The following is a 141,081-nucleotide window of genomic DNA, read 5'->3' as shown; positions in this document are numbered from 1 at the left end:
TTTCTGAAAATTATTTAAACTGCAATGAGGCTAGCTCTGAATTACAGTCATGCCAGTTTAAAGTCACATAAGGATACGACGCAAGGACAAAGTAGATGTGAAACTGAAGCTTCCAGCCTTATAAACAGTAAAATGTTTATTTTACTTTTTATTTATTTTGTTTATTATTTCATAAGGACTGCAGAGAACATCCAGTGTTTCCATGTAAGCTGCAGTGATGATGGATGTAACCATTGCCAGTAATAAACCAGAAGGCAGAATGATAAACAGCATCCAGTGTCCTAAGAGTGAATCCAGAGACCTGCCTATGAATCACACTGTGGTCCAGAATAGGAAAACAAAGTCCTCTTCACTTAGCTTTATCTTACAGAGCATAGGAAAATGATCATAACAAGACTTTTAACGTAAGGCTAGTCTCTACACATTCACTTGATAAACAAAAGATCCCTCCCAAGTGAATGCCAAGACGCTGTGGGGTTGCATTAGGAAGGGCATCCAGTGCATAACTCTACCAAATCAAACATGGAGCTACCTGCTGTGGTAGTCATTTCTGTCCAAATCTGCCAAAACATGCCCACATATACCTTTTTTATTTTTTGTTCTGCTCTGACAATGACAGAAACTAAGTTCCATCTGCATTTGGTACCAGTTTTAGGTCACAGACACCCTGATAAAAGAAACTGAGGCTATATATACACTCATAGTCACTGACAGCAGTTAAGATAAGAGAAACAGGTGGGCAACAAGAAACAGCTGAAACTAATCAAAACAAACACAAGGGAAGTAAAACTGAATACAAGACATGAGAGATACTTTAAAAATAAAAGAAGTGCCTCTACGTGGCTGTAGCTCGGGAGGTAGAGGTAGAGTGATGTACTAAAGTTAGTGGTTCAGTCCTCCAGTCTGCACGCCAAATATCCCCAAGTTGGTCTATTGCATCCACTGAAGTGTGAATGTTAGATAGAAAGCACTTATATTTTTCTTTTTAAAAAGTGATTGGGTGAATGAGCCAAGTGGTATAAAGTGCTCTGAGTGCTCAGGTAGTGTAGAAAAGTGCTATATAAGAACTGTCCATTTATCATTTAAAGGAGATAAAGACTTGGGGAAGAAAGAATAACCTAAACAAAAAGAAGGAAATATTACAAAGCCCAAATCCTCAAACCATAAAAGTCCTTAAAAATGACTAAAACCTTAAACAGCAGCTAAACTACAAGACTTAATCTAAACCTCGAAATGACAGAAACCAGTTTGTTCTTAATAAACTCATCTCTATTAATGCATCAATGTACATAAAGTGAAAGCCTTTTTGTTGTTGCTGTTGCTGTAAGTGTCTATCAAATCCAAGTCTTTGATCAAAGTTGAGGTCATACACTGGAAATCAGGCAGTATAGTAAACAAGTCTGTCAGGTGAAAAGCATCCACAAACAGGAAACACCTCATGCACATCATCTGAACATTAGGAACACAAGAGAATGCACATAAGGTTTGAGAGGAAATTTGGGAGTGTAAAAATCAAATACTGTTGATTTTCTTGGCTTTTTTTGTCACGAGGTCAAGTTGGCCAGTCAGACAAGTCATTCATTCCAGAACCATCCACAAACACTTGGATTAAAACCAACTTCACTTAAGAGCTGATTTTTCCCATTTGAGCTCCATGAGTGCAGAGAAACAGACTGCTTTTTTACACCTGCTTTTGTGAGAACTGATCTCATTTGGCCTAAAGCTAAACCTGATCCCAAGTGTGAACAGTTCTAAAGTGAGGGCCAGAAAGCCCTAAAGTCTAAAACTGAAACTCGTCCTCACAGGAATAGACAGACACAGCACTCTGCTTTAATCCTGTCCAGCTCATGCAGCATGAGTTCTGCAGCACAGCTGGCCTCTGCTGCCTCATTAATAATGTGGGTGTGTGTCTCTGACTGTAAAACACTGAAATTTACTGTCTGCATTTGCTTCCCAACTCCATCTTCAGCCCAAAGAGGAAAAACCTTTCTGAACGTTAAACGCTGCATTTGATTTTTATTTTAAATCCGGATTTCTGCTTGGTATGTGTTTGGAAGGCGCTGCAGAGGAAACGTGCTGCTAAATCCTAAAATCCTCCCAAACTCTTTCTATGAGCACATTCTTGAGTGAAACGCAGCTGGCTGCGGAGTGTCCCTGCAGAGCTGTGAACATGAGGAAGGTGACGGTGGCTGAGGAAGATTTAAAAGACAGGAGGCTTATTTTTCATGCATGTGTTTATACAGACAACACTGTTTAACAGGAACACAGTGATACAGTTTACTTATGAAGCAGCAGTTGCAAATGCTGAATCTAAATGACAGAACACATAAACAGGGATTTGGACTTGAAGCCTCTGCAGTGATAACAGCTTTTCTCCTGATTAATCTACATAACATTCATCACTACGGGCATGAAATCTCACTCAGAAAAACTAAACTCTGAGTTATATCCAGTAGCTAGTTTAGCAAAGCAGTAATCAGCTGGACGCATGAAATTAAATATAATTTAAAGGCTGTTTAACCACATTTATTCAGTCCACTCAAGCTTTCCCCAAACTTTATTAGCTGCTCTTTTTCTAACAAACTCAAACATGAACATCAGAGGTGATTTTTAAATCTGAACATTTGCAACTTGTCAAGCCTCTGACAGCACGTTTTACCAAACACAAACACCCACAGTCAGTGTGAATGCATTCGTGCATTCAAAATGTGCCAGCAGTTTGTTTGTTTGCTGCCACTTTAAACTCAGCTTTGGTCCAATATGTAAGAGAAAGGTGATGGATGTTGTGGAGAAATGAAGATTTCTCGACGGGAAAAACTAAACTGAGACAAAAAAAATTAACAAAATACAAAAGAAAAAGAAAAACTACCACCAAAACAGAGTACACAAAGTCAGAAGGTATGTGGTTAATGTTGTAAAAGCGTCTATTTGAACCCAGACAGGGTTAAAGTAGCACCACAAAGGAGCAGTCAGAGGAGATTTATATCTGCAGTCGTTTAGATTTACTGGTAAAACTCTGCTCTGGGACCGCCCCACCTTTCCGTGTGTAGCACAAAGAGCCTCTCACAGATCAGAGCAGGCGTCAGTGACAGCAGATATGACGCTGAAACATGAAAAGAGGGTTGCAAAACAGCTTGCAGAGGCATAGTAAGTGTGTGTGAAGTATTTAAAATCAAAATAGATGAAAAAGTGGATTTGTGGAAGGGTATCAGCTAAGTCATCAGCTCGTGTGGGCTCAGATCAATTATCAATGAGAAATACTTTATTTATTCCATATTTGGGGAGATTCTTTAAATTAGATCAGCAGATCGGGGCATCCCTGAACTGACGTTATAACGCGAGTTCTTAATAAATCATAGAAAATGAAGTAAATCGGCGTCTAAAAATATTAATTCTGACATCTTTTTTCATTTTTAAATGGAACCTGAATCTTGGTGTCCTGGGTGACTCTTTCATCCATCATCTCTCCATGAGCTCTGGACGAGGAATGCTTCACATGTTACGTAGAATTATTGGAGCATTTAGGCTGGATTCACACAGATGATGATAAAAATAACAATTTAACCGTTTTGGTCTTTGTCGCTCTAATTTTTAATATTCAGCAAGCCAGATAGAAGAGCTAAAAATCAGCCCCTGTCTCTGGTTAATGTCTTTTTATTTGCCACAGTCTAGTATCAGCTGATCGGTTATTGGTACGTGTTGAATTCAAACCGAAGACGTTGGTGTTTCTGTCACAGATTTATCATGAGGCAAACTTATGGAAATGTCCGCTTCAGCAGTTTAACAGACAGCATAAGAAATGATTCATAACTTTGTTTGCAATGTTTCATTTACTTCTTCTTTCTTCTACTTTAATTCTTCTTAGTTAGTTTCTGTTCCCTCATCTTCTTCATCTCTCGGCCTGCTCCACTATTTTCTTCTCCCGTCTTGTATCTAAAGATGATCCTCCTCCTGTCCGCCACCTCTTTCTGTCTCATACTGTTTTCATCTCTCCTGCTTACTCTGTGTATTTATTCATGCATTTGTGAGGCTCGTCCTGTGTGTTTGTGCATTTCCTGTCCTGAATGTGTCCAGTCAGGATGTTGGACACAGCCTTGACGCAGCTCACAGTTCAGCCTGAACGTTTCTCACAAACAGATTCTTTCAGCTGGCAGCAAATAGGACAGAAAGAGGAAGTGAGACTTTCTGTGGACATTTGTAGGAAGTGAAGTCGCTGGAAGACCCTGACGCCCTATGCACACAAATCTTACAACACCCACAGTGTGGGTGTGGAAACACTGAGCTCTTATCTCTGACAGTTTAGTTGGATTTACACTGGTGGGGCATTTTGAGTCTAACAGTCATGTCTTTGTCTCTGCGGCTTTGGACCCGTGGGTTTCTGTGGAGGAGGATCCGGAGGTTAGAGGTCAGCAGAAGGAAGACTCATAACTCCCATCGTAATTCACTACAACCCCCCTCTGAACCCCGGGTCCTCAAAGTACCCTCTGTCTGTCAGACACTAATGCCACATCTGTTTCTTTAACCTTACTGCTAATAATTATAATAATACTTACAATAACAGCACTGAAGTAACCATCTTATTTATGTTATAAAGAACAAAAGATCAAAATATGCAGTTAAAGGAGGTAAAACTATCCAAGTCAACAGGTTTTCAACTGAAGGAGGCAGCTGTGCAGATTGTGAGAGTTCATTCATTCCAAAGTTTAGGAGCTAAAACAACAAAAGCAAAATGACACTGCGTTAAAGGTTTGGAGTCAAACTGTGAGAAGAGACTTTGTGTCAGCCTACAACTGCTAAAACATGGCTCAAAGGTCAGAGATGTAGCCTGGAGATGTTTAAAGCTCAGCAGCTGGTTGAGATCTGATGGGGGGGATTTCTTTACTCTGGTCTACATATCTTTATCACTGTTACATTACTTTTGTCCCCTTGATCTTCTTGCTGTGATTTCTTATGTGTCAGAACTATTTTATAATAGTGCACAGAGGTCTGGTGTGGACTTGAGACCTCTGGTAGCTGTTAGAGGTCCAAGAACTTTAAGAGCTCTGAGAGCGTCAGCTCAGACACCTTCAAGAGCTCCACTAGCTTTCAGCGCTTCAAAGGTTCAAGCTCACTTCCAGCTCTGAGAGCTTTGGAAGTTTTTAGAGCTACAAAATTTTTTAGAAGCAATTTAGTATAATTTTCAAATCCTTTATTTGTAAAATGCAAAATAAAACTGAACTTTCTGTCCTTTTTGCCCACATAATAAGGCATATAGCGGTACACATGAAGTTTGGAACGCTTGACTATGATTTGAGCTGTGTTATGTTTAGACTTTGATTATTGGGAATGTGTGATGTGGTTTGTAGAGTCTTGATTTAAACTGTTAGCTGTTAGCTTGTCATGACTGACTTATTCAGAGTTTTTGTTGAGATGTTAATAAAATCAGTGATCTTGCACCTGTGCGGTGTATATGACACAGAATTCGGTCAGAAGATTAGATTTCTGGCTCTTAAATATTGTGTAAAAGTATTCATTTTGTATGAAAAAAATCTAGATCATTAACAGGCATTTTTGTTAAATAAAGGGCATTTCATTTAGAATTAAGTAGCACACGTTTATGTAAGCTTGTGTAACTCGTCCCTTAATTTCCTCATTGAGGTGTCTAACTTTAATTCATCAGCTTTAGTTAATAAAAGTTTCTCAAAGACAAAATTTGTACGTGTCCACCTTGTTTTTACATTCTGGAAATGACTTTTAATCCCTGATGAAACTTTTCTCAGGCTTTTCATGGCTGGCAGTTTCATGTTTGAAGCTTCCTCTGACAATCTGAAGGATGACGCGCTGCCGACTGATGTGAAAGCATTTCTTTTTTAAGGTTTTCATCGAGCAGCTCGATCCCGGCGGCAGAATTACTGCAACCTTGCTCTGTTTGTTTTGTCATAAATCCACAGCAGCCATCTTTACTTATGTGGAGAACAAAAGGGACCTGAGTTTCCATCTGCTTTGATAATCAGTCCAGTGTGTGTTTGCGCACATTAACACACACACACCATCAGTAGCTGCTCTTCACATGTTTGCACTTATTGCAGCGGTGATGAAAGCTGCGGGAGCTTTGGGAGCTTCCTTTTTCTCTCTGTCGATGTTAAACTTTATTATAGAGGACCTGAGAGCAGAAATAAGACCTCTGTCCGCAGACGGTTTAAGTGTTAATATGGAGCAGTGACTGGTTGGTGGTCCTGGCTTCACTGAAAGATTTGTCCACTAATCGCTCTGTTAAAACAAACACAAGAAACTCAGAAATTCATAATCAGATTCCTCCATCAAGGGACTCTTCCCATCAGGAATTTTTATATTTAATAAATTTGCCAGTCATCCTTCCAACAATCGTTGACTTGTAAAGCTGAAGAAAATACACATCTGATGTTTATAGACTCGGAACGTCTCAGAGAGAGGACATAGTGGAGGAGCTGACACAGGAGGAAGTTTAGGAAATTTTTATAGAAGAATTCAACTGCTTGCAGACTGATCACTCAATGATTTATCTCAAACTGCAAATTAAAAAGTTCCCATGTCATGCAACATAGAGGCAGGCTGACACTGGTTTGACACAAAGAGGTTGGCTTATACATGCAGGTTAAATATAAAATATTAAAGCGACACAGGTGGTTGTAGCTGCTGGCTGTCTGCTAGGCTTCACCTCAGCTAATCTGCTCTCCACCTTCTACATTCTATGGTGTTCAAGACTCAAGACTTAATCTTTGGCCCACTGTTATTTCCAACATATTTCTAATACATGTAGCTAGAGCTTTCATAAGGTTGATTTTTTCCCTGCTGAATTATGTTCATTTGCTCTCAGTTTAAAAGACACTGACTATGATTATGGGTATGCAGTCTTCTTCACTACCTTTGCAGTGACATAATAGTTCAAATCTGCTTTGGTTAAGTCTTAATCACCCCCAAGCTGCCGGTTAAACTGAAACTAGTAATGTTCATGCCCAGAACTATTCAAACTGATGTTTATACGTGCAGTTGAGTTGCCATCTTTCTCTTCATAATGACCTTTTATTTTGTAGTGGACAGGAAGTGAGGAGCTGGATGGGGGCTCCTGCCCTGGTTTTAGTGTTTTTCCTGGCAGTGGGTGCAGGTCTCCTCTCAGACGTCTAGTCTGGTTGCAGATTCTTCTCCTCTCTGAGGAAATGAGCTTTATGAGCCCAGACGGCGGAGCCACATTTATTATGGAAATCTCAACAGGAAGTCCTGAAAGCTCCATTCAGGCTGTACGCTTCATTGCAGCCCACATGTGCCTGTAGCTGAGGTAACGTTCTGAGATTTTTCCAGCAGACAGACCTCCACAGGTCCTCCTGGTCCCACAGTTACTGCTTGTAAATCCTGCTCAGTGGGTGCACTTCCCAGAGTGACCACTAGGTACCCTAGGTAATCAGAGTCAGAATCCATTATTAATCCCTGTCACTCACAGGGTAACCCAGCCATAAGCCATACTGTTCTTTCTCCTTATTTTATTTTATTTTTTTTTACATCCAGACCATAATTTATAGAATAAACTGTGTTTTTTGGATTTTTTAAAAGATTTTAAACTACAATCTGACACCATAAACTTGTCACCAAAGCATTTCTTAATTTCCTCCTTTCTCAGACAAGTTTATGTTTATAATGTGAATTCCAATTATTTTAAATAGTTTTTCAGACATAGAGGAACCTTCTGCCCACCGTGACGAACAGATTGTGGACTGACTGTGAATGTGTTGGTGCAGCGACGAAAAACAGTCCCATACATACAGCTTTACAATGAGTAGGAATAGTAGATGTGCTGCTTCCACTAATGTGTGACATGTAAATCTAGCACACATGTCATGACCTGCAATAAGGTGTGTGTAACTGAATCAAAGTAAGATGAAATGGCCATAAATCACGTCTACAAAAACTGACTGAAAAACTCTCCAGTCAGTGAGAAACTGGAAAAAATCAGAGGGCAATTAAATGCTCTGGATGCAGAAGTAATATTTTTTCTGGTGGAATACACTTCAAACTGTGAATCCAAAACACTCAGGGAAACACAAAGCCTTTCCTTGTCTGTTTTTCTTCTCTTTTCCATAATTTGCAGGCAGCATGTCACTCACCTCATCCACTCTGTCCAAATGAGTCATGTTTAGGCGCTCAGAAAAGGGTCATCAGCAAAATTCAGTGCTCGCCTGTCCCACTGGATGATATTGGCTGTAGTACAGCAGCATGATTTTTCTCTGGCTAATATTGTGGCCTCAATAGGTCCGACTTTTCCAGTGATTATCCAGAGGGTGTGACCATTCTCTGTTGTCTTCTACAGACAAATGCTTATTTAAATAGGTGGATTGGTGTCATTTGTACATAGGCACACTGAAGAGCCACCAAACAGGCACACATGGATGGATGATGTTCATATGATATTGCCATTCCACTATCTTATACTTTGCCTTCATTCAGCATTTTGGCATAATCCAGCAAAGAGTCGAGCTGCCTCTGATTCAGATCCAGCTCTCTCAAAGTCTAAGTTTCTTTTGAAGATATCTTTGGTTTCAGAGTTCCCCTTTTAGCTTGTGTCGTACGACATTAACTCCTTCCAGCTGATGACTTACTCAGGTTGAAAGATGTGTAGGTCTTCCATTCAGCTAAAGCCATAATACAGATAGGTTTTTTTTGTCTTTTCTTTAGATAAACTAGTGGTTAGTGTGCAAAGTACTGATGCAGTAAACAAAGGTGGTCTTCAGCTTTGTAGAAGCTGTTGTTTTCCTGGATTTGTTGAGTCAGGTAAGGGCTGATTGGTTACTGGAGCTCTTTTTTTCTCATTTCATAAGACCACTTGCACTACCTGCAGACTCTCAGGTCTGCTCATGCAGCTCGTAACTTTATTAGCATAATTACTGTCAGACAGGAATTTATGAGTATCCTGTAGCAGAAACCCTACAGACAAGTTACGAGCTCCTGATGTGGCAGCTGAGAGTTTTATAGAGAAACAGGAACATGAAGTCTGACATGAGGCCTCTGCTCTGACGTCAGGGAATACAAGAAGGTCCACAAGAATCCTCATGTTCTCCTGTGTTTTTATGTGTTCTCTGCAGGGTGATCACCTATGAGTGCTGCCCTGGTTATGAGAAGATTCCCGGAGAGAAGGGCTGTCCTGCAGGTATGACCTCTCACCCCTTACACTAAATATGTTTAAAACATCTGTTGGGATTTTACTGCAGAGAGTCATCAGCTGTGTTTGTTTATGTCCACCATTGCAGCGCTGCCTCTTGTGAACATCTACAGCACTCTGGACATGGTCGGCGCCTCCACCACTCAGATGTACTCTGATCGAGCCCAACTCAGGGAGGAGATCGAAGGTCCAGGAAGCTTCACCTTCTTCGCCCCGAGTAACAAGGCCTGGGAATCTCTGCCAACAGTCAGTACACACTTTTACTGCAACCTCGCGCTCCTTTTGTGAGGAGCAATCAGCGATGGTTCTCCTGCTTAACTCATTGTGTGTCGTTTGTTGTCGTTTTCCAGGAGATCCTTGACGCTCTGGTGAGCAATGTGAATATCGAGCTGTTAAATGCTCTTCATTACCACATGGTGAATCGCCGGCTAACCTCTGAGGAGCTGAAGCACGGATCCACCTTCTCCTCCATGTACCAGGATGCCCCCGTCCATATACACCACTACAGCAACGGGGTGAATGAAGACATACTATTGTTAGCCTGTAACTCTGGCACAGGAATCAAGTTTAGCTGTCATGATAACATGAATATAGACCAGAGAAATTTGTAATTAATGAGAAACCACCGTCATTAGCTCAGACAACCAACTTTAGTAAGGTCTCTGAGTATTAATCAGCTAAGCTGTTGCTCTCCCTTCTCCACAGTGCAGGGATAGCTTAGTAGGTAGAGTGGTGGCCCCATGATCAGAAGGTCGGGGGTTCGATTCCCCCAAACAGCTACCCTGAGGTACCCCTGAGCGAGGTACCGTCCCTACACACTGCTCCCCGGGCGCCCAATGGCTGCCCACTGCTTCACTGAGTGAATGGGTTAAATGCAGAGAGGAATTTCCCCACGGGGATCAATAAAGTACACTTTCTTTCTTTCACAGAGGACTTTGGTCAGCAGTCCCAGTGCTTGTTAAGATACCTTTTTTTTTTTTTACCAGACTGTCTCCAGGCTCAAAACTGAGGCTGTATGTACAGTCTTGCTCTGAACATCATTATTATCTTACATTAGGTATCATACAGTTATGTGTCTGATCATCAATGTATGATCATACACATAACTGTTAAAGGCGTAACACAAATATTTGCAGTAACAACACATTAATACATTTTCTTCTTATATCTACAGATTGTGACTGTGAACTGCGCTCGTCTGGTCAAACCTGACCAACATGCCACCAATGGCATCGTGCACGTGGTTGACCGCGTCATCACAGCCATCTACAACAACATGCAATCAATCATTGACATTGATGACGACCTGGAGACTCTGCGTGTAAGTCCATTGAATTTAAAATCATTTTGTTGTTTTAAACCTTTGGAAAAAATAGTATTAAAACAGCCTACGAAATTAGAAATACCTGCTTATCTAAAAATATTTAAATGAAGTTGTTACATGAACAGCTAAAGCAACTGTAAAAGTTGTGTAACAGCTGGTGGAACATCAGCCAGCTAATGTTTATTAGTAACACGACTGGGTATAAAATGACTATCACAGAGAGTTTCACCAGGCTGTGAAACATAACAGGGGCAAATACCTCAGCAGTTTAAGAAGAACATTTTTCACCATAAAATGACAAAGAGTTTGATTCCATCACAGTAAATCATTAAAATATATCACAAGGTAAATTATCAGTAAAAGTTCTAAAGTCCCATGAACTCTCCTTCTGAATCTAAGTTCTACCCCATTAACTGGACCTGCTAGTCCATAGTTGCTGTTGCAGACCTCTATGGGACATTGTGATGGACCGAGTTGAAAAAGCAGGAGGAGTCACAGGAATTATTACAAAAATAGCGTTTTCATTTGTGAACCCAACCCAAAAATTATATTTACAAAAGTCATAAATGTTGAGCTCATAAAAGAGGTCAAAGAAACAAAACTCAACTCAGGCAAAGACTGCAAACTTAACAAACCAAATGACTGCCCAAACAAACATAAATGACCTCCAGATGAAATTACACACGAGGGTATATATAATGGCGGATCAGACGATTGAGACACAAGGGGTAACTAAACAAAACACAATCATAAACAGCAAACAATGCAGTACAGTCTGGTTTGTTAATAAACTAAACACCAAAGAAGGAAATCAAAACTACTAAACCCTAAACTAAACTCAAACATTTAATTAAGTAAATGGTAAATGGCCTGTATTTGCATAGCGCTTTTCTAGTCCCTAAGGACCCCAAAGCGCTTTACACATCCAGTCATCCACACATTCACACAGTGGTGATGGCAAGCTACACTGTAGCCACAGCCACCCTGGGGCGCACTGACAGAGGCGAGGCTGCCGGACACTGGCACCACCGGGCCCTCTGACCACCACCAGTAGGCAACGGGTGAAGTGTCTTGACCAAGGACACAACGACCGAGACTGTCCTAGCCAGGGCTCGAACCGGCAACCTTCCGATTACAACCAGAACTCCCAACTCTTGAGCCACGAAGTACAACTACTTTATTTGTAAATTAAAGAAAACACACATTTGCCCCTTCAGCAGGAAGTGGTGGTGCAGTCCAGTTATCCCTCTTTGCATTTAGTTGTTTCAAACCCTGGCCACCAATGCAAGCTGCCGTTAAACATGAAAGAAGAAGAAGAAGAAGAACCCTGGCCACCACCTTTTGTCTGGCAATTTAGAGTGTGGCCATGGGTATGTTGACACTGGGGAGAAATCTTTTTCACAGAAGTTGTTTCTTATGTCAAAAAGACATTTTTAACCACATGCTCCACAGTAACAGATTCTGGGTGACTGCTGTCCATATCTGTCACATACAGAAAACAGTTCGAGAACTATGAAATCCTGAACATTTAGCTTTTCTTCAGCAACAGGTTTGCACGTCCCCAGACACTTGTAGTAGTTGTAAGTTCTGATGGAATAAGCAGCTTAAACTCTTTTCTCTGTTTTCTTGTATGTCTCATTGTCTGTGTTTCAGACGGCCTTTGCTGCTGCAGGTCTCACCACCATGCTGGAGAACGAGGGTCATTACACTGTCTTTGCTCCCACCAACGACGCCTTCGAGAAGATTCCTCGGGAGACCCTCAACAGAATTCTGGGAGACCCCATAGCTCTAAAAGGTGAACGGCACAAGACACTGTGACTCCTTCTATCTGGCTCTGTTTATATTTTTAATTACTTTTGTATGATCTGATGTGTGGCCCCCTCAGACCTGCTCAACTACCACATCCTGAAGAACATGCACTGCGCAGAGTCGATTGTGTCAGGAACACCAATGGAAACGTTGCAGGGAACCATGCTGGAGGTCGGCTGTGATGGAGAACACATGACCCTGAACGGCAAAGCTATTATCACCAAGACGGACCAGCTAGCCACCAATGGAGTCATCCACTACATCGGCGAGCTGCTCATTCCTGACTCGGGTAATTGCACTACAAACAATACTACTAATACCAGAATGCTTCACCAAATATAGGGAAGATATTGTTGCACAAGGAATCCGCACAAAATAGTCCTTCAGTAGTGGTTTTAACATAAGCACTTGGAATAATCATGGACTCAGAGTTGAATTATCACCTTCAGGTCATTGGAAGAACTTCTGTCTTAGCAGGAGATCCAAAAAAACCCTCATATTTATTATTTTTACAGATCTTTCAAAGTTTAGGGTCCTCACTGAGACTAAGAGACAAGATCCATCCACTTCTTGGATCTCTACACCTGGGTGGTATTCAACCAAATCAAATTTTGGTGTTATGAAATCACACCTTGAACCAATTGATTGGTCCGATGGTGGTGTCGAGTGACTATGGGACCAATTATATTAAAATAAACCAAGTCACATTTGTCCACATTGATTACCACTGGAAGTGAACAATGGTGGAAAATTCTAACAAACACAAGTTACGGTTACCATTTTTAGGTTAGGGTTACCTAAAAGGATTATTAGTTGTACCAGAGATAGTATTAATACTTCTTTGTCTCTTGCAGCTAAAACTCTCCTGGAGCTGGCTGAAAGTTCATCTGTTTCCACTGCAACCAGGATGTTTGTTGAAGCTGGTCTAACCCCCCACCTGACCGGGTCTGAGACTCTGACCATGCTTGCTCCTCTGAATGACGCCTTTAAAGGTAACGTGTGGCCCCCAAAAAAGGCCTTTCCTGTCATCCTGTAGGGATAATCAGAAATGGATATGAACAGCCATTGTTTCCACGTGTCTAACAGGAAGTATGACAATGACTCCCAGCATGAGAAAATTAATGAGCAATCACATCTTGAAGGAGCAGCTGTCATCCAAGGCTCTATACCATGGCCAGGAGTTGGAGACACTGGGAGGCCTCAAACTCAGAGTCTTTGTCTACAGAAAAGTAAGAACTGACATTTCTTTACTTGGTGGTTTGTTCCACAGTTTGTTAGAGACACTTTTCAGATTCCTTGTGTCTCAGACTCAGTTGTGGTTACTAACCATAACTCTCTGTTAGGGCGACTGAACAGCCAAAAATCACAAATTCTAGAAGTGTACAGATGTGGTTGGGAGTACTTGGAATTCACAGGTTAAAGAAGCAGAGTAGTACTGTTTCATCATGTGTCAAAATACAGCCATGAGACTGTTTAATTGGACCTGAAACAAGTTAAATATTCTGAATGCAGAACAGCCAACTGTTCAGCTGTTTGGCTGAATTGAGTGTGGATGGTTCTCTGCTGGATCAAGAGGCTGTTCACAGCAGATGTTGCTCTTTTATGTGGTTTTGTTTTATGTGATTGTTTGTGGTCAGAACAGGAAGCTGCTGCTGAAGAATCAACTTCTGATGGAGCTGCTGCCTCCGTTTGCTGCTGCCATGAGGAATTAAACCGCTTCCATCTCCTAACGAGATGCTGGTTTTCATCTCTCTTGAAAACCTCTTTTCTTTATTAACTTTAACTTGAAACATGCAGACAGAACTTTATTGAAGTAAGAAATGAAACACAATAAATGCTTATTTTCCCATGATTGTTTGGAGCTGAACAGTCAGCATCACCAGTTGCTGAGTAGGCTAGCCAGCTTATTAGTCAACCTCTACTTGGTTGGTCCTTGTTTGTATTGTCTTGGTTCTGCTTGATCTCATTATTGACTTTAACACCGTTGATCATGACATTTAATTCAAAGCCTGTATGATTCCATTGGTTCAGGTCAGAGACCTAAACTGTGATTAGTAGTTTAAAAAAAATCCAATCAGGGGTTCCTCAAGGCTCACGTTTTGGCCTATGTTCGACTTGCTGATTCTCTAACCTAGTAAGACCTCTCAAGTAATCAGATGCAGATCTTTTAACGGTTCCCAGAATCAGGTCTCAGCCTGCTGAGGGTGCTTTCAGCTACTGTGGTCTTGTTCTTTGGAACAAGCTGGCTGCTGACCGAAGGTCAATTATAACTATGTCTATGTTCAAAACCTTTTTAATCTCACAAGCTTACACCTAATAAGTTGATTCCTATTCGGCCTCTATCGCCCCTGTATTGAGTCACTTTGGCCTTTACCCCATGTTAGCGTTGCTGGTTCTTGTGTGCTCCCTTGCACGCTGTTAGCCCTTGTTTGGCCTCTTTTGGTCCCTGTTTCTCTCCCCTCCGTTGACCCTTGTTCTGCCCTTGTTAACCCCTCTCTATGTGTCAGTTTTAGTTTTTTCCTTAGGCTCTCAGAAACATACTTTGCAAAAGTCAAGTCAGATAATCGATGAATGACCAAAAAGTGAACTGATTTTGTAGTGGATTAGCTGCCTCTCACACTGATGCTTTACGCATTGATACGTCCTATCAGTAGTATTGATTGTGCTCTGGTCACACAGGATGTGAGGCGTTTGTGTTTCTGCTCATTTCCACATGTCCCAGGTCGTGTTTGTGGGTGGTTGTCTGCTCAGTAATAAACTCTGCAGACCACATCAAGCTTCCTGCATCCCACAGCGGTTAAGTCTTTCCATACTTAACCATTGTGGGACTGTGTGTGTGGTGTGTTACCTCATTTAAAAAGGATATAAACCTGTCTACTTAGCCACAGAGTTACATTACACCATTAATTGTTACATTTTAATGTGAAGTATGTTTTAAGGTTTGTGTTTGACACTTTACATTGTAAAGATAAGACCAACGCAACATCCTAGACTAGACTCTAGAACGTGGAGACAGTAGCATGAAAAAATTCTTAGTCATCTGTGATTCCCTCAGGCCTGTGGTCAGGTTTCCTCTGCAAGTCAACAAACATTACAGAGAAGAAGCTTTAGTTGGTCAGTTTTTTTAATCTAAGCAACATAATAATAACTAGAAGGGTACCTTCAAAATCAAGATGGTCAAACTCAGCATGGTCAGTGTGAAGGTTAACAGGTTTCCACAACAAATATTAGATCAACAAATATATCAGAAACACTCCGGCTTGCTAGAAGTGGTATCTAAACAGTATAATAACAGTAATAATAATAACTAGAACTCGTTTTTTCTGATTCCAAAGCCCGGTGTTATGTATTTAAACACAAAATTTTTTTCTTTTTAGAACCTTTGCATCGAGAATGCCTGTATCGCTGCGCATGACAAGGTTGGACGCTATGCCACCATGTTCACAGTGGACAAAGTAATCACTCCACCAATGGGAAACATCATGGATGTCTTGAAGGCCGATGACCGCTTCATGTGAGGATCTGTACCATCTGAATCATGTTTCTCTGATGGAAAAGTACAGCAAAAACACTCCCTGTCACCTATTGGCAGTTTTAATGACTCTACAGTGCACCTTAGAGGCACAGAGCAGCAACTGCACGAACTAAGATCAGTAAAAAAGGTTTTTTTGTAGTTTGAAGCTCCAAAAAAGTGAGTCAGCTGTTAGCCTAGATTATCATAAAGCTGTTAGTTTGGTGTTGCATAATGACTGGAAGCAGAGGTGTTAGTGTGTTGTTGTGTAGTTGCCATTCGAGCTAACATCATTTATTGCTGTTTTCAGCATGCTGGTCAATGCCATCCAGACAGCAGGTATGACCGAGCTTCTGAACCAGCAGAAGATGTTCACCTTCTTCGCTCCCACCAACGATGCCTTCAATGCACTGCCGCAGGATGAACGCAACAGGCTGATGCGTGAGTTTTATTCAACCACACAGCTTCTCTTTATTCACATTCTTAATTAATCCACATGGACAGTTTCCACACACGTGTGGAAAGCGTCTCTCTTCTTTACAGCAGTTCATACTGAGAGGTGGTTTGTAGAGATTTCTCAGGGGGGCTAATTTTCTGCTCTTTGTTTGGACTGAACACGCTGAATGTTCACAAACTGTTTGTTTAATCTGCTGCACAAACAGCAGCAGCACCTTCTACCCTAATAAAGACATACAGAGACTCTGCTCTGATTCCAGTCATCTACTGACACGCGGCAAAGCGAGTCGTGGCTTATAGCAGAGCTTAGCATGAAGAAGAAAATGAGATCAGACGCACAGTAAGAACCGTTTGTGTTTCTGTCCAGGTGACCCTCAGCAGCTGTCAGGTGTGCTCAAGTATCACCTGGGGGAGAATATGCTGGTGAGCGGTGGCGTCTCCTCTCACACCAGGTTCCAAACTCTGCAGGGGGAGAAGCTGGAGCTGGGCTTGGTTGGTTCAAAAACTTTATTTAAAAGATGCCAAAATCTTTTTTTTTTTAAAATACACAGTTTATTATTATCTATATTAATATTAATATTATGATTATTATTATTATTATTATTATTATATTTTGATTATTCATCTCTAATTTGTCTATTTTATATTTTGTTTTCAATATTTTATTCAGCACTTTGTATCTTATTTCACATTTAAAGGCATATTTAATTGTGTTGACCATAGATGTTGCACAGTATTGCTGTTTTCTTAGGAATAATCAGCGAGTCTGATGCCTTTCTTTGTCTCTCAGCGTAACTACACGGTTTACGTCAACAAAATCCCCGTGGCCGACGCTGACCTGATGGCGACAAACGGAATTATCCACGCCGTCAACACCATCATCAGACCTCTGCGTGAGTACCATGTTTACAACATCGAACTATGGATAAGATAGTATATAATATGGCATGGCACTTTACAATATAAAGTGCCATGCAGCCACTGATGTTGTGATTTGGCGCTGTATACATAAAATTGAAGCAAAGTAAGCACTTTTCAAATGTGGACCTGTCCTTTAAAGCTGACCTGGCGTTTTTGTGTCTTCAGCTCCAAAGGTGGACAGAGAGCAGAGCGACGGTCCTGCAGCTCCTCTCAGAGCCATTGCCGCTTCCAGGGTGAGAAAGGCCTTTCTTTATGCCAAAAAACCTTTTCACAAATAATCTGAATATCACTTTTGCACCTCAAAATGTCCAAAATCCTGAAATCAGAAAGATTGATGTAATACCTGTCCTCTGATTACTGAATCACATGTTTGAGCTGCAATGCCCTCCTTTGTGTCTTGCAGGCAGACTCCAGGGGCTTCAGGAACGGTGAGTGTTTGTAATGTCTTCATGATGTGTTTAGTTCCTGCTGCACGCCACTCTCATCTGAATCTGCTCTGCTTCATTCTCTGTTTCTTCAGACGATCTCTTCAATAAGGTTCTCAACAGTCACTCCAGCAAGATGGTCAGCCGGAGGCAGTAACACTGCCAAGAGGGAAGACGAGAAGGAGAAAAGCAGAGGCTCTCTAGAGAGGGTCAAAGGTCATGTGTTAAATCCTCTGCTGCGTGGCCATGAGAGGATCTGAAGGTGATTTTCTGGTGTAATTCATGTCTGGAAAAGAAGAAATGTGTGTGAAGACTTTTTTTAAAATTGTTCCTTTTTTATTTTTAATCAAACCAATGTTGTTTTTTCTGTGCGCTGTAAAAAATATATATATATATATAACAGCTAGTTTTTACTTCCATAATTCAGAGTGTGAACTTTTGTAAAGTGTGTTTTGTACTCTTGTTGTTCTGCAGCATGTCAGAGCTCAAAGCAACCATAGAGCTGATGGTTTCTGTGTGTGTGTGTGTGTGTGTGTTTTGTTTTGTTTTTGTAAAATAAAACCAAAAAGTGAGACCACACTGCCGCTCGTTTGACACCATGTGTCCTTCAGCCTCACCTCACATCTGTCTGCACTAACATCTCTGTATGAAAGTGAAGTTGAAGAACAATCAAATCATTATGTCTTAGTTACATTTTTACAACAAAAGTTGCTCTGTAATTTTCTCAGATTCTACCTATAACAGTGGTTGTGACTCCATCCCTCTAACATTTGGGAATCCTGCATCGTCCCTGATGTGATCCAGGTTTGAAACTGAGCTGCTTTTTGCACAGTTTAATTTGAAGCAGTGAACGCCTCTCAGAGACCAGAACATGCTGTTAAAATTATCTTGTTTCAAGACCGAACATCAACATCAGCCGTGAGCTGTTCGATGAGTGTTTCCCATCAAAATCAAATTTCAGACATGAGCACAAAACAAACTCATAGTGAGTCTAAATCAAGTCAGTAATAAGTCACCAATATCATTAGTTTAACTCTTATCAGCTTCAGTTCATCTGAAACTTTGGAAACGGTGAGGATGACCTCTTCTACAAACATGCTCTCCCTGCCTGATTTCATTAAATTACCGGGCCTTTTATTTAGTTAGTATGAGCAGACTCTGGGACTTCCTGTCAGTCTACTCTCTGTGTTTGGCTTCTTTTAATGCAGAGCAGGTTTAAAGCTGTGGCTCAGGTGTCAGCTGTGGAGATGAGTGACAGCAGCATGTAATGCAGGACAGCTGCGGCTCGCAGCAGGGCACCACGCGGAGCGGGCACAGAAGTTGGGAAAGTTGTCTAACTCAAACCTTTCAGCTCCGTGTAGCACGAACATCTGACCCAAGGTAACTGAGTTGCATAACCCTCAGGTGATGGGAAATTTCAGCAATCACGACATGAACTTGTTTGTTTTAGACTTATGAGTTCATAAGTTGGTAAAATGTTTCCAGCACCACACATAGGGTGAAGTATTTTTTTTCTGAAAAACTAAAATCAATGCCAGAGAGGGTTAAAATAATTTAATGAAAATGTGAATTCCACACCAACCGCAGGAATAAAAAATTATTAGTAAGACAGCAGGAATAAATAAAAATAAGAGAAATGCATACAAAACAAGAAAAAGGCACACATGAGAGAACAGGTCACATGACAACACAGCATATTCTCTGCATTTTGTACCCACAGTTTGAACTAAATAACAGGTAACACATGTATTTATTCAACTTACAGACAATGGAAACAAACAGAAATCAGAGTGTAAAAATGTAAAACTTTTATTGAGGTAAACTTGAAGTGCCGAATTAGTCATGTTAGTTCAATTCAATTCACTTCAATATGTATAGCACCAAATGAAATGGTGTTTTTCTCAAAACCTTCACAATGTAAGGTTACGATCTTAAAGTAATAGGAGCAAGGTAAGCTTGCAGCGTATTACTTTAAGGTCTTAACCTTACAGTATTAAAAAGAAAACCCCAACAGACAAACTCTGAGCAAGCAATATGTAACAGTGGAGAGGAAAAACCAGGGGTGGAAGTAACGAATTACAAATACACTATTATAGACTGAAGATTTGGAGACAAAGAAGCCAAAATGGAGACAGAAGACAACACCGTCAACCGAGAAAACGATGTAGAAAAGATGGAGGACGAGTGCCTGTGTGGCCGTACCCGGAGGAATGGGTTTTTCATGTAGAGCGGGAGAAAAGGAGACAGCGTCCAGATGCAGTGCAAACTTTGACCTCTACAGTGATATCAGCTTACAAGACTTCAGCATCTAATCTAAAAAAAAAAAACAAATTGAGGTAAGAAGTCTTACAACTATACGTGTACGATATTGTTTTTTTATTTTTCATGTGTGTTAAGGTCATTAGTTTGGCTAAGATATTGTCACTGCTGTTGGTTAGCCTGATACAGTATTAAAGTAACACGGAGCTAGCTAACTTGTTTAATTATAATATAACATAATTGACCTACACTTCTTAGGAATGTTTTAGCTTATTTGGACAACCATCATCATTACAATAAATTAACTCTTGAGTCATTTAAAACTCAGAGGCCTAAAATCAGCTGGTCTATATTAAAAACAAAAATGGCACACACTGCTGAGTTGCATCTCAAATTAATCTTCCAGCTCACTGGAGCCGACTGATGGATCAGTATCATTGGCCAAATATAGGTCTATCATAGTGACATGGGTCTTAATCGGTAGGGTTATGTTTCCCAATGTGATTTTTTTTTTTTTACAGAACATAATGTGGATTGTTTTGATTTGTTGGCTCTATGGGCAGCATTTTTGTGTATGTTATCCCTTTTCTGAACTAGCCTGCAAAAGATTGAGAGGGTGTCACACATTTGACATGCTTGCCGGTTCTCTTGATGATCAAGGTAAATATGTGAGTAAAATTGGACACCTACCAATATGGTTGCAAATTTTGTGAATTTTCTTTAATAGACGGTTGAAAACGTGAGCAGACTCTTAATATTTAATAAGAAGATCCCTATTGTAGTCATAGTGGCCTTTGTTGCTGTATCTTACAAGTTGAGTCCCGCAGAAGTTGCATTCCTAAGGCTGTACCACCATGAAGCCACTGGTGAAAGCTTCAAACATCTTCCAGTCTGAGTCCACTTCCTTCATGGGAGGGCTGCTGCCAGTAATCCAACAACTACTGTCCAAACTTAGCAGGCTGGAGACATCAAGCAAGACATGCATGCCACTCATCAGAGTGCAGCATGGCCTTCAAAAGCATTTTGGACCGATGATGGAGGATCCAGAGTTGGCTGCAGCTGCAGTCCTCTTACCCAAGTTCAAGCCTTCCTGTACTGACAGAGCAGATGTAATGGAGGCTGGTATGCCAGATTTTTTTCAAAGAGTCATATGATCCCATTTTTGTGTATTATTACATTTGAACACATGTTTAAGTGAGTCTGTCACCTAATACATTGTAAGTTATTGATGGTGTGTCCTTAATATCAAACAATCCTTTTTGAGAATTAGCTGATTTTAAGTTTGTGTGTTCAGGAATAATCACTTAAATTTAAATAACAAAATTGTGTTATCTACTTGCAGCCTTGACATGCATCATACAACATCTTGAAACGATGGAGCATGAGAGTGAGGATCATGAAGATGAATTCTTCTCCAGACCAATCTCCAGAAGGCTGCAAATTGCAGTTGAGCTTGATGGTTATCTTGCTTGTGCCACAGACCCCATGGAGCTGCTGCACTCCTTCTCAGCCATCTCTCTTAAGCTGAACACAGCTCTGCTTGCTTCTGCTGCGTGTGAACAACTTTTTAGCTGTACTGGTTTACTCTTCACAGCCAAACAAAGCCAGATAGCCTCTGTCAATTTAGAAAAGCAGCTCTTGCTGAAACGGAACAAAAGGTTCTGATAGTGAAGTGTGACAGAAATGCTATTATGTGCGAGAGTTTAAGACACTTACTTGCCTGTTGTTCACAGTGTATTGGGAAGAGTTTAACTGTTCCATGCATGTTCAGAAACATTTTTGTCATTGTTTTAACAAACAACATTTCTGCTGTATATTTATATTTATTTACAAAACAAATTACCTTTCTATACCTTTTTAATCTGAGAAATGTGCTTTGAACATAAATATTTTATACTGATGAATCGAATCGAATGCCTGCTATAGGACCAGTCAAAGGATTTTCAAAAGTGACTCCATCAATTTAAAAGAGCCATTATAATTTTAAAACTAGCCAATTTAAAGTCTCCAATTAGTATTCTAGAAATGTTTTAAAATCGATATCACTATTTTTCCTACATTACAGAAACCTTGTTACTCGACTTGAAGGTTCAATATCTACAGCTTGTCCACCTCTGATTTAATATCAACAATTTCATCTTCAATTAATTTGCTATGTAATTCCATAATCATAAGAACTTCTTCATGTGTCCAGTTTTTACACAGGACTTCAAAAATCATCTGTCGAGGTTTGTGAACTTCTCTAAGGGGATTTTGGCAAATTCATCCTTGGTTTTAGCCCAGATTCTGTTGGTAAGCCTGTTGCAGATGACTGCATCTCTTTCCTAAGTGAAGAACGTGCCGAAACAGTTTCCAATCCGCATAACTAGTTTTTCTACACAGATTTCCACCAATATATTTATGTTTCTTGTGTTACGATTCAACTTATCAATATCTGTTACTAAAAATTCAAATATGTTTTTATCCTCTGAGTTGTCAGGTGGTGTGCTGGCTTCATGTTGAACGGAGAATTTCTTTAGCGTTGCATCATTTTCCAAAGCAGTTTCTGTTTCTGCAGAGCTGTCTAGCTCACCTGGAATTTGTTTATCTTCAGGAATTGGAGGAATTGATTGCTATGTGGGGCGTACACACTTTTTTTTTTTAAAGACTTTTCCTTGAACCCTACTGCCGCGTATAACTTTGAGAACTTTTTCCCTTGATGCAGCTGTTTTTCTGTCAGCAGAGGAGACTCAAGTGTAGTGTCCTGGCAAAGCCTCAGTTGTACACCTGCGGACTGCGAGCACAAGTCAATCATGTTCCCTAAAAAATTTAACGGTGTTTGATCTTAGCCCCGCCCACTTTGAGCAAAAAAATAAACTGAAGTGTTACTTAGCAGCAACCGGTGCGTGCGACCTCTGGCTGAATGCGTTCAGACAATGTGTGGGTTGTCTCCCCCCCTAAATTTAATCAAAGCCCAATAATAACTATCCGGTCTTTAAGTCTGACATCATTAGCCATGTCTGGGCCCAAACTCCGCTGCAGGTCCATATATCAAACAATCACTGAGAGTTAAAACTGTCTAAATTCTGTCATCTGTAATAAAATGATCAGTGTGGCTGCTCTACCAGGTGTAACAATTAGGTTAAACATCCTGGCATCCATGAAAACGGAATTTATTAAACTTAATGGAGTTAGAAGCAGTGTTGCCAACTTAGCGACTTTGTCGCTATATTTAGCGAGTTTTCAGACCCCCTAGCGACTTTTTTTCTTTAAAAAGTCGCTAAAAAAAGATGTGAAAGACATTACAAAAAACAATAATTGCTAAAAGAAATTTAATTTGTAGTTCTAAATAAATTCTAAATGCATTTAGCACGTTTTTTGCTCACTTTATGTCTCGTCCACGATGTTATTTCTCTCTCCAGCAGCGTAGGTTACAATTACATTAGCATGACCAATTATGCAAATTAGGCGATGACGTCATTTAGCGACTTCTAGCGACTTCTAGGACAACCAATAGCGATTTTCCTTACTGAGGAGTTGGCAACACTGGTTAGAAGTTAGCAGGAAGTTAGCTCGCTAGTTTCTATCTAAATATAATATAGCCTGTCCTGACTGAGAGATTTCTGAAACAAATTAAAACGTACAGCTCTGCTATCACATCCGACATAAATGAAGACAAAGTAAACAGCACTGACGTTTGTAGGGTTACTTTAGTTTGGCTAGCTGATATATAACAATGTGCTACGTGATCGCTAGCGACACAGCTATGTTAGCATAATATAAACAGTGAAGGTCGAGGATGAATGCTAACTTTATTCCACTCGATAAAAGTTGCCGTGAGGATTCTCGATGGTCAGGGACAAATGCAATCGCATGGCAGGATGCTGTAAACGGACCAAACTTAAGTCAGGAGAACAACTGAGATAATTCATCCACTGAGCTTTAAAATTAATAGCGGTAATAAAAACTGAGAGAGGGCGACAGTGATCACTGACTGTTTTTGGGGGCTTTTTGAGAATAAAAAGAACCGGATACAAAGCATTAAAACTTGTTAAAAACACAAAAAAAACTTATTTAACGCAGGGTAGTTTGGAAGCAGGATTCATCACGTCATCAATTCAAGACTGTTACTATAGTTACATTATACTGTTACTGCAATTACATTAGTAGCTGCTACTGCTACCACACTTGAAGTGTTGGTCCTTGGTGTGGATTAAGTCTGATGATTCAAAATAAATTGCAGTTCAAACTTTCATCTTCTGTCATCTTCTTAATTAAAATAGTCGCAAATATCAACATTTCTTCTCTATAGTGTCCAGATGTTTATAAATCCAGTGGACCAGATTGGTGTCAGAACCTAAACCACATAATCACATACTGGGCAGTTCTAGCATCACAGAATACTTCAAATACAAGAGTCATATATTAACATGTTAATGTGCACTAACTAATAACCCATTTGATATATTTCCATCTATATAAGTATGAGTTCAGAGTGCCCTCCGACCTACTATATCTTCTATATAAAAGTAAACCCCACAGTAATCACATTACTGCTGTAATGTGTAATCAAGCTAAGACGTCTTCTGTTCCAAAAACCAACAAAGTGGGATTTTCATGCAAGTGAGAAAGTCATACTCTTTAACAGAAGAGGATTAGGGCCACTGGAAAACAAAAAAAAGTGGGCACGTCAAAATAAATCTGAGGAAAAAGTCAGAATTCAGAGAAAAAAATCAGAATTCCGACTTTTTTCTTATAATTCTGACTTTTTTCTCAGAATTCTGACTTTTTTCTTATAATTCTGACTTATTTCTCAGAATTCTGACTTTTTCCTCAGAATTATTTTTTTCAGAATTCTGAGAAAAAAGTCAGACTTTAATCTCAGAATTCTGACTTTTTTTTTTCCATTGGCCCTAATCCTCCTCCGTACAACCCTTTACTTTAAAACAAAAGTAATACTTCATTTACCCCCTCAAGAACATTTATATTACTGTGTGTGTGCCCCCTTCATGATTTTAGCTTTTTGCATATTTGTCACCCTGATCATTTCACTGTAACGTCTCAGTTGAGGTAAAAAAAAAAAAATTAAGAAAGAAATGGAGCGTAAATGGCATCCAGGGGAGAGTTCAGGGAGAAAACCACTGCTGAGTATAAACAGCACAAACGCTCATCTCACATGTTTTGAAATGCTTCTGCATGATCCCCAAGACTTTAAGGAAAATATTCTGTAGACTGTTTGAAAAGACAAAAGTGGAACTATTTTGAATCCCATTACATCACACTAACAACATTTCATAAAAACAACATCATAGCAGCAGTCAAACATGGTGGTGGCAGTGGTACTAATGGTACTCAGGAGCCATAAATTCTGCTCTCAACTAGAAAATCCATCCATCAGTTCCTGTCCTGAAGCTCAAGCACACTGAGGTTAAGCAGCAGGACAAAGATCAGAAACACAGCAGGAAGTCCACCTCTGGGTGGCTCAGAAAAACAAAATGAAGGCATTAGAGTGGCTGAGTCAAAGTCCAGATTGACGATGCCAAGATGCCTTGGTGTGACTTTAAACAGGTCGGTCATGCTGGAAAACCCTTCAATGTGTATGAAATGAAAACAATTCTGCAAAGAATAGTGGGCTAAAATTCCTCCACAGCAATATGAAAGACGTATATTGTCAGTTATCAGAAACACCCAATTGCAGTTCTTGCTGCCAACTGTGGTGGAAAATTTAAAAAAAAATCTGTCTCTGCTGAGTTAACGGTAAAAATCTTTGTTCTAAATTTTGCTATTTTCCTTTATTATGGCCTGAATTGAATGAGTTGATTGATCTCTCGTTTGCTCAAGAAAAGAGATCTGCTGACGCGCAAAATTAATATTTGAACTTTAAAAATTAAGGAGAAATTAACTAGGTGTGAGGTGTAAATTTACATAAATTAAAATAGAAAACAGCAACTGACTGGACTAAATATGGAAGACAAAACCTGCCAAAATATAAAATAAATACAAAATGGTAAATGGTAAATGGCCTGTATTTGTACAGCGCTTTTACTAGTCCCCCCTAGGGACCCCAAAGCGCTTTACACACCAGTCATCCACCCATTCACACACACATTCACACACTGGTGGAGGCAGCTACAGTTGTAGCCACAGCTACCCTGGGGCAGACTGACAAAAATATATTCATACCAATTAAAATGTACAGCAAGTGCCATTAAATGCACAAAATGTAACAACTAAAGAATCATTAATTATATAGTGTGACATAACTGTTTTATTGTAAATTAATTTAGATTAGATCCTCTGTTTGTCTAAACATATTTATGTATTTATTTAGTTGTTTATTTAGGTGTACAATGATCCTCACTGTAAATGACACTTTTTTTCTTGTAAATTATAATGTTACTCTTGGATTTTTGTTTTTTCACTGTTTATTTAATTGTTTGTTGATACAATTGGGACTTCACTGTTGAACCTTTTTTCTCAGACTCATCCCTATTTTTTTGTTTTTCTTGTCTTTCAATCTACTGTCATATCAAAGTATCTGAAGAATAAAATAACACTATAATAATGTATGATTTTGTTCTCAATTCATAATCACTTTGTGATTTTAAATAACATATTTAATAAAGAGACATGTTAAAAATGAGGTAAAGATCAGTCAGACCTGGTAACAATGGTTTGGGTCACACATGTTTTTGTTTTGTTTTTTAAAGCTACCATCAAATTACTGGCATGTTTGCCAGCTTGTTGTAATACCTCCTGACTGACAGAGGGCGCTGTTGGATGTTTCCTGCGTGTGATACTGGGGTTTTTTTTCCGGTGGAAAACAACAACCTGTTAGAGGAGTTAACGCTGAAGAATAGGGGGCAGCATGTTTTCTACCGTGAAGGAAAGGGTTGGGGAGGTGCTGTTACCAGGGGACGAGTTCTCCTTCGAGGCCGAAGAGAACATTTCTCTGACGGTGCCAGTGAAGTCGGAGAAGGTGGTGTGCGGTCCGGGCCTGCGGCGCTGCGGTGACCGGCTAGTGGTGTGTAAGAGCGGCGTGCTGCGACACAAGGAGCCCAACGTGTTCTGGATCGATTCCCAACAGAGAAGGGTGAGAGAAATATTAGTAAGATAACGCCAGTGTGAGTTTCTGATAACCTAATTCATCGATAGACGCTGGTTTTCTGCTCTCTGGATGCTAATTTATCTCAGAAACCTAAAAGTGTGTTTCTCTCAGTGTTCAAGTATAACCCCGAATTCATCACAGCACCAAGCAGACCTCCGGAAGCTCTCATGTTTTGGTCTGAAACTTCCTCCTGCAGGTTAATTCATAAGTATAAAAAAAATTGAAATGGTGTTTGGCAGTGTCCAGTGGAAGTGCGCCGTAAAGCTCCGTCGGAATGTAAAGCAGTGCGTGCTGGGAGCTGATTATGTCTCTCTTTATCCTCAGTATGTCCCAGCTAAAGGAGAGAGCATCATCGGGATCGTCACCGCCAAATCTGGAGATGTCTTCAAGGTGGACTTCGGAGGGAGTGAGCAGGCGTCTCTGTCCTACCTGGCATTCGAAGGGGCGACCAAGAGGAACAGACCCAACGTCCAGGTATCCAAAATCAGACTGGAGTTTGGTGTGCAGGGAACTCTAAAGGAAATCAGCCTTTAGGTTAAAGAGAGCCACTGTAATGATTCCCCCTCTCTCCTCCCTGTGTGTTTGTGTGTCACCTGTACAGATGGGCGACCTGGTGTTTGCTCAGTTCCTCATAGCCAATAAGGACATGGAACCAGAGCTGGTGTGTATTGACAGCTCAGGACGAGCTAATGGGATGGGAGTGTTTGGAACAGGAGGTCTGCTATTCAGAGTCTCTCTTGGTCTCGTCAGAAGGTAACTGACACATGGCACCCTCTACAGCTAACATGACATCAGCATTTGTGTCTATAGTCTTTTTAACTCAGGCTAAACATTACTCTCCCCCCCCCCCCCCCCCCACCCAGGCTGCTGGCACCCCAAAGCAACATCCGCTCAGACCTTGAGCACCTCTTCCCGTGTGAGCTTGTGGTCGGGATGAACGGACGCATTTGGGTCAAATCGGCCAGCGTGCAGCAGACGCTGATCATCGCAAACCTGTTGCAGAGTGCCGAAACCATGACGGCCCAGCAGAGACAGCAGCTGTTCAGGAAGGTCCAGCAGGGGGCGTTCTAGACGACTTCTTGACTCCGGGACACCTACTGAACCAGCAGAGCCCACACTGTAGACCACTTCAGACCTGAGTCCAGGTGTAATGCTGCAGTGATGTCACTCCTGGGCTCTGTGATATCACACTGAGCATGGCTACAGCTGTTCAGTGTTTAAAGGATCATTACATGTTTTCACATGGAGCTCCAGTCTGAACGTTTTTGAAAAGCAGCTGTCAAAGAACCTGCCCACTCAAAAACCACAAACATGACAGACTCTCAAGATGAAAATAAATAAAACTAGATGAGGGTGAGGGGGGAATATTTAAAAAAAAATGTCTAATGTCAAAATTATAAATCTTCAGAAAAGTTGAGGATTGACCAGAGCGGTTCCTTCCTACAATCCTGGAGCAGTTTGGTAACAGTCTGTGCCTTTTTCACCACGTCACAAGGTAAAGTGATCCCTCAGAGATCTGCATATTAATATCTCAGATCCAGGACCAGAAAATTCCACTATTAATGAGATTGAGAATCTGTGATCAACTGGAGTGCTGATGAGGCAGGAATGGATCTAGAGCACATTACGGAGATCTGTAGAGGTTACAAAGAAGGGTCAACACTGTAAATACTAACTCTGTGCATACATTTGATTTATTTGCCAATAAAAGCCTTTAAAATGTATAAATTGTTTTGTTCTTTATGAGATGGCTGTAGCTCAGGTGGTAGAGCAGGTCATCTACTGATCGGAAGGTTGGTGGTTCGATCCCTGGCTTCCCCAGTCTGCATGCCAAATATCCTTGGGCAAGATACTAACCCCAAATTGCTCTCCGATGCATCCATCAGCATCACCAGTATGAATGTGTGTGTGAATGTTACTTAGAAAGCACTTAGAAAAATGTGCTGGTGTGAATGGGTGAATGTACAAGTTGTGTACAGCGCTTTGAGTGCTCAGAAAGAGTAGAAAAGCGCTATATAAGAACCAGTCCATTTACCAGATGGAGACATTTAAAAAAGCTGAAGCACAAATTTCTGACACTGTCAAAGCTTTTAGCCATGATTGTTTTCTTTTTTTATCGGCTCCAAGTCCAACATGAACAGCTTGGCTTCCTGATGGCAGACACAGCAGCAGCATAACTGAAGACACTGAGTGATAAAATTTATATTTTCATGATTCCTTTAGATTTTCAGATAGTCTGAAGTTGATAATTGTCCCCCTGTTGATGAACCCAAAGATGGGATCGGGATCAAAATTAAAAACTGAAGCATAACGTGCATTTATCAAATATGGATTTAATTTTTTACTTCTGGTTTTTAAAGGGGTTTAAATTTAAGTGTTAAGTAAAAAAAATGTTTTTAATTATTTTTTTATTCTAAATGACTGTGGGTGACCTGCAGCATCTGTGTTGACCACCAGGGGGCAGTGGAACACGGCAACACATAAAAACAAAGACAAAAGAAAATAATATTTAAAAAAGACCAAAGCAACTGTTTCATAGACAGTGATAAGAACACAGTTTCATGCTTGTTTACTGCATTAATATTATCTCATAAATTCACAGGAATATTAATGCTGTTCTGCAGCTTATAGATCTTTATCTGCTGTTGTCTGTCACCTCTCCCTCTGATAACATCTCTGACTGGAGCTCACTTGGTCGAGTTTGAATAGAAGAGAAACGATGCACCAAATGCCTCTTCTGCTATTGTGCTCTCAGATAATGAACCACAACCTGCAAAGGCAGTTGGTGACCATGACATAAGGAAGTAACCACCAACTTCCTTATCCTCCCTTATCTCTGACACATGTCTGATGAGGGCTTAACACAGTGCAGTGATGATCTCAAACATTCATCACTTTCTAAAAACGATTCTCCAGTTTTTTCATTTAGGAAATTCAAGCCTCCTCACTTAGTCTGGTTTCACATGTGGGTGTATGGAGGTCGCTTCCCTTATATCAGGCTTGTTTCGTATCTTCTGTTTGAGGAAAGAACAGATGAAATGTGCACCTGTCACCTCAGTTTGTCAACGACTTGTCACTTTTAAAATCTCGGGTGTGTTTCAGTAAGATTTCAGATAATGTTGAAAGCCTTTTTCATGTTCTTTGAATGAGTCAGGTTTATCTCTTATCTGAAGATTAGTTGCCAAACTAGAAACTTTTCTGCATCCCAGAGCCCCAGCGGCATGAGACATTTGTTTAATTCAAACCAAACTCAGACTGGCAAACACCTTGACTCTTGTTCTTTCCCCGAGAAGCCACATTAGGGTATCGAAGTTATAGGAAAACAATTTTATTCCAAAACAAAGGTGAGCAGAGCAGCTTGAGGACTGGTTTTAAACAGTTGTTAATGACAGTGAGCCAGGGTCAAATTTGAGGAAGCCGGTCGGTTTCAGGCTGATGATCAGCACTCGTAGCACCACAATGACACTGCTTCTTCACAGAAAATGAAAAACTATTAAATGCTTATAGGTAGTCTGTTATATGGTGATTGATACCTTTATTTGGTTTTGTCAATTGTAATGAAACATCATCAGGGAGCACAAATTGACACCTGATTCTTCAGACAGGAGATATTTCTCATGATAGTAAGGCTGCAGACATGAAGATGCTATGAGAAGTAATGCACAAGAAGATGCAACTGACATGCATTGAGTGGAACGTTCCAGATCACTGCAACTGTATGCAAAACCTTTGTACCTACTTGGAAAGTCAAATATGTGACTGAACAGGTAAGGACAGCATTATGGGAACTTGCGAGAAAATATAGCAGAAATCTCAGGGTTGAGTTTAAGAGTAAGTTCTGCATTTGAGGTCAATATATGGTGCCCCATTTGCCCTTGACCTCCTTAATAGAATACAAATTTGAAGAAATTTGTATTGCATTCAGTATTTAAAAGTCCTTAACTGTGATTTTGTTATTTTTTGTATTTCTTAAGTTTTAGTTATTTCGATTTTATTTTTTGTAGAGACAGCAGAAGTTCGGAGTCCTGAAACAGCGAAGAGCTGCAGGGACTCTGGTCCTTCAGCAGGGGTGTGCTGTTTCATCAAGATCCCAAAAGGTTGATTCTGTTCATCTGGACTTATATTTTTCAGTGGGAGAATCGTTTTGTCACTCATCCAAGTGACTTCTTCAGTCTCAGCTGACTGCAGGTTTCTTCAGCCTTATAAACAGTACATTTGCACAATGACTGAAACTAGCCCACTGAATGAACAATGGGCTGTGACTTCAGTTTGTTTCATGGAGACTTTAGCAATCATAAAACCTCCAGGTCTGAAAATACCTCAAACTCTTCCAAACTTTCTCTTATCACTACATACACTACACATTAGGGTATCGAAGTTATAGGAAAACAACTTTATTCCAAAACAAAGGCTCTCATGTTTTGGTCTGAAACTTCCTCCTGCAGGTTAATTCATAAGTATAGAAAAATTGAATTGGAGTCTGGCAGTGTCCAGTGGAAGTGCGCAGTAAAGCGGTGTCGGAATGTAAAGCAGTGCGTGCTGGGAGCTGATTATGTCTCTCTTTATCCTCAGTATGTCCCAGCTAAAGGAGAGAGCATCATCGGGATCGTCACCGCCAAATCTGGAGATGTCTTCAAGGTGGACTTCGGAGGGAGTGAGCAGGCGTCTCTGTCCTACCTGGCATTTGAAGGGGCGACCAAGAGGAACAGACCCAACGTCCAGGTATCCAAAATCAGACTGGAGTTTGGTGTGCAGGGAACTCTAAAGGAAATCAGCCTTTAGGTTAAAGAGAGCCACTGTAATGATTCCCCCTCTCTCCTCCCTGTGTGTTTGTGTGTCACCTGTACAGATGGGCGACCTGGTGTTTGCTCAGTTCCTCATAGCCAATAAGGACATGGAACCAGAGCTGGTGTGTATTGACAGCTCAGGACGAGCTAATGGGATGGGAGTGTTTGGAACAGGAGGTCTGCTATTCAGAGTCTCTCTTGGTCTCGTCAGAAGGTAACTGACACATGGCACCCTCTATAGCTAACATGACATCAGCATTTGTGTCTATAGTCTTTTTAACTCAGGCTAAACATTACTCCCCCCCCCCCCCCCCCCCCCCAGGCTGCTGGCACCCCAAAGCAACATCCGCTCAGACCTTGAGCACCTCTTCCCGTGTGAGCTTGTGGTCGGGATGAACGGACGCATTTGGGTCAAATCGGCCAGCGTGCAGCAGACGCTGATCATCGCAAACCTGTTGCAGAGTGCCGAAACCATGACGGCCCAGCAGAGACAGCAGCTGTTCAGGAAGGTCCAGCAGGGGGCGTTCTAGACGACTTCTTGACTCCGGGACACCTACTGAACCAGCAGAGCCCACACTGTAGACCACTTCAGACCTGAGTCCAGGTGTAATGCTGCAGTGATGTCACTCCTGGGCTCTGTGATATCACACTGAGCATGGCTACAGCTGTTCAGTGTTTAAAGGATCATTACATGTTTTCACATGGAGCTCCAGTCTGGACGTTTTTGAAAAGCAGCTGTCAAATGGGTGAATGTACAAGTTGTGTACAGCGCTTTGAGTGCTCAGAAAGAGTAGAAAAGCGCTATATAAGAACCAGTCCATTTACCAGATGGAGACATTTAAAAAAGCTGAAGCACAAATTTCTGACACTGTCAAAACTTTTAGCCATGATTGTTTTCTTTTTTTATCGGCTCCAAGTCCAACATGAACAGCTTGGCTTCCTGATGGCAGACACAGCAGCAGCATAACTGGAGACACTGAGTGATAAAATTTATATTTTCATGATTGCTTTAGATTTTCAGATAGTCTGAAGTTGATAATTGTCCCCCTGTTGATGAACCCAAAGATGGGATCGGGATCAAAATTAAAAACTGAAGCATAACGTGCATTTATCAAATATGGATTTAATTTTTTACTTCTGGTTTTTAAAGGGGTTTAAATTTAAGTGTTAAGTAAAAAAAATGTTTTTAATTATTTTTTTATTCTAAATGACTGTGGGTGACCTGCAGCATCTGTGTTGACCACCAGGGGGCAGTGGAACACGGCAACACATAAAAACAAAGACAAAAGAAAATAATATTTAAAAAAGACCAAAGCAACTGTTTCATAGACAGTGATAAGAACACAGTTTCATGCTTGTTTACTGCATTAATATTATCTCATAAATTCACAGGAATATTAATGCTGTTCTGCAGCTTATAGATCTTTATCTGCTGTTGTCTGTCAACTCTCCCTCTGATAACATCTCTGACTGGAGCTCACTTGGTCGAGTTTGAATAGAAGAGAAACGATGCACCAAATGCCTCTTCTGCTATTGTGCTCTCAGATAATGAACCACAACCTGCAAAGGCAGTTGGTGACCATGACATAAGGAAGTAACCACCAACTTCCTTATCCTCCCTTATCTCTGACACATGTCTGATGAGGGCTTAACACAGTGCAGTGATGATCTCAAACATTCATCACTTTCTAAAAATGATTCTCCAGTTTTTTCATTTAGGAAATTCAAGCCTCCTCACTTCGTCTGGTTTCACATGTGGGTGTATGGAGGTCGCTTCCCTTATATCAGGCTTGTTTCGTATCTTCTGTTTGGGGAAAGAACAGATTAAATTTGCACCTGTCACCTCAGTTTGTCAACTACGGAAGCGTAGAGCTGCCACCCAGGCAAAAGAAAAATACAAGTGTATCACGTTATAACGTGAAAAGTTTATTGTTCTAACAAGATACTTTTCCTGTTTGTACAATATACTTTTCACGTTTGAACAACATAATATCACGTTATTACAATATAATATTTATATTGTACGAACGTGATAATTATATTGTACGAACGTGATAATTATATTGTACGAACGTGATAATTATGTATATTGTAATAACGTGATATTATGTTGTTCAAACGTGAAAGGTATATTGTACAAACATGATAGTATATTGTACAAACATGATAGTATATTGTACAAACAGGAAAAGTATCTTGTTAGAACAATAAACTTTTCACGTTATAACGTGATACACTTGTATTTTTCTTTAGCCTGGGTGGTAGCTCTACGCTTCCGTAGTCAACGACTTGTCACTTTTAAAATCTCGGGTGTGTTTCAGTAAGATTTCAGATAATGTTGAAAGCCTTTTTCATGTTCTTTGAATGAGTCAGGTTTATCTCTTATCTGAAGATTAGTTGCCAAACTAGAAACTTTTCTGCATCCCAGAGCCCCAGCGGCATGAGACATTCGTTTAATTCAAACCAAACTCAGACTGGCAAACACCTTGACTCTTGTTCTTTCCCCGAGAAGCCACATTAGGGTATCGAAGTTATAGGAAAACAACTTTATTCCAAAACAAAGGTGAGCAGAGCAGCTTGAGGACTGGTTTTAAACAGTTGTTATTGACAGTGAGCCAGGGTCAAATTTGAGGAAGCCGGTCGGTTTCAGGCTGATGATCAGCACTCGTAGCACCACAATGACACTGCTTCTTCACAGAAAATGAAAAACTATTAAATGCTTATAGGTAGTCTGTTATATGGTGATTGATACCTTTATTTGGTTTTGTCAATTGTAATGAAACATCATCAGGGAGCACAAATTGACACCTGATTCTTCAGACAGGAGATATTTCTCATGATAGTAAGGCTGCAGACATGAAGATGCTATGAGAAGTAATGCACAAGAAGATGCAACTGACATGCATTGAGTGGAACGTTCCAGATCACTGCAACTGTATGCAAAACCTTTGTACCTACTTGGAAAGTCAAATATGTGACTGAACAGGTAAGGACAGCATTATGGGAACTTGCGAACTCAGGGTTGCGTTTAAGAGTAAGTTCTGCATTTGAGGTCAATATATGGTGCCCCATTTGCCCTTGACCTCCTTAATAGAATACAAATTTGAAGAAATTTGTATTGCATTCAGTATTTAAAAGTCCTTAACTGTGATTTAGTTATTTTTTGTATTTCTTAAGTTTTAGTTATTTAGATTTTATTTTTTGTAGAGACAGCAGAAGTTCGGAGTCCTGAAACAGCGAAGAGCTGCAGGGACTCTGGTCCTTCAGCAAGGGTGTGCTGTTTCATCAAGATCCCAAAAGGTTGATTCTGTTCATCTGGACTTATATTTTTCAGTGGGAGAATCGTTTTGTCACTCATCCAAGTGACTTCTTCAGTCTCAGCTGACTGCAGGTTTCTTCAGCCTTATAAACAGTACATTTGCACAATGACTGAAACTAGCCCACTGAACGAACAATGGGCTGTGACTTCAGTTTGTTTCATGGAGACTTTAGCAATCATCAAACCTCCAGGTCTGAAAATACCTCAAACTCTTCCAAACTTTCTCTTATGACTACATTCAGTAAACTCACTCTGATCAACACGCTGATAATAAAAGTGTTTGGTTGTAAATCCTGTTTGAAAACCACCTTAAACTTCCCGCTGACACTCCCAGTGTCATCTGGAAAGGTATATTACAGTCCTACCATTAGCTCCGCTCATTTACTCAGAGCAGTGCTGGACAAATCTCACACTTAGATGTGACATCAGTCACTCCTTATATAGGTCTTATCACATATCACATGACCACATGCTGAGTCCATCCATGCTGGTGCTCTGTTGGTGTAGAAATCGGTTGTTTTAAATGTTTCCAATTAGATTTTTTTTTTCTCTAGTCGGACACTTAATTTATTTAAAATGCTGTCTGCAATACTGTTCTTGATGACCCTGATGAAAGGGACAGGCTGAAACTCTTTGGTCAAGTCATAAAGCTCTTCTTTATACTACATGACTTGGTGGAACTTCATTCTCCATCAAAGGTGTCAGAGCAGCATTATGTATAAACAATACAATATTAGATTATCAAAATGTTCCATGTTATTTTCAGTAATTATCTCACTATAATAGTATCCAGAACTTTAAGAACTCATTTGTGAAATGATCTGATGGATTTTAATCCAGTCCTGTGACCAGCATGAAATGCAGTAATGAAATTAAGAAAGAATCATTGCATTCAATTATGTCTTAGATGCAGCAACTGTCAGTTAGTTCCTAATGAATTAAAGTAGCTATGCTGTATTTCAGCATATGGCACATCTTTTTGAAATGTTTTTTTAAAATATAAGAGTGGAATCTAAGGTAACCTTTGAATATTTAACAGCATTTTTTTTAACTGTTTTCCATCAGTGTAGATACTTGGGTGAACACGTTGTGCTCATTCTGAAAGAACATAGTCACTGATTTCTGTTTATTCAGAATAAAATATGAATGATTTTGGCACTTTTTGAATACTGAATGTTAATTTGGCAGCAATTTGTTCAAGGTCTTTAATGTGTAAATATAGCACTGGGTCATCAGCATACATCAAGGTTTTAACACCATCACACAGATGAAAATCATATTTACTAAATTGTTTATAGTGAACAGCAATGGTCCTAAGATTGAGCCTTGTGGTACTCCCATAGTACAGGCTCTCAATGATGATATTTTCAGTTTTATCCTGAAACACTGAAAGCAGTAAGATAAGCAGGAGTCAGGACTGAATCCAGTTTGTTGGCATTGATAGACAGATGGAGTTAGATGTGGAGCAGTAAGCTCGAAAACCAAACTGCATGGGGTGGAGTAGATTTTCTCCAGTTAGATAGGCCATCAGTTCTTTAGACACAACCTTTTCAATCATTTTTGAAGAGGCTGGTGGTATATTGATAGAGTTACAGTAGAGGTTTTTAATGTCATGGGAATATACCTTCCTCCAATGACTAATTAATAAAATGACTAACAGAAGTAGTTAAAATGTCCTTATAATTCTTTAGGGGAAAGTATCAAGCCCCCAGGTGCACTTTGCTCATGAGTTTGGCTATAGTCTAAAGTTTTTTACGTACTTTATCATCATCTTTGTAATTGGGAGTTAAAGTAGTTTTACCAATTAAAATAAAGCAGATTGTATTTCTGCAAATTTTATTAATAAAATATTAATAATAAAAAAATTAATAAAATAGTCGTTAAAACTGTTACAAAAACAAGACTGTCATTTTGTATGGTCCAGTTTACTTGAAGTTGTATGGATATATTTTTCAGGTACTCTCTGATTAATACTTTTCCACAGCAATTTAGTATTTCTCTGTTGTGTTCTGATCTCGAGGAAGAAATTTGATAAGTTGCCCTGTGACTTTGTTTCTAATGATTCTGTACATGCAGTGGTCAGTTTTAAGCTGTGATTTTAAATATTTGCTTTTAGGACTGTATCACTTTCCCTCGTTTACTGGCGTAAAATGTTTTTTAATCAAGGCAAAGTTCCTTTTCTGTTATGCTTCGGAGGCACAGCTTTTATTGAATTTGGATAGAATTTCCTGAAACTTGAAAAATTTGAAGATTTGCAAAAGTTAATTTATTTCACGAATTTAACTTAAAAAGTCAAACTAATATATGATATAGACTCATTACATGTGAAGAAAGATATTTCAAGCCTTTATTTTTTATAATGTTGATGATTATGGCTTACAGCTTACGAAAAGCCCAACACATCATCTTTAATGTCCACATACAGAAACATATTATAGCCAAAATCACTGCAGCAGGACAGAAATCTGATTTCAGGTATTTATTAATTTAACTGGTTTTATGAATCTGAATTTAGTGCTTTTAAAAGGATCATTACCTTTTCTTTTTTTTCTAGCCTGCTGTGTTCCCATTCACGTTTCGTCTCTGTGGGTCAGGCTGACCTCCACCCTGGAAATGATTATCTACAGCACAGCATGACCCACAGAGACAACACCACAAACACAGAGTGAAACAAGACACAAAGAAGAACATACACATGGCATATTAAAGGGAATAAAAACAAAACACACATTCATACACTGGCTTCTCCACCAGTCCCACCACTAAGGCACATTTACAGGTGATTTGTTCACAGAGTGAGGAGGAGACTGGTCTGCAGACACAAATGAACATGCAGGACAGATAACACACTGGATCAATATGTGTCATCAATAATCAAACGAACTTGTCCAGCAGTCAGTTGACCTCATCCACAGGATCAGTAAAGTCTTTGGTACCAATAAGGACACTTAGAGATACAATCAATCAATCAATCAAAATGAAGTACAGCTAATCAGTCAACAGAGAAACCAACCATCACCGATAATCTATCATTTTTCTTTTTTTCTGTTTTGTTGGAATCAAAACAAGCAGATAATCAATCAGTGCTGATTAATTAGTAATAGAATCTATTGAGGAACAGACTCTTGTTTCATTTTGGATTAAACTTTGGCTGTAAAAAAAGAAACATTGATCACAAACCTGATTTAAAAAAAAGGTAAAACAGACACACTCAATAAACCCTAATCCTCCAGCAGTAAAGCCCAGACCACATGACCCTGAGGGCCGCTCTGATTGTCTGATTTTCAAAACAAAGGTCTTGTTTAGGAAATATCCCAGCAGCAGCGTCTGACGCACAGATGGTGGGAGCTGATTGGTTCCAGCTGACCAATCAGAAATGAGTCCTTAAGGCCCTGAAAAAACTCCACAAACCATGAGTCTGTTTGTGCAAAAAACAAAAAAAAAATCACAGAAACAGTCCAGTAGTTCTGGAGCAGAACCAGAACTTAAAGCTTCAAGTGTCAGAGGCACGGTGTGAATTTCAGCCTGGTCCCGGTGCCACAGATCCTTCATGGCTTTCCCACATCCACGGTGATCATAGTGAAAAGGTCAAGCTTCTGGATGCTCACCACCTGGTAATTCAGAGAGTTTATGCCGTCTTTGTTCATGGTCTCTCGAGTGTGAGCAATCCGGTTAAACCTGAAACCAAAAACAGCATCCAGACCCTTCAGAACCAACAGCCTCACTCTTAAAACCACATTTAGCCATCATTTTAATTAGCTGTATAAATATTGATCAGTAATGGTACTTGTTAGAGAATTGTGGATCAATATGGTTGTCAGTGTGCAAGATGATTAGATCTTTAGCATGAATGCTCACCTCTGTTTTCTACACAGACACACATTCACGTTTCACTGATCACATCACATGCTCACACACACACATCACACGTTCACTGTTGCGGACACACACGACATATGTTCTGCAGGAGGGGGCCAGAGTTGGAGGCCTCTGAGGTTGGGTGCAGAACTCACAGCTCTAAGATTTCAACTGGGCTCCCCATGCGCAAGTTAAAACCAATCGATCTCTGTTCGTCTTGCTTTGCTCACGGGAATAAGTCTCAGTCAGCGAGGTCTATAAGTGTAGACCTAACAGTACTGATAACAATAATAACACATTTTTTGTGGGCGCCTTACTAAAACCCAAGGTCAGTGTTCAAAGCATAGAAGACAAACAGTAAAAAGGATAAAAAAAAAAAACAGAATTAGACAATAATTGGAGTCGATGTTTAAAGAGAGTGAGCCAGTTTGAAGATGCATGTTTAGTTTTGACTTGAATAAGGGAAAAGAGCCTGTGTTTCTAATATCAGGAGGAAGTGAATTCCCGAGCTGGGGAACAGAGCAACTTAAAGCTCTGTTCCCAAAAGTGGTGAGATGGGTGCGGGGAACAATAAGGTGAGTATCAGAAGAAGACATAAGGGAGCGGGAGGGACTAGCAATGTGGGGTAAATCACACAAGCAGGGAGGAGCCAGGTTATGGAGAGATTTGAAAGTGAAAAGCAATATTTTAAAAGTGATTCTAGACACTACAGGCAGCCAGTGAGGTGGCTGAAACACAGAGGTGATGTGCTCTCTCTTTCAAAGCTTCAAACAACGCGCCGACTATTAAATTAGTCATCGAAAATTTTGATAGTCGACGTAATCGTGACTAGTCGACTAATCGTGGCAGCAGCATGGAGGATCATGATGAGACAGAGATGATTGATGTTGCTTAAGTGGAAGATTAATAAAGTACTGTCGAGGATGACACCTAGACTCTTAACCTGAGCGGAGGGAAGGATGGAGTTGTCATCAATATTAATGGAAAACCTGTAGGATTTAGTTAAAGTGGAATCTGTGCTGACAGGTGGAGCTTCAATTTTATTACTACTGAGTTTGAGAAAATAGAGAACTATGGTTAATCTTCTTAAAGCAATCAAAGAGAGATGGGTGGAAGGGAGAAAGTGGGTTTGGAAGAAATACACTGCAGCGGATCATCAGCATAGCAGTGAAAGTCAATGTTATATTTCCAAAGTATGTGACAGTGAGGAATAACATTGGAAATGAAATTAATGAAATTAAATCTCATGTGACAAGTTTTATATGAAGTGAAAACAGTTCAGGAGAGTGGGTGTACTCCAGCGTGACTCCCTGTCATCATGCAGAATAAACGACAGTGTGTGTTGTGTGTGTGTGTGTGTGTGTCTGGTATAACAAGCAGAGTTGTGTGAAGATGATTTGGGTCTGCACCTCTGTGGGTTTGGATCATTCATCTTGTCTCTGTTGTGTCGGATCATGCGGCACTTCCCGATTTCACCGGTGGCTCTGGAGATGGACATTCCTTTAGACGCCACCCTGTAAACACAACAGTTTTTTTAAAAGAATATATTTAAAATGTCTTTCTTTGATTTTTGTTTGATTTATATTTTTTAAATATAATAAAGATGGTAATAATTAATTTGTAGCATTGAATTATTTTTTGGTAATTTAAAAAAAATGTTATTATTGTCCAGGCAAATTTTCATAATTTTATAAACTATTTTCCAAGTGTTTGTATATGTTACATATTTCCTTTTTGCCCCATATAAAAATGTTCTTTTCAAATGTGGGTAATTTTCATGCACATTTTTATGATGATTCATTAGCTGATGAGTGGATAACAACACATATTTGCTGTCAATTCAAATCAAATAAAAGCTTCAGACACATAAAAACTGACACTGGAGCTGCGGTTGACCTGTAGACTGTGGATCATGTGACATGCGACATGTGTATAAAGACGGTACGCGATGTGTTTGTAATGACACGAGCGAGTCCACTGCAGCATGTAAAGCAGAAAATGTACCTGTTGTAGATGTCATCGTCCTCTCCTCCCCAGCCCCAATAGTTGTTGGGAAAGCCGTTGATCTTCAAGTATTGCTCTTTACTCAACGAGGAGACGCCTCCAAAATACTGATTGTACGGTAACCTGCAGAAGATAAACAGGTCATTAAAGCTGACCGACATGATCGATCTTGGATATTAAAGGCAGAGGAGCTAAAATGGCTCATTTCAGACAAAGCATGAACTGAGGGACTGCACCAAGGCCTAATATAAGGTAAATTATTGTTATTCTAAACTGTGAATTGTGCAAAGTGACTCTAATAAAGTCAAGAAGAAAAACATAAAGCTGGACATGATAAGGCCTCACTCAGCTGCAGCCTGCAGAGCATAGAGGAAGCAGCTTTCACTTGTTCTCATAACCAGTTACCATCCTGTATTTGTACAAAGCAGTTTTGTGTAAATACTTCGTGTCGTGATCTGAGTGACAGTGGACATTTTTTCCTTTCATGCTCAGCCTGTTTTTCACAGAACAACAGCAGGAGGTGAAATGACACACATCAGCTTCTTTGGGCTTCCTGACAGGAAACGCTGCTGCTCAGGGACAGCAGCGACAGGAAACAGGAAGGGAGGTTTTCTTTCAGTACCCACCTCTTTCTCAGTGGTTTCAAAGTCTGTCTGTACTCTTCAGTAGAACTACACACTGTCTGCACGATTAACCCGGCCCACAACACAGATTCAGTGCTGAGCACATCCAGACCTGAGTACTGACACGTCAGCTCTGCAGGATGCTCCGACGCCAAAAGTGGCACTTTTGTTTCACACCTCACAGCGAGACCAAGGACAAGGATTTTTAGAAAGAAAAAAAGACCCTCATTTCTCAGCTATGAATGCTTCAAGGAGGCTTTTTTTTTTTTTAATTTATCTTTAGCAACAAGTCTCTTTTACTCCAAAACGGTGACTAATGAGTTCAATCACTTTTGTGTTATATAGTTATCCCAGCCTCAAACACAGCATTACAATCAGCAGCTGCACAGCCTCTCCTGTGTTGCAATGTAGTCAGACAGGCTGGAGGATCCAGCAAGAAAAAGGAAGAGGATGTTTTTCTCAAAAACTTTTAAATGCATGCAAGCAGGGGTCATTTTTACAGTTCCAAGGTATTGTTATGAACTAATCATGAGATAATTCTGCCTGACCTTGTGTTCAACCTTGGTTACATAGCTGAGATAAACCCGACTCCTTTAAAAGTCTCCTCCCAAAACACTTGAAGAAAGCAGTGACTGTGTGTTGGAAACAACTACTGCCTGAAATGACTTTAGCTGACTTGATCCGTGATGCCAGTTATGTGTACGATGTTAAACATTATTAATTTTACCCATTAGCTACAAAACATGTATCTGACAGGTATACGGCACATACTGTGCCTCTCTCAGCTGACCTCAACAGAACAAACAGAGTTTGACACCATCAGCTCAAAGCATGACAAAGAGATCCTCAATAACAGGGTCGGGTTACAAGAAATTGATTAACCATTACTGTCTGTCTGTAAGTACACGTGTAAAATGAGTAAAAATTCGACAGCAGCTTCTTTACAACGAAGAAAAAAATTAAAATTGTTGGTTGTCTGGTGTTTGCATGAATTTTCTTTTTTTTTTTACATTTGGTGACTCACTGCAAGTATTTGGGTAAGTGAGAGTGATAGTGTTGCACACACAACCCCATGGCAATCACCTCCAATCAGAAACTGATGGCAAAAGTCACCTGGTGGTAGAAAAACCCATCTCCAAACATTCCCGGTCTGACTCTGACCAACTGCAATCACTCTCAGACAGATTGGTAAAGGTTTCCAAATAACCTCTATTTAAATTTAATTTAATGCAGACAGATCATCAACATGTTGCAATCAATCTGAGTCGGTCTCCACTTATCGGGACTCAACTCAAATCAGCAGGGTTGTATTCTGGTTATTTGCAATTAAAACACCGTCCTGCAGCAACTACGTCACAATTTATGGAGGAATTTCTGAACTTCTGTTCTAAATCTACGAGGTTCTGACTGGACTTTGTCTGTAAGAAGTTCATATGAATTTCTGTGAATGTAGACAGCAAATGATTTCCAATCACAGTTTTTATCACTAATAGCAGACTAACTCCATCCCATCTCGATGCACTAAAGTTGCTTTGAAGACAACAGTAGACTGCAAGTTATTGCAAACCTGGTCCCCGACTTTGAAGTAATCACTTCAAATCAACGAGATCCCAAGTTCATTGGAGACGGTCACAATAAATCTGCTTGTCTTGCACCTCCATTCAGTTTTCTGTGGCGTAACTGTCGTTTAAGTTTCTCATCCCTTTATTTCCTGTGGCGTCTCACCTGAAGCCGAACTTGTCCATGGACACAGACAGGTGCCGAGGCTGGCTGAAGCACTTGTAGGTGTTGCGGTCGTCCATGGGGATGAGGTCGACATCGCTGAAGACGAAGCAGTTGTAATCGTACTCCTTCAAGGCCTCCGCGTAGCCAATGTTCAGCAGCTTGGCTCTGTTGAAGGTCTCGTCGCCATCCTGACACACACAGATAATCACAGGTTAAAAGTGCGGCACTGGTTAAAGAACAGAGTGTTAAGTTAGTCACAAAAAACACTTTCAAACTTGACCTGTATCGTAGAGTATATAATATAGTAGATCAAATGTAATGAATCCATCACCAGGCAAACAATAGTGTTTTTTTGTCTCCTTGTACAGCAGTTCTTGATCGACCGGTTTGAAGAATGTTAGACAACTTGAACTGTACAAATATGCAGAAACTGATATGAGTAAAAGCCTCCCTCGAGATAATACAAGACAAAGCTCAGTATGACCTTAAAACATTGCAGGATTTTGAGACAACCCAAACCGTTTAATGAAATTTTACTGGGTTTAAAAATGTTTATGTCTGCGCTGACGTACGACTATCGTCTCATAAGATTACAGGGGCTACTTTCAATGCAACCTAATCTGCATCACCCATTTAGTGCTGACAGACTTTGAGTCTCCTGCTGCACTCTTAATGACTTTATGCAAGTTTGCAGCATTTTTCTTGCATTTAGTGTACTTTCTGCTTCATATGAAAAAAAAAATGACTTCCTTCAAAAGAGAGAGTGAAGTCAGAAGAGCTGTTTAAGGACAATAAGACAGCACGAAGCTGCTCCGAACTGAGGTTATTACAATGCACTGAAACTATAAACAGATGGACGAAAACGAGAAAAAATATATAGTTAATCCCAGCATGATGGATCATTCAAGCTATTAGACTGAGTCTTCTGGATTCCTCGGTGACTTGTTACCAGCCACCCAAATCTTCATACCGCCTCGAGGTGATAAATAAAAACCATTTAAGTCACACATCTGCAATACCCCATAAAGTAAATAAAACTTCTGAAAGTGCAACTCAAAGCTGGTCTGACAGCTTCAAGTCACATTGATCAAATAAAATCCTGTGTGTCTACACTCTTCGCTCTTCAATCAAAGGCACAATGGCCAACAAAACATCCTAATAGATAGGATTTCTATCTCACACTAGGTGAGTTTAAGGAAAATTGACCTTTAACCTGGATGTCTACACTACAACAATGCCTCTGCCTCTTTTTTTTTCTTTTTTTTTTACAAGTGAGGGGTAAAAAGTATCTCACTGAAGTGTAACATGAGTGTCTCAGGTGACTGCGGGTTTCCCCAACATTATAAACCGTATATTTGCATAATAACTGAAACAAGCTCACTGAATGAACAATGGGCTGTGAGGAAGACCTCACCATCTCTAAATCAAGGACAGGACCTAAGGGTGCATCTTTCACCATCTTACAATGCTGTTACTGCAGCCATTCTCCAACTCTTTGTGAATGGTGCTCATGAACATTGTTCACAAACAGACCAGCAGTGAATCCAACACTCCTTCACACTGATCCTGGTCCAGTTGTCATGATGAATAAAGGAGCTGTGAGCAGCCACGTGGGATGGATGAGAGAAACTTCAGAACTTCATGCCTGCTGCTGCTGTGCTAATAATAACTCAGGTTTCTATGGGAGCAGTAAACAGACCTCAGGTGATTATGCACTGAGCAGGTGTGAAGGGAGCCTAAAGATGAAGGTTGATGCACATCTACATAAATGTAAATCTTCAGATTTTCCATCCAAAAGTACAGAAGCCAATTAATGGGTAGTTTCTAAACTCGAAACCTGATCAAGGTGTATGGAGGGCCTAAACATAACTGTGTTCTTGTTAGTGACTAATCTTAACCAAGTAGTTTTTAATGCTCTAACCAAACAAGCGTTCTTTTTAAAAGACTAAACTAAACATATTTATTTTTAGGGCAAAATCAACCCAACAAAGGAGTTGTGTTTCAGCTGACAAGCACACAAAGCTAGAGATCCTTCAGGTGGCTTCATGAGGCACGAAGGCAAGTTGAGATCTGCAGCTGCTGCAGATATCTGCATCACAGCAGCTCTGTAGCGTGCTTTAACAAGTGTAATCATGCAAAAAAATAGGAAGTGCGCCCGAAGGGAACTGATAAAATTCCTGTTGCCAGAATGAAAAGATCCACAAAGAGGTTAGTAAAGCTTCACAGGAAACAAATACAGTAGAAACAAGTTGGAGCAGATAGAAAACAAGAGAAGAAGGAAGCCTGTATTACCAGTGCGACCCCCTCAGTCAACACCAAACGGGGGTTGAGCCTCAGCGTCTCCAGGGCCACAACCATTGGTCAGAAAGGCCTGACATGCAAAGGGAGGGGAGGTTGGAGGGGTGAGGAGGGGCAGCAAGATAAGCACAGTGAGGAGGAGGAGGAAGGACACACACACACAAGAGAGAGAAAAACAACAACTGTGAGTCACACTGAGAAACAAAGCAGAAGAAGAAAGTTCAGAAATCAGTCAGGTGATTGAATATGAGGCTCAATCTTCAGTCACTGGGGTCCATGCAGTTACAACAACACACACACACACACTACATACAACAGCTGTGTGTGCCAGATGATGTTTGTAAACAGTCACTATCACCACATATATTCACTGAGTGTTAAATATTTATGATTCAAACCCTTCAATTTAAAAAGATTATAATACAAAACTATTGTTTGGCATTTTCCATCCAATTGTGTGAAATTTTCATCAGCGACAGCCTCCTGCCGGCCTACGTGCAGACAGATGTTATATTAGTATTTATTTTAAATTAAGTTTTGTGTATGTTTACGTTAGCATATACCTATAGAGAAGGTAAATCTCAGATATTTGAATGGAGGCTGGGAAACATTTGGATTAGGTTTGAATACATGCAGAGTGACTGCAGGTAAATTAGGAGATATTTGAATAGAGTTACGTGGTATAGAAAGGCAAAACACTGAGGTCTTTGTTGACTGGAAAAGCAGGCGCTAGGACACCAGTAAACGTGTTTACTCGTCTCTGTTATTTAGGTTTTCTGCAAATGAACTCCCACGTATTTAGCGAATATTCATTCGTTAGGTCACCTGGGTTCACCTGGGCAGGTGTAAACTGACCCTGATTCTGTCTGCAGGTGGGGCACCAGCTCATTTACATGTAAATAACACCTGAGCTTGCTTATCTGTCCTCAGAGGCCTGGTGGCTGGCTTTTATCAAACCAAGCCAGACTGCTAACATTACTGTCAGTGTCTCAGCAAAGATCCTCAGACCAAGCACGCAGACTGTAACTATACGCAAAGTTCTCATTTCCACACAGACAGCAGAAAGCAGCGCCCAGAGGTACAACATTTGGGAGCAATAACAAATTTCTAACAAGTTTTTCATTAATAGCCTCTACTGCATATCACCAGCTCTCCGGATGCTGTGTAAACACATTTTAACATTTCAACTATGCAAAGATTCAGAAACACTGGTGACTTCTGAGCCCCAAAACTAAAAACTGTCCTGTTATTCAAGTAATCAAAAAATAATCAACACAGATGAGAGTTATTCATTTTGAATTTTTATTTCAATTCAGTTTTGTTTCCCTTTGTAGGATTTATCAGGAACAGGATCTAAGAAGCTGAGAAAAGACATTACTATCCAAACACAACGTTTGATGTCACATAGACACATTTGTTTGTTTAGTTAATCACATCATCATCACCTCCATCTTGGCGTAGCAGAATCTGTCAGCTTATCAAACTGTACAACAATAGTTTATTTTGATAATAACTTGTCTGAGTGGGTTTTGTTAGGCTTAAAGTAGATTTAAGCGTATTTACTTCAGTTGCTAAGAGAGATGTTAAATAACTCCTCTGGTAATCTATAAGTGGTGGGAGTAACTGCAATACAATGAATGTTCCTAGTAACCAGAGTCCAATCTAAACCTAAAATTGTTTGAGATGGGTGACTGATCCGACTCGAATTTCAGCTCCAAAGCCACTAATGCCGTTAGTGTTGCTCCAGTTTGTGTTGTGCTGATAAGCCTTCTGCACAACACAAAACACAGTGAACACACCCTCACTGTGTACTTAAGCAAAAGCCACCAGTCTTTCACTCACACAGTTTCCAGAATCCTCAAAAGTATGTGACACTGCGCCCTGCAAACATCAATAGCACTAGAGATCACACTCCCAGTTTCCAAGAATTCACAGTAAATTCTGCTGATTGAAGAAGCTTCGTGTAAGAAAGAAGTTTAGAGTTCTTACTGTGAGATACTCTGTGAACCACCTGTGGATTTTTATGTTAAACAATCATGATGTGATTGAAGAGTAGACAGAGAAGTTCAAAGGTATTTCATTAATTGTTCCAGGATCGAAGCCTTTTTTTAACCACTGTTCTCCACCCTAAGAGGAACTTTAAGAGCTTTACATCTGATAGCCACTGCTCCTTTTTAGTTATAAGATGGGGTCCAGTTCAAAAAGAGGCAAAAATAAATAAATAAAGATTATCATCTTATTTTTAAACCCTATGGCTTGCTTTCATTACTTCTTTTTCTTGTTAATCTAATACTCAACAGTAATTTTAAAGGTAGTTACTGCATTAATAAAAAGTTTGATTTTGTACAGAGGACTTATTATAAATGGTTTATTCCTGTTGTAAACCAATAGTTAGCTACATGAATAGCTTAACTGACTGGTATTTCTGGTCAGAAGTAGCGAGATCAACCCCCTGCACACACCCCCATCAGTCACGTTTGATAAACTTCTTTTTATCACTGACAGCTGCACACTGCAAAACAAACTCCTGCCATCGCACAGTAAGGGGGAGTGATAGTGAGGAGGAAGCACTCAGACACAACAGTGTATTTAATGTCTCCAAACTGATTATTTCATGTAAGCAACAAGCTGAAGCTTGAATTCCAGGAATGTATCTGGCGTTGGGAGGATAAAGAGCCATTCATGCCAACACCGGCGTCACACAGGCAGGAGACCAGATTTATTATTTTACTATTTGTGAAACCAAACTCTGGATAAACATGCTCTCTCATTTCATTTTTATGCAAAGAGGCAAACAGTCCACCCTGTCAAGTAAACAGTGGAACTTATACATACAGGATTTTAATTGTCTCTTTGTTCTCATGTATGAACACACATCGTAAGTGTACCTGGTTGATGATGTAGATCCCGTAGTCGAGCTGCTGCCTTTGCAGGATCGGGTGCAGGTAGTACAGCCAGTACTTGAGGTGCTCTTCTCGGTTGCGGAACGGGATGATGATGGCCACTTTCTGCAGCGCCTCGCAGTCTTTGGGTTTGAAGCGTCCGCCCGGCTGCACGTTGGGGTTCTCCTTTTTTATCAGCTCCAGGTTTACAGGAATGTTAAACTCCACTCGCAGGGGACCCACTGAGGACACAAACACCAACATCAGAGAGTCTGACTACAGAGTAAAGGATCAGCACAACCTTTTCAGGTGGCCACAGCAGAGAGCTTCGCCCACAGGCAAAAAAACTGATCCAAAGTATTATTTTTAAAAAACAAAATAGAGTGTAGAAAAACAAAAAGTGAAATAATATATAAATATACAACAACTAGGCCTCATTCACTAACATCCACATGGAAAAATACAGTAGGATAAGCTAATGAATACAAATTATTCCAAATATTCTGGGAGACAGGCAGGTACCCTGGGAGTGCTGGACAGGGCCACAGAAGGCCCTTAGCCCATATGGCATTAGCCATAGAATACCAGAACTGGCAAGTCCACCACTGGCGTCCTGCTCGTCACCTGACGTGAAAGCATATGGAGAAGCCGTGGAGAACAATATGCTCCCTGTAACATCGTTTAGCACGTATGTATTAGTATGGTGGGTCAGTGATAGTCTGAGAGGCATATCTATGGAGTGACGCACAGAGCTCCACGGGCTCAGCAACAGCACCCTGACTGCCATTAGATATCAGGATGAAATCCTGTTGTCAGGCGATACACTGGTGCAGTGGGCCCTGGGTTCCCGCTGGTGCACAACAATGCCCGGCCTCATGTGGCGAGAGTATGAAGGCAGTTCCTGAAGGATGAAGGAATTGATACTACTGACTGGCCCCCACACTTGCCTTACCTAAATCCGATAGATTGCGCTCAAAACTTATGTTTGGCTTATGCCAAGTTACAACTCAGACTATCCAGGAGCTCAGTGATCCCCAGGACACCATCTCATCTCATCAGGAGCATGGCCCAACACTGTCAGGCATGCATACAAGCAGGTGAGGGGGAGGCATACAAACTACTGAGAACCGCTTTTGAGTTGCTGCAATGAAATTTGGGCAAACTGGACTAGCCAGTCACACCTTGATTTTCAGGGTTCAACCCTCTGTGAGTGATAAATTTCATTCCCATCAAACGATTCGGAGTCCTTTCATGCCAAACATATCACCGAGATAACCAGCACCGCCTCCCATTAAACTCTGATGTGTTATAAGCATTGTATCTGAATGAATGAATGAAAAGAGCGGCCCCTGAGGAGAGACGAAGTCAAATGTATCTGAGGAAAACTGCTGTGAAGAGTCTGGTCACATAATCGTCAGGACAGGTTAAACGTGTTTGTGTACGCCTGCAGCGTGTTCTTCCAGTCTGTTCTGGTTTATTCTGACTGAAATGATGTGAGCACAAACAGCAGGACAGAAAACTGTTTTCGTCCTGCAGAACATTTTCCAACCTTCTGCAGTTCTCAGTGTGTAATCAGAGAAATATGCTGCTGCAGAAAGAGTCCAAAAGTCCAAACAGCTCATTAACACACAAAGATTTGCGCTCTTCATCCAGAGAGCAGTTAGACGCTGATCTCGGGTCAACAACTTTTATACAGCCTGTATATTCACGTCATTTTCCTGAACACGGAAAGATGTCTGCCCGCGCGTTACGGACATCTCTGTAACAGTGACATCATGCTAGACCAGTGCCAAGAAAACTACAGCTAGAACAGAGTCCTACTCATGTCAGATAAAATGTTCTGCTCCTCTGCAAGTCCAGAGTACTATTTCTCACCGTGTGATGACGTGTCAACAGAAACCAAACAGGACTCCCTAACAGAGGAAGTGGGAGCACAGCTGGAACCATTTTACCACATCCATCACTGTTTAGCCTTCCACTTGTGGTTTCAGCACAGTTTCACATGTTAATATGTTCATCTTTAAGCCACTTCAAGCTGCTTTCATTTGGTCATCCCTCTGGATAAAGATTTAAGGTCAGCTATTAAAAGATGTAGGCCTGCGTGAGAACATTTGCAATTATATTACAGGAGTTTTGAGATATCCTAATGGACTTTTGTTTGTTTTTTTATAAAGGGGGAGTTAATCTTGCGCTGAGTATTTACAGTCATATACAAAAGTTTGGGCAATGGCTCAATTTTCTCCCTATGATACAGTGAACAACAATTATAAGCATGTCATAAGTTTCAAAGACTTTATTGCTAAATAACTCACTTTTACAGTGTAGAGCCCGTATTTACAGTTGTGAGTCTCCTTCATAATGTTTTCAATCCTCCGTAGCATGCTGGACTTACCAGCACTCCTAGCTGATCACAGTTTGTGCTTTTAAAGGACTGCCCGTAGGTCTTCCGTTGAATTAAAAGCTGGGACGTTTCCTGCCCATGGATACAAACTGCTGGATAATGTCACTTTGCTCCTGGATCAGTCAAGCTGGTCTTTGAGGAGATTTAAGGGCAGTCCTTAAAAAGCCGACTTGCACAGATCATTTTACTGGATCTAGAAGAATTTGGACTGTTTTTAAGTGCTTGTTTGATTCTGGAACCCGAAGGAGCGCTTGGACCCAGAAAGACCTAATGGCAAATCATATCCACTTAACAAGCGGATTTCAATGGGCTTCCTTTACTGTGAAAATTCAAACCTATTTGATAGTGAGGGTTCACTTCAGCCAGTTTGCCATCTATGAGATTGGAGCAAACACAGGTCACTTGACCTAAATAACCCCACAGCTGACCAATCGACTGATCCTACATACCCATTACTGACCTCTGGCCGTCAGGCCGTAGATTACGTGGAGCCATCTTGTGGCTCCACGTAATCTGCCCAATACTTGAGTAAATATTAGTTAAGATATTAGGAGCTTTTGGTCTTACAAAAACAAATAAGTGTTGTAGAGTGAAACCTCTTTATATGACACAATGTCTGACAGAGTTCACAGAGTAAAACCATTGATCATTTTCACTGCTCATTAATAACCAAGGAGAGCAAACTTAATCCGGCTCAAACAGAAAGAAAATGGACAGTGTGCATAATTGCACACTGCAAAAATAAATGAATAAATAAATATATAAATGTCTATAGTAGATTGTAAAAAACAATCTTTTTTGTGTAGCATGAACATCCATATATTGGGTCTTTATCAGTAAAGATAAAGCTATAAAGCTTATGAAAATACAGTTAAAAATGTATGTTTTCTGTCACATTTTCTAAAGCTGTCCAGTCTGGCCGGATTTAAGTCTTTGCCTGGCTGGTTCTGGGCCCCAGGCCTAATGTTTGGCACCCCTGATTTTGAGTCACACATTTTTTTTTCCAACAGCAAACTAAAACTAAAATAAAAGGTCACAATTTTAAAAATCCACACTTTCACAAGTTCTCTGTGTAGTTAAAAGTCAAGATGGGTTCAGACTAGTTCGCACTCAGAAACCAAAGAGTGCGATGAAGCTGAATGTCTGTGGGCTGACAGAGCTGATCTGAGAGGTCTGAGGGGGTCCGAGAGGTCACAGCTGAGGAAACGGTGAGATCATCAGACTAATAACAAACATCCTGATCAAAGTTACACAAACTGATCAAACTGAAAGTCCAGACAAACACGCAGAGAGAACGTTTATGAAAGAGCACACAGAAGTGTACCTGCACTACAAAATATTTTATAACACTGTCTGCACCTGTGATTTGGAACAGACTTGTTTTAAAACCACAGTCCACCTCATAATGGACACAGCTCATTCAACCAAAAATGCAAAGCACCTCATGAATGTGGATTCTCTCCTTTTAGTGACAGCACTCTAGCTAAAACCTGCAGTAGGCTGGAGAACTGGTTCATGGGTGCTGCTATGCCAAAGTCACAGAGGTTGCAGAACAAGACGGGGACTCCAAGCTGCAGTCCAACACGGAGGAGATGGAGTGTATCTGTGGGAGAAGAGATGCACTCGAGAGCCAGCTGGTCTGAATGTTTCCGCTAAAGGGGTTCTGTAAGCGTTTTTTATCTTATAAATTCCAACCTTGACATGAGGTGTGTGTGTGTTTGCATGTGTGTGTTTATAAAGGAAGCCTCAGGACTGGAAACCTCAGGTCAGATGTGAACAGACAACATCTGGTTTCCTCTACTCTACCTCCTCAGAGACTCGTAAGCCTGCAAACTGCTGCTGCTTCTGTCGGCTGTTTCTCACAAACAAAGCATGGAGGACGAGCAGCTTTAGCAGAAACCCGAGCTCCAGCAGAAACTCAGAGGAGGAGCATGTACAGAGGCTCTGATTGGCTTGCATTATCTCACATCTGGAGAACATCCTAGCACCTCTGACTGCATCCCCACACCAGGAGGAGACACGAGGAGAGAGGAAACACCTTATTAGAGATCTTTGGATCACAGCTGGATGACACTGAGATTTAATGTGAGCCAAAACTACGAAGTTTAAAAGTAACCGAACACCTGGCTGCAGCTGTGCGTCGTATCTTCTGAACGCTGTTTGGACTCCAATCAGATGAACTCAAGAACACACAAATCTCCCCCATAAATCAAGCCCACTCTGGTGATTAAACTGGAGCCATCTGCAACCCCACAGATTCATGAAACCTAACGTGGAGGCAGCTCATCGTGTTCTTCCATCTCATCTATTTAAAAAGTAACGACACAGACAACAATTACTCTCATTTTGGTTACTTCAATCTTACTGCGCGGTCATGTGATATCGAAAAAAGTTGTTTCCAGCTGGCTAAAAAATAAATAATGGGAAAATGGTAATAAAGTTGCCAATAATAAAGTTGAAACTTTTCGTTGTTTTGGGATTTAGTTTGTAATTTGTAACCGTCCACAGACAAAGATGAGTTGGAAGAGGTATTAAGTGGCAGTAATCCTCTTCGGCCAAAATCAGCACAATACTATCATAGGAATGATTTCTCAGCTTGGGAGATTCCGGCCCTCCGAGGAGCACATGAATGCAAACGTGCATGGACTCTTATTATTAGAGCAAATTAATCACATTTTTGAGGTTTAAGACTGTGAGGAGTGATTAAAATTTTAATATTTTCTATGTCTAATTGGTTTACTTAAAAAAAAAAAAAAAAAACATTAAAGCTTTCCCACTGCTAGATTTAGCATGTGTCCATGAAATTCATACACATATGCAATTTGACAAGATTAGTCATTTGAATTCTCCAAATACAAAGGAAAGGTGCTTTAATGCTTCCTTTATTACTTCATTTAGCTGGGCATACACTGCAGTATCCTTTATGGAAGGAGAGGAGATAATGCTGTCCCATAATTCATAGTGATGCAGACATAAGAAGCCTTAATAAGGAGGAAGAATGGAGTTACACTGGATCTTTTTTTGTAATGACTTTTTCATGGTAACAAACTGTTAGCATGAAGTCAGAGCACAAGTTCTTATCAGTCGTACTTCAGAGCTATCTTTGACCTCACGACAGAAGAGGCAGGAGGTATTTTTGGACCGAGATGTCATTTAAGCTATTTCCAGGTACACTTCAAAACATATCATGTACCACAAAACATATTTGGTTACTCTTGGTTATTCTAGTCCAGGGATCTCAAAGTTATTTTGCATCATGGATCAGTGAAAGTATATAACAAAATGTGTAAAATTACAGAAAATATAACTGCTGACGGTTCATTGTCCAGCCTGTCCTGTAAATATAACATATGAAGTTTTTGTTCATTCACAGAAGACTTCCTTGAACTCGCTGTAAAAAAAAAAGGGGGGGGGGAGAGAAAAAGTAATTTCTATACCAGAAGGTGACCCTTTTTTTCTTTGTGTATCTATTACTATTGCAGGGAGGGGTCTTTTATCAATATAAAAAGCTGTAAAACCTATGAAAAACACCTGATCAAGTCTAAAGATCTCAGCTAAATTGCAAAGCCTTGTCTGTTCACCTATCCTGATACTGCAGAAGATCCTGAAGCTTGAGCTTCATATTTAGATCATACTTTTAAAACCTGTAAGTTTCATTTCTGCCAGCATCACTGAAAGTAGGTGCTCTCTAATGCCATAAAGTGGGAACAGGAAGTGATTTGTAACTCGATTGTGCAACAGGCAAAAAGAGTACAGGAATGGCTTTAAGGCAGCCACATTCCTGAATGAAACTCTTCAACTGCCGTTTTCATTTATTTAATATCGTAGAGGTCTGGACTGTTTGTTGGACAAGAAGAGCACGTGAAGGCGTCTCTTTGAGTAACTGTTCTCGCGCCTCTTCTCCACAGCAGAGGGATGTGCCATACATAAATAATAACAACCAGTATGACGTTTAGTAGATAAAGCTACCCTAACTGTAGTTTTTGACAGGAAAGGAAGACACGATGTCCAGTTTGCTGCTTTTTTCTGCCGCGACTCATGCTGTCACAGCATTGTCAACCTGAAAAGGATAAGCGCAAGAGAATGGATGGATGGATCTTAAACAATGTCTTACCCCTGCAATAAGGCAGCATTTCCAACCTCAGGCAGTTATTTTAAAAAATCCAGCTCCACAAACCGTTTCTAAAACAACAAATTCAAACACTCAAGTGACCTCATTTGTTCTTAGTGATGAAACTTAAAGGAGCAGTACAGTATCTTGCTACAGAAATACAGTGAGGTGTCGGGAGTAAACAAGTACACTATTTAAGCCCCAAATGCTTGGTTTTAATTGTTAATAATCTGCATTATGCCGTTAAAAAGTAAACGATCGCAAGTCGTGAAAATAATATTTATTGTTTTTGGTAGTTGGAGCTGAAGAGTATGTTTGAATAGGTTATTAAGTCACAGAAACCAATACTGTCACAATTATACAGCCCTGTTTCCTATTAAAATGTGAGGACCGAAACTAGTCAATCTCCGAGGTTTGTGGTGTTTTAAACCTTTAAACAGACTCTGGACCTCAGAACCAGGGTTCTGGCTAGTCTTACCCAGCAGGGGGGACGTCTCGGGGCATTTCTCCAGCTTCTTCACCGGCTGCTCCAAGACTTCCCCCTCTTCGGAGACTTTATCCCCGTCTTTCGCAGGCTCGAGTCCGGAGGTCACCACCGGGTTGTTATTCTGGATCTTAGGGCTGTTATTACTGGACTGCTGATTCTGAACGAAGGCGAGGCGGAAATCGAAGGAGCGGACATAGAAGACCACGGTGACGGCGATGTGGAGAAAACAGAGCAGCACCACCAGCTTACAAATCCGGTGGAGGACGCTGAAGTTGACGGAGGACTCTCCGGGCATCCTGGCTCGCACAGTCCCGGAGGTGTTTCGTTAAAACCCGGCCGATGAAGCGGAAATAACGTCTGTTTCCCCTGGTCGCTTAATGTTATCTGCTTTCAGACTCCATTTTCCTGCAAGTTGTCGGGAAAGTTTCCAAGTTTCCTGTGATATCCGGTTAAAATAAGAGCGAAATGTCGCGGGAATAAAGCGAATAACCGAGACGTAAAAAACAAAAACGAGCTCCGTCACGTTCAGGTGGATGGTAAATTAATTAGTTTGCCCCTCAGTTCCGGTTTAAAATAAACTCACAGCTACGCGGCTCGGAAACTTTGTGTCTCCGTTAAACGGCTCTTTTAAAGTTGGCTAACAAACGTTAACAAATCCCGCGGAAAAGTTCTGAAAAGTGTTCGAGAGAAACATCCGCACGTCAGTCAGTACCGGAGCCGGGAGCAGCAAACGTCAGTTCGGACAGTGAGCTGCGAAGTTCCGGAGAGAGTGGATAAACTTTCGCGTGCCGCAGAGGACACTAACCTGTCAGTGTGACGAAACTATAGTGAACACCTCCGGTTTCAGACTTTCACAATAAAACACAAAACCACCCGGAGTGCCGTTTCTCTAAATGCTTACAAATAAATTATATGTTATAAATTAATCCCACTGATCTATCAGTCAGTCAGTGAATTAATCAATCAAGAAGTCTTTGTCTATATAAAACATGGATGTATCCATTGATAATTTTTTTTTTCTTTTACTGACAAACACTCTTTTTAATATAATCCCCCCCACTCCACCCCAAGGGAGGGAGTAGGTAGTGTCTGTTTGTTAGCATCCACAGTTTTAAAGACATACTAGGCCTTGCATTTGACCTTTACCTTCACTCTCACTGTCCAAGGACAAAGTTAATTGAAAAAAAAATTCAAGAAACCATATTGAGTGTCCACATATGAAAGGGCAATACACGTTTGTACCTGTGCAACACACATTTGTACCTGTGCCCTAAAATGTCACAATGAGGTACATAGTGATTAATATAACATTTCTACCGCTTATAGAAGGGAAAGATTTCAACCAGTTCTGCTCCAATGATATAGATAAACATAATAAAAGAAACACCTCACCATTTAATCTGTCACTGTTAATCAGCTATGTACCACATGCCTTCAAGTACTTTCATGATCATTTTTAAAGGCCATCACTGTCTTAGCTAATTATAGGCCAATCTCCAAGCTTCCTTTTATCTGAAGATGGTTTATTTGAAGAGATCCAGTCAGGTTTCAGAGCTCATCACAGTACAAAAAACAGCTTTAGTGAAGGTTCCAAAAGATCTTCTTATCCCAACAGTGGAGAGGCAGACCCAGGCCAAACTGTAGAGGTCAGAAGAATTGTCAGATGATTAATGAGACAACATCGAATGTAAGAACTACTAGAACTCAAATCAGAAATTATTGTTAAACATAAAAAATATGCAACTGTCAAAATTATCAGAGCACCAAATCATTTAGGATGTATCAGATTATTGAATGAAATTACTCACATAATCAGTTACTTTTTTTCTATGCTAATATGTTAGGGTGACGATAACACCTGAGAATAAAATTAGCTAAACTCTTCTTATCTCCTAATGCTTAGCCAGACCTTTATTTTGAAGGCAAACGAAACGATTTTCCTGGAGGAAGTTCACAGTAGTGAATTTAAAGAAGAGACTTGGCTTCCGGTTATACAAAGCAGCGACGTCTTCTTACCGCCTACAGACTTCATAAATCTTTTATTTGCGTTATGAACCACTAATCTTCCCTGAGTCAAGCTAGTTATTCTTCAGGATTAAAAGCTGTAAAAAAATTAAACGAAGAAAACGAAATAAATAAATAAATAAATACATAAAATGAAATGAAATAAATCATACTAAACTAAAATAAAATTACTTAAATCAAATGAATTACACAAAGTAAAATAAGAGATAAAAATAAAGTACATTAAGACTAAATAAAACAATGAGTTGTCGTTACTTAAGTGACAATCAGTTACGTACCTTTAAAACAATGACTACATTAATTTAATATTAATGCATTTAGACGATTAAGCAAACAAAACTAAAATAAAATAAAGTGAAATTAATTAATTGAACATTGAAAAATTGGCACAAAATAAAAACTACAAGCCAAGTAAATTATCTGAAAATAAATCATATAAACTACACAAAAGAACTTTAAAAGTATAATAAATTGTTGACAAGAAGTTTATTATTACAGTCTGAACGGGCTGTTTGTAGTTTACGAATGTTTACTGCGCCCCCATATGGTCAAAATGTTGAAATACAACAACAAAGTTTTCTTAATTACATCAATCTCAGTAATATCCGTTTGGGCAATATCACATTTCATGAATGATATTGGTGGTGCGTTGCCGTGTCAAGAACTTTGTTTTAAATTCAGTCTTCGCTTTAATCCAAAAATCTATAAAAAGTTGATAAAACAGCCCCACTCTCTCAAACTTTAGCGAAGATCTGCAGCACTCAGAGATTTCAAAGATCCTGATCTGCGCCACAATGAAAATATTACATTTAATGCTAAAAAAATTTATACTAATTAGGTTAAAAGACACTATATCTTTATAAGATATTTTTATCTCTATCAGATCAGATAACCAAAATTTGGAGACAACATTTTAAACCATTTTAAATGAAATATATCCAGTTAATGATTTTATTACACTGAGATTTAAAGAACAGGTAAATCGCTGTATTTTTGTAACAGTGAGTCAGAAAAATTCAGTGTAAAACAATACAGTCCTTTTGGATTGGTTGCAGGCCAGAATAGAAAAGCAGAAATTTACTCAACAATCCATCCATCCATCGATCTTCATCCGCTTTATCCGGGGCCGGGTCGCGGGGGCAGCAGCCTAAGCAGAGAAGCCCAGACCTCCCTCTCCCCAGCCACCTCCTCCAGCTTATCCGGGGGAACACCAAGGCGTTCCCAGGCCAGCCGAGAGATATAATCTCTCCAGCGGGCCTCCTCCCGGTGGGACATGTCTGTAACACCTCACCCAGGAGGCGCCCAGGAGGCATCCTTGTCAGATGCCCGAACCACCTCAGCTGGCTCCTTTCGATGTGGAGGAGCAGCTTCTCTACTCTGAGCCCCTCCCAAATGGCCAAACTTCTCACCCTATCTCTAAGGGAGAGGCCAGCCACCCTTTGGAGGAAGCTCATTTCTGCCGCTTGTATCCGCGATCTCGTTCTTTCGGTCACTACCCACAGCTCGTGGCCATGGGTGAGGGTAGGGACGTAGATCGACCAGTAAATTGAGAGCTTTGCTTTTACACTCAGCTCCCTCTTCACCACGACGGACCGGTGCAGCCTCCGCATCACTGCAGCTGCAGCACCAATCCATCTGTCGATTTCCCGCTCCCTTTTCCCATCGCTCACGAACAAGACCCCGAGATACTTGAACTCCTCCACTTGGGGCAGGAACTCATCCCTGATCCCTGAGTGGGCACTCCACCCTTTTCCGGCTGAGAACCATGGCCTCAGATTTGGAGGTGCTGATCCTCATTCCCGCTGCTTCACACTCGGCTGCAAACCATTCCAGTGCGAGCTGGAGGCCTTCACCCGATGAAGCCAACAGAACCACATCATCCGGGAAAAGCAGAGATGAGATTCTGAGGCCACCAAAGCGAAAGCCCTCCGCCACTTGGCTGCGCCTAGAAATCCTGTCCATAAAAATTCTGAACAGAATCGGTGACAAAGGGCAGCCCTGGCGGAGCCCATCACCCACCGGGAATGAGTCTGACTTATTGCCGGCAATGCAAACCAAGCTCTTGCAACGGTTGTATAGGGATCGAATGGCCCATAGTAATGGGCCAGACACCCTATACTCCCGCAGCACCTCCCACAGGACACCCCGAGGGACACGGTCGAATGCCTTCTCCAAGTCCACAAAACACATGTAGATTGGTTGGGCAAACTCCCATGCACCCTCAAGTATCCTTGAGAGGATAAAGAGCTGGTCCAGTGTTCTGCGACCAGGACGAAAACCGCATTGTTCCTCTTGTATCCGAGTACCTTGTATTCGAGGTACTTTCCCAGGGAGGCTGAGGAGTGTGATCCCCCTGTAGTTGGAACACACCCTCCGGTCCCCCTTCTTAAAGATGGGGACCACCACCCCGGTCTGCCAGTCCAGGGGTACTACCCCTGATCTCCACACAACATTGTAGAGGTGTGTCAACCAGGACAGCCCTACAACGTCCAGAGCCTTCAGGAACTGGGGGCGGACCTCATCAACACCAGGGGCTCTGCCACCAAGGAGTTGTTTAACTGCCTCAGTGACCTCACCTTCAGAAATTGGCGGTCATTCCCCTCATCCCCAGACTCTGCTTCCTCCTCGGAAGATGTGTCAGTGGGATTAAGGAGGTCCTCAAAGTATTCCTTCCACCGCCTGACAATTTTCTCAGTCGATGTCAGCAGCGCTCCGCCAGCACTATACACAGGTAGAGCACCGCTTTCCCCTCCTGAGACACCTGACGGTTTGCCAGAATATCTTCGAGGCAGTCTGAAAGTCTTTTTCTATGGCCTCTCCGAACTCCTCCCACACCCGAGTTTTTTCTTCAGCCACTGCCCGAGCCGCATTCCGCTTGGCCTGTCGATACCTGTCGGATGCCTCCGGAGTCCCACAGGCTAACCAAGCCCGATAAGACTCCTTCTTCAGCCTGGTGGCTCCCTTCACCTCTGGTGTCCACCATTTGGTTCGGGGATTACCACCACGGCAGGCACCAACCACCTTGCGGCCATAGCTCAATGCAGCAGCTTCGGCAATGGAGATGCTGAACATGGTCCATTCGGACTCAATGTCCCCAGTCTCCCTCGGAATGCTGTTGAAGCTCTGCCGGAGGTGTGCATTGAAGAGCTCGCGGACTGGGGCCTCTGCTAGACGTTCCCAGCACACCCTCACTACGCGTTTAGGTGCACCAGGTCTGTCCAGCGTCCTCCCCCGCCACCTGATCCAACTCACCACCAGGTGGTGATCAGTTGACAGCTCAGCCCCTCTCTTTACCCGAGTGTCCAGAACATATGGTCGCAGGTCTGGTGATACGATTACAAAATCGATCATCGACCTGCGGCCTAGAGCATCCTGGTGCCACATGCGCTTATGGACACTCTTATGTTCGAACAAGGTGTTCGTTATGGCCAAACTGTGATTTGCACAGAATTCCAATAACAAAACACCACTCGGGTTCAGATTGGGAAGGCCGTTCCTCCCAATCACGCCCCTCCAGGTCTCGCTGTTGTTACCCCCGTGAGCATTGAAGTCTCCCAGCAGGATAACAGAGTCTCCAGGTGGAGCACCTTCCAGCACCCCACCCAGGGACTCTAAGAAGGCTGGGTACTCTGAACTGCCACTCAGTGCATAAGTGCAGATGACAGTCAGGACCCGTTCCCGAGAGAGAGAGAGAGAGAGAGCCCAAGCCATTCATAGAGGTGAGCTCGACTATATCTAGCCGCTACCTCTCAACCTCACGCACTAACTCAGGCTCCTTCCCCACCAGAGAGGTGACATTCCATGTCCCAATTGCCAGTCTTGGCAGCCGGGGATCAGTACGCCAGGGCCTCCGCTCCTGGCCGCCGCCCGGCACACAATGCACCCGACCCTTTTGGCGCCTCCTGCGGGTGGTGGGCCTGTGGGAGGATTGGCCCATGTCCCCTTTTTGGGCTGTACCTGGCCGGGCCCCATGGACTAAGGCCCGGCAACCAGACGCTCAACCTCGGGCACCCTCCCCGGGCCTGGCTCCAGGGCAGGACCCCGGTAACCCTATCCCGGGCAGGGTAAACTGTTCCCTTGATGTTTTCTTCATAAGGGTCTTCTGAATCGCTCTTTGTCTGGTCCCTCACCCAGGACAAATTTGCCATGGGAGACCCTACCAGGGGGCAAAAGCCCCCAGACAACATAGCCCCTGGGATCCCTGGGACACACAATAAGGTAGCGATTCACGGAGATTCTCCGTGAATTGAACTTAACAATGTAATTTTAATTGGAAAATATTTCATTCACAAATGCAGATTCTGGACGAATGACCTAAAGCTGTTTAGTAAGTCTCTGAAAGCAGTTCAAAATGGATCAGTCTATAAATTACTCGCATTACTTAGTAATTTAAATTTAATATGTGTGTGTGCCTTTTTTCTTTTTTCTCTGTCCTTTTGTATAATTTTTATTTATTGACATATTTATTTTTCATATTTATATTTATGGATCATTGTATTTGGTCAGCCTGTGTTGTTACAATATGTTCAATACAGCTTTTTGCCTGGCAAAAAAGAAATCAAGTATCCATCCATACATTTAAAGTTTATGCTGGACTTGGAATCAGTTTCGTTATGTTTTTCCAGAAGCGTTTAGCAGCACCTGCAGTCTTCCTCGGCCGGCAGTATTTGCTCTGTCGTCTGTGCAAACTGAAGGAGAAGTGATAATACCTGTAAGTAAGCTGCTGGTTGTTTCTCACTGTGGATGAAACTTTTAATGTTAGGCAGGCTCCAGATGGAGGCCCAGAGGTACCAAACCCCCACTTTCTCTCCTTATTCTCATTTCTTCTTTAAGTGGTAACTGCTCCAAGATCCTTTTAGAAAAATCTAAATAAATAAGGTTTGTATTTTGTTTTGTATCTCCTGTCACTTGTTTCCAGTAATGCTGCCCAGGTATCATCTTCTTGAATTAGCTGTGTCTCGTTACCCTGATGTTTCCTGTATCGCTGAATACTGCTCACTGCTCTTGTTAAACCCCGGGGACCTTGTTCTTGAAAATAGGTACCAACGCACTTCTATTCCATTTCTCAGTCATCCTCTCCAGAGCACGCCTTCGCCTCTCCGGGCTCTTTTCCAGCTGTTCCCTACTCTCATTGTGTTAAACAACCTGATCAAAAGGTCCACTGCCCTCTCTCCTAGACATCTCCTTCGCAGGTATGTCATCTGGACCATCTGCCTTTCCACTCTTTGTCCTCATCATAGCTGCCCTCATTTCCTCCCTACGAATCATCAGCTCTTCCTGATTCACTCTTTCCACCATCCATCCTCCACTCTCTCTCTCATTTTCTTCATTCATCTCTTCTCAAAGTACTCATTTTGAGTGTTAGTACACTTCCATCTCTGCCCTTAATCAACCTAACCTGTTGCACATCCTTTCCAGTTTGATATCTCTGCCTAGCCAGTTGATACAAGTTCTTTTCTCATTTCCCATCCGACCTCCTATAAAATTCACTATGGGCCTTTTCCTTTGCTTTTACCAGTCTGTTAGCACTGTTTTGATATACTCAGATGTTAATTTTATGTTTAAAATCATTCAATAAGGAATCAAACCTGATTCACTGAAACAAAAATGATTCTGAGAAATCAGTGGTGTGAGCATTTTTAACCCTTTATTATACTGATTCATATACTTTCATCAATAATGGGATAATCTAGTTGAACGATAGGTGTGTATGGAGGTTTTACAATTTGTATAAATTTCATGGTCAGGTGAGGGTGAGGACTATGTACAGTTATGTCCAAAGAATTTGGGGAAGCAACATATTTTGTGATTTTGTCTCTGTCCACACCACAGTGGATTTAAAATAAAATTACAAACAAACAAAAAACAAGATGTGATTGAGGCACAGACTTTCAGCTTTAATTCAAAGAGTTTAACAAGAGCACTGCATTAGCTGTTTAGGAGACCGACATTTCTATAGTCTTCCATTTTCTTTCTTTCTTTCTTCCTTTTTTTTTTAACAGGAACTGGCTATTTGGTGTAGCAAGCACAAGAGTTCCATAACAATACAAGGCTACTTTTTGGCACAACACTGAAACAACAGAGTATAACTTTTTGTTTTGAATTAAAAAGCAAAACAAAAAACTGTCTTTATTGTTCCGTATGAGGGAAAAGTCATCTTCTAGGTAACTGTGACATTTTATATATTAAAAAAAATAAATCAACTGGATGTATCAGGTACAATAATCAAAATAAAGTGAATACAATTAATAAATTATGCTATTTAATAAATAAATAAATACATAAATAATACGGTTACTTTAAAATAAAAGATTGGGAGCTGATTTCCACACCTCCTCGCGCTGTGTGAACGACGTGCTGACGTCACGGTCGCGCGTCGCTGTGGAGGAATGTGCGGAAAGTTGTGTTCACTTTTGCGCTGTTCGTCGAAGGGAGAAAGAAAAACTACAAACAGAAGCAGAAGTCCAGGAAAAGTTTCGTAGAGTTCGGACGTGAGGAGCCGGTGAGTGTCCGGGCTGCAGGGCGGGAAGTGTCGGGCTGAAAGCGCATCTGTGCGGGGTTTTTGTCGGAGCGGAGCGGCTGCAAAGTTGAAGTCAGTTTGGGAAAATGGAGGCGGTGAGGTGGTGAAGAAGGCGCTGTCCGGGGCTGATCAGGACCATGGCTAACACTCTAACACGTCGACCCACACTTTCCCCACATTTTCCCGGCTGCCAGTTGCAGATTCACCGCTGGAAAACAGCTGGAAAAGCTCCTGTAACACTTTAGACCGAATCCGAAGTGCCGCAGTAAAATGTCGCTGTTTGATTCGACTTGTGCGCTTCCGCAAACGAAGTTTGGTGAAACTCCGTAAGGATCTGAAATGGTGGCTGTAAATTACAACGGCAGCTTCACAGCTACCATTTTTACACGAGTAAAATATAATCTCATGGGTTCAAGTTTAAAGTGATTTAATCAAACGTCTCAGGAAAAAAAATCGTGAGTGAGATTTTTTTTTCTACAGAAAATAGTTCCTGATGTTGTTAGTCCCCAGACATCTTAAATCTGGGCAGATTATTGGACTTTCACTTTTTAATCCTTCACTTAAAACCTCCTTCTTTTGTCCACTCTGACCTTATTTATCTTGATCCAAATCAGCTGAACAAGTTTACTTCCACCACTGCTAATTCGATGTCGACAGATTTATGGAAGTATTTGTGTTTTTATGTGGCTGAGGTTTAGGTTTTTGCCACTTCTGTTTTCCCACCATAAATTCGGCTTATTTTCTGCTGAATAACTTTGACCTTTAGTTGGTGAGATGTGGGGTTTAAGTAGCTGCCAGGCGGCCTCCTTCCCCGCGGGGTGGTCCTCTAAACTTGGTGTTTTTCCAGAGGAACTTCTGTGTGGCGCTGTCGACTGAGCCGTGGTGCTGCTTTCAAAATGGCCGACAAAGCGATGCAGCGAAAGTTTTCAGTTGTTATTTCAGCGTCTTTACTGCAGGATGTTTATTCTTATAGGAAGGAAAATTACCCTGTAATGACTTCCTCTTTTTTTATAATAGGAAAATTCATCTCCCGGGAGGCTCATTGATTAGTAAGCGCTAATACTTAAAACCGGTAAATTAAAAAGACCTAAGCCGCAAGTGACCGAGCTATTTAAGCGACTAACATGACCAACGAATCGCTTTTTTTTATTATGAAAAATATTTTAAACAAAATAAAATAAAATGAAGTCCCTTTTTTTTTTTACGATAAGTTAAAAACACACACATTGTATCAGTAAAATGCATCATACAGTCCAAGTATTACAAATATTTTTAAAAGGTTTTAGTAATACTAGGAAAGGAATACATTTTTTAAAAGTTAAGACAAACATTGTTTCTATGACATATTTTATTCTACGTAGGAGTACTCTGTGCATATGCCAGTGATTTATCAGTAATTTTATACCTGACTGTGTTCGTACTCTACCCTCAAACTTAGATGTAACAGCATGAGAACAAATAGTGGCCCTTTTCTTAGGAAAAATCACAAGTCTTTAAATAGAAAACTGCTGCTAATAACAATAATAAAACCATTGTCGTTATTATTGCCCTTTGGTCATCATCTACAGTTTGCAAAAATCCCCCAAACAAACCATAATGTCTCAGTCATCCAGGTCATGTTAGCCTAGGAAGCTTTAGAAGAAGGCAACTGGACTTATTTAAATTTCTTGAAAATGTTTCACGTCTCATCCAAGAGGTTTCTTTAGTTCTAAAGCCAAAGTGGAAGTGATAAAGTGGAACCTCGCTTACCCCCCATTTTCTTGCCTTAGCGATGCAGGTTTCTCTCTTAAAACATCGTCACCACTTCCGCTTCAACTGGAGGTAAACTAGAGGAGTGATAGAGAAGTAGTGGCAGTATGCAGATTGCACAAGCCTGTTGGTTCAGAATGAGTCTGATTTAGTAACATACGAAAACAAGCCGGGCCACATGTTTTGTAGATTATTTTTTTTGCACAGGGTAGGAACGGTTCCACTCAAATATTCAGAAATGAGGGCCATGAGCTTGTGTGGATTTGCAGATTTGCATTTATCTGTAGTTATGGACATTATTAAGTAGATTGCGCTCAAATCCTACATGAGAAAAACTGTTATCTGTGGTCCGTCTTAGGCAGAGAGGATTTAGAACGCTTCATGTTCAGTGTTACACATAAGTTAAAGGAAAAAATAACCAGAAACATATATGTGGTTATGATTCTGAGATCGCAGTTATTAAAAATATTCCTCCCGTGTCGTCGTCCCTGCAGCTTTCCGTGTGTCTAGGTGAAGCGCTGAACTCCACATGGCAGTTCAGCCTGTGTTCTCGCTCGATATGTTCCCCGTGGGTGTTCCTCTGATGGAGGATGGGCAGAATCTCAGCGACATGCCCAGGAACACGCTGCCCGCCCCTCAGTTGGTGATGCTGGCAAACGTGGCAGCGGTGACAGCCGCGGAGAGCGGCGGTGGCTGTGATGGTGAGAAGGAGATGATGGAGCTGAAGACCGTGGGAGGCAGCTACTCGGACAGCGAGGACGAGAGTGTGATCAGGTGAGGAAGTGAGAACGAGTCCGACCTCGGCTTGACCCCCATATTAACCAAGGGAAACTTTAACCAAACATTGAAACTATTTTTTAACACAGTAATTTAATTTTATTGGCCAGTTGTGATGCTCCATGGGTTGTTTGCTATTCCTGGAAACATCCAGCCGTTTCTATATTTGCCATTAAGAGAAAAAACCTTCAGCGACAGCTCCTCTGAATGGCAGAAATCATAATCACACTTTTTTTCTGTTGAGATTGCGTTTGGTCCAACATGATTACACACACAGGGTTCCTGCTGGTCATTAAAAAGTCTGGATTTAAAATGAAGGAAGCTAAGATCTGTAAATGTTTTATGTTTCCCTGTGAAGTTGCAAAAGGCGTTACATATTCCAGTTAAGGACAGCCCGTGAAGCTCCCATGTGCTCCCAGTTCAGAAGCGAGTTATCTGCCTTTTTTGCTGTCATGAAGAATGAGTTGTTGCTTTTGTAGTCATTTTCCCTTTCCAGCAGCACTTAGTGTGGGTAGTTTGATTTGATTTCAGCTTAACTGTGAGTGCGTATTGTGAGGAATTCCCTTGTTTGTGCAAAGGATGCCCACAGCAGGCAAAATATTTTAAAGCATGCTCTAGATTTTCTGATTGAGATATTACTGATAATAAAAGAAAGACCTGCTCTATAGAACCTGATAGTAATATTGCAGATACCTGTTTCATCTGGGCACTAACTCACCTGTGTGTGCGATCAGGTATGGCTACGAGAACCAGAATCAGCGAGATGCCGGTATTGAGAAGTATCCCGAGACTCTGGGCCCAGGTATCTGTGCTGTGGTTGTTGGAAACAGGACAGAGGAGAATGAGAACGAGGATGAGGAAGACAAAGCTGAAGATCTGTCCTGCCCGCCTCAGCCCCGCTCCTCCTCCGCCACCACCACCAAAACACCACCTCCCCAGGGTACCAAACGCAAAGAGACCCCACCTGCTGTGACGGAGAGCACGAAGAAGAAGAAACCGTTCCACTGCAAACCATGTCACTTTCAGGCGGAAAATGAGCAGGAGTTTGTGGATCATCTAAGCACCCACAGTATCAGCAAGATGATGGTGGTGAACCGGGTGGAGGGGAGGAGCAAGACCAAGGCAAAGGAGGCGGAAGCACCCGAGGCCCCGGCAGGTGGGGAGGCCGAGAGCGGCGGGGAGGTGGCAGCCAATGCAGATGACATCAAAGGGCTGATCAGGTGTGAGCGCTGCGGCTACAACACCAACCGATACGACCACTACATTGCCCACCTGAAACACCACAACAAGGAGGGTGAAGACCACAGGTAAGACCTGCACTTGTGCACTGACACACACACACTTTGCCTCGATATACCAGCATTTTGCAGGAAGTCTAATGACCAGTTGTTTTACCGACCTGAGTAACGAGTGTGTGCTGCCGCTGTGTCTCTGCAGGGTGTTTAAGTGTACTCTGTGTCCATACACCACCGTCAGTCAGTACCACTGGAGAAAACATCTAAGGAATCACTTCCCCAGCAAACTGCACACCTGCAGCCAGTGCTCCTACTTCTCTGACCGCAAGAGCAACTATATCCAACACATTCGGACTCACACTGGTACGACGACCCTCTGCGTTTCTGTCTTTTGCCTGTCTGAAGTCTTTTAGGCACTAAAAGTGTCTGTATGTAGGTGGTCGTGGGACCTCAGTGTTATTTTCTGTCTATTTCAGGTGTTCGCCCATTCCAGTGTCCATACTGCGACTACTCAAGCTCACAGAAGACCCACCTGACCCGACACATGAGGACTCACTCAGGTAAAACTAACTGTAGAGGCTAATAAATCAGTTGGAGAGTTGAATAGCAAACTGTTAAATCAGTTGTACAGCACTGCTCGATGTTTCTTTTAGCCAGCCAGAGTGAGTGGTTTGCTCTCTTTGTTTGTTCCAGGATTAAGCAGATGGCGTAAAGACCCGGGCAGTTTGTCAGGGCAGTAGTAGTAGTAGTTTCTTGTCCCTTGAAAGCAGGATTTGTCCCATATTTATAAAATATGGCCAAGTTTGACACCCTTGGTCTAGATTCTGAAATGTACCTTTCTTTCTTATCTAGCTCATAGTTGAATATTCAAGACTCTAGAGTAAAACTGTTAAAGTATTAGTATTACAGTAGTTGTAGTGCTCACACTGCTGTACTTTAGTAGATGTAGCATGGCGATATTAGTGATATATGATAGGACTAAGTAGAATTAATATCACTGATGTTTTTGCTCTGTTTTTGTTCCTCTGACTCACTCTGAACATTTCTGTTTGTGTTGCTCTCACTGAAGCTGTCGCTGTTGGACTAACATGGTAACAGCAGAACTATATGCTACCACCTCCTGTGTTGTGTTGTGTTGTGTTGCTCTGTGGGGCATTCACACCGAGGAGCAGATGAATCTGAAAACAGATCAGCGGGGTCAGAAAACAGCCTCTGATTAAGTGGTTTCAGTTTTATCTGCTCTTCTGTGATCCTCAAACTCCTGCATGAACGATCCTGTTTCAGTTGTTTGGCTTCCATCGGGATACAGGAATAAACCTGAATGATTTGAAAGTAATAATTTTGCAGATTTTACTAAACAAGATACAATTTATAGATTTGCTGAGAAAAGGTTAAATAAAAACGCCACCTATAAAAAGCAAAAAGCACATTAACAGCAATTTGACCAATCTCCACATAACCAAATTTTGTGAGGAGGGTAGGATGGTAAAGTTTTGTTGGTTTGGTCAGCAGTAACTGCCCTCCCTCACACCGTTGGATAAATGGTTGGTCTCTGGGCTCCAGCTGGAGACAGTTCAACTTCAGCGGTGATGATCTTTGGAAGCTAGTTTGCTCGATTTCACCATGGAGCTCATTCAAAAAACAGCAGCCACAATGGGAAGTTGTCCACAGGTGCACAAGGAGATTACTTTGAACCAGAGATCAGTCAGACTTATGCATGGTGTGTTTTTTGTTCATTATGGTTAAGAAAGGGAACTCAGGGTTGTGAATACAGACATATAGCAATTACAGACAAACATAAGGAATCAGTCTACTGACGTATATAGATCCTCAAGTATCAGACTCACCTGCTGCATGAAGCTTTTCTATATCCTACTGCCTTCACTGCAGGGGTGTAACACCTTCTCACTTTCTTGTGTGCAGGTGAGCGTCCTTTCAAATGCGAGAGCTGTACCTACCTGGCAGCCAACCAACACGAGGTGACTCGACATGCTCGACAGGTCCACAATGGCCCCAAACCTCTTTCCTGCCCCTACTGTGAGTACAAGACCGCCGATCGCAGCAACTACAAGAAGCATGTTGAACTCCACCTCAATCCTCGGCAGTTTCTCTGTCCCCTCTGCAAGTATGCTGCCTCCAAGAAATGCAACCTGCAGTATCACATCAAGTCTAGGCACTCTGGCTGCAATGTTGCCCTGGATGTTTCCAAAGTCAAGCTGCGAGTCAAGAAACCAGGTCCCGAGAGTGCAGAGGGAAAGTCAGACTCTGGAGCAAATAAGCTTGATGATTCATCCAGCATTGAGGAAGACCTGGACATGGACGAGGGGGAGGAGGAGTCGAGTCCTATCAATCTGTCAATCAGAAAGAACACTCGGCCCAGCACTGGCCAATCGGTACAGACCGAAACACCTGACAAGGTTCAGAAGAGATCAACCATCACATCTGAGAAACTGACAAAAGCGAAGGACAAAGTGGAACCAGAGAAAAAGATCACAAGACAGAAGAAGGTCGAGAAGGTCACTGAGAGTCCGGTGGAGAACGCATCTGTTAAAGAAATCCAGATGGAGACAGAAAGTGTAGAGAACAAGGTGAAGAGACGAGCCAAGAAGCTTGCAACAGAGAAAGTAGCTGTTCAGAACCAAGCAGAAGCACGTATAACCCAGAAAGACCCAGCAGAGAGAGAGAAATCTGACCAACAAAGACCAGAGGAGGCAAGATCAGCCAGGCAGAAGCTGGACAAAGAGGAACAAAAAGGGATGCCTGAGAAAGAGAAAGAAAACCAGAAGAATGACAGGAAAAATGCCAGCAAAGCCAGAAAGTCTGGAGCAAAGAAGTCTGAGAAGACTGCAGAGCACGTCAAACAAGCTCCACAGAAACACAAGTGTCCAGAGAAAGGTCAGAAGGAAAAGGTAGTCAAGGAAAAGGCATTAAAGAGGAGAGCTGTGGAGGCTTTAGATCTTTCCAGCAAGCCCTGCACTCCATCCAAGACCAGGAGGGTGAAAGCCTCAGCTGTGGAGGATGTTCAGTCTAAACCTGCCTCACAAGACACCAGCAAGGTAACTGAGTCCAGTCTGACAGCACACAAGTCCAATGGGACAATACCAGCAAAGCAGAAGAAGACGAGGAGCTCCAACAAGAAAGCCTCCACCCCTCAGCCTGCTGTGGAGCCAGCAGAGGGTCGAGCAACTTCAATCAACAGTCCATGCTCAGAGGCCCCAAAAGTTTCTCCTCATCTGGACAACTCAAAGGAAACCGCTCACAGCGACCCAACAGAACACAGCCCTGCAGCAAGAACCACCGCAAGTACACATGCTCCACCAGAGCCGGAAAAGACTCCAAACAAACCCTCTGAGAAGACGGACATTTCACCCACCTGCAGCTCCGGTGAGGACACGCCTTCTCCTGCTGAAGAACAACCTGCGCCAACATTCCTAAAACCCAAGTCACCACCTTCTCTGGTGCTCCCTGGGCAGCGAAGCAAACCCACAGAGCCTGAGGATGACGAGGGCATCCACAGCAGCCACGAAGGAGGGAGTGACATCAGCGACAGCGCCTCCGAGGGCAGCGACGACTCCGGCCTCAATGGCAACGGCGCCGGGTCGACTAAGATGCCCAATGACCCAGAAACACCCACTGATGAGATCCCAACTCCTACTGAGCTAAAGAGTCACATGTGCATCTTTTGCGACCGCACGTTCCCCCTGGAGGTGGAGTATCGGCGCCACTTGAACCGCCACCTGGTGAACGTCTACTACATGGACAGCAGTTCCCAGAAATGAGGAGCTGTATCCAGCACACTGTGCATCTTTAGGACCCATCTCTGCTTTAAATTGCAGACACTCCAGTTGTGTGAAATAAGACTGCCCAAACGTATAAACTGAACAAATGTCTCATCATTTGGTGTCTGAGCACCAACTCTTTAAATTTAGCAGCTGATTCTATTCAGTTATCACCAGATTTGCTCTTGTTTTGCTGATTTGAAGACTTCCTCCTGTGGAGTCCTGGAAGAGGGCTATGTTAGGTGCTCAGACCCTTTTGAACTTTTACATGCTGGTCTGGTCTGTAGGGTCAGTTTGAGCTGACACACTGGCATGTACATATGCTTTTCTCTCTCTCAGATCATGTCCACCTCAACTCTGCTGTTGCACATACAATGAATTTTAACATCATATCAATTTTCATGACCTCCACAGAACATCTGGAGACCTTTTTGAAACCTGTCAGTGTCGTAAAGTCTCCGTGTAGGGAAAAAAAAAGATTTTCTAGTGTAAAAGTGGAATTTTTCCCTTTTTTTTAAAAAAAAAGAAAAAAACATTCAGTGCCTTTGACAATCAGCTGTTGAAATGTTGCGCTCTTCTTCTCATTTGTTTTTGTATTTGTCATCTGAAGGTTCAAGTCTGCAGAAAAATGCTTTTCTCCTTTGGTGTGTTCAAACAAAACCTGAAGCAGAGTCGCTGGAATGTTTTTGGACCTTTTCACAATCACATATATTAATAGCCAGTGGGATGACTGCTTCTTAATAAACCTCACCAATACCTGGAGTCATGTAACATTCAAATGAAGTCCTACGATTACTCTCCTTATCATTTAGCAACTGGCTTTTCCTCCATTTCTGGCTTGAAGAGAATGGACAGTCTGCAGGAAAATCGACACAGCTCAAAGCAAATCTGTTGAATTTGCGTTCAGTTCTTCACAACCTTTTCCAAACTTTGTTTGTAATCACGCTGCACTTAAACTTCACTTTGCATTTGGTCTGAATATGCCATTTTTGTGTTAGACTAGTGTTAGGGCCACTTTATGGAAAAGATTGATTAAAACCAAACTAAATAGTAAGTCTACTTAAAATAACCAGATTTTGGAAAGGATGAAAACCTGCTCACACAATTATTTTGTGCTTCCACAAAAAAAAGTGTGTGTGTGTGTTGAGCAGGCTTCAAACCACACCTGCTAAAGCATTTATTGCCAGGTTAGCACCTGAGCCCCACGCCTTCAGGATCAAACACTTTAAGTGTCTCACCGTTTCCTGTGGTGGCCTCTCACTATTGTGACCACTGATGTTCTTGCATCTGTGCATTAGCAGCTATTTGAGTTTGCTCAAATGTGTCTAACTGGAATAGCTGAATTCCGGATACTTTTCACCAGACTGTGCAAATTTGTCAGCACAGGCCATATTATAGAGGCGCCAACAGGAAGATGAATTTTATTCTCAAAATTCCTTTTTTCCCTTAGTGTGGCCCTGGTACCAGTTTGTGAATGCTTTGATTAAAGATCTGGTTATTACACCAGCTGTAGTAAAACATTAAATTCCATTAATGCTTAGGGGTTGGGGGGTTATTTTTCATTACAGTTTCAGTGCAATATTCCTTTTAGTGGAGACGCCAAAGTGTTTTCTTTCCGACTGTACAGAGTGATTATCATCCGAGGACTGTTATTATTACAGAGGCTTATTACTATCAAATGAAAACGACATCATGCGTATGAGTCACTGCTTGTAAAGGTTTGTGTCAGCAGCAGCTTGTGTAGTTTCTGTAACTTAACGATGAGGATGGTGTTATTTGATCTTTTCTGTAATTAAGCTCATTGGGGCTCATCGAGTCTTCGCTCTTAGGCATCTCTAAGCCTAACTAAACTGTGACAGAAAGATGAAAATGATATTTTTAAAGAAAGGAACAAAATTTATTTGGGGCTGCGTTCAGAGGACACTACATTTACGTGAGCCAAAAAATCCGTCCAGTCGGTCCCGAAACAGCTTCTGTTGCTAATTCACACTGCGATCAGAAGGTTCTTCGTGCTTCTACAGACTTTGTATTTTAGTTTCTGTCTTGAAGCCTCAACTTGAGCACTTTGGCCTCCACCATGCCCCATGTACAGCTGAATATCAGAGTAACTGAGTGATGAAAATGATCAGATAATATTACACCAACTTTATCGTTTACAAAGGTTTACAGCCTGTTTAACAAGATGAAACGTCTTCTCCTGTCAGGTTTAAATCAAATTAGAAATGTTTGTCTAACTGTCTGATGTTATTGTGAGCAGCTTGAGTGCGCTCTTCAGCTAAAAACTAACCGATTAAAGCTTTAATCTGTAACGTACTTTCTTCTGCTTTTTTGTAAATAAAGATTTCCAAACACTATCAGCAACTTCAGCATCTGTCTGCCCGTTTTTAAATAAAGTTGGAACACATTCAGAATTAACCGGAGCTCGGAGTCTATTAAAAGCCTCATTAGTCCTTAAAATCAGACATCAAAGAAAATCTGGTGTGACTTTAAATATAATCTATATGCTGGTGACAACATTTTAAAATATCACACATGGGTGTGTTTTTGCACAGAATGGAATCAAAGCATCATGACCAGCTAACACCAAAACTCCCCAAATTAACGGTTTTCCAACAGATTTTTGTGAATACGAGTTTAAATAGTAAAAAGATTTAATGTGAGGGTATTTCCACCTAGACCTCTGATTTTACACCTTACATTTAAAACAAATTAAATTTTATTTATATAGTGCCAAATCCCAACAACAAGCATAAAGACCCTGCAATAATAGCGAGATAACCCCAACAATCAAATGACCCCTTATGAGCAAGCACTTGGTGACAGTGGAAAGGAAAAACTCCCCTTTACCAGGAATAGACCTTTAGCAGAACTGGCTCAGGGAAAATTAGTATACAACTTAATGAAATACAAAGTCTAATGTCACTTATGAGCTACGTCAATAAAATAAACCATTTCAAAGAAGACGCTCTGAAAAAAACAAAACAAATGATGAACACTGTCCAGGAGGTTAAAGTCTACCAGCGTGAAAGAAACAGGAGTTTCTCGGGGGAAACAAGTGAATTATTTATTTAAGAACCACAAATAAAGAAGTGAAGAAACGCCACTGGAGGCCCAGTTTGTGAGGACGTTGGTTTAAAAGTGTGAATTAAATTTTATTTTGATAGTATAACTTTATATTTATTGTGGCTGAATTTCAGCCTGTCACTGTCAGAACATTAAGACCCAGCTGTATAAACGCCATTGACGATAACAGTATGAAATATGTATATTTATTTAACAAAACGACACACATCCTCCAACAAAGCCAAATTGATCCAGAATCACATTCCCTGAGGTCAGAGGTCAGTTCTTCTAGATGTGGAGCTACAACCACCTGCAGAGAGTCTTGGTGGTTTAGAGCGCCTCCTCCACATCCTCTACCCTTGGCTCAGTTCTTCTTCTTCTTCTTCTTCCTCTTCACCTGCAGCCTCTCGGTTCCGGCGGCCGACAGTCCGCTGTGCAGCAGACCCACGGCTTTCATTGGTTTGTATGCAGCAGACTTGCGGATACGTTCTCCTTTCAGAGAGATGACGTGAGGAAGCAGCGGCGGCGTCCTCAAACCGAAGCCTGCAGCTTGCGGACCGTGAACTCTCAACAGCAGCTGATCGCCCTCCACTGCTGTCACAGCCACCCAGCCTGCAGAGAGACAGAGATGGGCAGGTGAGGCAGGTGAGACACTGAAGGTGCTGCAGGTGATGTTTATGAATTTACCTGCAGATGACAGTTTGATGTCAGCAGCAGCCTCCAGGTAACCCCGACCCTCCAAACTGAACTCCTGAGGAACCAATGCAGGAAACTCCTTCATGCGCTCCGAGCCTCCGACAGGCACCTGAACGCAGCACGCACACAAGCATTAATAATCACAGGCACTCAAAAGCAGCACTGTGCAGGGCTCATGCAACTCACCCCCAGCAGCACGTGTCCACCGTGTTTCTCATAAATGCTGTCGGCTTTTTCCAGGCTAGTGATGTGAACCGGCACCCGATCGGAGGCCACGACAGAAAACCAGCAGGACTTTTCTCCCTGTGGAGGACAGCGCAGATCAGCAGCTGATCAATCACTTATTAATCGCTCAGAAGCACCAAAGAGCTCATTTCTATTTGTGGCAGCAGCTGCTTCAGGCACATCCACATGTTCAAGTACCAGTGGTGCCGTTTCAGAGCCCAGGCTTACGTCCATGTGCCACTGTGATATTTTTAATCCTTAAACATCTCCAATCATGAATGTATCAATTTATTTAACAACATCTGGGTTTATTTAAACAGATACTGGCTCGTTGGTGTGGTCAGGATAACAGAAACTTGAAGTGTTCTTTGTCCAAAGTGAAATTATTGTACATCTTTAAAGACTTCAAAGGGAAAAAAAAGATTCAGGTTGACAAGTTTGAAATTTATTTTGGATTTTTCCCTTTAATTTTTTCCCCAGCCTACTGTGACATTCACACCCACGGTGAGTGGATAAAAACTTCTGACCACACCTGTATTCGTTAATAAATAAATGACTGAAGAATACGTTCAGTGGCCTCTCTAGCAAACCTCATCCCGCTGTTGGACTCTGTGATCCAAAAGTATTCCTTGTTCTGCCTTGCCGTACCCCCTCCCCCAAACTTCGGGGACTACAGTCACTAGCTCATCCAGCTCAGTGGAGATGGAGTCCGCTCTCACTGGTGCTGCTCCTCCACTCTGACTAACAGCTTGCTTCTCTTGCTCTTTTTCCCTCTTCGCCACAGTTGTTGGATTTCAGTTCTTTTGTTCAGCTTCTTCTTCTCACCTGCAGGAAGTCGATCCTGGCCAGAGCTCCCACAAACAGACTCGTGCCGGGCTTCAGAACGAACGTTCGTGGGACAATGGCCGAGGTGGGAACCACCAACCTCACTTCCTGTTCATGCAGCAGGTTTAGAATCTGAGAAAGAGAGAGGAAAAGAAAGATTTGTGAACATCCAATGTCAGGAACACACTGAGGAGAAGTCTATTCAGTGGAGCAGTGCCCCCTGCTGTGTGGAGGCTGGCATTTACAGTTAACATGTAAAATCAGAGCTTCTGCCACTGATTTATAGTTAATGAAAGTATAAGGGTGACTCCAGAGATATTTGCTTAGAGAATGAACTCAGGTGACTACAATAATTGGGACAATCATAAGAAAGTCTTCTTAAAGGACTAGCTCCGAGCCTGAAGATTAAAATGAGCCTCACATCAAGCTCTTTCATGATTCCCGGCGTGTCGTACAGCCAGTGGGCGTCTTTTAGCTCGTTGTGACTCAGCTCCTCAGTTGACCTGCTGGCAGCTGGAAGGCAACGTCACACAGAGGTCAAAGGTCAAATCAGCAGTGTAGTAAAACTCTATAAGACTTGTAATAATTTATGAGCATCACAACTGGAGGCTTAGATGGGAGAGAAGATTAATGGAGTGTCCTGTGGAGTAAGTAAATATCAGGCTGAATACAGGAAGAAGGTAAAGCATGTTACAGCAAGATAACCACTTAAACATTTTTGGATTCTCATAAAATGCTTTCGACAGATTCCTGCATCAGTTCGCCCACCTGTTGTCGTCTCCTCGCCATCTTCGTTTTCTCCAAATGCCAGACTGTCAGGATCAAACTGGATCTCATTCGGTCTGAATCCTTCAACCCGGAATGTTCTGCCAATGCGACCTGAAGAGATAAACACGTGTTCAGACAGGAAGCACCTCCTCGTCTTTCCTGCTCCTTCACCACTTACCCACTAAGTATCCCTGCCTGCTGAAGTACTGCAGCCTTTTTAGCTCTTCCGGCGACAGCTCGCTCTCCTTTTGCTGTGACGCCTCCTTCAGTCGCTCCTGACGCTTGAACATCCTGTACGGAGTCGGGTTGATGATGGGGAACTTCAGCAGGTTCAGAGTCGTCCCTGAATGCACCACAGCAGGAGGAAACAGTCACATGATGATGGGAAACTCAACAGTTTAACCAAGAGACAAGAATATCAGAAATAATTGAAGAGGAGAAGAATTAAATCATTAAAACAGTATATATATATATATATATATATATATATATATTTTTTTTTTTTTATTATTATTGCCAAATGTCTTAAAATAAAAATAAAAATAAAAAGAGACTCTCTGACTCAATCTGTCCTGGGTGCAGCTGTCATTAGTAACTGTTAACTAAGCTCCTTTAAATCATTCTACGGGAAAACAGGAAACTCAAAAGAATAAATATGATCGGAGTAGATTTAACTAAAAATATAAAACCAGTAGCATTTGTCTTGAATGTATCTCTGACAGATTTGTTTGTGACAGAATTTTTTTTCCACCTGAATTAAGCAGCAGCCACTTCAAATTCATAAACATCTCCCATCATGCTCTGGGACTTCTCTGTGTCTGGATGAAAACAAAGATACGATAAATTGGGGAAAATGTACATGGAGTCTGGTGCAGACCTGGCCACGGTGAGATGGTAGCCTTGTGGATGACGTTTGAGGCTCTGGATTTGCAGTAGTCGGACTCCAGCAGCGTGTTGAAGAGCGTCGACTTCCCGGCATTGGCGCTGCCCACCAGGTACACATCGCCTTTGTACTTCCAGGACCGCTGCAGACTGGAGATCAGCTCCTCTATGCCGTACCCAGTCTTAGCACTGATCAGGTGGACGTCGGTCACCTGATCGCCAAAGCCAGCGTCCTTGCAGTACTGAGAGAGCTGCCGCTTGAGTCGCTGCAGGGAGTTCGGCGAGTCTCCGGGCAGCAGGTCGATCTTGTTGCCAAGGACAACAATGTGTTTGTTGCGTCCCACCAGCTCAGGCAGGTTGGGGATGATGGAGTCCGGCACGTCGAGTAGGTCGACGATGAGCAGCACCAGAGCCTTGTGCGGGCGGATCTGCCGCACCACATCCCGGTACTGGTCTTTGGTCAGTTGCAGGTTCAGGGCCTTGTGGTGGTGGGTGAGCAGGTGGCAGCGCTGACAGGTGGCGCCGCTCAGACGACCCTCCTGGACCAGCACCTTGTATTTCTCACTGGGCAGGTAGCCAGGGACAGCGGCGGCGGTGCAGTGCAGCACGGCGCCGCAGCCTGAGCAGCACGTGTCGCTGACCGGCTCGTCCACGTCGGGGGTGCCGAAGATCTTGTGCTCGCCTTTCCCCACAGATGCCTTCTTTTTCTTCTTTGCAGCCACGATGCTCTCGTCCAACGGGAAGTCCACATCATGGAACTGGATCAGGGAGTCCAGCTTTGCCTGCGGCTCCTTCAGCACGCCATGCCTCAACAGCTGCAGCTGACGCTCCAGAGACCTCAGGTGTTTCTGCGGGGACAACTGAGTATCGACCAATGATCCGGGCGCAGCAGCGGAGGAGGAGGAGGAAGTGGTGGCACTCAGCTGATGGAGGAGCTCTTTCTCCTCCTGACTGGAGTCCTCATCTGCATCTGAACCAGGAGAGAAGAAGATAGACTCATGACACCTTTGCAGCAACTCTGCAGACACCTGTCCTCTGAAGCTGGAATTGGGGCTTAGCAAACTTTAAGGCTCGGTTTTCAGTGAGTGCACACCTAACCTGCTCCAGAGCAGCTTATGTTACAGAACCACCACCAACCAATCATTCCACTAAAAAAATAGCATTGCCACTCCTGGAAGATCCCACAGACCTCAGTGTGCAGACAGCAGGAGGGTCTAAAGCTTTTAAAGAGTATTCAAAGCATTATTAAGAGATTCTTAGTAGTACTTGTCTGTACCCGTTGATCATATGAACATAGCAGAAGACAGACAGGTAATGCTATGCTAATACCTTCACTGATCCAGCAGAAATAATAATAATAATAAATGAGAAAAGACTATTACTATAAACACCTACCTCCGGCAGGTAACCGGAGAGTTCAACTTTCCAGTTAAGGTTGAACTGTCAGCTGGTGCTTGATTTTAGTGTTTCTCTTTGATAAACAGATATATCTCCACATTTAACACATAAACAGAGATACACATAAACAGAGATATCTCTACATTAAACTGTTGCAGAACATCTAACCACCTGCTGGGCTGAGTCTGTTCTAATCCCTGTAGCACCTGCGCGCTCACCTGTGCAGTCCAGAAACACGAACTGCTCCTCCAGGTTCGGGTCTACGGTGCAGGTCCGGACCCCGGGCCGGCTCAGACCGCGACTCCCCGCGGCCACAGAGCCCCTCTGCGCTCCCGCAGCAGAAGAACACGCGCTCCTCCACAGGTGGCGGCGGACGCACACCTGCAGGACCTTTAGCATCCCGACGGCCGCACGCGCACCGACACTCAGCACACGCGGAGGAGCCGACCTCTCTGCTTCAACTTCCTCCTGTGGACGTGACGTAAAGCTAGTGGTTTGTTTATGTTCCGGTTTAATAAAAAATAATAATTTACTTAACATTTACTTTATTTTTTAAGCAATCAAAAATCAAACACTGCGCGTGAGATAGTGATAATAAAGTAATTCATAAATTCAGCCAAATGGAAAACGTTTTAAAAGTCATGACGTCATAATGCCCTCTATCTGAGACGTTAAGACAGGAGAGCTCACTCCGCCTCAAATTTAAAAAACAAAACGCAAAAACAGTGTTTACAGATTGGCCTTAATTAATTTGCTTATTTTGTTTTTTAGCACAGACAATTCACAATAAATATTTGTCACCAGATAGTATTTAAGTCTTATTTGTGTCTTTACTCCGTAGGCGGAGAAGCCTGGAGGCAGCTAGCAGCTACAGCCAAGTTACCTATGTGTTAATGATTGCTGTGGGTGTAAAATCCCTCATCGTATCTCCACGTACATTGAAAAGGTACTGTCATGCGTGGTTGGAGCCTTCTGAGTAACTCATTCAATGACCCCAGCTGGTGGTAAAGTAGGTGGTGGTGCAGCTGGATTGGAGCAGGGACTTGGTGCATCAGTCCAATCAGACACAGGGATAGTAAGGGGGCAGGTAAGAAAGAAGAGACATTAGGCAGAGTCAGTGCAATGTCCATTCCTATGCAGGGACTGACCAGTAGAATTAAAAAATACCCTGATAGGAATCATCTCATTGAGAGGGAGCGGAAGGAAGTACTAAGGAGTGAGACCTCACGCTCATAGAGGATCTGCACACGTCCTGCCTGTTTCTTCCTGCAGTTCCACTCGTTTCGGACACTTTGTCAACATGTTGAAGTTGAGCTGCTCTCTGAGGTCCGCCGCGCTACTCCTCAGACCCGCTGCTGCTGCTGCTCAGGTGAGTCCAGTTGCAGCCCAGAACCAGCCCAGCAGGTCAGTGCACCGAATCTGCACAGTGACCCTGACAGTGCACGCACGTCCGAGCTGGAACATGTAAACTTGAACCTGTGCATGCGCACATTCCTGCTCTGGACTTCATGTTTGTGAGCTCCGTGTTTGACCTGCTGAGCTTTGATCTGGGTCAAAGGTCACAAGTTTAAAATTAACCAGCAGCAGAAAAGCAGTGGGTTTACCAGTAGCGGTTTTAGATACGGGCGACACGGGCGGTTGCCCGGGGCGGCATCGTGGTGGGGGGCGGCATCACGGGAATCGGAAAAAAAAAAAAATTGCTCGTACTCATGCTGCCCCGACATCAGCCAGCGCATACTGGGAATGGCATAGGTTTTCTATCGCCCATGGGAGTAGGGGCGCCCTCCGTTTGCAAGGTGCGCCTGCTGCGGCACAGGGAGGAGAGGGCGGGGCGGCGGGGGATTCTCTGGCTGGCTGGAGCAGCAAAAATTACCAACTCGCAAAATAAAACAAAATAAAAACAAACAGCAAACACGAAAACACCAGACATCATGATACAGACTTATAATTTGCACCGATGTTTTTTCAAAATTCTATACGCGAAAAGTGAGCGCGAGAGCCCTCGGTGCGCCTGCTCGCTGCTGAAGTCAAAGTAAACTTTATTGTCATCTCCGCTGCATACAGTCCAGTATATAGAGAGACGAGACGACGAGGCTCCAGTTACAGCAGTGCAAGTAAACAAACAATAAATATTTAAGAGTAAAACAAATAAATATACACTTTAGGACTCGGGGTGAAGGGATCAATAACAATTTAAAATGTATATGTAGCGTTTGACCCAATAAACATACGCTGGAGCGATTATTTTGACAGCAAAACTTTTATTTGGAGTTGTGGTCTCATTCACAGCCACTCCCGCTCTCTTTGTGCTGTCACGTCCGCTTTCCCTCCGACTGTCACTGCCAACATAAAAAGACACACAATCAATGTCATAACCCAGCACACCTGTTGACCCCGCCCCTGCGCCGCCCCGGGAGCTCACTGTGTCACCCCTCCTCTGCAGCTGGCCAGAGACCACACCCACGCCACAGTATATTTTATATTTTGTTTATTTAAAGTCTCACACACAACCCGTTTTTAAAGTTTAAAAAAAGAGAAAAGAAGAGGAGTGTAGCGACTTCCACAGTCGCTAGAGGCTGGGGATGGAGCCTGCCTATTTGCCTGACGCGCTGTCAACTTTACACAATAATGCCAGAGGTGGAATTGCTTGCTTGTTTATTAAAGTGCTTGAAAAGTTTACAGAGCAATGTTATCGGCTCGCGATTCAAACTCTTAAAACATCACAGGCTCTAATGCAACAAGGGGAAACTCGTTGTGCTGCGGTCAACAAAAACTACGGCTACCCAGCCCTCCTCTCTGTCAAAATCAAACCAGTGAATGACAGACTGACAACGCCCTCTTAATGTCGCCGCTAGCACCCACGTGACTCCCGTTACACATCACCATAGCAACCAAACAAATGAAAACCCAGTGGTCATTAAAATTCAATACATTTTATTATCACTCCTACAAGGAGAAACGAGCAAAAGATACAGGTAAGCAGATGTGTCATTGGATAATGGCAGGTCATCCTGAAACAATCAGAATCAGAATCAGAATACTTTCTTAATCCCTAAGGAAATTATGTGGGTTACAGTTCCTCCAAGAAGAAATGGTAAAAATAGTAACGGTAACAGACTAAACTCCAAACAATATATACAATAATATAATATTAATTAGTCAGTGTCAATTGTTGATTTGTCCTGTTCACATTGTATGACGAAGTATGATGTCTGTTTAGTAGCCGTTTGCATACTATGCATACTCTCTCCCTCTTCATATGTGTGTGTGTGTGTGTATGTGTGTGTGTGTGGGGGGGGGGGGGGGCGCCAGAGGGGGTGTTCGCCCAGGGCGCCTAACAGGCTAGGACCGCCACTGGGGTTTACGTGAATACGCACACGAGTACACACGGAGACACAAACAGAGCCTGCTCTGTGGTCCACGGTCACGTATCCCTCAGCTGCAGTGTTTTAAAGAGCCCAGCAGGTGGCAGCAGGATACAACTAAAACCGTTTTCGTGACGACAGTTTTGTGTTTATTTTTATCAGTGTCTGTCCTCCCATGCTGGGTTCTGGATGTTCCTCTAACACTGGTCATATCTCTAACACAGATTAAAGGGCTCACATGCCCCCAATACAGACTTATAAACAGATTATTTTGAGTTTTTTTAATGTGGGACCCAAAAAGGCACGGGAGAAGGGGAGTGGTTAAATAAGAAACATCTCTGACAAATTAAAAACAAACATAAAAAAACAAATGACCTCCTGCTACCTTAAACATGCTTTAGGAGTTCTGGTTGTGGTTCTGGTTCCAGCCTTAGATGGTTCGTTCTGCTGAAAAACAGCATCTCACAGAGGAGTTAGTGATATTAGGTACACAGAAATAATTTCATGACCCTCAACCCCCAATTTTATTTAGATAAAGGACAGTCTGATGGTACACACTCATTTGCTTATTTATTATAAAATTACCCATTCACACTGTTAATCTTCATCCTGTCAGTTTTTGAGGGAGTATAGCCCTGTACACACTTCTGTACACTTCATTCAGCAGTCACATCATTAGTGATGTTTCCGGAAGTCATCCGGTGTTTCAGTCCTGTGACATCAGACGTCCTTGTTCAGGTGACCCAGCCAATGGCGATCGGTCCCTGTCTCGTGCCCGAGCAGCATTGGCCCATGATTCAGACCTTTTGATCCAAATGTGTTTCTTTGTTTGCTGATTGGCTTGTGTGTTCTTGTTGCTGTATCATACAAACGTTGATTTTAGGATAACAGAAAGCAGGATGTGTTTTGAGTATTGGTGAACTCCTTCTTTTCTGTCAGAGTGAGACCTCTGCTCTCCTCCCTCCTCTCTGCAGCCACGTGCGCACTTCGGCTCCGGTCCCCAGCAGAAACACAGAACCTTCTATGAGTTGCGCACCTACTGCATCCGCCCGGATCAGAATGCCGCCTTCCTCAAGCTGACCAGTGAGAAGATCCACCTGCGCACTGCCCACTCCGAGCTGGTTGGCTACTGGAGCGTTGAGTACGGTGGCCTGAACAAGGCCTTCCACATATGGAAGTATGGTGAGGACCTGTTTCTTCTTCTCTCAGACAATATGAAGGTGTTTCTTCTTCATGGGGCTTTTAAAAGGTAACGGGTCCCTACCCACTCCTCAGACAGTTACGCCCAGCGGGCAGAGGTCCGGGCAACGCTCGCTCAGGATCCCGCCTGGGTGTCAGAGTACCTCTCCAAGGCCTTACCAATGCTGACGTCACAGGACAACGAAGTCACCTATATGGTTCCTTGGAGCCGCCTGCAAAGTCCGCTGCAAGAGGGTGGTAAGCCCCGCCCTCTGTGTTTCACGTGTCAGTGACATCATCCCCAGCTGGTCAACACTCACCTGTTTTGTTTGTTTGTTTCAGGTGTGTACGAGCTGGTTTCTTTCCAGATGCGTCCTGGTGGACCAGCAGTTTGGGGAAAGGCCTTCCAGGCCGCTATCAATGCCCATGATGCACCTGGGTACGGCAAGCTGATAGGAGCTTTCCACTGCGAGTTTGGACTGCAAAATAGAGGTATTGAGGTGATGATGTCACTGTGTGTGAGTGATCATGGGACTGTGAGTGGTTGACAATGTCACTGTGTGCATCTCATCAGTTCACGCCCTCTGGTGGTTCGAGAGCCCCGACCATAGAGCTGAAATCCGACACACAGCTCACCATGATGCCAGAGTGGTGGCTGCAGGTGAGACACCGCCCATAATGACATCGCACACTGACGAAAATCCCTCATACATTAATCAATAATCGATAATCTGTGTCTTTCAGTGAGAAACAACATCGTCAATCTGGACTCTCAGAGGAACCAGCTCATGTTGCCGTGTCCTTTCTCGCCTCTGAAGTAACTTCCTGTCCTGATGCCCGCCTCTCACCCAGAACAAAGTTTAGCATGCAAACCTGATCTTTAGTTTGACCTACTTGGGCCTCTGTAGACGCAGACGCGCTCAGCAGCAAGTGTTGGCGACAGCATCCAATTGCACGGTGTGACTGCTAAAAACTTCTCTTTGCTTTAGGTTAACTGACTGGCTGCTTTAAAGTGTGAAAATAAACTGTCACGTGCCTCTCAGACTCTGTGGACTGTTTTTCCGCTCATGAATGGAATTATTTTTCAGAAAGCTGGGACTAAAAAATATTTAAATAAAGGAGATGATTTTCACGTCATTTCACGCCTGTTATCCGATAACATCTGGAGCAGTTTACACATTCACCTAACAGGTGAAAGGTCCCTCATTTGGCTCAGAGAGTGGTTGCATCAGGCATGTGTGGAGCTACCAGCTGTGAATAAAGGAGCAGCCCAAAGTAGCTTTATATATGATAATATCTGGTACAATGACAACATATAAAAAGGCTGAAAACTGAAAAGCAAGTAGAGCTGGGTTAAAATCTGGAGCTTTTTAATGTAATTTTGATTGTGTTGTTTTCTGAGAAAACTTAAATTTTATCTAAAATGCACTTTTTAAGGCATTGTGTCACCACGTGTGATGGGTGGCTGCTCAAAACAAGTTGGAACATGTGAAAATTCCCATTTTCACCTATTTTTAACATCCAGTCCCTGTTCTTCCACCAAAGGGAGAGAGCATGTAATCGGTTTGTTTGTTTGTTAGCAGTCAGGTGTCCACAGTTTAAGGTTTCATTTTCAAATTTTGTGTGATGGTCGCGGGTCAAGGTCACAGCAACTGTGAAAATCAGTAGAAACGTTCTACTTCCCACAATTTTTATAGATAGTCTTCAAACTTTATATCAATACACAAAGGCCATGGGGGGCACGAGTACCAAGGTTGGCTAAGCATTTGATCTTCATTGTTGGGATCTAAGGTCAAAGCTGACCTTGGAAAAAAAAAAACATGGAGTAATATATTATATGAAAAGACACAGAAACGCCATAACAGGTTGGTGGCATCGTGTGGTAATACAAACATCAAAGTTTTAATGCAGCCTTTAGCCTTCGGGGGGCGATGTGAGCTATGGATGCTCTCCTGTAATAGCAGTTTTACTAGTATTCAGGTAAAAATCAGCTGATTCTGATGAAATGACCCTAAAAGCTTATTTAACCCAGTGGGAAAGCATCTCATTCAAAATAAAGGAGAAAACTTAAGATTTCTAGAATTTGAAGATTTCGTGGTTTTAACATGTTTTCTTTTCTTTCACACAAAAACTTCAAACTGTGTGTAAATCTGAATTCTGTCTTTACAGTTTAGACTTTGTTTTTATGCATGTCCACCTCAGGGCCTTTAACCTTTGGCCACATGGATTATGAACAGTAACATTACTTGGTTCTTCCTTAAAAAGTGGGTGGACAAGCAGAAACCCGCAAACTGATCAGCACTGATAGCCAGCACGTCACAGAGAACTGCAGCAGAAGAATAGTCTTTGCTTGAAATTTGATTTATTTGCTAATAAAAGCCTTTGAAACATGAAATGCTCACGATTGTTCTTCACTACATCATAGAAACATGTAAAAAAAATAAAAATAATAAAGAACATAGTGGCACAAATTTTGTTTCCACAAACATTTTTTAGTCATGAGTGTATATGAGAGGTCTGAGGAGATTCATCGGGATCCATCCATCCATCTTCCTGCCGGTTATCCAGGTACAGATCAGTGGGGCCAGCAGTCTAAACAGAGACGTCCTAACTGCCCTCTCCCCACACACCACCTCCCAGTCATCTGTGGGGATAGGGAGGTGTTCAGAAGCCTCCTACCTGTAGGGACATGGTCAAAATACCTCACAGAGGTGGTCAGAATTGCTGGGTGAGATTCAGTGTCAGAAAGAAACTGATTCTGCTTTTTAAACTGAACTTTTCCAACTTTTCCAAACCTGAATTCATTTTTTACTGTTAGTGATTTAAAAAACCTAAGAGAGGAGTCTTTGTGTGTGTGTGTGTGTGTGTGTGTGTGTCAGTGCGAAGTAAAGAGCCGGGTGGAGGCAGGAGATTTGTTTCAGTTTAATCCTGGTTGTTCGGGTCGTAACAGCTCTTCATCCATCAGCCGCACGGTCAATAAACGTGATCAAGTTTGATTTCAGTGCAAAGACAAACTGATGGTGTTTGAACACTTCAAGTGCTGCAGTCACAGAGAGTCACCTTTAGCAGCTCGCCGACCAATCAGAGCGCCGATCGATCAGCAAGGCTGCTCATCAATACTGTAGTGTGCTTCAGAAGCTGATGAGGTATTTCACTGTTTCACACCCAAACTCACAAATCGGCTTTTCTTAGTATCCTTTCTTTAAAAAACAAAACTATAAAAATCAGTACATGTCTCTCCTGTGTCAGGTGCTTTGATTGGCAGTTAACCACTACAGGAAACAGTTAATGACTCTGTCAAAATAAAACAACAAATTACACATGTCTCTTTTCACTACACATATAAATAAAGTCTGACAGTAGAAACGGAATCAAATGTTTTTTTGTTTTGTTTTTTTAAACGCGTGATTTTATTTTTTCAAACAGCCCTCGGCTGATTCAGATTCTTCATCGTTTGTCACCAAAAACAGTCGCTCGCGTTCTTCGCCTTCAATCAGGAAGAGAAGAAGAGTCTCGGAGCCGCGGGAGGTCTGAAGGCACTCGTTCAAGTGTTTAAGTCGGCGTTGTCGGCAAAGCGCTCCCCGCCTCCAGAGGAAATCATTTGCATTGACTGGCATAAGGCAGCAGGTGACTCCGCCCACCGCCATTTTTTAAAAAAAAAATCAGTGTGACATCAGAGAAGAGGTAGGTGTCTTCTCTGCTGCGGGTCAAGTCCAGGCTGAAGCTTCAGCCTCACAGTGCGGTCACATGACGCTCTCCGACAGCCCGCCACCATCATGCGAGGCTCCGCTGGTCGAGCTCTGTACCGGGAGGTCGATGACGACGACGTCCTTCCGCCTCACAGAGTTGTCTTTGGAGTGATAGTCGTCGCTCTGGTCCTTCGCGAAGTTTACAAACACCTGAAAGTACAAACATCAGTCAGAGCCTCTGCAGGCCACACCCCCTTAGTACCTTCTTAGGTGCGTGCGAGTCTCTACCTGGTCCAGTGTGGTCTGAGTGACGGAGTAGTCCTCGATCCTCAGCGTCTCTTTATTTTTGGCCAGGATGGAGAAGATGTGAGCGAGCGAGGTGAGCGAGGACGGCAGCTGGTACTGCAGCATGTTCCGGTGCTTCTCCTTCAGCGTGCTGCCGCTCAGCTCGCTTTCAATGAACTTCATGACGGGCAGCAGGTCGGGGTTCGGCCCCGCCACCCGCAGGATGATGGTGTACCCATCGCCAAACCTGAGGCACAAAACCGGGAGTTCAACACTGAAGATACTCATTTAAAATAAACTCACATTAGAGGCTCTCCAGTATCCTGAACCTCTGAGCACAAACTTCTCTGACCGATCAATTTAAAAAGCTGGATTTGGAGGATGAATGTGTTGAAATGTAGAGGCTGTCGTGTGTCTGTGAGCGCTACCTGTTCTTCAGGTGCTGGACGCTGCCGAGACATCTGAACCTGCCGTTCACCATGATCGCCATCCTCGTGCACAGAGCCTCACATTCCTCCATGCTGAAACACACACAGACGCTTCAATAAGCACATGCAGAGGGGACGCCAGCTGGTGTCACGATGACTGTTTAACATTTAAATGTTTGGCTGTGCTTGTAGATATCTATTACTGTTTTTATCACCAGCCAAAGGGTTAGTTACTGATGTCAGGGAGCAATTTTGGAATCAATAAAGATAAATCTGATCTGGAAATATAAAAGTGCCAAAAATGTTCTACAGATATGGTAAAAACATGTCTCAACCTTTCAAAATCTCTACCAACTAAACTGAGGGACTGACAGACCCACTATGAGGACGCATTAACCATGAAACCATCCGCCTGTCCTCGTGTTTACCTGTGCGAGGTGAGGACGACGGAGCGGCCCTGCTTGATGACGCTGTGGATGCAGTTCCAGAGGGCTCGGCGGGCCTTGGGGTCCATACCCGTAGTCGGCTCGTCCTGTAACGAGTAGGATAGCCAGGTTGAGGTTGGCCCACAGATGCAGCAGGAAGCAGAAGGTAAAGGTGAGGAGGAGGGGGAGGAGTGTCATTGTAGCCACACCTCATCTACCTGCACCTGACAAAGCAAGGCTCTCGTCGTTCTGTGCTTCAGACCTTCCCGTCTCCTACTCCTGTTTTCCTCAGCAGCTCCTTTAAATCCTTTTCCCATTACACAACCTCCACCCTTCCAACTCCACCTCACCCACACACAAATCCTACTGTTAAGCATCTGCACTGTGATTGGCTGCCTTGGTTCTGCTGCTGTTGTGCAACAGCCTGTTTCTTTAGTTACAAGACGAGTGACAAATTAAAGGAAAAACCTGCAGTCTTGACCCCTGCGGTGAATCTGTGGCTCTGCTTCGATGCCCCTCGTGGTGATCTTACTGAATCTTACTTCAATCTAGTTTTACCTTTAACTAAAGTTAGGCAGTGAGGTGCATCTTACTCAGAGATGGGCAGTAACGCGTTACTTGTAACTTTTTCAAGTAACGAGTAAAGTAAGGGATTACTATTGCAAAAACGGTAATTAGATTACCGTTACTTTCCCGTAGGAACGCTGCGTTACTAAAACCGTGATTTTTTTTGCGAGAATGTCTCATGACAGTGACTTAAGCAAGTGCGACGTTCGTGACAACAGCTGTGTGCAGATCAACAATGGATAATATATCGAGTGCGGGAGAGAGTATGAGCGTGCAGCGTTTAAAGCTTGGAAGTACTGACCTTACTTTGAGTTTGAGTCCATAAAAAGTGACAAAAACATTAGTGTCCGTTGTACGTGGGAAGAAAACTTCTTTTTACAGCAAAAAAACCCCTAAACTTCCAAACAAGCACCGAGTGCGCTACCACGTAATGGGAAACTCACAGAGAAACTCGCGGATTCTTCCACTGACCGCTGTGGCACACCTGCACCAGGGTAACCCTCCGCCTACCCCACTCCTGCTTTACAGGTGAAAATAGAGCAACAGGACCGCTAGTCTTTGACTTTATTTATTTTCTGCTGTGTTTTACTTGCATCTATTTGAAAGAGTGAGTGTAAACACAAAAAAATATTTTATTTTATGTGCTGGAATGTGCAGAAAATTACGGAAGAGGATTAGGGCCACTGGAAAAAAATCTGAGAAAAAAGTCAGAATTAAAGTCAGAATTCTGACTTTTTTCTCAGAATTCTGACTTTTTCATCAAAATTTGTTTTTCTCAGAATTCTGACTTTTTTCTCAGGAAAAGAAGAAAAAAAAAGACGTGCCCACTTTTTTTCCCCCCAGTGGCCCTAATCCTTTAAATGTTAAACAAATTTCTTCCAGTCAGAGAATGTTGCATATAATAAAATTTTTGCTTGATGCACAAAGTTAAAAGATTAAAACTAATAAAACAAGTTTTAAAAAGGGACTTTTCCATTTGATTACATTTTATATGATGAATTATGCAGAAAGTAGAATTGGGCTGAAAGATCTATCGCTTTATCACCTATTCAGGTTGTAAATTGTGTTTTTAAAAAGTAACTAAGTAACTAAGTAATTAATTACTTTTGAAAATAAGTAATCAGTAAAGTAACAGGATTACTTTTTTGGGGAAGTAATCCGTCATTAGTTACTGATTACTTTTTTCAAGTAACTTGACCAACACTGATCTTACCAGAAACACTACAGGGGGCGCTCCGATCAGAGCCATGGATGTGGACAGCTTCCTCATGTTTCCTCCGCTGTAGCTTCCAGCTGCTTTATCTGCATACTTGACCAGACTCAGCTTCCTGATACCCCACTCTGCTACCTGTCAATCAAACAGCAGCAGAATCATCATGATGAGCATTATCATGGGTAGCAGATGCACAGCAGTGTGTTGCTCAGGGTGTCTTATTATTTAAAACTGCATATTTACAATGTGTGTTGGCAGTGCATGTTTGCTTTGTGCTTTTGAGTGTTTGCAGTCTGTTGGCAGTGTGTTTACACTCACGTCACACACTTCCTTCTCAGGCACCCCTCTGAGGATGGCGTACAGCTCCAGATGCTCTCTTCCTGTCAGCAGCTCGTTGATGGCGTCAAACTGAGGACAGTAACCCATGTTTCGATGCACCTCGTCGATCTCCCGCAGGATGCTGCAAACACACAGTTATTAGCATGAAGAGCAGAAAAATACTTTAATTTAAATTTAGATTAATCCTCTTGCTGTCCCACCACTGCACCTGTGCCTAGTGTGACTTTTTGGGGGATGGAGGACGGTGTGTGAGGGCGAAGGCCCCGCAGGGAACATTGCGAAGCTCTGCACGTGAATTGCTGACAATTATAAAATAATGGAGCAACTTCCTGGTTTTGTTTTAGCAACTTTGTTTGAGCTGCTGAACGAGGATCCGAGCAGCGAGTAATGAGCTGCTCGGCTGTTAAAGCTTCAGCTCAGGTTCTGTTTGCACAGTCAGAAGAAATCACGAGAAGACAAAGCCCTCAGAGATGAAGACGCTCATGTCTTTAGTTAATTAATCAGTGTTCATGATTTGGAATAACATGGCGGCTGGCTCCACAGATTTTAAATCCATGATTTTTACCTTAGATGTTCTTCCTGACACAACCCCAAAGAGATTTCAGGATCGATCCAGAGATCTTTCACTTGTTTGAAACTTTTTTGAAACTTTTTTACGTGTCACACATCGTCCCACCTTCTCTTTTAAAATGAGGTTAAATTATTTAATTACGACTTATGGCCTCCAATTTTAAGGCCCAACCACGTGAAGTGAAATGAGTTCTTAGTGAACTAAATCCTCAGAATAAATCTGCAGGAAACCAGGTCAATCCCCGACTCCAACACACAACAACAACAAGAACCCAGAAAGTTTCAGCTCCAATAAGCTCTGAGCTGCTTAGACCTTTGACCTCACCTCTTCCCAGCCAGGAAAGCCTCTCCTCTGGTCACTATGGTGTCTCCCGTCAGCATCTTGAAGGTGGTCGTCTTTCCGGCTCCGTTCACACCGAGGAGGCCGAAACACTGAGGACGCACATTTTAAAATCACCATTCACAGGTTAGTTTTTATGAAAGGTGATGGTTTGGTTTTAGAGGCTGAACTGAAACATGAGACTGCAGATTGAGCTCACCTCTCCGGGAGGAATCCCGACACACAGTCGATCCACCGCCGGCTTCTCCTTCCTCTTAAACACCTGCAGGACACAGTTCACTCGGTCACGAATCATTTACTTTGGATTAAAGTACTTCCTATCGCCAATAAAGATTAACAAGCATCATAAAAATACACATACATAACAACAGATTTGTTATAATCTGGGAGAAAGAGAGAGTGACTCATTAGGTTTTCTTTCTCAGGCTCCTCCAGATTTGAGGAGGAGCCTGAGACATTCCCAAAAGAAGAATGGGCTGGGATTGCTCAGGAGACGTACACGAGACTTGTTAAAAACTACAAGAAACGACTGCAAAAATTAAACAAAACTGACTGTTAGGATGGGGGCTAATCATCTTGACCCTGGTAGTTTCTAGTTTTGGTGAAAAAACTCTGTTTCTGTGTGGAAAGTAAAATAACGTAAGCATCTGAAATAAAACCAGATGTTTGGAAAAGCTGTGTTAAAATTTCCTTGCGTTGGGTAACAGCTCTTAAGAAGTACTTGCTTTGTTTCATTAATATAGTTTATCAGCGTCATTCAGCCTCTGACTGTGTGTTTGGTTCAGGTGGAAAAAACAAGTTGGATAAAAATCTGCACCTTCGTCAGCTGCCGAAGTTCCACGATGTCTCCTTGTCCGAGGCCGTGGACGATCCTCTGTCTCTCTCGGGCCACGTCCTCATCCTCCTCACCCAGAGGTGCCAGTTTGGTGAGCTTACTGACCGGCCTGCACACACACAGACGCACAAAGACGGCGCTCATACAGACCTTTCTGCAAACTGGTCTACATAAGACGAAATGAAGCGATCCAGGTGTGCTGACTCACTTGGGTTTGATGCAAAACCTGTACTGAATGAGGACGGTGATGAAGAAGAAGACAACTCCCTCCACAGCCATGGCGAGCAGGTTCTTTCCCACCATGTCCCACTCCAGAGGAGAGCGGAACCTGTTCTCACCTGGAACACGACCACACCATTCACAGAACCATTCGACAGCCTCACATCACGCTGACTGACTACAGACAACAAATAAATAAATGCTGCGATCAGAAACTGGAAAGCTACCGAATCTCTCGAGGGCGTCGGCCATCGCCTGGTTCTTCACCATGTCGATGAGACCTCGACCGAGACAGAAATGAGGGAAGATGAGGAGGACATTCTTCAGGATGTCGTTGATTCCTCCGATTTCCTGAAAAGAATAGGAAGTCAAACCGCTGCTCTCGGGTTTATTTTCATTCGATCTGTGAATCGTTTTAAAATCTAGCGTCGGCGTCCGTGAGGACTCACGTTGTTTCCGAACAGCTCCATGACGAAGGTGGAGATGCTGCCGTTGATGCCGATGAGGATGTTGACGCTGGTGAGGACGACGTACGCCGTGCTGGGGATCTTGAAGAAGAAGGAAGCCGGGTACATGAGCGGCGTGATTGACCAGCTGGGAGAAAAAGGAAAACAAAGGTTTCTGTTAGAGCACAAACTGGCTCGGTGCCACTCTCTGATACAGTACGATACAGTGGCAGCATGCAGTACGCTGCAGTACTTTGCAGTATTTTGCAGTATCTGACCCGTAGAGCAGCAGCAGCAGGGCGAGGGTCGGCAGATTTGTGGATGATACGTAGGCTTTTTGTTGGAAGCAGATGAAGATGAGGATGACGAGCGTTGCCGGGACGACATAGTTACACTGCAGAGACAAGCAGGCATCAGCAAGCACTCAAGCGCACAAACACACAGGACATAGGGGCACTTGTTTCAGGTCTCACCATGTCCCATATGAAGTTGGCGGTCCAGTAGAGCAGCGGATGGACGCCACTGATGAAATGCATGTGTTTGGTTTTGCTGACCCGCTCCTGGATGAGGAAGACCACGAAGCTCGCTGGCACGAAGGACATGGCGAAGATGACGCAGATGGACACCAGGACGTCCACGGAGGTCGTCACCCTGGAGATGAAGAGCAGAAGGAGGTGGTGGGGAGAGACAAAGAGGGGGGGTTAAGAGGACTGAGGTGCAAACAAAGACTGCCGACAGGTGTGTCGTTAAGGTGCGCACTCACAGAGCGACCTGGGACAGCTGCTCCTTGGTCAGGTTCAGCGGGTGGTTGATGGCGCTGATGCCGTACTTGCTGGCGTCTCTCCCCTGAGGGAGGTTTGCCCTGAGGATGGCGTTGTTCATCACGTTGATGAAGGCACCGATGCTGTGCCAGCCTTTGTTGTTAAACCAGATCTGAGGAGAGAGGATTCAAGGACAAACCAGTGAACAGCCTCTTCAGGTTAGCTGCGTCCCCTCCTCCCAACAGAGCTGTGAATGACCAGTTTTAATCAGCAGGTTTGACTAAACTGACTCTTTCAACAGTCAGTGGGTGAAGTGAGTCAAATATTTGATTGAAGCTGATGGTTTTGTTTCTAACATGTAATTAGTAATAAAATAAAAACATATTACATTACAAACAAAACAACAAAGAAAAATGACATCAAGTTGTCTGTAAACCACACAATTTACCTGCCACACGTTCATGTTGAGGCCACAAAAGTCCACTCGTATTATTAGATTTCAATAATTGGAAAAACAATTTAACTATAAAACGATTTTAACTTAAGTGTTTCTCAACCCTGAAAAAACTGTCTTAATATCTCCTGTTGATATAAAGCACGAAATGCTGGAACGCTAATTCATAGTATAAAGACCAAACATTTGCAGACCTTCATTGAAAATACTACAGTTATTATTGCAGTCATAGTCCTGAGGCCGGCGCCACCATGTGTTCTCACCTTGACGTTGTTCTTTGTGTCGAGACCGTTGATGAAGCCAGACAGAGTGTCCAGGAATCGATCTGCAGCGGCTCCCTGCAGGAAACAGCAGTCACATTTCAAAGTCTTACTTTCCCTTTAAAGAACCAAGGGCTAATTCTGGATCAGACAGGTGGACTGGTTTTCCTCTGATGAACTTCATTAGACTAAAGATAAATTATTTCTGACCTAAAATATATCCACCATCTCAACTTAGATTCTGATGGTGTAATTGTCTTTTGAGTTCATCAGCCTGTGAGTCAAGCCTGAAGCCGACGTGTTTTTAGTAAAACGTCTGATTTGTAATAAACCCGACAGCCTGGAGGAATGTCTGGACAATAAAAGCTGCAATGAGTCAAACATGTTTCTCTCTGACTGACCTTCTGTAACTCAAAGATCTTTCGGACTCTCTCTATGGCGTCGTCGATCTCGTTAGCCGGAGGGAGGACTTGAGTGCTCCTGGCACCCAATGAGAAGCCTCCGTACCTGTAAAAATACCAAAAGAAAACAGCTGAGCACCTACAAATGACCAACAGATGGTGTTTATGATTTCAAAATAAAACCAGACACTGACCTGAATTCATTCACCCAGACTTTGTTCTTCAGGCTGTGAAAACAGAAAAAAACTTTCAGTCTGGCTTGTGTTCAGGTGTGTGTGAGCAGGTGAGTCCTCTGAGTGTGTGTGTGTGAGCAGGTGAGTCCTCTGAGTGTGTGTGTGTGAGCAGGTGAGTCCTCTGAGTGTGTGTGTGTGTGTGAGCAGGTGAGTCCTCTGAGTGTGTGTGTGTGAGCAGGTGAGTCCTCTGAGTGTGTGTGTGTGAGCAGGTGAGTCCTCTGAGCATGTGTGTGTGTGAGTCCTCTGAGCATGTGTGTGTGTGTGTGAGCAGGTGAGTCCTATGAGTGTGTGTGTGTGTGTGTGAGCAGGTGAGTCCTCTGAGTGTGTGTGTGTGAGCAGGTGAGTCCTATGAGTGTGTGTGTGTGTGAGTCCTCTGAGCATGTGTGTGTGTGTGTGTGTGTGTGTGTGTGTGTGTGTGTGTGTGTGTGTGTGTGTGTGTGTGTGAGTCCTCTGAGTGTGTGTGTGTGTGTGTGAGAGAGCAGGTGAGTCCTCTGAGTGTGTGTGTGTGTGTGTGAGAGAGCAGGTGAGTCCTCTGAGTGTGTGTGTGTGAGCAGGTGAGTCCTCTGAGTGTGTGTGTGTGAGCAGGTGAGTCCTCTGAGTGTGTGTGTGAGAGCAGGTGAGTCCTCTGAGTGTGTGTGTGTGTGAGTCCTCTGAGCATGTGTGTGTGTGTGTGTGTGTGTGTGTGTGTGTGTGTGTGTGAGTCCTCTGAGTGTGTGTGTGTGTGTGAGAGAGCAGGTGAGTCCTCTGAGTGTGTGTGTGTGTGTGTGAGAGAGCAGGTGAGTCCTCTGAGTGTGTGTGTGTGAGCAGGTGAGTCCTCTGAGCATGTGTGTGTGTGTGTGTGAGCAGGTGAGTCCTCTGAGCGTGTGTGTGTGTGTGTGAGTCCTCTGAGCATGTGTGTGTGTGAGTCCTCTGAGCATGTGTGTGTGTGTGTGTGTGTGTGTGAGCAGGTGAGACCTCTGAGCGTGTGTGTGAGAGCAGGTGAGTCCTCTGAGTGTGTGTGTGTGTGAGTCCTCTGAGCATGTGTGTGTGTGTGTGTGTGTGTGTGAGCAGGTGAGTCCTCTGAGTGTGTGTGTGAGAGCAGGTGAGTCCTCTGAGTGTGTGTGTGTGTGAGTCCTCTGAGCATGTGTGTGTGTGTGTGTGTGTGTGTGTGTGTGTGTGTGTGTGTGTGTGTGTGTGAGTCCTCTGAGTGTGTGTGTGTGTGTGTGAGAGAGCAGGTGAGTCCTCTGAGTGTGTGTGTGTGTGTGTGAGAGAGCAGGTGAGTCCTCTGAGTGTGTGTGTGTGAGCAGGTGAGTCCTCTGAGCATGTGTGTGTGTGTGTGTGTGTGTGTGTGTGTGTGTGTGTGTGTGTGTGTGTGAGTCCTCTGAGTGTGTGTGTGTGTGTGTGTGAGCAGGTGAGTCCTCTGAGCATGTGTGTGTGTGTGTGAGCAGGTGAGTCCTCTGAGTGTGTGTGTGTGTGTGTGAGCAGGTGAGTCCTCTGAGCATGTGTGTGTGTGTGTGTGAGCAGGTGAGTCCTCTGAGCATGTGTGTGTGTGTGTGTGAGCAGGTGAGTCCTCTGAGCATGTGTGTGTGTGTGTGTGTGAGTCCTCTGAGCATGTGTGTGTGTGTGTGTGTGTGAGCAGGTGAGACCTCTGAGCGTGTGTGTGTGTGTGTGTGTGTGTGAGCAGGTGAGACCTCTGAGCGTGTGTGTGTGTGTGTGTGTGAGCAGGTGAGTCCTCTGAGTGTGTGTGTGTGTGTGTGTGTGAGCAGGTGAGTCCTCTGAGTGTGTGTGTGTGTGTGTGTGTGAGCAGGTGAGTCCTCTGAGCATGTGTGTGTGTGTGTGTGAGCAGGTGAGTCCTCTGAGTGTGTGTGTGTGTGTGTGTGTGAGCAGGTGAGTCCTCTGAGTGTGTGTGTGTGTGTGTGTGAGCAGGTGAGTCCTCTGAGCATGTGTGTGTGTGTGTGTGTGTGAGTCCTCTGAGCATGTGTGTGTGTGTGTGTGTGTGAGCAGGTGAGACCTCTGAGCGTGTGTGTGTGTGTGTGTGTGAGCAGGTGAGACCTCTGAGCGTGTGTGTGTGTGTGTGTGTGAGCAGGTGAGACCTCTGAGCGTGTGTGTGTGTGTGTGTGTGAGCAGGTGAGTCCTCTGAGTGTGTGTGTGTGTGTGTGTGTGTGTGTGAGCAGGTGAGTCCTCTGAGTGTGTGAGTGTGAGCAGGTGAGTCCTCTGAGTGTGTGTGTGTGTGTGTGTGTGTGTGAGCAGGTGAGTCCTCTGAGCGTGTGTGTGTGTGTGTGTGTGAGCAGGTGAGACCTCTGAGCGTGTGTGTGTGTGTGTGTGTGTGTGAGCAGGTGAGACCTCTGAGCGTGTGTGTGTGTGTGAGCAGGTGAGACCTCTGAGCGTGTGTGTGTGTGTGAGCAGGTGAGACCTCTGAGCGTGTCTTACCTCTTGCCAATGATCTGAGCGTAAGTCTTCACCAGGTAGTCGGAGATGTTTCTCCCAGTGAGGTTCTGCAGGATGTCCGTTTCACTCAGCTTCATCTGAACAACAGGAAGAGTCCCTTTTTATTTAATCACAATTTCACAGGATGCTGCACACAGGTGGGTCAGGCTTAGGTCAGGTAAATCTAAGACTAAAGTTGGGCCAAATGCATTTTTTTTTAAACTATGTTAAAACTAATATTTTAATATTAAGTGTGTTCAGGTGATTCTTTTCAAAGTTTTTCTAAGCTTACAGAAATTCCCCTTCAGAGAGCTCAAAGTGAAAAAGTGGATGATTTGAGTGTTCTAATTGTTTTAGTAATAAATGTTGGGATGCTGTGTAAAATGTAAATACAATCATTTAAAGCGTCTGCATTTAATTCACAAAATAATTTAAAATAAAAAAAATTGCTCATCTTGAATTTGTTGTAGTAAGATGGCTTTGATAAAGTTATTACAGCTAAAAAAAACGATTACACTAAAAACCTATTGTTGGAACATCTGCCAGCTAGGGGGGTTAATTAGCAAGTTGACTGGGTATAAAATGAGCATCCCATAGAGGTTGAATGTGTGCGTCATCCTTTTGTATCCGCCCACCACTCCCCGTGCTCTGACCTCAGGTGGGGGCAGACCTCCGGCTCCAGCCGGGCAGTCTGGCAGCATCTTCTTCTTGCCATCGCAGCTGCACATGCAGGCTGGAGAGGGATCGTCCATGGTCCAGTTTCTGGAGCTAAAGAGCTCCAGGACGCTTTCAGGAACTTCAGGAGTGTACCAGTCCTCATCGCCCATTGTACAGGGTGCCTCTCTACAGGGAGGAGGAGAGGAAGAGACAGAGGGTAGAAAAAAAATGCAGTGAGGTTTCAGGTGAGTAAAAGCTGATTCGCTCACACGTTGATGAAGACTAGTTTAAAGTGGAGCAACAGAGAATTTAATGCTCAGGGTGTCGAAGTTTCTTACGGGATCGTGTATCCGTCCATGCAGCGAGTCCCAAATCCCGGAGCATTCAGCAGCGCATCTAAAAGCTTCTGCATGTTGGCATTTCCAGGAGCATCATCACTGAGAGGACGAAAAACACAACCACAGTCAAATGGCAGGAAATACCTCCGGATAACTCAGTGAGAGAGTTCAGGGCAGTTGTGGACCTGATGAAGGTCGCTTGTTCCTGGTACATCCACGGCTGCAGCTCCAAACTGGGATAAACTCCAAACGGCGGCACGATGAGACTGAAGACCAGAGCGATGCAGACGAACACGGCCGGGAGGACGATCTGAAACACAGATTTTTTTTCCCCGATGAGCCGCAGCAGGCCGGTTTGATCAGAAAGCAGCAGCGGGTTTTTAACGCTGGTGACGGCATACCTGAGCGAAGAAGCCCTTCCTGGAGCGCCGGGCATACAGAAACCGCTTCCACATCAGAGCCACAAACTGCTGCCTCCTCAGAGTCCAGCCAGTCACCTGATATGAGCCTTTACCATCAGTACAGTTCAGCCAGTCGGTTTCTTTGCACTCTGAGAGGAAACGAGGTCACATGATCAAATAAGAAAGCTTGGAGAGTGCGCAGACAGGATGTTACAAACTTCTGATATTTGCACTCGTTACTTTGTACAGTTGGTGCTTTATTTTGAAATTCCAGAGTCTGATTTCTTCCCTTGAATTTTGCGCCCCTGGTATTTTATCCCATTGTAACTCTCTGTGAATAAATTTTGCTTTGCTGTGTTTTTTTTGTACCTTGGTCTTCAGAATCATTGCAGTCATCATTGTCATCATCTGTTAATGGTCTCAAGCAGCTCTGAGGGTCTCCTCCACCGAAAGCATGAGTCCTCCTCCGCCTCTGAACAGGAAGTGTCCCGTCTAAACAAAAAAACTTGGAAATGTGATTTCAGGCTCTTATTTTGATATGTCACAGTCAGACATCACTCCTTCCTCACCTGAGGTCACTTCAGTGTCGACTCCGTTGTCTTCAGCCACTTTCAGGAAAATCTAAAGTGACATAAAACATTAAAACTAATGTCATGCTTTTGTTTTCATGCTTCACGGTGATTCACCGAGAAGAATGCTTCACAAATCAGATTTACTCAAATGTGTCCCACCTCCTCCAGTGTGGTGTCCGACACACCGTAGCTGGAAATGCCGAGGTCGGAAAGGTTCGTGTCCAGGTCTTTGAAGAGCTCCACGAAGGCTCCGTCTTTGGCAGCGCTGTACGGCAGGACGTAGGTCAGCTCGTGTCCCAGGTCCTCCACCAGGCGGGCGTCGGGGACGTGACGCAGGATCAAGGCAGAAACCAGCGACACGTCCGGGGGTACAAAGGGGATATTGCAGATGGACGCCGCTGGGCCATTTTCTGAAGACGGAGACACAAAACAAATCAGATCCACTGGACAGCGAACCAATCAAACGCTCTGTGGGAACAGAGAGCTCACCGATGGTAGCGGCCTCACTTTCATGTTCGCTGCCGAGTCCTGCGTCGCTGCTGCTGACCGAGCCGCACTCCTCCTCCTAAAACACAAATGGTTTTACTTTAAGTTATTGCTATTGCACAGGAAGAATTAATATTGCTAATTAATATTCCAAATGCTAAAGAAAAATACTATAAGGAGACAACTACACGGTAAAGGTAAAATACTGCAAAAATACTTTTCACTAACAGACAAACTGCTGAAAATTAATTAATCGTACTGGAATACAGTGTAAAGAAAGACCTATATACTACTGAAAACTGCAGAGCTAAGCATTACTAGTAAATAAATTCTACAGAGACCTTCTTGGTGAAGGAGACGGTGCTGGCCGAGTTCCTGCAGGAGCTGAGTGATGGCTCTGGGTTCTTCTTCACCAGCGTCAGGTAGTAGCCGGTTCCCAGCTGGTTCTTCAGGTACAGAGATGAGCCCACGCAGCACAGCTTCCCGTGGCTGATGATGGCGATGCGGTCACCGAGGATGTCCGCCTCGTCCATGTGATGAGTGGACAGGATGATGGTCCGGCCTGAAAGGAGACCCAACGTTAAAAATCCAGTCAAAATGAAGAGAGTAGCTAAAATCTGACCAATCTGGGAGAACCTTACCCTGGCGGTACTTCAGCAGCAAGTCCCAGATTCCTCTGCGGGCGTAAGGGTCCACACCGGCTGTGGGCTCATCCAGGATTACAACCTTTGACCCCCCGACGAAGGCCAGGGCCACGGACAGCTTCCTCTGCATGCCCCCAGACAGAGTGCTGGTCCTGCAGTTGCGTTTGTGCGGCAGCCCTGTGTCCTGCAGGATCTGCTCGATCTCACCTTTCACGCGTTCCTCTGGCAGGCCTTTGAGCCGTGCGTAGAACCAGATGTGCTCCTCCACCGTGAGCCTGCAAGAGGTGCCACAACATGAGCAAGGTCACGTAACGATCGAGGTAAAGACGGAGCGAAGACAGCATAACAAGCATGTTGAGGAAAAGCACTCACATGCTGAAGAGGACGTTGTGCTGTGGACAGACTCCCAGACTCTGCCTAATGGCGCTCAGCTCCGTCCGGATGTCTCTGCCCAGGATGTAGGCAGTGCCAGAGGTAGGTGGGAACAGGCCAGTAAGTATGGACCTGCAGGGAAAAGAGAGGAGGATGTTACCTGCACCAGGACCTGTGGCAGAATCTGTATCAGCAGTGTGGTGTGTCTGGCACTCACATGGTGGTGGTTTTTCCGGCTCCGTTGTGTCCCAGGAAGGAGGTGATTTGTCCCTCGTAGAAGCCGAGCGTCAGTCCATCCACCGCCAGCTTCTTACCATGACGGTAAACTTTCACCAGGTTCTCGATGTAGACTCCAGGCTCCAGATGAGCCGGCTCCTCCTCCATGCACACCGCTGCAGACATACAGACACATCTTACTGCACTGTTCAGGAAGTCTCTTTCACATTAAAAGCTCTGTTTAAAAATAAAGAGAACTCCGTTGTTGGTTTTTAGGAGGAAGTTCTGCAGCTTCACAGCACAGCAATCTCACCTCCGGGGTTTCCTTTCCGATTCAGTGGGAGTTTGTTGGACTTTCCGTCCTTTTCTCCAATCCAATAGGATTTAGTGAAGGGGAAGTACCACGGCCGAGGGATCCCATACTGACCTGAGGAGCAGAACGTGCTTTATGGAGTCTTTGTTGTGTATCAGAGATTTTTCATGGTCAGTGTACAAACAGCCTGTGGACTGATCGATAGTTTGAAGAACTGGGGATGAGCTATTCAAAGGATGTGTTGATTATAACCATTAATAATGTATAACTAACATTTACTTCTTGCAGCATGCTAAATAATGATGACTGCAGTTCAATAAACACATGAAGAAGAAAAGCTCTCACCTGGAAACACGGCTTCAAGGTACCAGGTCAGGACTCCGTACAGGAAGGAGTCAAAGTACATGATGATGATGGCGGTGCGGAGGCTGAAGTCATCCTCCTCCAGTGGGCTGGACACCAGGTTCTTCCACTGGATACCGACTCCCTGCTCCTCAAACAGGGCGAAGTACTCGCAGCCGAATCCGAACGCCACAGGGGACAGAAGGCTCTGCAGAGCGAGAGGTGGGCATGTGACTCGCCCCATCACATCACAACAACAAAATCATGAAAAGGATGCGCAGCCTTACAGCGAAGACTTTCGTCCCGAAGCCGATGTACTCTTCCCAGGCGACGCAGAGCACGTATGGCAAGTAGAGGGTGAAGTAGATTATTCCTCCACAGGCGGCGGCGAGGTTGGCACGGGCAAATGCCGTGCTGAGCAGGAAGCACTGCATGATGGTCACCACAGCGAAGGACCCCAGGAAGAGGAAGATGACGCCGGGGTCGCTGTAGGGCAGGAGGTTCCCCATCTGCACAGGAACCACGAGAAGAAGAGATGGGAAATTATTAATATTGCATTCTTGGAGATGTGTATGTGTGTGTGTGTGTGTGTGTGTGTGTGTGTGTGGATGCTCTGTTTTTCTAATGACACTGTTTTCTATGTATTTTGGTTTTTAGTCGTCACCTTGAGCAGTAACACTAGCAGCCCGGCGCTGATGAGCAGAGGAATCAGGCTGCTGATGAACCAGCTGAACCACAGGATGCCGTTATCCAGACCCATGATCCTCATAGTCTCCTTCAGTCGAGCCTCCTTCTCATACACCACGCTCTTCAGGATGATGGCCACTGAGTACATCCAGGCAAGAGTCATGAAGAGAGGCATGGAGCGGCTCATCACCCGCAGGAAACTGAGACAGAGGACAGGAAGGACGGGGTTACAGACCGAGAGCGGCGAGGAGGGGACCAAACCTGGGAAATGATGTGAATAATCTCACATGTCATCTACGTAACACGGGTACGGCATCTGCTGGATGTAAACTCCCGTCTTCTCCTTGGTGCCCGTCACCGCTCTGATGATGCCTTGCTCAATAACATCCTGAAGGTACGAGAACCCACCCCAGATGTAACGCATGTCCTCAAACGGGTCAGCACGAGGACCCGGGTCCCAGTATCTGAGAAGGAGGACAGAGTGCAGGAAGTGCTGCTAGTTAAACAGCAGGATGTGATAAAGAGCTACAGAAGGAACAAGACTGAAAGAAAGGTAATGCTCAAGCAAAGGAGCCAAGGCCATGACTTTGTCAATTTAGACCTCAAATGCATTATTTTGCATTGTAAGGTCTGTAACTTAAAAGTACATAAAAAAAAAAACGTTGTTGTAAAAATGTAATTATCATAAGACAAATGTTAAGTGTTAAAATTTGTTCCAATGAATTTAAAAAAACAAACAAACCCAACTTACCAAATCCCCCCCCCCAAAAAAACTCTGGTTTGCAGATGTTTGGAAGGTTTTTGGGCATCAGCATTAGCACCGGATAACCTTTCACCCACATACTGTTTATGCTTTTTCTACAGTGTTGCCAGTTTTTACCTGTAGCTTACATCATTACAATATACACATTACAAAAAAAAAAAAAATCTCAGATTTAATCAGCTTTAATGTCCGAACCTGAACCCCTGTATGAACTAATATAACTGAGATTTAAAGCTTCAGTCCCCACAGTGTTGGTGAGCAGTCAGATCCAGGTCATCATAATGCAGCTATGCAACAACACAAAACACTGAATCTGAGTCTTTATTTTCATTGAAGGCTCACACAGTGCCTCAAGATGCACCATTAAATCAGCCATAAACCCGGTATGCCTACCAGAAACCCCAAAGTGAGCCCTGATAAAATGCACCTAGTAGCACCTCCAAATCTGACCGATTAAACCACGTTTAAAGGTTTTTGGGAGGGGTTTTCTTTGAAGGTTTGTTTTCCAGGTTCCTTTGTAGCCTAATTTTGGTTTTCATGAGTCTGAATGCTTAGAGACAATAAAATCAGTTTCTTTGGCCCTGAAATTAAATATTTTACATTACGGAGATGTCCTGGCTCTTACTGACTGAGAGGCGAGTCCTCACACGGACCGTATACAAACCCACCTCTAAACTATTTGTGCTGGCTTTACTGGAGCAAATTCTGGACTTTAGGAATGAGGAACAGGACACTTTTATCTGCCTGTGTGTGTGGCTCCTTACGCGTCTTTGATCTTATTGGTCCGCTCCACGTTGTCGATGTCCATTCTGATCTTGTAGTTGAGTTTGGGAGGCAGCTCCGTGGCGTTGGAAGGGACATCCAGAAACACAATCCCTGCCCAGAACTTCCTGTCTTCCAGTAGCTTCATGGACACGTTCACCATTCTCTCCTCGTTGGAGACCGGCTCCAGTTTGTCCAGGTTCACACACTTAAAATACACACAGACACAGATCAGGTCATGTGATCTGTGCACACCAACTACAACCAGTTGCCCTGCATGCTTGGATACTGACCTCCATGAAGTGGGAGATGCTCATGATGGCCTGATCGGTCTCGTTGAACACATCCCTCCAGGTGAGGGTGCTGCCTGGTGGCTGCTGGTTATCTGCCTGCTTGGACAGGAAGTTGGAGATGTCCTCTACGGTCCAGTCCGTGTCAGCAAGCTGAGCGCGGAAGACTCTGGCGGTGATGTTGTTCTTTAGCAGAGTCTGAATGAAAGATAGGAAGGACAGAAGAAAGAAAAAAATGAAAAGGTATGAGAACATTTTGTCTAAAATAAAGCAGATGACTTAGAAAGACATCGATGATGAAGAACACGTGAGGTGGTGGGCGGAGCCTGCTTACCCTGATCACGTTCATCTGCTCGCTGTTCTCCATAAAGTCCCAGACTTTGGGTCTTATCTCCTCCCACATCCCCCCAAGCTCCCTGAACACACCGAGCTCCTGGAAGGTCCGATTCACCTAAACACACCACAGACACGAGTCTTTTTACCCTGGGTTACTAGCTAAAGGTGACCAATCATTTGCAGTCTGGAGCTTTTGCACAGGAAGTGACATCATACCTCGTGGATGATCTTCTGCGTGGCAGGTGTGTGGGGGGTGTACAGGAGCTTCCCTAACAGCAGGGGCTTCAGGGCCTGCCAGATCATCCTGGACATGGGGTTTGAGTCCATGTTCTTCACCAGGCTGTTACAGTACGGAGCTACAACACACACGTGATGGAGGTTACCACATACATGTAGCAGGCGTGTTTCAGGAATCACGCTAACACAAAGAAAAATAAATACAGAAGTATCAGAGTCTGACTTTAAAAGCACCTCGAGTGTTTGAAGTGGACATAATAGCTCATGTCCACCTCAGTGTTTTTATTCTTGGACTCGGACATATATCTGTTCACAGGAGGCTGTTATATAGCAAGATTTTAGTTTCTCTGACATGGGCTGTATTAGCTGAATGGTTGTCTACTCTGACAGATGGAAGAGGACAACCCCGAGGACAAACGCTTCATTGGGGTTGGAAGGTCCGAGGATGACCCCGAGGACTCACTGGAGGAGTTGTCGTAGAGCGACGCCGTCTCGTCCTCGCTGCTGTTGTAGTTTCCAAACAGAGCCTTGTAGTTGCTGTCTTCGTACCAGTTGAGGGATTTGATCTGCAGGCCGCCGCCTTCAGGGTGACCGCACACGATCCGGGAGACGGCCTGGTACATGGTGCTGGGCGACGACGTGGCGTTCTGCGTCAGGAAGACTATCTCGTTCCTCAGATCGATCCAGCTCTTCATACTGGCCAACTGTAGACCCAAGACAGAAGATACTGGTCAGACTGGTCGAGGGAGACTCGACTGATAGCTAAAGCTGGATCACGCGACCCTGAACCCTCCCTTAATTTACGCTGCTATATGCTCAAGGAGATGGGAGACTTCCCATCATGCACTGAGCATCCACTTCCCTCTTCAAAATATTACATTTTGTCTGCACTTGACTGTAGCTTTTGTTTTGCCCTGTCTATCTACACTCTCATCTCTGTTCCTTCACCCCTCAGGTCAAGGCAGATGCTCCTCCCTGACCCAATGTTTGGGTTCTGTCTCTGTTGTTATGAACCAGCGCTAGATTTACATAAAAATTCTAAATTAAAATATATAAACATGTAATAAATGAAAAATATCAAAGTTAAGGCTCAAGTGGAAAACAATGCGTAATTAAAAATGAAATAAACTTTAAAAAGAGTCTGAACTCAGGAATTAGAGACATTTGCCGAAGGTTAAAAACTGAACATGCTAAAAATGGATCACAGAATGAAGCTGAACTCTCCCCTAGCTAAGAACTGCTGACAGTAAACTCGTGTCTGGCTGCGCTTCCTGTTGAAGCTCAGACTAATTTTATACAAATCATAACAAAAGTGATGTAACAAAGCAAAAGTTCAGATGCAAAGAGCTGATCCAGTTAATGTAAAAAAAACAAGGTTTAAGGTCCACATGCTTAATTTGAAGTAGCTTTTAAAAGTCTCACAGTTGTAACCAAAATATTTGATAACTCATTAAGCAGTTTGGTTTTCTGCTCACAGATTAATCATTCGGTCCTTAAACCACGTCATGATTTATGTGTCTGCTCAGTCTCTAAAAATATCTCATTTAAAGGAGAATAAACCAAACAGATTTACAGATCTGAGCATCAACTTTTGCTTGTTTGTCTCAAAATCTTTCCAGTTCTGCTATTTCACCTGTTTTTGGTAATTAGGTCCTTACAAGCTCACAGATGTTCCCCAGGTGTGTCACAAAATAGGAACCAGAAAGAACACATTCTTCTGTAACAACGTGATTTTCTTCTAATTTGACGGGAACACCACAGGAGTTTTGGTGCCTGCTGGCAGAATCTAAATATCAGCATTAAAAAAGTACCAATAGAGGAAAGGTAAAAGGAGCTTCAGATGTTATTATTTTTATTGCCTCAGGAGGAAGGAACCTCAAAGAGGAAGAGCCGCAGGTTACTTTAGGTCAGCGGCATCAGCAGAAGTGAAACTGCTGCAGCTCCAATCTGAGGAAAAGGGTAGTTATTGTCCCAAACATGTCCTCAATATGTCTACAGTTTTGTCCCAGTATTTCTTCAGTTTGTCCCCACCACCTCTTCAATATTTATCCGGATTATCTGCAAAAGTTTGAGTACTATGTGACGAGTATCTCTAAAGTTTGTTTCCAGTATTTCTACGCTGGGTTTCCCGTTTTTGTCCTCAGCATGTTTATTGTTTCTCTACTGTCCCCAGCCTTTGTTGTCAGTGCTTCTATAGTGTGTCCCCTGGGCTCTGGGAAATTCAAACAGGCATGTTTTACCATTCATGTTAAAGCTGTTCAAGTTATTGTTGAAAGCACTCTTTTATGAACTGATTAAACAAATAAATATATTAACCAGGCAGTAAAATAAGGACTACTTTATTGTCGCCGTATCATCAGATCCCGTACATATCGCCTTTAAACCTCACAGCTGAGACGCTCTAAAGTAGGTCAGGTTTTGACAGCGTGGACGTGTAAACTATGTGTTTACCTGTGGACAGGGAGACACTGTATGTGTTTTTCATATGACTGGGATCCTATCAAACAGATGGAGCTCCAGATGTTTGAATAAAGTTATTTTAAACTGGGAGTTTTTCACAGAAAATGTAAAATGGGTTTTGTTCTAATGGTCCCATCACAGCTGAGTGTCTCTTCTTTCTTCATCACATGATTTTTAATGCAGTGCTGGGAAAACACTTCCTCTCTGACCATGAGAACAAAGCAGAACGAAGGAGATAAGATTGTTAAAGTTATTTAGCTGTTCGGGTTTTTTTTAAACTAAATGTTGTAATTTCCTGGATTGCCAGTTCAAGAATGCCCATCTTAAATCCCTTTTTCACAGGATCACACTCGTCCCGTCCCTGACTCAGCGCCTGCACAAACCAAACAAAACACTCTGTCACATGTTTTCACTTTAGCCCACAGAGCGATTGTGTGTACTGTGTGTTTTAAAGTGTGTGATAACCTCGGGGCAAAAAACAACAATCTGGGAAAGTCTAACTGAACTTTACTCTGATTATCAAACTGTTCACGCCAACCACAGTCTCCCACTCAAACTTTATTTCCAGTCTATTCCCACTGTAATCCCAGGCTGGAGGCTCTGCAGAGCTGCAGATGTGTCGCAAACCACTTTCTGCCGCACAATGCAGCTTTCAGAGCCCCCTCAGTGTCTCTGTGACCTCTAACATGGTCACTAAAGGCTGCATGCAGCCATCTGCGGTCTTCAGCGTCTCAGCAGGACGTAGACGGACGCTGAGTGTTTGCTGTTTGTTTGGACTCGTGCTTTCTCCTCCTGAGGCGGCTGTGAAGTGAAAACCCACTGAGACATTTGAGTCTTTGTTCAGCTGGGAACTCGTCTGTCTCTGCTGCAGGGAAACTGCTTTTATCTGGACACAAAGACTCGCAGAGACACTCGGAGCTGCCAAGTAAACCCAGTGGCCCCTGATGGTGCTGACGTGGCCCGGAAGACTCGATTGGGGGACGCGCATGTCCAGTAAAACGTTGACTGTGATATTTTGTGCCCTGATCTTTGTTCGTGAGACAAACACCATCATTAAAAACACATGATGAAAAGACACAAAGAAAAACTGACTGATGATCTTTGCATCAGCCTGAATCAAGCATCAGCCATCAGGGATGAAAAGTTAAGCTAAAGCTCCAGTTCCTCTAATGTCCAGCAGTGAGCCAGTCCCCAAAGAGGCCAATTTAAAGCAAAAATAAACACCTTCAGAGCCTGATACAAAAGGGGAGTGGCCTCTTTGACTGACAGGCGGTTTAAGCTGCTAGCTTATGCTAAGCTAAACCTCAGTGTCTGAACTGGACCTGTGAACCAATAACACGGCTGCTGAGATATTAATCGTGCTAATAAAGGTCTGAGCTCCTGCTGATGACTTACCTCAACTGCCAGTGAACCCAGACTATCCAGCAGGTTGTCGGTTGCCCTGGCGACCTGTTGGACGGCCTCGGGGTCAGCCCTGACGTCCCTCTGAAAGACACAAAGAGACATTTTCAGTTTCAGCTCAACCTTGGCTGAAATAAATAATAACCCACTCATCTATCTTCAGTTTAGTTATTTCAGTGCATTTTTATTTTTACATGTTTCACAGTCAGATGAGACAGAGACCTTCCCAGCAGTGTTGAAAGATACTGACTGATGACATAAGTCATCATATGAATGTTCTCTGGACCCTGAAAACAGACAGTTTTAGCACTCGTTCAGCAAACTGAACTCTTTAGGTGTTCTGCACTTCTAGCAGATCACCTGAACTCTCCTCGCTGTTGTTTATTTTTGGCTCATATTTGTGACGATTTCACTTCTCTGTCTCTGAGTATCTAACATTTCTTTGCTTTCGTGTTGTCCACTTTTCTCCAAACGTTGTCATTTGTCTGATTTTCAATCAAGTTTTAAAAGTTGCTGTGTCATAACTGGAGATAAATGCACGGCAATAATGGGCATGTGTGGGGGATTTCCCCCTAAAATCTGGCTTTTAAGTCTAGTTCACTCTGTTTAAGATTCCTAGAACTGATAACTAGCCAAACACCTATGACTTCTCTGAGACGAGGCTGCTGGATTTTCACGGATTTCGTTCTGTGCTGCTGTGGAAACTCGCACGGTTTCAGCTTCGCAGTCACTCGAAGCGCTCGTAGATTTCTGCACACAAAAGAGGCTGAGGCCTCTTGTGACATACGACTGCATAAAACTGGTCTCCGGGCTACGAAAACTGAGACTGTAAAGAGCCGGGGCAGGCCGCGGCACGCCTCCTCCCACACACACACATTTAATATGCTGAGGACACGCCACCAGCACACCTTTGGTGTGTCACCTGAGCGGGGGGAGAGGGGGGGGGTGAAAGAAAGGAAAAAATGCCTTTGGACTATTCCAGTGTAAAATTCACGTTCTCAGACAAGTTTGTTATTTCAAGTATGTTAGAGGCAGCCTGAAAGACACACCTGCAGGCAGAGCTCTGGGCTAAAAAGTGCTCAGTGTGCCAGTTCAAGTGTTTGACATCTATAAGGAACTTTATATCTGAGAAAGTATTTAACAGAAAAGAAGACAAGTCAAGATTTGAAATGTGTTCATACAGGATAAGCTGAAACGCTGCAGGAAGTGGTTTCACACTGGGAGAAAAAGTTTCTAAAAGTTTCAGGATGAAAAACCTGCTTTTAATGAGCAAAACATGAATCATATCAGTGGATTAGCAGGGCCGTATTTACCCGGATGGGTTTGAGGAAGTCCAAGTTGTCCAGAAAGTGCTCCTCGGCGTGGTTGAGCCAGGCGGACGGAGCCTGGCAGATCTTTTCTTGAACCATCGCTGACACCTGTATGTCCGAGATCGTCACAAATTCCTCCAGGCTCTGCTTGCCCCCCTTCCTGGGACACATGTCCCTCAGGTGGACCCCGAACCCCCCGAGGAGGACCTGAGACAGAAACAGAGGCCAAAGAGGGATTTCTTTATCTTCAGGTTTCGCTTCATATAGTCTGACTTTAATATTCTGAAATTAGTTTCAATCACTGTGTTTATTTCATGTTTTACTGTGTAACATGTACTCCAACATTTCAGTGTTTTATTCCATATACTCTGCAGATTTTCTGCAAGTCAGCAAATTCTATTTCAAGTGTTTAATCATTCACGAACTTTTCCTCCTTACTGTTATTCCACCTCTCCACTTAATTCATATTTGCATTTTTCTTTCTTGTGTTCTGTACACCGGTTCACAATATTCCAGCTTTTATTGCATATTTTTAATTTATTTATTTTATTTAGTCTGACGCTTTCTTCTTCTTTTACTCCATACTGTGTTGTGTTTCTGTGCATTTTATATATATTTTTTAATTTTACATATATTTTCAGACTTTCATCTGATATCTGTCAACGTTTTTATCTCGTATACTGTGGATGGTTTTCCTCCACACTGTTAGTTTTCTCATGAATGAAAGTCGGAGTAAAATTCCTCCAGCTGCCCGTATCCATGTAGGGCTCACAGGGGTCAGACTGAGCATGTGCAGAATGCCTCCTCACCTTCTGCAGGTTTATGTCGGCCTCCGTGATCTGCTGGACGCTGTGTTCGGGGAAGGAGGCGTTCCTCAACAGAAAACTCGACAGAGTCTCATTGTCTCGCAGGAAATGCTTCAACTTGAAGCCTGTGGGAGAAAAAACAAAAACAGACAAAACAGAGCAGGTCAGAGAAACCTGATTCCTCCTTCTCCTCCTCCAGTAAATCAGAGGGTTTTGTCTTTTAAATGTGAACGTATTTGTGGCCACAAAGCAATTGTGTAATTTTTTTTACAGAGGAGGGGGTGAAGCAGTTCCCCCAGCACATTTTTAAAATGACATCTCTGCTTTTGGTTTGACTAAAATCCGTCCAAGCTGAGAACCAGACAGGCTGATAAAACATTGGTTTCATTCACGCTTTTAGGCTTCTCAGGTGACACACCACTGACTCGTGATTGGTGCAGGAGAAAGACTAACAGGTAACAATCAGGCCATTAAACAGAGACCTTCCTCTATGTTCTTATGACATTGGTAAGTAAACTGTGAGGAATCCCTGAAAAACAAAATCCCTCAAACACCCCAAAAAACTGCGATGAGATAAATTAAATTGCACAAAAACACAGATCTGAGATTAAAATAAAGAAAAAAAAAACAAAAAAACAGGTGTGACTGTTGGTAACAGAGCCGACTGCTACAGCAATAGAAACCTTTGTTGACAGATATTTGAACTATGAATAATCCCGGGAGATTGAGAGGTTTTATGTGTTTGGATTTGGACGGCTGGAGTGATTGTTAATGGTCCGTTTACTGTGGTTGGATTTTCTATTTTAATCTGATGTCAGTTTGAATCTGAAAGTCAGATAGAAATCAATTTAGTGAAGGTACAGATGCTATAACTGCAGCCTGAGGAGGCGTTCGGACCATATTTGGGCTTGTCGGGGACACGTCCGTACCCGAGCGGCTGCAAGTGGGCCTTACGTTCAGTCTTTGCTACGTCATCGCTGCTCTTCGTTCGACCTGCATGCTCACACACGCCTGCAGCTCAAACTTTCCACTCAGCTCCATCACAGCAACTGGATGCACTTTTGCATGAAGCCCCCGCACGCATACATGTCCACCCCTCCCTGTCCTTTCTTCTTCTTCTGCAGGTTTGAACAGGCAGCTGCAATGAAGGCTGAGAGGAGCTTCTCTTGTCATTCATTTGAAACAAACAGGACGCTAACGTGTGAAGCTTCTCTGCCTGTGTTGCTTCACTCTTTCAAAACGTGGAGATTTAAGATGACGGATCATCCAAGATTACAGTCGTTGCCGTGTTGCTGTCCTCCTGCCTCCAGCCTGCTGAACATCAGCAAACCACAGAAATGTATCGATCGATTGGTTTTATTTGCAGCTTTATGGACATCCATGAAGAAACGCTCTAACTGGTAAAATGCAGCTGCTGATCCATCAGCCAGCTTCCATCAGAAACCCTAAAATTCAATAAAAGCATCATCAAGCTTCCTCAGAAGCTTTTATCCTCCAGATTAGAACGACGTCACCGTTATTAATCGGCTCCTTCATCACTCTGTTTATCAGCAGGAGCATCAAACTGAGGCTTTTTATCCCTCTTCTGCTGCATTTTCCTGTTTCACTTCTTATTTTCCAAGATGTGATCTGTATTTTCATACATCCAATTAATATTTTTACCCTTCTATTCACAGACTTTATAAAACATGGACAAAGCCATTGTGCTGTCACACAATTGTTACCTTAGCTCACTCAAAGTGACTTAACATTAGTAGCTTGGCTCGTGCCATGTTGGTTCTTTATATTCATATTTTATTACAGGTTTGTCACAAACGACCATATTTGGACCGGACAGTACAGGTACTTCCGGCTGCTTCCTTATTTTCCCCAGAGGTCGCCATGGATGAATCTGCACATCTGCTTTCCCACAGATTTTACGCCTGATGCCCTTCCTGACGCAAACCTCCCACTTATCTGGGCTTGGGACTGACACTAGGAGTATGCTGGGTTGTGACAGCCCACACAATTTTCTTTACATTTTCTTTTAGTCCAGTTTTGTGTGACAGCTTATTGTTTTCACTAAATGCACTTTGTCATTGCACTTATGTCACGTAGCACAACTTTTTGGTTTACAAGCTTCTGTAAGCCTGGACGATCTACCATTTATCTGTTTAAATTTTCCACTTTTCATTCAATGTTTGCAGACTTCAGCATGTTCAGCTAAAATACAGAGATCATATTCATGATTTAAGTGATTTTGTTGTGAAAGAAATTATTTAAAATCAGAAGCCGTCACTCCTCAGCCTCAATCTGATTTCAGTGCCAGCCCAGATCAGCTACTTGCTTCACTTCCTGCTCGAGCAGGAGGAACCCTGAACAGATCAAGTTCAGGCAGGACCACCGTAAAAGCAAGGAAGTATCATATGTTCTCTGATCTGTCTCTAATAAATCAATTGATGATTAATTTTCCTGTTTCAGCTCGAAGGCGACAATCATGTGGTGTTCATCTGCGCTGAGATGAGCGGAGGTATAGAGGCTCTTTGGGGACAAAAAGCGTTGTGACGGGTTAGTGACGGGTCAGAGGACAGGTCCAGCTGTCTGACATCAGCAGCTCGCAGTGATGTGATTGGTCAAATGAGAAGCAGTTTCCAGCAGAGAAGCCCGTCTGCTTCAATCACAACTCGCCATCATTAAACCGCCACACCACCGCGTTCCAGTACCACATTAAAAAACTGGTTCTTGTCTGCCGCTCATCATGTTTGAACTTTTTGATAGTGTTTCAGAAACTAAAGATGTTCAAAGAGTCCTCCACTTTCATGACTTCAAGCTCGCCGGATGGGTTTTAATCCACAGAGGAACTAACAGTCAGCTGCTAAACTGTACAGTAATGGTTATGTGAGATGCCTGCAGTGACCCAATCCAGGTTCAGGTCTGATGTGGACCCCATTAAGGCACTCTGAATTGCACGTTTGTACAGCTGCAGGGACACATCTGAACTCAGTGACGCTCTGCGGGACGGCGCCGAGCCGAGCAGCAGAAAACCCAACACGACAGGGCGTCACGAACATGCACGATACACACTGACCCTGTCAGTCCACCTGCAGGGGAGGGGCCACAGGGCCAGCCAATCAGAATCGGCTCCTGCTGCCACCCTTCTACCCCCCTCAGCAGAGTCAGAAGAGAGTTGTGCTAATATCAGAAAACTGCGTGTGGAGTGACCGCTCGCGATCAGATGACAACCAAAAGACAAAATCCACAACAGAGAGAAAACAACAAAAAGTGGAAAAAATCAAACACAAAGAGGGAACAATCTAATAGAAAGATGCAACAACTGAATACAAAGAAACAAAAACAATCACATAAAAATAAAAAAAAGGACACAAAGTGGAAAATAAATAACCCATAGAACCATAGAAAAAAATAACACGAACAGACACAAATCATAAACATGAAGAGGCAAAAACAAGATAAAAAGAAAAAAAAAAACAATAAGACACAAAACCACAAAAACAAAATCCAACACAGAGACAAAAACCAACTACAGAGAGCCAAAAACAACATAAACAGCCAAAAATCAAGAGAAGAAAACCAACACGAGACAAAGACAGGACACAAAAAGACAAAAAAAAAAAAAAAACTACAAATAAATAAACCAGAGACAAAAAAAACATGTCATACAAAACAAACCAAACCAAAACATAAGACCAAAAACAACAAAACAAAACAACAAACCCAGCATAACGAGGCAAAAAACAACCACAGACAAATAAAAACACCACAAAAACAAAGACAAAAAACACAAAGAGGAAGAAATCAAACAGTAAGAGGCAAAAACTGGATACAAAGAAACAAAATATCATACAGAGACAAAAAGCAACTAGAAAACAGACAAAAACAGACAAAAAGATAACGAATTAAACATGAAGAGACAAAAACCAGGACACAAACACAGACAAACAAAAACAACACAAAGTGACAAAACAAACTATAAAAACCACCAGAAAGAAACAAACAAAAGAAAAACTTTCAGTGTGTTTCAGTGTGCGGTCTTAACGCCTCGATGTGAAAGTTGGAGGTCTTGGCTCATTTGAAGCTTGATAATTAACTGATTAGCTTTCTATGCTTGCTTTAGATTTAAAACTGACATGAAAATTGTCTGTCAGATGAAAATCTGTTTTATTGGTGCTGAACAAACCGTTAAAGGTCGCTTGCTGCAGAGAAACATTTGCATTTTCGCAAATCTGTTTCTAAGGCCTCGGGCTATGAAGTTTCCTGAGAACTGCTGAATCCTGGTTGCTGCCCTCTAACCAGGTGAGCTCACCTGGAAGGTAAGCAGGTAAACCTGCTGCGGCATGTCATGCCGCCCCCTCATCACACCATCGCTCCACCTGACCAATAAAACTGCTTCATTTATTAACAGATTAGAGGGAATAAAGAGCAGAAACGTGCTGATGCTCAATCAACAGGGAGGAGAAGCAAGAGAGCCGGCAGGTCGGTGCAGGTAGAGAAAACAAACGCCCCCCACAGAGAGCCAAAACTGCAAATTAACGCACAAAAGAGAGAAATTCTTTTTGTTCAGCGGGCCTGAAAACTCCTGCGGCAGAGAGAGGACGCCTAAAAACCTGCTGACCTTTGAGAGGCTCTGCAAAGACTCGCTAGCTGTTAGGTTCCTTCAGTGAGTTGATCTCAGAGATGATTTATTGACGAAGGTGGCATTCAAAAAAGAGCCTGCCCACAGTCATGACTCACAGGTTTATGAATTAAACTGTAGGATTAGTCAAGGCATTCTCTCCAAACATTAACCTCTGGGGCTAAAAAATAAAAGCTAAGGCTCCAGTTTCAAAAGCTGCAGTTCCTCTAACGTCCACTCGAGGCTCCAGCAGTTTTTTAATTTTTAGACAATTATCCGACCAATATTATGGCTGCTGTTAGCTTAATTGTATGAATACGGCGTCCAAGTTGTGTGTTAACTGTTTGTGTCCTACTGTACAGTCTATAGGTGAAGCTTGCTAACCAATGTAGCCAGCATTAGGTGATAACTTCAGTCCATCTTCTCCTCTAACATGGTAACCTGGGGTTAAGGAATTCAACAGGTGCGTCTTAAAAGTCTGAAAAGACCAAGTCCTATAGCTGCCATAAAATCAGCACAAGAAATGTTTAAACCTTTGCCTCCAGCTTCCTTGTTTTGCACGAGGAACTGTTCTCACAGAAATATGGAAGATGGGTGTTATGTGGCTGGTTTCCGAGGCTCTCATCTGGCCCGAAGTCTCAGTCAGTTTAACTTCTTAACACCAATCAGGGCCCAGGTGACCAGTTTTAGGGTTCTGCTGTTTTTTTACAACATTACTTTTCAAAATAAGTGCATACATTTTGGCCTTTAGGTTCCTCTGTTAAAGGAATGGCGATAAAACCTTCACATTTAGGCACCGGCTGGATGTTAAAAGAAAATGTTCTACTTCTTTTAAATTCTGCATTTGTTCTGTTATACAGTTTTAAAATAATAATAATGAATATTATTACTATAGTCATGTTCACACATTAAGATTTTACTTTTCTTATCCAAAAGCTCCTTTTTTAAAAATCTTTGTTGCCGTGTGCCGGTTGTTAAGATTAAAACAAGAACATGTGTATAAATACACCTCATAGCTGGAACTTTCACCATTTAAACACGCTTTGAGTTTTTATCTACAGTGTATTTCTTATTTTGTGATGACGTGCATATCAGCCGTAAGGCTGATATGTCTGCTATCACTCCAACCCACACTGATGCTCAGATTAGCGAAATCAAACAAAGTCAAACTGCATCGCTAACCCTGATCTGAGCTCATCCCCACACAGTGAGGGTTGCGTTTTGCGTGTCCTACCTGAGCGGCTGGACTGCAGCACCTGCAGGGCTTGAGCCAGCTCCTTGAAGCCTTCGAGGTTTTTATCATTCTGACTGTACAGGAGGATCTTCTTGGCGTCCGAGAAAAGGCGAGAAATTCTGCAAAATAAAAGTAAAACATCAAACGTGAGCCACAAAGGAGCTCTTAGCATGCATACAAACACAGAGGGAAAGACCCGGCACATGCCAGCTTACAGTGAAAACAACAAACAGGTTAAAATGACACATTTCTGTTGACATTCAAAACAGTTAAAGTGTTAGTTTGTATGGAAGCAGTGACTAACTAAACTCCAGAGTTTAAGGTTTACATTCGCCTAACAAGTAAAAGATCCCCCGGTTTGATCACAGATCCAATCTGCTGCTGAAGTGACCACCTTCTGAATGAGGGATCAGCCAAAAGTAGGTTCTAGATAAAAGTAGTAGATATCTAAGGATACTACTTCAGCCCACAGGTTCAAAAGCTAACCTTCTTACACTGACTGTCTGCAGACAGAAACGGGAGGAAGGTGTCAGCAGATGGTGCCATTTAAAATATGTGAAGTGAAACAGTGGAAAAAGGTTCAAAATTAAACTCTACAGGAAGTTTAAGTGTCACTTTAAAACAAGTAAAGGAACATAAAGTATTAAAGTGAAAAAGCTCAGATAAGTAATTTATATCGTAGCTTTAAGTCTTAAAAGTAGTTGATGTTTATGTGTCACAACATCTGAGAGTTATTGAGCTTCTGGCTCCTTAGGAGAATGAAAAAGTAGCAGGAATTTGATAAGCAACCAATAAAATTTGAGGCCTCAGTCACACAGGCCTAGAGACCAGCCTGTGAACCTCCAGCGACCTCTGGGTGATATTGGCTCACAAAGAAGATGTTGCACCAGAAACCTCTTTATGATCAATCTGGTCACCAGCAGATTCCCACGGTACACCACAGGTTGGATGAAAGATGCCGGTTAGTCTGCAAACGCTCGCCCGCTAACCACAGAGTGGTGGTGAAAGTCAATAACATACGACACAAACCAGAAAAAAAACAATGTTCGCCTTCATAGTAAAAGCGACTCCTTATTGCTGAACCCAACACATTTCAAAAGGCCGCAGCTTTTACTTTGAAGGTCACTGTTCCAGTACCGCTTAACGAGCAGCTCCCGAGTGTAAACTAATAGCGAAAAAAGCGACCACAAAATCGGCTGACGTGTGTGATGTAATCAGTCATGATGAATCCTTACTGAATTTGGGTTTAGGCCATGAAAACAGCTGAAGCGCCAGCTTATACACAAACACTGAGAGCAGATGACCTGCCGGTGTTGGTTAGAGGTAAAAGCAGCTGAAATCTTAAAATTCAGTTTTGTCTGTTAATGTGTGAGAGGAGGAAAGTTAAAGTGTATCAATAAAGTTTCAGAAATAAAGTCACAGACAGCCTGTTTCAGCTCTACAGACGGCATTTATGTAAGAACTGAGCTGAGATTTCACTCTATATGTAAATGTAAATAACAAGAAATGAAAGAATGTGACGTACTATCAGAATAAAATTCATTTTACTTAAAAATGTCTGCTGATTAGTAAAAGATGAAACCTCAAGCACGCTTTAGCAGTTTAATAAAGATGAGAAGTTTTCAGAATAAAAGCCTCTTTTTTGGCCACTCACATTGAGTCGTTGAAGTTGCCGACGATGCCCGGAGACTCGCCCGGTGTCGGATGTCTGAAGCAGGGGTTGTTGGCGTTGCAGAGGATTCCCTGAAGCCAGGGCAGCGTGCCAGCTGACGGCATCGCCTTGTTTGGAAAATGACCTGCAGACAGGAAATGAAAACAGGAAGTCAAAAGAAAGTCGGAAGATCTTGTAAAAGTGACAGGAAAGCTGTGACCAGCTCCAAACAGGCTCACGGGAGATACAGTGCACATTTTTAGGCGCCCTCCAACTCACCTCTGCACTGTAACATGAAGAGAATAAAGCCCCTGTGTTTCCCAATGTAAGATATGCAGGTTTTAAAGCCATAGATGTGGTTTTGCCTGTGTGCTGCGGTCAGATTTAATCTGAAAGATGTTCTTTATCTTCCTGGTCTGATGGAACAAAGTGTTCCCACGTTCACCTGGACTCAGAGGTGTCAGATAAGCTGCAATTGGTTTATTGTCGCCCGCAGTCGAGCATCAGCGGCACCCGCTGCAGGTTGAAGCCGAGGGCAGAGGCACGAGCGGGTTCACTTTGAGAGCAAAGACCTTTACCCCTTTCTCTCATTTAGCTTCACCGTGTCAGCTGTACGCGCAGAGAAGGCGCTGATATCAGGGAACCTTTAAGACTGCCAACTGGCCTCTTTTTAATCAAAACACAGATAAGATAAACGAGAGGCGCAGATTCACTTCACTCGACAGCAGAGTGAGGGCCACACAGGTGGAACAACAGCTTCAGGATGAGCTCAGGGGTGAAAAACTCCCACAGGCTCCAGACCAAAACACCAGAGCTTGACTTGTTAAACTGGGTGTAAAAGACACACTGCAGCTTAAATCTGTGAACTGATAATGATCATAAAACATGTTAATAAATGGCCTGTATTTGTATAGCGCTTTACTAGTCCCTAAGGACCCCAAAACACTTTACACATCCAGTCACCCACACACACATTCACACACTGGTGATGGCAAGCTACATTGGGGCGCACTGACAGAGGCGAGACTGCCGGACACTGGCACCACCGGGCCCTCTGACCACCACCAGTGTGAAGTGTCTTGCCCAAAGACACAACGACCGAGACTGTCCAAGCCAGGGCTCAAACCGGCAACCTTTCAATTACAAGGCGAACTCCCAACTCTTGAGCCACAAGTGCCACAGAACAAATGATGAACTGTGTGCTGCTTAATCAATTAATAGCTCGAGCAAAAGCTCCACCCGCTCGGACCTCCCTCCTGGTGTTTGCCAGGTTCAGATTTACATCGTAAGCAGGTCCATATGCAGCGGTCTGCCAACAATCCTCAAAAACAGGCAGGTAAACATAAACATGCAGGTTTAGGCAAATATTTTAATAAACTTATCACTACTGGTTTCATCATGTCTGCTGCCCGTGACAGAGAAGTCATGTTCATACACACAGACAGGTCAGATTAAGATTTTTCCCACTGGGGCTGAAAAAGAAAAAATTAGAGGAAGAAAGAAAGCTGAGGTTATGTGGGTGTTATGGTTGGTAACCTACGCTAGCTCGCTATCAGTGACGTCTGAATCATAGCCATAAACAGCCTTTTACACACTGTAATGAAAATAGTTATACTCTAAAGATGGCACTAGTCTAGGCACAGACAGACTAAAGGGATATCCTTCAGTCCTCCACCTGTCCCAGCAGCAGGTGGAGTCTCTCTTGTCTGTGCCTTATTATGAAACAGAACTTCTGTTTCGTGCTGCCAACTCAAACATGTGGATCTACGCGCTGTGGCCTGACTCTGCTGTGATAACTGCGTCACACCATCCACATCATCATGTTGTTTTCTTTGCAGTTATATTCCAGCGTGGTTACACCTCAGTCAGCTGGCTGCTTTATTTAGTAATTTCACTTATCATGGCCCCTGAGGTGTTCAGAGTTTGCTGGAAGTTGGTAAAATAAACTCATTTGGACATATATACACACACACGTACATATATATATATATATATACACACACATGCAGATGTACACTCATCCCCCCTCCAAATGCCTTCGACGCTTATTCTCTTCCGATGCCGACGGTGGATCAAGGAGACCAGCGCTTATGCTGCAGGCCGGATGTACTGTCTACACTGGCTGTCTCTCACCCTTTACCCACCCCTGTTGCTTGTCATGTGTTTCTTTGGTGTATTAAGAGTTTTTTCATGTGCTATGTGCAAAGGTGTTTTTTTCTGTTCTCAAACTGATCTCCCTATTGGAGCTCAGTCTGGGGGGAGTTATTTTTTTCTCCTTATCTTTCCTCATGTGGTGCATTTTCCATTGTTATACCTCTCTGACCTGTCTTCCCCATGTGATGTTTTTGTGTAATGTATGTATGGTAGGGGGGTAAGATGGCACCGCTATTGCGTGCAATAGGTCGGCAGCCTTAACATGAAATTTCCCACTCGTGGGACTAATAAAGGTATCTTATCTATCTTATTTGCTCAGGAGCACAGTTGAAGTATTTTCTTCCCAAAGCGCTTCTTTATCTGGTCACTGTGCAGCAGGTGAGTTTTTCAACAACGCCTTAACTCTTACATCACCTGTGAGTAGGGATGGGTATCGTTTAGGTTTTATCTGATACCGGTGCCAAACCGGTACTTTTGAAACGGTGCCGGTGCTTAAACGGTGCTCAAACCGGTGCTTAAAGAATGGAAAACACAAAATTGGTCCAAAAACCTCTCATGTTCAGCTGTTTTTTGTAAAAAGATAACAATGTCAGCCTTTTCTGCAGCTATGGGGCATATATGGTATCACTCTTGGCTGGAAGCAGTGCTTAAACAATGGAAAAAACACAAACTTTGTCCAAAAACCTCTCATGTTTAACTGTTTTCCACTTTTTCTTTGGTCATTTTAGCCTTTTTGGCCAGGGTGAAGGGAGTATCTGCCATCAAACAAGAAGACAGCCGCATGTAGCTATGATGATGTTTGCTAGTTCACCTTACATGCATTAATGTAATAACGTGGTTAGCCTACTCAACGTAAATTACACACGAACAACATTAAGCTACTCACGCAGAGAAGAACGGCTGCTGCTGCCATAAATATCCGTCATCATTTCTGCTACACTAGCAGGGCTCCGGGTCCGATAACAGGCACCACACGCGCAGTAGATGTGCTCGGTGTGAGGTCTCGCAGCAAGCTATCAAATACGGCGCATTTCTCGGCTTTAAAAAAAACCGCTATGTCGCCAGGTGTTTCATCGGATTTGAGGTGTTACCTCCTTTGACAGTGTCACAGTATCAGCTTAAAGCACTTGTTGCAGGCTGCTGAGTTTGCATATTTTGCTGTGAAGTACAGCCAGACTTTTGACCGCTTCGTCTTGGGCATTTTAATCTGTAGCTCTGCTCTAAAAGAACGTACGCACCTGGCCCCGCCTACTATCCTCGGAAACGTAAAATGATTGGCTAGAATCTAAAGTGTATCACAGCTCAGGAAAAAAAAGCACCGAAATAAAGCACCGAAATGTGCGCTGCTTTTCGGTCTGGTTACTACCGTTTATGTCAGAACCGGTGCCATCATGGCACCGGACACCGGTACCCATCCCTACCTGTGAGACTTGGCGATGCATTCAAGTACACCCCTGAAAGGTCAGAGGTTTTGGAGTAACACGCTGGCGTACAGATGTGATGCACCTCAGTGGGAAACGTTCTCCCGTAACAACTTCACTCAAGCGTGTTAACAACTGAATTTGAGAAAGAGCTGATATTTTTAAAAAGACAATCAAATTTCAACACTTGACGAGTTGCTTTAGGATGAAACATCCACACTTTGGTTTTACTCTTTAAATTTTAAACAGCATCTAAACTTTTTTTAGATGCTGTAAACAGAGTCAACTGAAGTGAATAATGTGGAAAAACCTTTAAAAAAAAGCCACAGATGAAGGAGACTGCCCTCACATGACTGATTCAGACTCGTTAAAGGTGATGTCAACAGCCACATTCTCTTTAGAAATTAATCTTAAAAAGTAATTTTATCCTGTTGACTCAATCACATCCATTATACTTCTGATGATGGCCATGCTGGACAATCACCTGAAAGAAAAGTGGGATCTACAGCTGAAAGCAGCTCAGCAGCTCTGAATATCTGCCACAAAAACAAACAGAAAAGTTTCCACAGAGCAAATGATGAACTGTGTGCAGCGGAGCTGTCGTGTCACGTCAAGTCACATTAATTTGTACTGCACGTTTAGGACGCGGTGTTGACCCAAAGAGCCCACGCAGAGGGATTAACCATTATAAATTCGTCTCCATGAACATGTTCAAAGCTATGCTGGTGTGTAAAACTGGATATTAAAGGATCGAGCGGGCTCCAGCTCGTCTCTGATCCAGCGTGGCGAGTTTCAACACGTCCCTGCAGCTCACATGCTGCGTGAATCACTGCACAACTATTCTCATACAGCACGAGAAGTGAAAGTACTTCAAGTGCCCAGAGCTTCTGCTTTCACGGGGAAAGAGGAAGATGAGCAGCTTCCTGCTCCGTCTTCATCTCCTGATGTTGACGTTTGGCCCGAGTGAGGCAGAGAGGCGCTCCTCCTCTGAGATAATCAGTGAGGAATGAAAGCATTTCCTTTCCTGTCAGGCAGGTTTCATTCATCCAGTAAAAAAGTATAGCCTGAAGCTTCTGATTCTTCATTTTCAGCCGCTGACACTGGATTATGTCAAGATTCCCTCAGTCATTTTAAACTTTGGCATTTTACACCCTATTTGAGTCGGTTTATGCCGACATGTGTTACACTTTAAAAGTTTAACTGCGTCGTTTTAAGGAAGGGTTTCCTGAGCTTCAACAGAGCGAGATGAAAAGACGGCTGAAGAGTCAATTACAGCAAATTGCTGTTATTAACTGTGACAAATTCCCAGTAAAATCACAGATATTCCCGGTGCAGTGATGCCAGATTTAATAGTAAAAAGTTAACACTTAAAAGCATTTCTTGATCAGGACAAGTTGCTTGAATGCCTTTAGGGTAAAGATTTCACGGGGGTGGAATAACAATAGGTCTCTAAGGACAGCAGTGTGGAAAAACACTGATATATTTCCACTGATTCCACTAATTTCTCTTAAGCAATTTTAGGCTGTTCTTCCTTTGTTTTTCAACTGAACTGCTCAACAAATGAGAAAAATTACTTTTTTCCCCTTCAAAGTCTCGGCATGAAAACACACGACAGGAAGTCTTTTTATTTTTTTTCCCAGAACTGCTGTAAAACAGGTTTGGGGTTGGGGTCGTCCCAGATCGTGACTTTATATCTCACAGGGTTCATCCGGGTTAAAATATGACTGTTGGCTGCACAATATCGTCTGCAGCTGCGGGAGAGTTTACCGATCAGTTGATGGGAAGAACGTGAACTGATCAATCGTGAAGTCTGTGTTTTTGAGGTCTGGACTGTTGGTCGGGTGACGTCAGCTTTCGCTGAGCGGACGTGTCAGTCAATGCTCAAAGTAAATGAACAAACAGATGGGTGGAAACATAATTAAGTTGCTGACATGTGACTAATAAATGGAGTTACCAGCAGATGTTCAGTTTTTCTTCATTTTCACAGCGCTCGCCGGGCGAAAAGGCCTCACATCACACAACCATTCGCTATAGGTTTAAAGTGGACCTTCGCTACTGAGTCATCGCTTCACGTCTTCATATTTTGCTTTCAAGGAGCAAAATCCAGTTTTTCTCTGGACATTTGCTGCTTTTTCACTCATTTTCAGTCCAGTTCTTATACCTGACCATTTTTAACCACTTAGCGTTAACAAATGAATCCCTCAAACATAAAAATTCACCAAACTCAAGAGATGAACCAGTGTTGAATCTACACATAACAGAAAACTTAAAAAAGATCAATTTCCATCTGCAGTTCAGTCCAGATTCGAACACCTTTGATTCAAACTTGAGATCCTTTCCATGTGGAAGTAACCTGAAAAATGTTTTCCTGCTTTCTCTCTCTGTGAGATCACCATAACTTCCTGTCTGAGTCAGCATCTTCTCTCCAACTTCTCCACGTCCTTCGTCATATTTCCTTTCAGGCTTGGGAAGATGTTCAAAACATCTGGTTTCAAACAGCTGATTTATTTATGCAACATCGAGGTCTGCGCTGAGACGGAAAAAGAAGACGCTGAAGTGAGGTTTAACCCTTTCGTGCAGTTTAGCACTCCTATCAGAACTTTTAGATTGTTGATGGATCACTGTGACCTTCACGACGTCTGATAATGAGCGATAAAGAGCAATAAAAAACAAGCTCCTCGTGATAAACAACACGGGGAGATTCATTTAGCACATGGAGCTTTAATTTGAAATCCTGCAGCAGTAAGCAATACTGCACTTCCTCCTGCTTCCAGGACCACTGTCAATCAATAACCTCGGGTAATGAGAAATCAATCAGTGTGAAACTGGTATCAGATGTTCCTAAAGGTGCAAGGGTCTGAAGAGAGATGATAACCAGCATAAGATATTCCAGCACGCATCTGGCCGCCCCTGGACCCTCCAGGAACACCTGAAAACAGGACTCCAGCTGGACTAGGCTGATCAGGCCTACAGCCTGATCGCCCCCTGTGTGACCACCAATAACTGACACCCTCACTGCCACGCCGGGGGAGGAGACGGGGTCAGGGTGCACAAATTAAGGTAGCTCTATCCCCCCTCCATGATGATGCTGGGGTCAGAAACACACCTGCGACTTTGTTTTTAAAATATACATCATCTTTTTAAAAAGGATATAGATTTAGCTTTAATTCAGATAATAGTCAACAGCAGTCAGCTGAACATCAGCCTGGCTCTGGGTTTTTTCATCATTCATTTCAAAGAGGGCAGAGCTTTGGGCAAGAACACACAAGTCTGTGTGTGACTTATCTGCACATTAATGGGAAAACAGAAACGTGCATTCATTGATAAAATCAGCACAACCCAACCCCTGTTACACTTATATATTATATTGTGTTATTTATATAATGGTGGTGCACCTCACAGCAGGAACGTTCTAGATTTGAACCTTTGTGTTCATGTCTCTCACCTCCAGCGCGTATTGGCTCCACCTGACTGGTGCTGGTCCAGTTCTGTTTTGGTTTGGTAAATGGTAAATGGCCTGTATAGCGCTTTTACTAGTCCCCCCTAGGGACCCCAAAGCGCTTTACACACCCAGTCATCCACCCATTCACACACTGGTGGAAGCAAGCTACAGTTGTAGCCATAGCTACAACTGACAGACTGACAGAAGCGAGGCTGCCATATCGCGCCATCAGCCCTTCTGGCCGACGCCAGTAAGCAATAGGTGAATTGTCTTGCCCAAGGACACAACGACCGGTTCCATGCCGGGGCTCGAACCGGCAACCTTCCGATTACAAGGCGAACTCCCAACTCTTGAGCCACGATCGCCCCAGTTGGTTTGACAGTGTTTCTTGCAGAAGCTGTGCTCATTTTTTGTGCAAAGAAAATCACTTTCGTAGCTGAATAACGAAGTCAACGTAGATGACGTCCAACATACGGTGGTTGTGGTGACAACACCGCCTGATGTTGTCACCACCATGTTTATGACATCATCATTTTTAGCCCAAAGCTCCGTGTGCTGGGTCAACCATGACAAGCATAAACTTCGCGTCACACCAAGATTTGTCTCCCAGATCAAACAGACACGATGCTGCAGGCTGATTGGATGAGGATGCTCTCCGACATCACTCTTCATCACTTGAAACTTTGTGAAACTGGGGCAGCCATTGCCTCAACGGATCGGTCGGCTCAGGCTCTGAACCAGAGCGCCGTTTGATTAGCGTTTAAATAAAGGTTTTCAACTCACACTCATGCTGCTCGTAGGGAGGGTAGTTCAGCCGCACAGAGATGAGGATGAAGAAGATGAAGAGGGGCCAGACGATCTCTGCCAGGAGCTGGAGCTGAAACACACACAGACACACACTTTAACACGTAATCCAGCTAGAAACAGGAAACCATTAGAGAAACACAAAAAGAGTGCGGTCTAAAAGCCTCCTGAGTGGCTCCTTTTAAGCTTCATGTGTTTATTATCAGAAGTTATTCATAATTAATGAAAAGTCACTGATCGATCAGCAGCAGAGCACGGAGCCCAAACCAGGTTACTGATCAGGGTCGAGTGAAAATCCCCCCCCCCCCCCCCCCCCAAAAAAAACCCACATAACTCCAGAGAGGTGACCTTAAACCCCCATCACACTGACCGCTTTGTTTCTGTGGTCAAACGTAAAACAAGTCAAACAGGAGGATCTATCCAGGTAACACAAACTGAACCAGTTAAAGTCAGCTTCATCTCAGTTTGCAAACATAAAAATGTAGAAAATAAAAGTAATTATTTTTATTTCCAGCTCCTCACATGATGCTTTGCATAAGAGCATCATTAAAAAAATGTTTCTGTTATCAGATATGTTATCAAACAATCAAGCGATTGATTTATCCAGAATCTGATCAGCTAAATAACATTTAATCTAAATTGCTATACAAGTAGTTCTTTCTCCAAGGACAGGCACACACTGATAACATATTCAAACAACATAGCATTTATTCCACATTTTTAGACTTTTCTTCTGTAACCATCTGTAAAAATCCCACAAACACTTTTTCCTTCAGCTAAAGATATTGGCTGTTTCAGGAACCGCATGACTGATTAATAAATCCAACATGTCAGAGCAGAAGAAGGTGCAGTTTCTTTAAGGACAGGAAGGTAAAGGCTCATAAAAGCAGCCTAATCGACTGTTTTGTCCAGCAATATTTTTCGTTCAGTCCAACATTTAAGATTTTAAGGGTCTAAAGGTCCTCAAAGGTTATTTATGGACCAAGTGATTGACTGAATAATGCGGAAACTGAAAAAAAAACCTTTAAAAAGACTTTTTATGGACCAAATGACACCCTGATGAATGAAAAGTGATGTAAAAGTTGACAGGCTAAGCCCTGATATGTGTGTGTGTGTGTGTGCGTGTGACTGACCGTCTGTCGTCGTCTGTAGGTGAAGTTCTTCCACAGCAGCAGACGCAGCTGTGTAGTGACAGACATTCCTGCTGCCGCCGTCGCTGCTCCGCCTGAATGATCGTCAGCTGCTGCTCGCTCTGCATTAAAGCACACACAACACTGAGCTCAAAGGTGCAGGGGTCAAAGGTCACATCAGATACTGAAGCTGCTGATCTCAGTCCAAGTTATCAGCTGAAACACAGTCAGCAACTGTCCCAGTGTTTCCCATCAGAGTCATCCTCACAGGGTTCCCTCTTCATTCTTAGCGAGAGCATTTGGAAATAAAACAGGAAATATTTCACAAATAAAACACGAATTAAAATCTTATCAAACATTTTTAAATTATCTGAGGATTTTAATCAGAGACCTGACATGTGTATTTTTTTTAAGGTGATTTGAATCCTGACCCAGGAACCTTTGGAGCAAACTGCACATCTGCCGTCACATCTTTACAAACACATCGAACTGAAATCAGAACTGTGGGCGTCTCCTGGATGATCTCAGGAGAACATCGCAACCCGTTTCAGATCCAGGTATCCTTCTGGAGTCAGGATTTCATCTCCTCAGAATTATTTATAGCGTAGGTGAATCTAAGAAAATCTCCTTTTTTACCCTCTCAGCTCTCTTGTTTTCCTCCCGGGTTTACTCCACCCTCTCATCCAGATTTGGTCACTTCTGGCTATGAATCCAACGTTCAGGATTTAAAAATACACACCTGAGGGTCTCTCACACCACAAACTCCAAACTAAGGTTCACGTTTTGGTTTCATGCACTCAGGTTTGCTTTAGCTTGAGTTTGTAATCACGCAAAGGCACAAAAACAACTTCACCTTGCATACCTCCACCCTGGCATCATCATCTACATGGGCTGGGTCTCACTTTGAACCGTGATGACTACTGCCTTCTATTATGACTTTATTAAACAGAGAGCACATCCATCTTGTTGCCTGCCTGTAGGCGTTACTTTACTTTACTTTATCCCACTTTGTATAACATCAAACCATCATTCAGTAAAAACTTGATCCCTTCCTCGTATTTTGACTTTTTTTCAGGTCTGGATCTGCAAACAGCCTCCCACACACTAATTAGCAGAAAAGGTAGAGAACTTAAGGAAGGTCTAATACCGAGAAGCTGCAAATAAATACGTTTCTGCATCTTCAAACACATGCAAAGTGATTTTGTTCCTCTTTGTGGGTTTTTTGCCGTAACTGCAATTGGTCTGAAAGTCTGAACCAAACAAAACACTCCTGCACGCTAATAACAATCTGAGCACCTGTGATTTAAATCCAGCGTGTAAGCACTCAAACGCCTCAAAGTGCACGTAAAAATCTATACCATAAAGCTTGAAACAAAAGCTTTATCTCTTCCTTTACTGCGGCATGAATACGCACTTAGATATGATATGCGGTGTTTAAGGTCAGACATTTCAATAAATAAGAGATGTCAACTAAAGCTCCAGTCAGCAATATTCACCCATGTGACGTCAGCCCCTGTTTCTGAGAACTTCTCGTGGGCTACTGGTGGTTTTCTTTACAAAAAAGCAGAACACACACAATGTAAGGCAACACGCAGATGCAATGCTCTCTAGTTCTGTATTTTATTTTGTATTGATTTTAATCATTCACCTCCCATATACTGGTGTGGACACCGAGAGCTGCAGAGCCTATGGATGTCCACGCCGAGCCCCACCCTCACCGTCTGATAACAAACTTCACGTCACCCTGCAGACTCTCGGATGCAGAAACAGTAAAACTTGATAAGAAAATAAGAAAGCGAGCTGGTTTTACACGTGCGCTACAATAACCTGAGAGTGAGCCACAGGTGTCGCTCTTTAACCTGCAGATCTCAGGTTTAAAGTCTGGGTGGTGTGAGAGGTCGTCATGCGTCCTGTCGCCGGGTTTAGGCAGCTCAGGTGTTACTCGTGGTGTTAATGAGATTCAGGACATGGTAACAGAACAGGACCCTAAGAAGGGGACCAAGAATTAGGGTCTAGGTGACTCTCACAGTCTGTTTTAATGGGTAATAACCCTTACAGTCAAAAATGCCCAGAATCCATCCCTGTGTATAGCAGCAACCCCGACAAAGACTTTTCTTCATCTTTTAATTTTTTTATTTGAATTATATTTCGAGGAAGATCCTTTTGAAGGAATTTTAGTTATTATTCACCTCTGGCTCTAGTGTGTCTTTATCCTGTCTTCCTCCCCTCACCGCCAACCGGTCGCAGCAGATGGATGCCCCTACTCAAGCCTGAAAAGGGAGTTTTTCGTTGCGTCTTGTCTCATCACAAAGCAGGCACTAAAGATGGAGTCTAAAAGGAATCGATGTACGCTCTCTGGACATCTACCTGCTGCATCACCGCAGGGATCAGCTGGACGTCAACTGGGAGCTGCAGCTTTCAGGGATGATTAATCTGATCTGAGCAAACACATGTGGAGAGTTGCAGTGCATGCTTAAGAAGTGATGAGTGCTGAGTGTTTAAGCTGGAACTGATCTTCTCAGACTTCAGATAGATGACTAAATTCATTCATTTCATTAGACCGACCATCCACAGCAGGGCTGTCAGAGCCTGGTCTGCACCTGAAATGCACCGCTCCTATCACCGCTGGCATTTATATTCATGCCTATCACCTGTATGTTAGGATCACGTCTTTAATCTAAACTGCTGAGCTCGATTTCTTCTCTTTCTTTTGTGCCGTGCAAATTATCAGCGGTGTTGTTTAAGTTTCTTCCGTCCTTTGCCATCGGGGCAGCTCCTCAGGCACGTCTCTGAAATAAGACTTAGCGTTACCTAGGCGTAGTCTTTAGTTTTGAAAGTTACAACTAATCTGCCTTAATCTTTGAGCAAAGTCGAGAATAGTCTGAGCCACCCGTGGTTTTAAATAAAGTTTTCACTGATCTGAAAGTAGTTTAAACAGCAGTGGAGAGTTTAATCAGCACTGGCCTGACTGATCAGTGTGATTGGGCAAAAAGGAAGGAGACCACATGGAGACACAAACACCTTTACTCACAGTGATCAATGAGCTCCAGCTCCGCCTCTAACACACACAAACATACACACACACTTGTTTCTTGTGGTGTGCCCATGATTAAATCAGAAGGTCAGAAACGGCCTACGGCACAACAGCTGCTTCATCTATAGAAAACTTTATCGATAAAGCTCGATCAGGTAAATCTGCAACTCCACATTTCATCTCTAAAACGCCACACTGTCATCGTCAAAGTCTGAACGAATCAATGCAGTTAGTGATTAAGGTAAATGATTAGAATCCAATCATCAGTGATAACACTCCCAGACTGAGGATTTAATGTCTGTGGGTTCTAACAGACAGCGTGACACACACACACACACACACACACACACTGAGGAAATATGACAATAATGCAGCCTGACTTGGCATCATCTACAACACATAAAAACTGAGCTTGTCTTCAGAGACTTTCTAAAAGCAGATTCTGCTGCTGGTTTCAGCTCATCAGGTCTGGATTTTACTCCCCTGGGACTCTGAAGGAGGCTGTGTGGCTTAAAAAAAGGTGAGTAAATATGAAAATTTCACACACACTGACTTAAACATTTCCGGGCAGATAAAACATGTCAGAAGCTTTGATCTGCAGTTCGATGCCGCTTTAGGAGTTTGATTCATAAAACCTCAACTACGGGCTGCTGCAGCGTCCCCAGCGGTACGAACACAAACTGCACATTCTGCTTCTATACTCGCTTTAAAACTTTCTTAAAAATCCAAATAACCCCCGGATTTTCGAAAGCAAGAGGTTATTCTGTTTTTTAAAAGAGTTTAAAGGTTTGACGTAAACCGGGTTCACACCCCGATCTCCTCCTCCTCTTTACTGTCTCACTTTTTGTTCTTTTGAGTATTTTGGAGCCTCTTCTATGCTTTTTATTCAGTCCGAGAACCTAAAGCGAACTTTTCCGTTTCCCCCTGAGAAAAAAACAGGTGACGCGTTTAAACCGAGTCCTGTGTTCCCGCTGTACCGCAGTTAAACCGGATTAAAGAGCAGAAGCAGAGGGGAGAACATGAAAGAGGAGGAGAGAAGCGGAGTGATCTCACCTGTGTGGCTAGCAGTCAGTTGCTCGGTCCGGGACTCACTGTCTCCTCTGCCTTCACTCAGCAGCATCTGCCCCTCATAGAGCAGCAGCCGCCGGACAAAACTCACCGGAGTAAAGCCTCAATAGTCACAACACACTTCCGCCTAGCACCTTCAAAATAAAACCCGACCGCCATGGAGGAAATGAACTACAAGAATGTTCAAGGTTCAAGGTTCTTTATTCGTCACACAAGTATAACACACAGTGAAATGAAACCTGACACATTCCTCGACTTGTGCAAAAGGGGGGAGTAAGAACATTATATATAATATATTCATTAAGTGAATGTGCAGCAGCAGCATGTAGCAAGCAGGTGAATTCTGTACATTAAGTGAATTAAATAAGAATAGACAATCTGAACATTTTACAAAATAGACAACATTTAAAATGAAAGGAATTCGAAATGTACATTGTGCCGGTGGGTTTAGAGTGTCTAGAAGAGAGTCCTGTCTCAGTCAGGACTCTCTGGATGATGGATGGATGATGTTAGAGGGCGTGTGTGTGTGTGTGTGTGGGGGGGGGGGGGGGGGGGGGCTTGGGGATAGAAGCTCCTCTTGAGTCTCTCTGTTCTTGCCCGGATGATGCGGAACCTACTACCGGATTGCTGAAGTTGGAACAGTTTGTTGCCAGGATGGGACGGGTCCTTCAGTATCTGTGCTCCTCTAGTCCGGCATCTCCTGTTGTAGGTGTCCTGAAGCGAGGGGAGATCAATCCTGCAGCATCGCTCTGCTGTACGGATCACTCTCTGAAGAGCTGTTTGGTCCTTAACACAGCTGTTCTCAAACCAGAATGTGATGTTCTGTGTGAGGATGCTCTCCACAGCACGTGTATAGAAAATCCTGAGGATCTTTGGAGAGACCCTGAACTTCCTCAGTTGCCATAGGTGGTACGCTGCCTAGCCTTTTTGGTCTGGACCTGAATGTGGGCAGACCATGTCAGGTCTGAGGAGATGTGGACACCGAGATACTTGAAGGACTGCACCCTCTCCACTGGAGCTCCATTGATGATAATGGGCTTGTAGTCTCTGTGCTGACTCCTTCTGAAGTCCACCACCAGCTCCTTGGTCTTGCCAACGTTCAGCTGGAGATGGTTGTCCTGGCACCATGATGTCAGATTCTTCACTTCACCCATGTAGGCCGCCTCATCGTTGTTGGAGATGACACCCAACACCACTGAGTTCTGCCAGTGAGGAAGTCCAACACCCGTACTGGTAGAAGTTTTACAAACCGGTGTGTGATTTTGTACTTGTTTATGTTTTGGAAATAATTAATGAAAAATTTATTCAACCAGGATAACAACAAAAAAACACAAAACAAGCAAATGTCAAAGCTGAGCAACCCTAAAACAACAGAAAAGTCCATGAAAGCAGTCATTGATGTAATTGCCTCCAGATCTAATCAAAGCAAATCTACTTAAATTCATCTACATAGACAGGTTTATTGATTTTTGCTGCTGACTTCAGGTGGAGGGTAGTGAGCATGTCAGTGCAGGTCAGATGCGAATTTAAAAATTTAAAGTTAAACCTGTTAAAAAGCGTGAAAAGAAAATCGTTTTTTATATCGCTTTTATATTTTATATTGCTTTTATATGCCAGTGATTCCTGAGGGACAAAACAGGTTTAAATTTTCTAAAATATATATTTTTTGATTTTTCAAAAACATATTTACATATAATTGTTACACAAAGTTTTGGCTGTCTCACCATGTTTTGGTACAATCTCCCAGGTGTAACATTTTTTAATAATTTATGTTTTTGCTGGAGAAGTGCAAGGTTTTTGTCAACACTGTCAGACACAAAGAAATGCAAAAATATATATTTTAAATTAAGTTGTTTCAGCTATTTTGACTATTAGCAGCTTCTCTATTCTATTGTTTATGCACATATGTTTTCAAAGTAATTATACCACATTTAAAAGTAAGATTGTTTTGGCTTTTTATTATTAGAGTTACAATCATACATATTTTCAGAAGCTTGTATTTAATCTGTATAAGAAACAGTCATATTAAGCAGCATGCAAATTATACATTTTTTTGAGAAAATTACGTATTTTTATTGGAAGATTATGAGGGAGGAAACTATATGGTTCTCCAAAAGAGAAAAATAAACAAACACTCCATATTATGGAGTTGACAAGGTGCTGACGGTGGTAACACAAATCTGACAGTGGTGACGCACTAGTAGAAAACAAGATATTATTTCTTTCAAAATGACAATTAAGCCTTAACAACCTTTGTAATATCACAAGACACATAACAATTCTGTTTTTGCACATGTCAAGTTCTACATCTGTATGTGACTACATTTTCCTACAGAATTAATAATGTATACATAAACAATGAGATTCAAGATAAGGCAAATTTGATAATATTTGACACATCTGTGAAGCAGAAATATCAGTAAAATACACAAGAAGTAATATGACTGAAATATTAGTAAAAAAATAACTTAATATAAATGGTGAATAGCACGCTTTTGTGACATTTGTCAACACCATTAGGAAAAGGGTCAACACCGTCAGACAAAAATCCTGATGGTGTTGACATCTGATGGTGTTGACAAAATACCCTACTTTCTCTCATAACACATGTTTTTCTGACAGAAGCCATCTTGTTTTTCATCATTTGCTTATGGCATCTACAATTTGTACTTTTAAAAAAATCTGACGGTGTTGACAAAAACTCTGGACACGATTTTAATCACTTAAAAAATATTTAAAAATAAATTTTCAATTGCATATTTTGATATTATATAAAGGTATTGACTTAAATACTTAGTGACGAGAGCCATGATGTTTAATTTTACATTACTTTTAATTTTTTTTCTGTATTTTAATATTATCACACCTGCTTCTGGACAATGGATTTTTAAGGTACTGGTAATGTATTGTACCATTTAAAATAAATATATATTTATAAAAAAATGCAAAATCATAGTTTTGTTGTATAAACATTGCCTTGGTTTGTCTTTTAGGCAGTTGGGTTAACACTTGTATGCATATTTTTAACCACAAAATTGGGTTTTATCTGCCGGACATGTATTGTCCCTCATCTCAAGAATCACTGATGCTTTTATTGTGGTAGCAACGCTTCCGGTCATTCTGAGCGTCCATTGATGGAGCGCTCACTTTGCGGGGTTTCTATCGGTCACCAGCAGCTGATATTTCACAATAAGAGAGTTTCCGCTGTGATTCATGTGAAATGAGAACACTGAAGACGCAAAGTACTAGATCTTTATTTATTTAGTGATCTTTAACCTGGCATACACATTGCTTACTCCATTTTGTAGTTTCTTTATTTTGTTATCTTGTTTGTTTGTTTTTTAAGTTTGGAACTGTGTAAATGTATTCACTGATTAGAGCTCATTGATTGCTGAAAAAATATATTGTTACTAAGTTGATGTTAGTTTTACTGATCCAGCCTGCACTGAAGTACCTAAGGGGTATTTAGAATTTTAATTCATTACACGTTATTGTGGTTTGCCCTTTTAATGTATTTTAAGTTGCTTGCCCATTTTACTTGGAATTTATTTTGTTTTACTACATTTTACACTAACTAGTGATAAGGTGGTGATCCATGGATGGTGTCTGGCCTCTCTGGGAGAGATGAGGAGGAAGGTAGGGGGTTGGTCATATTGGAGAAACTCAGAGCAGAACTGCTAGTCCTCGACAACAAAGGGAGCCAGCTGAGGTGTTTCAAGGACCTGAATAGACACATTAAATTGATGGATGACTCACTGGTAGGGCATACTCAGAAAATAAAATGAATCTCAGACAATAAAAGAAATCCTGATATTATCAAACAGGAGTCTAGATTTCTTTAGATAATTCAGGAAGATGTTTATTTTTAACTTTATGGTTTCTATTAATCAAAAATGAAACTCAACTTATCAAGATTCTGCTGATGCACTGTTGGCAAAAACTGACAACTTTCACAATGCAATCACAGCATTGTAGGATGGTGAAAGATATACTCTTCCTCAATTCCTGTGAGTACATCTTTGACTATCTTATAATGCTGTGATTCCCCAACTCTCTGTGAATGGTACTTAAATGTTTGCAAATGTATTGTTTATAAGTTTGGGCAAGCCTGCTGAGACTGAAGAAGTGACCTGGATGACACATTTCTCCCACAGAATCAACTTTTTGTGATTTGATTGTCTTACATGGATGATTAACAATGAATCAGAATGTTCCAAATACTAAACCACAAACTAGTAAAACGCTCACACAAACTACCGGTATATGATTTTTGTATAAGTAGGTGAGAGTGGAGCCATTTCATTGGTGTTTGTACAGTGACATCACAGCTTGATTGCTGACCCAGAGGCCCGGCTCCAGATGATCACACAGCTGGATACGTGCGATATAATCATGGGAATGCATCTGAGCTGTTGTGACACAGAAACACAATCCCTTCAACTGTCACCCTAAAAATCTTCTGCCGTATACACTCAGTGTTCACACAGACCTGTCACAGAGAAAGAGCTGCTCCTCAGAGTTATTATTTTTGAAAAATCTCTTTAATGTACAGAGAATTTAAAAAACTTTAGCATCTATTAGGTATTTGGCACTAATATTCACTGATATGATGATGTACAGACTTTACTGACTTTAATAAAAAGCGGACATTGTTCCATTATGAAGCAGAATCCCAAAAAATAAAACAGCACATCATCAGCATATAGTGATATTCTCTATTTGGTTAATAAAGTTGACAGTGTCAAAGTCAAATATCAAGCGCCTGCACTGGGGATCCCTATCCACTACTCATACATCATATCATTCTAATACAGTTTGTTTTTTCATCTTTTTTTAAGTAATATGACCAAAATTGATCAAAATCTCATCACGTTGTGTTGAGTAAGGCTTGAAACTACAGACTACTACTAAAGGCCATGAACCCATCAAGAAAGTGTTCAGTGGGGTCACAGATCAAGTGAGTGAGAGAGTCATTTTCTCATGTATTTCTCTGCTTAGCACTTTTTATTTTTATTTAAGTGTTTGTCTTATCGTATATCTCGCACAAAGTACCGCAGCAATTTTCTAATGTTGTAAATCTGCTCAAAATTTGGCAATTAAACTCTTTCTGATTCTGATGTGCTTCTGTACAACCAGCCTTCTTTTCAAAACCAGAGTTACCTCCTGTTGGCAATCAGAAAGAATTCAAGTCCTTTGTGCAAGTTTCTAGCTTATCCCAGGAATAAATATCCTGTAACTATTCTCATGTCCTAGGCAGGTTTCCCAGGTGGTTGTCACATGGTGGCCGCTCATTCCTCTTGATGATGTGTATTAAATGTAGGAAATATGTTGACCCAGAAAGGATCAATAAAACAGATAATGTCATTTTACAAGCTCACACTCCTGAGATTGTGAAGTGACGTTCACAAACAATTCCAAAGGTTTTATCTCCAAATCACTTTATGGACCTGAATAACAAATGCACAGTTTGTACAGGAGCAGTAATTATTTTGGACTTATAGGTAGTAGGACCTCTGACAGTTCGTATCTGTGCGTTTTTTCTTCCCACATCCTCACTGTAATTGTCAAACATATCAGCTATTCCACTACTCCAGTTATTTTGAAGAGGACAAAGCCAACTTTCTGGCACAGGCATCACACAACTGCTGATTCCCATAAAACACTGGAATCACGGTGGTTGTAGAAGGGACTGCTGTGACCTCATTGCAGCTGACAGATGTAATAATTTTTTTGCTGATTGCTCTTCCTAGGACTGTGCTCTTCTGGAGGGAGATCTCTGATGTTGCTCCCGGAGTCTGCTGGAGCCACTCGCCTAGCTTTGGGGTCACTGCACTGAATGCACCGATTTACCATGTTACCTTCACCCTCCACATCTTTTCGAGCTCTTCTATGAGCCCTTGGTACTTCTCCAGCTTCTCGTGTTCCTTTTTCCTGATGTTGCTGTCACACCATGTAGCTACATGTCACTGCAGCCATCTCCATCCGCTTGTCCAGCACTACTTTGTCCAGTTGGTTGGCTATCACTAATTTGTCCATCTGTATCTGGAAGTCCCTCAGGACAAGACCGAGCACGGACTTGTGGGTGAAGACACGACACGGAAGTCAAGGGGAAAACATGGGGATCTATTCTGTGAACTATTTACACAACTGTAAATAAACGCACTGCCTTCATCATTAAGTCCTGCATCTTGGGTCCTCATTCCTCTTATCCCCATGGTCTGCCACACAGGCCGTGACATCTGGTATCCGTAGCCAGTCTTTTCAATAATCTCATTGAGGGGTTCTGGCCTATGTAGAAGAGCAGCGGGCACAGGACATCTCCCTGGTAGATTCCGCAGTTAATGGTGATTTTTGCTATTGGCTTGAAGTTAGCCTCTAGTGTTGTTTTCCACATTCCCGCTGAGTTCTGTTTTGGGTGCTTAACTACATATTATTAGGATACACTCATGTGAAAAAGAAGGTTTTCACTGGAAAGAGTAGAGTCCTGTGAAAATTGTATGTACATTAGTGTTTCTTTCAGTACCTCCTTTGTTTCTGTGTTTATACCTTGGTCTCTTCTGTTTCCTGGTCTCTTTCATCTCAGGTGTTAGTAGTCATGTTCTATTGTTTGGCTATTTCCTGTTTTATTTTAAAGTTATTCCCTGATTGTGTTCACCTATATGTTCAGTTAAATAACTAAACTAATATAAAGACATTCATACAGATATTTTTGTGTTCTCATTTTTGCTTAGCTTTTATCCATTCAATAATATTTTTTAAATGTATTTTCCTCTAAGCTGCTCTATTTGACATCCCTTTTACGAGATTTTCATGATTTGTCCTTTGCACCACCCATTCTGTGTTGTCACTGTGTATTCTGCATATTTTTCTGTATACTTGTTGTCTGGAAAGCACTTTGAGTAAACTCCTGAGTGTGCAACAGAAATAAAGGACCTGAATTCAAGTCTGGGCCACAGAAGACCACTGCTGTACCTGAGCTCTTTTGTGGGTAATTACAAAAGGGTACTTATCACCATGACAGCACAGCTGCACAAATGACAACCAGCTGTTAGAGTTTACTTCCAGCTGCTGCCCCCAGGAAGCATTAAAAGATGTTTGTTTGAACTTTAGCAGACATTAAAGCACACTTTTAATAGATTTTAGCTGACATAAGATTTCAGAAAGCCTGTAATAACCTGGTTGTCTGTAACTGTGAAATAAAGTAAAAGCTTGGAAAGTTTAAATTTGTTGTCTTGTTGCGTTTTTCCCGACGATGATGAAGCATCTGCTGTGTCATACTGCCCTCTGCTGGACCAGAGTGAAACTGCACCCATCACATCAGTTATAAATACGCAAGGTTTCTTTGTTCGAACATGTTGGATGATCCTGTTAATAAACTTCTGTTCAATTCAATTCAGTAAAAGTTTATTTATACAGTACCAAATCACAACAGCAGTTGCCTCAATGTGCTTTCTATTTTAAGGTAAAGACCCTATAGTAATACAAAGAAACAGAGAAAACCACAACAATCATATGTCCCCATATAAGCAAGCACTTTGGTGAAAGTGGGAAGGAAAAACTCCCTTTCAATAGGAAAAAGCCTCCAGCAGAGCCAATCTCAGGGAAGAGCGGCCATCTGCTCCCCGACTGGTAGGGGTGAAGGGAGGATGCTGTGGAAGAGAGCCAGAGATTAATAATAAGTAATGATTAAATGCAGAGAGGTGTATAAACACATATGAGTGAAGAAGAAACACTCAGTGGATCATGGGGATCCATCAGCAGTCTACACCTATTGCAGCATAACTAAGGGAGGATTCAGGGTCACCTGACCCAGCACTAGCTTTAGCAAAAAGGAAAATGTGAAGCCTAATCTTAAAAGTAGAGATAGTGTCTGTTTCCTGATTCCAAACTGGAAGCTGGTTCCATAGATGGTAAATGGACTGGTTCTTATATAGCGCTTTTCTACTCTGTCCGAGCACTCAAAGCACTTTATACAGCTAATTCATTCACCCAATCACACCCATTCACACAAGCACTTCTAAACTTAAGTGCTAAGTAGCTAACATTCATACACATTCACACTCCGATGGATGCATCGGAGAGCAACATGGGGTTAGTATCTTGCCCAAGGATATTTGGCATGCAGACTGGAGCAGCCTGGGATTGAACCACCGACCTTCTGGTTAGTGGCTGATCCGCTCTGCCACCTGAGCTACAGCCACCCACAATGATGATGAGGGGCCTGAAAACTGAAGGCTCTCCCTCCCATTCTACTTTTAAACACTGTACTGTTTCTGTACTGTGATGAGCTTTGAAACCCAACTGAAACTCTTCAAATAAGTACAATAACAACAACATTTAATAACAGTGCTAATCTTATGGATAAATACCAAGTCTAGCCAATACCAAGAACTATTATTATTTCCCTACTCAAGAAATTTTATACAATTTCTTGTTTAATAAAGCTGCAGCCTGTGCAGACTTAATTCCAGACTGTTAAGCATGCCTCATGGACCTCATGGAACTCAAACAGCAATCAAATGATTACGCTTTTATTTTTTTTATTTTTTGTTTTTTGTATTCTGAATTACATTTACCAATAAAGTGTGAAAGTCTGAAATAAAAACAACAAAACAATAAATCACTTACAAACAAAAGGTCTTCCTCATACCACTCTTCGATATTCGTTTCCCAACAGCTGTAATAACATTTTTAGTGCTTAAAAATGAAAAGAAAGCATAATTTTTCAATTCCAGAATTTCAATCTGCTGAAACTTTACAAAGGTACAACGCTCAGTGTCTCTGTGGTTTAATAAGATCAGCCATTCTCTCTGAGGCAATACCCAAGTGTTCTCAAGCAAGTGGCAAAAAGCTCATTATGATCCCTGTCTCGTGATATCCATCCATCCATCCATCCATCCATCCATCCATCCATCCATCCATCTTCTTCCACTCCGGGGCCAGGTCCCGGGGCAGCAGCCTAAGCAGAGAAGCCCAGACTTCCCTCTCCCCGGCCACCTCCTCCAGCTTGTCCCGGGCCAACCCTGGGCCCCCCTCCCTAATTCTATATGATTCAATATGTATTAACTAATGGAGTTTTTTCCCTTTTGTTTTTTTATTGTTATTTTCTTTCTTTGATTGATTTTGAAAGTAAAACCAGAATAAATGTAAATGAAATGCAAACATGGCCTATTAGCAGCTCTTTTATTCTGCTTGGATTTGTGACTAAGGTTGTTTCACCTTGTCAGACCATGTAATTCCTCCTTTCCCTTGATAAATGCATTAAACACAGAAGTGGCTGAAGTGGACTGATGAATTTACAGCCCGTAAAAGCCCCAAACAAACA

General features: G+C 42.7%; 8 protein-coding genes and 1 long non-coding RNA gene across 11 annotated transcripts in view; 6 read left to right on the top strand and 3 right to left on the bottom strand.

The window, feature by feature from the left end:
- tgfbi (transforming growth factor, beta-induced) overlaps positions 1-18,194 on the top strand; it is a 27,260-nt gene extending 9,066 nt beyond the window's left edge. The window contains exons 3-17 of the mRNA XM_085173232.1: positions 9,093-9,157; positions 9,258-9,415; positions 9,520-9,684; positions 10,344-10,490; positions 12,147-12,288; positions 12,379-12,591; positions 13,157-13,294; positions 13,389-13,531; positions 15,680-15,816; positions 16,124-16,254; positions 16,637-16,761; positions 17,060-17,162; positions 17,356-17,423; positions 17,594-17,618; positions 17,711-18,194. Of these exons, the coding sequence (XP_085029358.1) occupies positions 9,093-9,157; positions 9,258-9,415; positions 9,520-9,684; positions 10,344-10,490; positions 12,147-12,288; positions 12,379-12,591; positions 13,157-13,294; positions 13,389-13,531; positions 15,680-15,816; positions 16,124-16,254; positions 16,637-16,761; positions 17,060-17,162; positions 17,356-17,423; positions 17,594-17,618; positions 17,711-17,772 (1,822 nt within the window). The 3' untranslated portion in view covers positions 17,773-18,194. The remainder of the gene's footprint in view (positions 1-9,092; positions 9,158-9,257; positions 9,416-9,519; positions 9,685-10,343; positions 10,491-12,146; positions 12,289-12,378; positions 12,592-13,156; positions 13,295-13,388; positions 13,532-15,679; positions 15,817-16,123; positions 16,255-16,636; positions 16,762-17,059; positions 17,163-17,355; positions 17,424-17,593; positions 17,619-17,710) is intronic.
- A 1,511-nt stretch (positions 18,195-19,705) lies between these two features.
- Positions 19,706-22,508, top strand: LOC146523902 (uncharacterized). The gene is made up of 2 exons (XR_014876222.1): positions 19,706-20,996; positions 21,217-22,508. It is a non-coding gene; the product is annotated as an uncharacterized LOC146523902 (long non-coding RNA).
- Positions 22,509-26,644: 4,136 nt separating this feature from the next.
- LOC146523901 (exosome complex component RRP40-like) lies at positions 26,645-28,689 on the top strand. Its single transcript, XM_085173269.1, has 4 exons — positions 26,645-26,946; positions 27,286-27,435; positions 27,563-27,714; positions 27,825-28,689. Exons 1-4 carry the CDS (start codon positions 26,722-26,724, stop codon positions 28,030-28,032), a joined length of 735 nt encoding a protein of 244 aa, XP_085029395.1. The 5' UTR covers positions 26,645-26,721; the 3' UTR covers positions 28,033-28,689.
- Positions 26,957-32,482, top strand: LOC146523900 (exosome complex component RRP40-like). Its single transcript, XM_085173281.1, has 4 exons — positions 26,957-27,157; positions 31,407-31,683; positions 31,811-31,962; positions 32,071-32,482. The coding sequence occupies exons 1-4, from the start codon at positions 27,129-27,131 to the stop codon at positions 32,276-32,278; spliced, it is 666 nt and encodes a 221-aa protein (XP_085029407.1). The 5' UTR covers positions 26,957-27,128; the 3' UTR covers positions 32,279-32,482.
- Positions 32,483-37,460: 4,978 nt separating this feature from the next.
- Positions 37,461-56,270, bottom strand: b4galt1l (DP-Gal:betaGlcNAc beta 1,4- galactosyltransferase, polypeptide 1, like). Its single transcript, XM_085173247.1, has 6 exons — positions 55,448-56,270; positions 48,464-48,699; positions 43,278-43,465; positions 40,930-41,052; positions 40,335-40,439; positions 37,461-38,745 (listed from the first exon to the last, which is right to left on the bottom strand). Exons 1-6 carry the CDS (start codon positions 55,749-55,751, stop codon positions 38,616-38,618), a joined length of 1,086 nt encoding a protein of 361 aa, XP_085029373.1. The 5' UTR covers positions 55,752-56,270; the 3' UTR covers positions 37,461-38,615.
- A 7,573-nt stretch (positions 56,271-63,843) lies between these two features.
- rest (RE1-silencing transcription factor) lies at positions 63,844-73,907 on the top strand. The gene is made up of 6 exons (XM_085173212.1): positions 63,844-63,983; positions 66,245-66,524; positions 67,262-67,834; positions 67,965-68,125; positions 68,239-68,322; positions 69,686-73,907. The coding sequence occupies exons 2-6, from the start codon at positions 66,280-66,282 to the stop codon at positions 71,539-71,541; spliced, it is 2,919 nt and encodes a 972-aa protein (XP_085029338.1). The 5' UTR covers positions 63,844-63,983; positions 66,245-66,279; the 3' UTR covers positions 71,542-73,907.
- Positions 73,908-74,781: 874 nt separating this feature from the next.
- Positions 74,782-79,876, bottom strand: noa1 (nitric oxide associated 1). Its single transcript, XM_085173221.1, has 9 exons — positions 79,617-79,876; positions 77,996-78,970; positions 77,297-77,461; positions 77,119-77,229; positions 76,772-76,863; positions 76,351-76,482; positions 75,487-75,603; positions 75,292-75,409; positions 74,782-75,216 (listed from the first exon to the last, which is right to left on the bottom strand). Exons 1-9 carry the CDS (start codon positions 79,795-79,797, stop codon positions 74,969-74,971), a joined length of 2,139 nt encoding a protein of 712 aa, XP_085029347.1. The 5' UTR covers positions 79,798-79,876; the 3' UTR covers positions 74,782-74,968.
- A 635-nt stretch (positions 79,877-80,511) lies between these two features.
- Positions 80,512-86,389, top strand: nipsnap3a (nipsnap homolog 3A (C. elegans)). Of its 2 annotated transcripts, XR_014876209.1 has the most exons (7): positions 80,512-80,767; positions 83,738-83,945; positions 84,039-84,200; positions 84,285-84,434; positions 84,517-84,603; positions 84,687-85,509; positions 85,788-86,389. XR_014876209.1 is itself a non-coding variant. In XM_085173262.1 (6 exons), the coding sequence occupies exons 1-6, from the start codon at positions 80,699-80,701 to the stop codon at positions 84,761-84,763; spliced, it is 753 nt and encodes a 250-aa protein (XP_085029388.1). In that variant the 5' UTR covers positions 80,512-80,698; the 3' UTR covers positions 84,764-86,389. The 2 variants fall into 2 exon arrangements, 1 of the variants encoding a protein (XP_085029388.1); XM_085173262.1 differs by having other exon boundaries at positions 84,687-86,389.
- A 1,210-nt stretch (positions 86,390-87,599) lies between these two features.
- abca1b (ATP-binding cassette, sub-family A (ABC1), member 1B) lies at positions 87,600-131,868 on the bottom strand. 2 transcript variants are annotated; one of them, XM_085173194.1, is made up of 49 exons: positions 131,742-131,868; positions 127,658-127,776; positions 126,504-126,597; positions 118,707-118,848; positions 117,053-117,171; positions 111,210-111,331; positions 110,404-110,607; positions 109,085-109,174; positions 105,693-105,933; positions 105,209-105,348; positions 104,991-105,107; positions 104,660-104,854; positions 104,369-104,574; positions 103,129-103,305; positions 102,819-103,041; positions 102,442-102,663; positions 102,158-102,362; positions 101,813-101,926; positions 101,501-101,675; positions 101,284-101,415; positions 100,909-101,186; positions 100,609-100,829; positions 100,271-100,346; positions 99,941-100,191; positions 99,779-99,830; positions 99,579-99,701; positions 99,210-99,358; positions 98,994-99,118; positions 98,809-98,907; positions 98,467-98,656; positions 97,817-97,911; positions 95,369-95,401; positions 95,175-95,280; positions 94,777-94,851; positions 94,062-94,231; positions 93,772-93,949; positions 93,577-93,692; positions 93,302-93,446; positions 93,080-93,203; positions 92,842-92,971; positions 92,616-92,742; positions 91,998-92,060; positions 91,784-91,890; positions 90,868-91,009; positions 90,550-90,684; positions 88,773-88,876; positions 88,345-88,437; positions 87,920-88,163; positions 87,600-87,841 (listed from the first exon to the last, which is right to left on the bottom strand). In XM_085173194.1, exons 1-49 carry the CDS (start codon positions 131,806-131,808, stop codon positions 87,686-87,688), a joined length of 7,011 nt encoding a protein of 2,336 aa, XP_085029320.1. In that variant the 5' UTR covers positions 131,809-131,868; the 3' UTR covers positions 87,600-87,685. The 2 variants fall into 2 exon arrangements, with proteins under 2 accessions (XP_085029320.1, XP_085029329.1); XM_085173203.1 differs by having other exon boundaries at positions 100,289-100,346.
- Positions 131,869-141,081: the final 9,213 nt, after the last annotated feature.

This window comes from Neolamprologus multifasciatus, chromosome 2 (genome assembly GCF_963576455.1).
Source record: "Neolamprologus multifasciatus chromosome 2, fNeoMul1.2, whole genome shotgun sequence".
Lineage (NCBI taxonomy): Eukaryota > Metazoa > Chordata > Actinopteri > Cichliformes > Cichlidae > Neolamprologus > Neolamprologus multifasciatus.
Note: the sequence above shows the minus strand (reverse complement) of the source record. Positions and strands in the feature narration are given on the sequence as shown.

Bases quoted from the DNA above. Each gene is read 5' to 3' on its own strand.
- rest (XM_085173212.1), top strand. From the start codon at position 66,280: ATGGCAGTTCAGCCTGTGTTCTCGCTCGATATGTTCCCCGTGGGTGTT. The intron at 66,525-67,261 runs GTGAGGAAGTGA...GTGTGCGATCAG, and splicing joins GAGGACGAGAGTGTGATCAG to GTATGGCTACGAGAACCAGA. The intron at 68,323-69,685 runs GTAAAACTAACT...TCTTGTGTGCAG, and splicing joins ACACATGAGGACTCACTCAG to GTGAGCGTCCTTTCAAATGC.
- noa1 (XM_085173221.1), bottom strand. From the start codon at position 79,797: ATGCTAAAGGTCCTGCAGGTGTGCGTCCGCCGCCACCTGTGGAGGAGC. The intron at 77,230-77,296 runs GTAAGTGGTGAA...TTATCTCTTCAG, and splicing joins CAGGCAGGGATACTTAGTGG to GTCGCATTGGCAGAACATTC. The intron at 75,217-75,291 runs GTAAATTCATAA...GTCTCTCTGCAG, and splicing joins CATCAAACTGTCATCTGCAG to GCTGGGTGGCTGTGACAGCA.
- LOC146523900 (XM_085173281.1), top strand. From the start codon at position 27,129: ATGTTTTGGTCTGAAACTTCCTCCTGCAG. The intron at 27,158-31,406 runs GTTAATTCATAA...TTCCTCCTGCAG, and splicing joins TCTGAAACTTCCTCCTGCAG to GTTAATTCATAAGTATAGAA. The intron at 31,963-32,070 runs GTAACTGACACA...CCCCCCCCCCAG, and splicing joins TCTCTTGGTCTCGTCAGAAG to GCTGCTGGCACCCCAAAGCA.
- nipsnap3a (XM_085173262.1), top strand. From the start codon at position 80,699: ATGTTGAAGTTGAGCTGCTCTCTGAGGTCCGCCGCGCTACTCCTCAGA. The intron at 83,946-84,038 runs GTGAGGACCTGT...CCCACTCCTCAG, and splicing joins CTTCCACATATGGAAGTATG to ACAGTTACGCCCAGCGGGCA. The intron at 84,435-84,516 runs GTATTGAGGTGA...GCATCTCATCAG, and splicing joins GTTTGGACTGCAAAATAGAG to TTCACGCCCTCTGGTGGTTC.
- b4galt1l (XM_085173247.1), bottom strand. From the start codon at position 55,751: ATGCCCGGAGAGTCCTCCGTCAACTTCAGCGTCCTCCACCGGATTTGT. The intron at 41,053-43,277 runs GTGAGACGCCAC...TATCTTCTGCAG, and splicing joins ATGGACAAGTTCGGCTTCAG to GTTACCGTACAATCAGTATT. The intron at 40,440-40,929 runs GTACATTTTCTG...TTGTGTTTACAG, and splicing joins GACGATGACATCTACAACAG to GGTGGCGTCTAAAGGAATGT.
- LOC146523901 (XM_085173269.1), top strand. From the start codon at position 26,722: ATGTTTTCTACCGTGAAGGAAAGGGTTGGGGAGGTGCTGTTACCAGGG. The intron at 26,947-27,285 runs GTGAGAGAAATA...CTTTATCCTCAG, and splicing joins TCGATTCCCAACAGAGAAGG to TATGTCCCAGCTAAAGGAGA. The intron at 27,715-27,824 runs GTAACTGACACA...CCCCCCACCCAG, and splicing joins TCTCTTGGTCTCGTCAGAAG to GCTGCTGGCACCCCAAAGCA.
- abca1b (XM_085173194.1), bottom strand. From the start codon at position 131,808: ATGCTGCTGAGTGAAGGCAGAGGAGACAGTGAGTCCCGGACCGAGCAA. The intron at 100,347-100,608 runs GTCTCTGTAGAA...TTTGTGTTTTAG, and splicing joins CCGTCTCCTTCACCAAGAAG to GAGGAGGAGTGCGGCTCGGT. The intron at 91,010-91,783 runs GTGAGGTCAAAG...GTGTGTTTGCAG, and splicing joins GCTTTCCTGGCTGGGAAGAG to CATCCTGCGGGAGATCGACG.